We start from the raw sequence: 136956 nt of genomic DNA on the forward strand, positions 1-136956 counted from the left end.
GTGAAAAAAAATCATCTCTGTGGCATCCTTTGCCATTTGGCATCTCTGCTGTTGTACTGCTGGTCCCACCTGCTTGGGGTTTATGTCAGTCAAAGCTTGGTTTAACTGACACATCTGTTGTCCTTCCTGACCACGTTGGCCCTCTCAGACTTCTGCTGCTCAAGCCATTTTATGGAGCTGGTTGAGTGGTCTTAGATCATGTACAGAGCCTGATGCTTCAAAGGTTTTCTGCTCTTTGTGGCGCCAGTTGCCTTACAGGGCAGTCCAGAGACTGTGGCATGATCCTCTCTATCTAAAAGTTCTCAGGAAACCCTCTTTCTGGTTAAGGTCTTAATGGGAATTAACATTTAAAGTCATTAAACACCCACGTGCATATATGTGTGGATTCTAAATGCTGCTGTGGCACCACCCATGTTTCTTTAGGAAATCCTATTCCCAGGAGTATCAACAAGCTTTCCGGGGACTTGGGCCCCTTCTCAAGAGGAAAAAGGATGATGAAAGTTTGAAAATACAAAATTCATAAATAAATCAGAAAGTATAACCTTGTAGATCTGTTTGTTCATCCCCCTGCCAGCAAAGGAGACTTCTGCCTGATCCCTTCTCCAGTCTCCTCTCCAGTTCTGCCCATGTGATGGGTTTCCCTTGTGTCGCTGCGGCATTTATTCCACAGTCTAATAGATCTGCCCATTAGGAAATGTTTTCTGAGGTTTAATCTCAACTTTCCTTTGTTCTAGTTTATTCCGTAACACCATGGACTGTGCTTGAATTGTTGAGACTTGGAATTGTCCCTGTTCTCACAGAAAAGTGCAGATGAGATGACAAAGAAATTAAAGGAAGTAAATATTAGTTTGCCAGAGGCCTCTTTCGGAGTAAGCTTGCTGTAATATTTGTCAGTAGGAAATCTCTGAAGTCCTTATCAAGTATTTGGAGCATTATTCAGCAGGTACCAGGTATCCTAAGTCTTCCCACATTGCCACTGAAGCTTGCAGGCAGTTTAAAGAGAAACTTCCAGAGGAGACAAGTTTTGATGTCATGTCCAGAGGTAAAGGGAGGAGAATGGCTGGCCAAGAAAACTGGTCTACAAGCCATCGTTTCAGCGTCTTCTGACCTATCTGAATCCCCTACCCCCTCCTCGACTTCAGAAAGAATATGATGCCCCCTAACTTACACCAGGTTTTGTCCTGAACCAATGGAGTAATCAGTAGAAAAGCTAAAGCCATCGCACGATCTGGGCCTGCCTGAACCAACGTTTCACAGGATCTGCTCACCTGCCCCTAAACCCCCCGGTGCTACTGGGGTGTGCAGAAAGGCACGAGACAAGGAACAAAGCAGCCATGTTGTGTAACAGCTACCCAAGATACCGACAGCAAAAAAAGTGCATCTTACCTGGTTTGCAGATAGGCGGGATGTCTTGTTGAGGCTTCGTTACAGCAATTTTGAAGAAAGAAAGGAAAGGAGAGGGAAAATGTGCTTCGGTGAGTGAGAAATGTGTCAATTTTGGAAGATGAGAGGGGAACGGGTCACACCATCCAGTGAGCTGTCTGGCATTCGCTAACCTCCGTTTGCTGGTTTCTTTGAAATGTGACCTATTTCCTTGTTGCACAGGAAAGGAAAGAAGAGAAAATAAAAGCTGTGTAGCTCCGAAAAAAGCTCTGACACCTCAGTGCCAGGGCATGAGTCTTCTATGGAAGAAAACAGATCAGAGGAAGGCGGTGAAGAGCCGTCGATATTTAAACAAATGTGTTGGGGGAAGGCACTGCCTGGAGAGCAAAGCTCTCCTCTTGCCCATTGAACACATGTTCATGGAGAATTGAGCCTTTTTGCACGAGTATCTCTGCCATGCCAGGATGTGTCCCTTGGAAGTCACAAGGGGGTAAAGCAGAGCTTAGTTTCTTTGGATCTTCCACATCCAGGCCAGAGGCTACTGAGAAAGGCCCTCTGTGTTGGACTGCTCTGGAGTTGCGGTTTGTGATGGTCAAGATCTAGCCTCAGTAACCCAAAAAGCCTCTCCTAGCCTGTTTTTCCTGCCCTGCTTTCCGATTTGCTCTCTGTAGTGCCGAAATGGCCATAACACTAACAGCTGGGCTGGGAACCATCCAACACCAGTCCCACCATTGTGCTTATTTTTGGCAGGAATTTCAGCTGCTCCTCAGGGGCATGTCTCCCTTTCCAGAAAGGAGAAGTTTCCAGGTTTCATTGCCAGGCATGGTAAACAGCTCACAGCCACCTGACAGCTCATTACCTTGGAAGAGATGGGTAAAGGGTCAGTGTTCAGGGCTGGCTCTTGGTGACTGTGAAAAAAGGCTACAGCGCCGTGACTTCTTTCTGCTGAATGCAAACTGGTGCCCCAACAAGATGGATGGGAAATCCTGAAGTGTCTTGCTGTTGCAGGCAGAAGACTCTGTACTGTGGAAGAAGTTGGGACACGGGCCCTGGTCGTGGCAGGTTGAGCTTGCTGATGTTGAAGACTGATTGAAGTAAAAATATGCGTTAATAAGGTTAGATATGCAAAATGCAAGCTATCCTTGGGCATTACTCAACTGTATGGCATTTAATTGCCAAATCCTCCTTGAGGAGCCCTTTGTTTACATTTTGACATGGAGCTGTACATGATGTTTACTGAGAAATCCATACGCAAGGTTTTTCCGAGGACAAGGTGAGATCTTGAGATAGAAGGGATGAATCACTGAGGCAGTTTACAGCTGTGAAAATACAGCATCCCAACGCACCCAGCTCTGCGAGCAGAGAGCTCTCAGTCCTGAGCCCTCAGCAAGGCTCACCTTCACATTCCTTCTTCGCCAAAATCCCCACAAAGTTTGGGCAATGTACAACGATCTTGAGAACTGCTTTTTGACAGCTGTGCTTTCAAAGCTATCTGTGCCTCCTTCAAGCTGGAGTTACAAGTTTGGAAGACACCAATCCAATTTTATCTAACACTTGGGATTAGTTCAACTGAGTTTTACTGTTGGGCAATTAGTTTGCATGTCTGTACACTAGAGGAAAAAACAAAAACATTTGTTTATAGCTGGTTTCATTTGCAGGTTCTCAACCTGCAGTATTTGGGCTACAAACAAAGCAGAGTAGTTTGTTTATTACAGCAGTAGCTAAAAGACTGAATGAAGCGTTGTTGTGTTAGGTACTGTACAACCATAAAAAGGGTTAGTCTGTGGCCAAGTAGCTAGTCCCAGCATGGACTTGGGGCCAGGCTGTGATGTAGAGCCAGAGCTGGGAACTTTGCCCAGGCCCTGCAGTTTAGACATAGCAAGAGAAAGAATTTTTTATTTTATGTACAAAATGGTTACACAAAATTACCCCATCAGGCCTCAGCATCATTCCCTATGTGTTTTAATGGCAACCAGGACAGAGTTTACAGCCCTACAAGCCTTAAAACGCGCACTGGCCTCAATGTCATGCAAGCTGGTGCTGCAGCTGGGCACGCTTGGATGCACCTGGGCATCGGCCAGCACCACCGAGAAGCGACGGTGCCAAGTTTGCGTGGAAGCGTTGCTCTTTGTGCTTCCCCAGGGCTGGGTGCATCATCCTTGCAGGGTTTCTCCCAGCCTGGTGCTGAGCCTGGACCTCGCAGGATCCAAGCGTGCAGCCTCTGCCACGTGTAGCCACAGGAGGGTGCAGTGTCACCGGGCTGCTGAGCCTCCGGGACGGGTCCTGGTGCTTGTGCTGAGCGCAGGGCCCCCAGCTCCATCCCAGGAGCGAGGGAGGATGCAGGGGGGGCCGAGGGAGAGGATTTCAAGTGTCTCCTGGAAATGCATCCTCACCTCCTCGTCCTGGAAAGAGGAAGTAATGAGTTGGCAGAGTTTGATGTTGGAGATAAATTGTAGTGGCTATTGGTTCCCTGCAAAACCCCTTTCTCAAGCAGAGTCCAATACCCCCTGCCTCTTTTCCATGAGTATCTAATCCCTTTGCCATTCCCTGTTTTCTAGACTCTTGTGCAGGTGATGGAGGCATTGGCTTGGGAAGGTGTGTGCTGCTCTGAGGTGGCTCCATCACCCTTTCAGAGACAGGCTGACACTGGAGTAAGATGTACTTTTTGAGCTGGCCTGGTACAAGTACGAGCACGTCCTCAGAGCAGTACTGATTTTGGGGGGCAGGCCCCAAGCACACAGATTGTGTGTCCTTATATGTCAGAAGTCTCTAACACCGTATTTACCATCCAGGAGGGACTGGAGACCCTGCACATCAGGGAAAAGTAAGTTTCCCTGGGAAGGGAGGGACAGGCAGCACCCAGCTGCTCACTGCTGAGCAGGGAAGATGGGCATCTGCACCTCAGTCCCTCTTCGTTGCACACCGAGTGTGTTTGGAGACAAGCTTCAGCAGACACAAAGCCCCTGGTATGGCACCGGGCCACCGCTTTGAGCAATTAGTTTTTCCCTGGCCAGAAGCAGCACCATTCAATTAAACCCCAAATACTTTGTTTAGTTGCTCTTTTATGTATGTGCTTTGGGGGCTCAGACAATGGCTAGCACGGCTTGGAGAGGAAGGAAACTGCTCTTTCCACCCAGCCAGGGAACCAGCCAAAAATCCAGCCCAGCAATTGCAGTCCCTTTGAACTCAGTTTTCAAACGGAGAGCCAGGCTTTCCCAGTCTGAACGCCTGTAAGGAAGAATGGCCCTTGCGCTTGCACTGGGATGCCCCAGGGGCTGGGGCAGCACTGGAACAGAGCTGGGGGCTGTGAACTCCCACCATCTGGCATTTCCTGGGAGCAAAGAATGTTTTTACCTCCTTGTCTCAGGGCTGTTAGGACAAGCCTAACTACCAGGCAAGACCAGGAGAGGCTCAGGAGATCCCTCCTGGGCATCTCCTAGCTGGGGTCACACTGCAGCTCCATCTGAGGAGTGGAGTTCAGAGGGCTTCTACAAGGTTTTACACAAATTCATGGAAGAAAATTAATTATGGCTCTTAAATGCAAAGATACAGGTTCTGGATTAGGTTCAGTCCTGCACTTAGTTTACTGATAGCAGACGATGTAGGAGGATATACTGCAAAAAATACCACAGCTTCTTGCTTTTTTCTGAATCCCTTTTCTTAGGCATGCCATGGCCAGCATCTGATTAGGATGTAGGGCTGGCCAGGCCTTTGTGGCTTTTCTTTCTCCATTCCCGTCTCACGGTCAGATGGTTACAGACTAGTGCTGGGTCAGCCTGGGTGGCACCCAGGGCCATTGCCAAGAGCCCTGGCTGCTCAGGCCCGCTCCAGGGCTGGATCCTGTGGATTTGGCAACGTCCGTACCTAGAAGGGCCACGGCAGGACACGCAGTCTGGAGAGGCTGGCTGTCCTGCAGACCTGGCATCCACGCCATGCCCCCTCCCAGACCCCCCCCTTGCACTCTGCTCCTGGGCAGAGGGGTCTCCTGGTCAAGGAGCTTGGTCTAAGATTTAGCTTACATCCCCCGGCAACTTTTCGCCCCCTTACTCTTCTTTCAAATCCTCTTATACTAAAAGGCTCCTTGAGGATGCTTTTGGGGTCCCTCTATCCCCAGAGATGGGCTCAGCCTGGTGCTGCCGTCCTTTCCCCGTGTCCTTCCCCAGGGCCCCTCTCTGTGTCCAGAGAGAAGCAGGGCAGGGCATGGCAATTTGGAAGGGCCCATTTTTTTATGGTTTGCAGAATTGCCAGGTAATTCTCTCTTTATCAAGGCTTACATATTCAGCTTTCTAATCTCCAAGATGGAAATGAGCTCCTGCCCTTTATTGTTGCTTATTGTTTTATGTGTCCTGAGAGGGCTTTGTTTTTAAACAAGCAGTATTTTATTATTTGCAATGTTTATTCTTTTCTTTAGAAATGTATTGTCTTCTGTGAGACACTCCACGGTGGCAGCAGAACAAGAGAAATTACGGCATCACAAGAGCCAGCAGGGCGAAAATGATGTAACTCAGGAGCAAAGGGACTTCTTAAAACATTAGCAAATTCTTGAGGGCTTTTTTAAATTTAAAGCCAATACCTAACATTACTGTAGAGCACAGCTGCCTTTGTTAAGGCCATTTCATCAGATGTGCAATGGCTTTTTAAAAGCCTTTTGAAAGCTAAGCTTAAAATGAAGGATGGGAGTGTTGTTCGCTGTTGGGAAAAAAAAAAAAAAAAAAAGAAAAAAACACAACAAAACAAACAAAATCCTGGCTTGCTTTATCTGTTTTGTCTGCCGTCTGCCACTGTCAGCATGACCTCTTTGCTTTATCGCTTTTACTGGGATGTTTTATCGGCCAGGGAGCTGCCTGCATCGCCCTGGGGCTCTGCGCGCCCGCGGAAGATTCCTGCTGCTCCTTTGCAGAAAGGCTTTAGCTGATTAGTTTTATACTGTTGCAGGCAAGACCTGCCTTCTGTACTGATGTCAGCAGTCAGGGCGGGACTTTTACAGCCTTATGGGTTTGGGGATTTTTTTTATTTTTTTTTTTTTTTGGATAATCCTGGCAAAATTCCTGAGCAAAGTTTTTTTTCTTTTTTTTTTTTTTTTTGAGCAGCCCCTATACATGCTGCCTCCGAGCCGCTCTCTTATTACTGCTCACTTCCTGAAAGGAGACTTTTTAGCAAAGCCTCTAGCTCCAGCGCTGCCTGGGTCTGACAGAAGAAGGTTATTGAGGAAGGCGACATAAACCCTCAGCCTGGAAACTTTCTGACACGCGCAGGACTGAGGGGGAGAGAGAAGTTTTTGGCTGCTGCTGGGAAAAAGAAAAAAAAAAAAAAAAGAAAAAAAAAAAAAAGAAGCTCAAGGAATTAAAAGGGGAAAAAGAAGAAAGAAGGGAAAACACTAGAAAAGGTAAAACACTCTTTAAAATAATTTTTCCAGAGAAGACTCTTTGAGGTTGGAGTGGGGTGGTCTGGGGTGGAGGGGAACGCGAATGTTCTTTGAAATCAGAACCGTCTCCCTGGAGAAGGAATGAGCCCGAAGAGCATTGCACGCTGGAAAAACATTTATGAGAATGAAAACCATGTTCACCCTTCTCCAACATTCAGAGTTTCCATAAAAACGCAGGGTTGTGTTTCAAAGTGTCTGCAGACAGCAGGAGTCAGGCATCTGCACTCGCGCGCTGTCTCCCTCGCCTCCCCTTGTCCCCACGCCACTCCACTTTCTTTTTATTGCATTAAGCCATCTGATTGCATGTTTGCAGCTCTAAAATATAATTATCTGATGCAGAGCTGCCCTGGGCGAAACTTTCAATTACAGAAAGCAACAGCTATAATTCCTGTTGCAGAATTATACGTTCCTTGCTGTCTTCATTCCTGAGAATAAACACATCTTGCGCTCCCTCTCCCTCTTTCGCTGTCTCTCTCCATCTTCGGGAGCTGCCAATGCCTCTTTCCCTCCTGTACGATGTGGTCAGAGGATTATAAACTGTCTGCCCTGAAAAAGTTGCAATGTCATTAACTTTGTGTGCATCACCAGGCATTTGGCCCCGTTGCACTAGTCATATATATTTCTTTGCTTTGATTATGTTTTAAAGGTATTTTTAAAAAGATCAATCCCTCAGAACATGTTATTTTAAACATCAAAGTAAATATTAGTGATGGTGAAATGCCAGAAGATTATCTCATTAGAGCTGAAGGAGCTGTGCTATAAATAGAAAGGAGTTTATAAAATAACCTTGGCAAATATCTTCCAGAGGGGAAGAATCAACCAAGAGGGAAGCGTGGAGCTGCGCTGGTCAGAGCCACACTCCAGGGCAGGTACCCAGCTTCGGTGCCAGCTGCGGCTGTGCGGCAAAATTTAAAATCTCACACAGAGGCTCGTTTTCGGGGACTTTGCTGCTCAGGCATACGCAGGGATGTAAACCTCAGGGGGGGGGGTTGTTTTCCTGTTTCAGTCCATGCCAAATATCCATACTGGCTGGAGATAGCTCAGCCACACCAGAGGTCTGTTTCTTATTCTGTTCATTAATATTCTTATTAGCAGAGCTCACGTGGTGACAGCGCGAGATCTAGTGCTTGACGGCTGATAGCAGGAAGATTTTTGAAGTTATTGTTCATTTCTGGTCTCCCCTGTGCTGTGGATGTAGAAGGGGAAATGCTTTCTCGGGTGCCCAGGTAATTCCCCAGCCGGCGCAGGGGTGTTCCCTCTGCTCTGCTCACCACAGCCTTGCCCGGACTAGTCTGAAATGCCTCCATCAATTCTTGGGAGGTTGTTCCAGTGTCATGAAGTTTCTCCATATATGGAACGTGCCGAGTGCGCCGGTTGCTCCATCCTTGGCTTCCCGTTGTTCCTGCTTCGCCCCACGGCAGCACCCTCTCCTTTCCTTCTCCTCCTTAGATCCCTGAAACCTCCAGCGCTCGTTGGTGCATCTTCAGTTGCATTCCCCGAGCAGCTGGTGTTGGGTGGAATGGGAAAGGTCCTGTCATCTCCTGTAAATCATCCTTTTCCCTGATAAGACTTGGGGGCTGAACTGTTTCATTTGGCAGAGGAAGACCCTGATAAGCCTCAACTGAGCGAGCAGTGGATGGGCTGAAGTGTAGCCTTGAGGGAAGGTATTGCCTACTCAACATGAACAGTGTCTGCTACTCATGCGAGAGGCCTTTTAAGTACCAACATGCAAACCTGTAACACGAGAGGCTCTTTTATCACTGATGGCTCAAGGCCACCCGGAGACTGTTACAGGGAGGAGTAAGTGTGCTTATCACTACATGAAGCCCTGGTCCAGAGACAGCGTGGGCTCAGCTGCCCAGAGAAGCAGGTTGCATCAGGCCCACCCAAGGGATGATTCTGTTCAAGCATTTATCTAAAGCTTATCTGAAACCCCCAACTCCAAAAACCACTTTTCTTGCCAAGTTTCCAGCAATTAGTTAATTCTAAGCCAGAAACACCGCAGGATGTGTTTGTCACGTCCTGTCCTGCCTAGATCTCAAGCTAACACAAATGAACTTAAAACAAACAGAATTTGGACCAAATTTGTCAAGTTTTTAGAAACGATTCACTAGTGATTTGGATGATGTCAGCTCAGATGTGCTGAAGATAATGCAAGTCAAAAAGATCTTCACTTGACCCTAGCACCATAGGAAATGTTTGCGGGGCGAGTAGTTAGAAATATTTCCTGGGAATCTGTAACCAGGTCAGATCTCATGCAGATAGAGGAGTGAGAAACATGGAAAACCACCAGCCTGGATACAGACTCATTTTTCAGCACTGAAAGAGGTTTTAAAGGGACACCATCAAAGCAAATTTTCCCATCTTGGTTACTGTGAGTGCCTCCAGTTAAGTCTGCAAACAATTCAAGACTTGGGAGATTCTTCACTGAGAAACTGCCAGAATATTTTCGCTCCTTCTGGCTTCAGCAGAGCCATGTCAGTGGCACGTCTTAAGTGCGGGGTCTCCATCCGGCTGCTCCATTGCTGCTACTCTCTTACCTTCTGTGTTCTCAGAAGAGTAGCCCCAGAGAATGCTTGGGCTGTGCCATGTCTGACTATTCAGCCTCTTTACACTTCTGTTTATTATCCCAACTCACTGTTATTGCTATTGTATTTCCTACTCTTCCATCATAGCTTAATTTTTAATGGGAAAATTAGTTAAGACGAATCTGTTCCTGTGCAGTTCTGCAAATCCTTCTGAACTCAAACATTCATAAATGTTGGCTCCAGTTGAGCTGAACTCGCGGGTGAAAACCTGGCCTCCTGCTGTGGGAGTTGTCCCACTGACTTCAACAGGACGAAGGCTTCACCCCGAAGTGGCTTCGTTCAAAACCACAGTGCAAAAGATGAGTTTGGTCTTATCTGGGTTAGCGGCTCTTCATTCCCTGGCCACGAACGAAGGCAGCTCCTCCACAGCCGGGCACAGAGAAATGTGGTCAGTGGCCTTTGGGCTGCAGCTTCCTTGTTAGGAAGCCACACATGCTTGTGAGTCGGCATATTTTCTGTTGCACCCTGCCATACCCCATCAAATCCAAACCATCTGGGCCATATGTTTCCCTGAACAGAGAACCTACAGGGAGGGAAAAAGGGCCCATAAACTCTCCGCACAGCAGATCTCACAGAGCTCGCTTAAGGGAGCCGGAGTCTGGAAACGATCCGCAGATCTTCCAGATCTGTAAGGGCTGGAGGGAGTCCATAGCCCAATGTGGTCTGCAAGGCTTCATCCTGCTGCAGAGCTCCCCTGGCACGCTCCTCTGTGGTGGCGTGTCCTGGGGTCTGTGGGTGCTCACGGTCATGGTCATGCTGCCTTGCATGAAGGGGGCCCCCGGGTGATCGCATGCGGGGGGCCCTGTGCTCTTGAACAGACTGCCTGCTTGGGTGTCACCAAATCACTTCTCCCCTTGCCTTGGTTTGCCCTGCTGTGAAACGAAGCTGGTAGCACTCACCTGCTTGCAGGGAGCCTCTGAAAGGCGGGGAGGCTCCGGGCACAGCGGCAGAAGCCAGGCCGTGGGTCTGTGTCATTGTGCTCTCGGTGCTCGGGGGAGCTGGGTGCTGCCTGCACGGCTGCAGAGGGGGAGTCTCGGTCCCGGGGTGCTGGAAGCACAGAGCCAAGCAGGCAGCGAGGCAGGTAGAGCAGATCAGGATGAGCCACCTCTCTGGCCAGCCAGGGCTCTTCGCCCTCTCTCTGTGTCACCGTGATGCAGCCGCCTCTCTGAGAGGACAGTTTCTGGTTTCCTGGAAGGACAGCGTGGGCCAAACTGACTCTGCTGCTTTAGGGTCCCGCTCCCCAGCTCACTGCTTCCTCCCAGCCACCTCTTTATGTGAGACAACTCGAGTTTTGTGATCCAAACCTCATCTAATGTCAAAGTTAACCCCGTTCTGAGAGTGGTGCGGGACCAGAGATCCCCGCAAGTCCCTTCCAACCTCGGTTATTCTTTGATCCATTCTGGCAGGACCAAATCAGCAATGGGTGCTGGAAACAGGCAATGCTGGGGATCCTTTTCCCTGCCCAAGGCTGTGCTGTTGCGGGGGGCAGCGTTAGACACTGCTGTGCCGTGGTGGTGGTGGCAGGAGCTGCTGATCTCTGTGCTCACTGCAGGGCCCGAGGTGCTTCTCACAGGACAGGAGTCACCTCAGATGCTCTTCTCGGGAAGCTCAGTGGGACTCTCTTGTCTCTTCAGCTTCACCATATGACACCGTGCTGTACCGTGGATGCCTGTGGTGTGGCAGGCAGTGGGGGGCTGTAGTGGCACTGCCAGCCTCATGACCAGAGACATCCTTGTCGGAGGGTCCCAGTGCAAGTACCACACTACAGACACGTGGGGTGTGGCCCTGCCCTCAGCCCGGCTTGACAAAGGAGAGAAATTTAGGGTGCTGTGCTTGGCGTGTGAGCTGTGACAGGTCTTTGTAAGGTATAACTGTATAAAACTGCCTGAACTGGGACAAGCAGCACATCCCTTTCTCAGGCCGAATCCCTCCTGGAGAGAGCCGGTGGCGGTTATGCAGGTGAGCGGAGCTCAGTGTTGGCACAGGAGGGTGTTTGTCTTTCTGCAGCTCCAGGGCTCCGTGCCTTGTGTTGCTGTGTTGTGTGAGCACAAAGGCTGCTGAAGCGCTGCTGGGGGGGCCAGCTCTGCCGGGGTGCAGATGGCTGCACTGGGCTGTTGCAGTGGCAGCCTCTGCGTCTGCTTCCTGGCCTGCTCAGAGGTGTGAGTGCTCCTGGCCTTCCCGAGAGCCTGGAGCAGTTTCCTGGCATCCCCAGCACGGCAGAGCAGCGTTGCTCCAGGTTGGTGCAGGGGAGCAGCTGGAGCACAGGGAGGGAGCTGCTTGTGCGGAGGCTCAGGGGATCCGGATTGTCTTCTGGCTGCACTGAACCCTGCAGAGAGAAGGGGTGGTTTTATTGAAGGCAGAAGACAGTCACGCGGACGTAGAGATGTCACATATAAAACCATTATTCTTGCATGGCGTGTCCAGAGGTATCGGCAGTGCGTGATGGCATGCGGAGGGGGGTGTGGGTACTGAATACAGACATGCCCAAAGGTAGTGTGTATCCCCATAGTAGTGTGTATCCTCGTACAGGCAGTGTGTATCTTTGTACAGGTAGTGTGTATCCCCATAGTAGTGTGTATCCTCGTACAGGCAGTGTGTATCCTCATAGTAGTGTGTATCCTCGTACAGGTAGTGTGTATCCACATGCAGTCACACACAAACAGCTGCAGTCGGGGTCTGCACGTGTGTGGATGACATGTGTGTACTTACATGCATGGTGCACATGTGCAGTTGGCGGGGGCAATGCATGGTAGGTGAGATGCACTTTCTTTTAATGACAACTCGGTCGTCTTTTTAATTCTGCTGTTTTGTGCATGGCTGAAGCCAGCAAGGAGAGTGGTGGCAGGGGGCCAGCAAGTCTGGGTCACATGGAGCGACTCCAAACTATTGCATAAGTCCCGTCTGAAAGTGGACCTGCTTGGTGGAGTCATCTCCTTAAAGCAAAAGAAGTCCAAGGCTGGGAGCATTGGGTTGCTCAGTAGCCACCTTAGCTCTGGCTGAAGTGGACTGGTCTAGCAGTTAGATTTGGGCTCAGCCCTGGGGCTCGCACTGCCCCGTGCTGAACACCCCTCCCTGATGATGATGCGAGCTGGCACTTCTCTCATGCTTTCCTGTTGAGGACCTCCGAGCATTTTACCACACTTGGAGAAATGCAATGACCCCAGCTTTCCAGATAGGGCCAGATCCTTATGTAACAGAGAGATAGTATTTCCAGAAAGCAAAGCAGTCAGTGTCAGAGAGAGGTCGGTGCTCCCAGCTCTCCACTCGTATGGCCTTGCTTTGTCCTGGGTTTCTTTTGCCCCTTTGCTGGTGAAATTAAAGATCCCGCTGGATTTTGGAGAGGAGCAAGGGGGTAATTCAGTCCTTTCCTCACTAAGATTGCACTGAATAGACTCGACTGTAAAACAATTCTCGTGTTTTTAAAAAAAAAATACTCCCACACAGTACTGGAGCGAGCCCAAACCCCTGCGAAGCTTTGCTTGTACAAAGGGATGGAGGGTGTGCCCGGCTAGAGCACAGCAGGGCCCGGCGTGGAGTGCAGCAGCGAGCCTGTAAGAGGTCCGAAGGCAGCGAGGGTATTCCCCTGCTCACCCGGGCTGGTACCAGGGTGCTGGCAGGGGGCAGAGACCTGGGCTCAGGCCCCTTGTCTCTCAGGTTTGGACTGGCAGCATCAGTCTGGATCTCCCACGTTGCTGGTGAGCACCCTTGGACGGGGTTGGATTTAACAGTGAGAAAGCAGCATCTCTCCTCCAAGCAAACTCTAAATTTGACCGTGCTGTCGGTGGGATGAGTGTCTGCAAAGAACCGCTCTCGGGGTGAGGTGAAACAGCCTTTGCAAGCGAGGTGGGCTGCAGAGTGCCAGCGAGAAAGGGAAAGGCAAGAGCCTTGTCCTTACTCAGCGCGGGCTTGATAACAGGAGCAGCTGAAGAGGTGGCGAGGGGATCCTAAAGGGTTGCTGTAGAGCAGTGTAGGCAGGAACCATCCCGTGGCTGGAGGCTGCTGTTTTCTGGTGAACAGTGATAACTACGTGTTTCTAATTCTTTGCTTGCCGTGCCCCCCGAGAGGCCAGGCTTGGAGCAGCAAAGCAGACTAAGGTTCAAGCTCTTGTTTTCAGTTCTGCAGACCTGTGGCTTTAACCCATTTTTCACATTCTGCAGGCAAGCTCCTAGCAGTGAGCTGCTGATTAGTTAATGCTGGTTTTTCTGTTTTTAACCCATGATGCTACTCTGGAACTGAGAAATTACTTCCCAGTGGAAGTGCTGTCATGCTGGCAGGATGACTGCAAAAAGACTTCTGCCATCTGCAACTCAGCATGTTTTCAACTTAGCAGTCCAGCCAAATATTTTGTCGGGAATATCAGGACGGTCTCTTGCTGAAAGCCAGGGAGGTCTCGGGAAGTTTTGCATCCACCCACGTGCTCGCCACCCGCCCGGCCTCTCAGGCCCTGCCGCAGGAGGTGCAGCATGGCCGGGGGCAGCCGCGCTCTTTACTCTGTCCTCAGAAACCTGCAGGAACCTGCCGGGAGCTGGGGTGGTGGCTGCAGCCGCATGAAACACCGGCTGCCCCCGGGGAGCGCAGCAGGCCAGCAGCCCCCTGGCCAGTGGCAAGCACACAGCAGCATTGGCAACCCAGCACCTGGAGGGAGGGACCGGCCTGTTGCCATGCCCTGGGGTGTGCAGAGTCGAGGTGGTGAGAAGTGATTCGGGAGACGTTTCAAGGAAAGGAGGCAGTTGTCAGTGGCTTTCCTTGTCCCCTGCTGCCCTTCCTTTCCCCTCCTCACGCTGCAGATGGCAAGGAGAGGCCGAAGGCACTGGTGGAGATGGGAGAGCTGGCGGTACAGGGAGCGGCTGTGTGAAGCGGTGGGAGAGGAAGGAGATGTCCCCTTCGGCCATGAACTGCAAACAGGCCCCATCTGTGCCCGGCTGTAAGGGCTGAGCTCTGATTTCTCACTACAGCAGTGACTGGCTGACATTGCCTGCTCCTCCGACCTGGACCAAGAAGCCTGCTAAATCAGGCACGCGGATCAGCTCCAGGGAAGCTGATATTTGATGGGCTTGGTTGAAAGTGCGAGAAAACAACTCATTTTCCTTGAAACTCCGGGTTTGGTGTTTGGTTTTTTTATGTCTGGCTGGAGCCATCTGACTCTGTGTTTTCTTATGCCAAAAAGGCTGGCCTGGGGTCACTGGGGGTGGTGTTCTGCGAGCTGCCTTTGTACGTGTGCTGGAGACCTCAGTGCTCTGGAGGTGGCCGGGGGCACGTGCAGCTCTCTGCGAGGCTGGCGACATAAAGGTGCCGTTGAGTTGCCTCTAGAGACCCGGGTAGGGCTGTCTTCAGCCCCTGCCTGGCAGAACTCACCAGAGAATTTTGCTTATTTTGCTTTTAAAACATTCCAGTACCCAATTAAATTATTTCCTCAGCCCTCATGCTGTTTGTGAGCGCCCCCCGCCCCTCGTGTGCTCGTCCGCAGGGAAGTGGAGATGGGTGGTGGTCTGGGTGTCACCTTGCTTTGACCCTGACAGGACTCAGCGCTGTGGCTCAGGCAGGGACAGGCACATGGTGGTTTTCTGAGTGTCCCCTGAGTGGAGCAGCATGGGCTGAAACCAGGGCAGTCCCTGCAGACCGCGCAGAGGAGTTATTCTGCCTTGCGGCAGTATTTGGGAAGTAAACTTCAGCCAAGGGTTTGGAGCCAAAAACTTGTGGGCCTCCATGAAGCAGCGACAGCAGGTGAGAAGGGGGCTGTTTTCTCAGAAAACAGGGTGACTTTAGGATCGGGCTCCATGAGCTGCAGGCACTCGCTGCGAGGTTTGCTGTGTGGCTGCAATGGGCAGCTGTGATTGCAGGAGGTAGGTAAGAGCCTGCTGTGCAGAGCAAAGGGTCCATGAGGGTGGTGGGCAAGCCTCCGAAATCTGGTGATGCTGCTGCCGAGTGCCTCTCCATGGCACTGGCATGGCCCTCGAGCCACACATCCCGGCACCCTGCGGTCCCCACCTTATTTAGCTTGGTTTCCAAAGAAAATAGAGACCTGTGGAGCAAAGCATGTGTTTGCAGCTCTTCCCTGTGATGATAACTTTTGAATTGGTAGGACAATTTCAAGTTGGGGTGGATGGAGGAGCAGAAATCTCTATGCTGTGTTTGAAGGGGCTGGGCACGACTGTGGGGTCTGAAGTGCTGCTCAGCCCCTTGACAGGGTCAGGAGGAAGCTGGGGCTGAAGCGGCTGGTGGGAGATGGCATCTCAATCATGGCTAGGAAGGGGTGGTACCCTGTTTTACAGGAGAAAGAAGAACTAACTGTGATGGCCAGTGGTTTTCATTCATTCGTTAACGTCGTTGCTAATAGCACAGCCCAGAAATGCTGTTGGGGTGAAGCGGTGCAGCCGCGGGGTGCAGCTCTCGCTGCTCACAGGCACTGCCCGTTGGGAAGATGTCGGTGGAAGGAACGGGGGCTGGGGGGTGCACTGCAAGTATTTCCTCCCACCGGGGAAAGCTGGAAGCAGAAATCTGCTGTTTGTATTTATTTCTCTTTCAAAAAAAGGGAAAAGGACACCTGAGCTCATAATTTGCAAAAGTTGGATGAGAAACCTGGAAGCCGCTGGGCCCTGCATCTTTAAAAGCAGTTAAATTCCTCTTCTCTGCACTAGGAGGCACCTTGAACCTTCCTCTTGGCCCCGAGCAGAGCCCATCTGCTTCCTATTACCTTCCCATAAAGCTGCCTCCCCGGCCAAAAAGCCGGGCTTTCAGGGAATTCTGTCTGCAGCCCCGATGTTGAAATTAGTAACAGTTGTCATCTGTTTTTCTTTTTTCTCTTCTCTTTTTGCTTTATTCCAGCCTGAATTTTAAACCCCCTCCCCAGCGGCCCCCCCCCCTCCCCGCCACACACCCTTCTCGTGTGTTTTTGGTGTGGGAAGAGGTGACTTCAAAGCCGCCACCAGCTCGGGTGGCATCAGCCCCCGCTCCCCTCGTCCCCGACGCCTCCTCGCGCGGGCGGCCCAGCCCGGCCCACGGGTTCACGCGGCGAAAGCCACCTTGGCGCGGGGAGCGGGGAGCGTCAGCCGCTCGCGGGGCGCCTGCCAAGGACAACGAATTCCTCGGGAAGGAGCAAATCGGAACCGGCCCAAGCGAGGGAGGCACGAGACCGGAGAGGTCACCTTGTGCCCCAGGCCTCCCCGCGGCCCCTCCATCCCGGCATCCCGTTGCCCCCCATGCGGGTCCGGGCTCCTCGGGGCTTGTCCACGCCTGCCGGTCACTGCCACTCGGAAAGCAAAATCTGAAAAGTGAGGTTATGGAAAACTTTATACGTATTGAAGCAGCCGTGGAGCCTGCGCTCCTCCAGCTCTCTCCTCCTTGTTACGGGTCCTTCTCTTGCAGGAGACGGGCTCGTCGGGGTCTCGGAAGTGAAGCGCCGCTGGGAAGGGGCCATGTTTTCCTTGCTGTGTGCGGGGAGGAATGGAAGCCGGGCCCTTCCCCCAGCCCGGCTTACGGGAATTTTGCAGCTGTAATTCCTGACTTGCGCTGCTCCAAACATGCCTCCTTTCCCCCAGAGTCGGGGCTGCAGGGTCTTGGCGCCTGCAGCTCCCTCCCAGCCCCTGTTCCGGGGGATGCTGAGGAGCCAGGACTGAAGGGGAAGGGCAGAGGGGAGACGAGGGCACCAGTCACGGCTGCCACAGCTCAGGGTCGCGGAGAGGCGGAGGAAGGACGGGAAATAACAACAGTCTTGAGGAAGCGGGTTCAACAGCTGGAAAACAAGAGAAATTAGTAGTGTGAAGCCCAGGAGAAAATATACTTCAGCTGAGCAGCTTTCTGTCCGCAGACCTTGGAGCCGTGACAGGATTTAAAAGCTGGAATCTCGAGCTTTAATAGATGCTAAAAATGCTGACTTAGGAGAGGGCCGCAGCACGCCCGGCTTTCGTTTCACCTTCTCCCTTTTCCAGTTCACTTCCCGCAGGCAGCACTGCGGGGAGCAGGCACAGAGCAGCTTGCAGCATCCGTGGCACTTGGCCGTGTGTTGCTGTGGCCCCAGCTCTGCCTGCTCTGCGCTGCAGCCAGGGAGTGACACTACAGAGAATGCTGTCACCAGGTGGACGTGGCCTCATGGACCCATGGTGCTCATCTCAGCATCCTCACGTCATGGTGGAAGAGAGCAGAATTCCTGCCCAACCCTCTTACCTCCGCTGTCTGTCTCCCTGTACCTGTCGTGGATGAGCGGAGCAGCCTGAGATGAGTTTTAGACAGTTTTTCCCCTGTCAGACAGTTTATTCTCATGGTTGCTGACCCCGTGCGCAGCCTTCGAGGTGGCTGCCCTGGTGGGTGTCGTGTCTGGACTCTGCAGAAACCAACCTGGCAAGTGGCACTGGGGAGACCAGCCCAAAGCCTCACTGATGGCCTCTGGCCATTTTTAACTGTCAATAAACAGTTATTTCTTTTCCATTAGCACTTGTTTTCTCTCTTGTAACTGTAAATAAACAGTTAAAAGTCTTAACATTTAAAATATGGAACTCCAAATTTATTTAAAGACATGATTAATAATCTCAGCATTACTGTCTAGTTGGGAGAAATCATTGACTTGTTTAGATTAATTGTTGGGGTAGGAATCATCTCTCTGATTTCTTCTTGTACCTCACCTATGTAGTCTCTGGCCTGCGCTGGGTGTTATTCCAAGCCCCCGCAGCACAAATAAAATTAACTTCATAGTAAAGATGGGAGAGCAGAAGCAGAAATAAATTACAGACTCTCCTGAGGACACAAGGTGAAGGGAGCACGGCAGACCCGAGGAGGAACCGGGCTCTCCTGCCCCGCACTCTAACACATAGTTAGTCTTTGCTGTTTAAAGCACACAAAAGCAGAGTGAGGCAAGGGTTAATGACGTTATTCCAAGTGTTTCCTCATGGGATGAGGATCACACAGGTACCCTGGCTACTGACACCTTTGCAAAGAGCAGCATCCTCCCAGCCTCATCTTCCCAGCAGGTCAGGGGGAAGCATCTGTCCTGCCTTTTTCTGCCCTGCTCCTCACAGCTGCATCACCTCTCTAAAGTCAGGCTTAAGTATGTATTTATCTGCTGCCTTGCAGGAACTTGCGTTTTGCTGCGGGACTGCTCTCGAGCAGAGCATCACTGTTCAGATATTTGGGATTCTCTGGGCAGTAGTTAGGTATGTGCCATATTCATTGCATACGTCATCTAATCGCTGGATAGAAACAAAAACCACAGGCTTTATGCAACTCTCCAGCACTATGTGAGTTTTGTATAATTGCCTCAGACTGAGTGGAAATTATCTGCAAGCCAGAAATCTTTCACTGAAGCAATTAGCAAATCATTTTAAATAACAAATACAATTGGAATCTCATGATCCATTTGTGGATAGAGCTGAGGGTAAGGGTGACTTCACTGAATGGGTCCTTTGTTTTCAATCACTTTTTTAGGTTTAGCCAATATACTCTGAGAGCAAGTGCTCTTCTCTCAGTGCAGTGACAGTCATTAAAGCGTATTTTAATGCTGGGGAAACTGGAGTAGAGGGGATTTCTAGGTTGCTGCTCACTACCACCCTGCTAATGCTTTTATTTTGTGCTCCCCTTTAAGAGATCAGGTAACTGAGACCGGGTCGCTCTTCGGTCTGCGCTTCCTCGTGGGTGTTGCCACAGGACAAAGGGTTCCCGTTTATTCTGAGCTCCTTTCCTCAGGTAGAAGGTTTATACCAGGCCTTCGGTGCCTCTGTCAGAGTGGTGGGGGGGTTTGCTGGGAGCAGAGTTTGCCCCCAGGAGCGCACACGGGTGTGCAGCATCCCCTTAGCAGGATAACTTGGCTTTCCAGTGCTGTGAACTGATGTGGTTAATTCCATTTGCGTTTGCTTCCCGTCCTTTTCTCCCCTTTTTCTGTCTTTCCATCTCACTCTTCTCTAAGATGAGGCTTTCCTCGTTCGCCCTGCACACTGATTTCTCCCTCGTGTCCTTCTCCTCCGTCCTTTGTTTCCTCTCTGCCCATCTCTTACATTCACTCATCCCCACCCTCTCCTTCGCAGGGGCGATGCCACCCAGAGCCTGTGCTTCGAACTAGCCCATGCTGACCCCCCTGCCCTGGCCCGGGCACAGCAAACTGCAAAGAAACCGTCGGCCTCGCTGCTTTGGGGAGAGCACGGAGCGGCCGAGGATGCCTGCGGAGGGACCGAGGACTCCTGTCTCTACATAAGCGGTGGCCGAGGGAGAGACATGTTGGGACAGCGCCCTTTCAGCTGGCACAACACTCCCTGCACTGAGACAAGCATCGCTAACCATGGCAATAGCTTGGAGGCTTCTCACATGGACTGTCATCTTCACCTCGGCTCTGTGCAACTTTCCCGGTTACACATTCCAGTCACAAGGTAGGGATTGCTGTGGGGAGGGGAGCTGGATCCACCCGCTTTTGCTGGCAGAAACCCTACCGCTGGCCCCGGGGGAGGTATTAGGGTAATGCTGTGCTGAGGAGTAGGTGGAAACACCTCGAACTCTGCTCTGCACTGTACTGCAGCAGACCTCCTCCTGCTGAATTTGCAGGTGTTTTCCGTTGACCTCTGTGGAAAGGATGTGTTGTGCTCTCCAGTGTTAACGCTCCTTGACATTTTGCAGGATTCAGAGCAGTAGGGTCTGTGCAAGATGAGAGCCACGTACAGGCTTAGAAAGCGAAGGCGATGTGGTAGCACTAGAGGAAGGTCCCCTTCCACTCGGGTGGAGCGGCGCATCCTTGGATGAATAGAGGCTTTGTTACGGGGAGGGCTGTGTGTGTGCAGCCAGGCAGCGCGCTCGCGAGCAGTCCTCTGCGTCTGCAGGGATGGAGGGCTCTGCTGGAGCATACAAATACTCTGCACAGCTGAGTCTGGGCAGACGTGTGCTGCTAGAGGAACAGTTTTAGTTTGTACACACATTTCTGTAAGTGCTACTGTTGGTAAATACTCAAACCTGCTCAGGTGTGAGCACTTTGTACCTGTCATGTGCATGTGTGGTTCTGATGGTCTTGTGTTTAAATACAGAGCCACACATGCAAGTGATTGCAAGGAGAGCAGAACGTGGGTCTCTTGTACATCGATTTGTGCCTTTGTACATGATTTTATTCCAGGTTAGGAGTGAAGGGACTGGAAAGTGAAATGGGCTACCTTGTACCCAGCCTAGAGTACAAGTACAGCATGGGTGGGGAACAGAGTAGTTGAATTGCTTAATACTAATTTGTTTTTGTGACCGTTTCTTAAGAGGCAACACGATCGTTCCCATCAGGCACCAGAGGTATGAAGAAAGAGCTCTGAAGTTAGACATTTATCTGTGCAGGGCATTAAAACCCAGCAGCATACTGACACAGCCATAATCCTGAAATACCACGTGTGCCCAGATTAACTGCAGCAGGACCAAAGTCAGCCACGTACCCGGGCTGTTGAGCAGTGCAGTGCCATCGGGCTGTAGTTACAATGACCAAGCTTGTTCTTGTGAAGCAGAACTGGAAGGAGGAACAACAGCAACCGAAAACCACACGCTGTCCTGGGTCTGAGCGCTGGCTGGTTGCTAAACGTGGGGCAGCGTGTGCTGGGTGAACCCAGAGGCGGGCAGGCCCAGAGCTGCATGCTGTGCAGGCGCTGTGCAACGTGCAAGGTTATATACAGGCAGATTTTCTTGAATCTGAAACAAAACCCGGTTTCTGGTCCTTTTCGCCAAAGCTTCTGGCAATGGCTGGGGTGAGTGTTCTGGGCCTCCCATGTCCATCAGTTCACACCTCCCTCCATCTGCAGCACCGCGTTCGCAGCGCAGCGACGCTCTGACAAGGACTTTGCTGCCAGATCACCTCCGTCCTGACTCACAGCAGCTGAAACGCTCCCTCGCTCACCAGTCCCCGCACCGTTTGCTAATAGACCTTGGTCTAAACCCAAGGGCTCACCAGAATGACAGTCAATACCTTTGTGCTCCCCTAGATGCTGGCTTTCCCCTGAGCAGGTCTGGAGGATGAGTCTCAGCCTGTGGTGTTGCTGGGAACATGGTGCTGTGGTTCCCAGTCCCAAGGGTCAGGCTGCCCCGTGTGCCCCTCTTGCTGTCAGAGCTCTTTTTTAGGCTTGCTGCATCCGGAACGGTTGGCGTCAGGCTATTGATACTACTCAACACTTTCTCTTCACCACACTGCTGAGATAGTAAGTACATAATCCTCACAACACCCTTTCAAGAGGGTGAAATGCTGTTATCTCCTCTTAGCAGTCAGAGGTATGGAGAATAAAGGCCAGCGTTTTCAACAAGCCACTGATTTTAACCAAGTGACTTGCTCCAGTTAGCAGTGGAGCAGGATTCACATGCCCCGTGTGCCTGACTCCAGATCAGTGTATTTGTTTTATGCGGGAAGAAAATTGAGGTATCACAGTCATAAACTCTCATTATCTTTGTGGGAAATAGCAGCCCAGCGTTGAAGACCTCTTGAAGCCAGCAGAGACGTAACGAGATTCAGACGGAACACGTACGCTCAGGCTGCAGTTTTTAACAGTGCAGGAAGCAGCAGCTGAAACAGTTGACCAAGTACATGCTCACCATTGCTGAATGGTTTTTAACCAGAAGGTAATTTTTTGCTGGCACCTTAGTTCAACTAGTGATAGATCAGACATTCCCTGTTTTATAGAATGTTAGGTCAGGCTGATCTCACTGTTCCCAGCTCACATGTAAACCGTGGACCCTTGGGGGAAACAGTGAGACTGCCACAATGCCAGGGCAGCCTGAAGTCATGGGATCCCCATAGTGTTTTCCACAGACATCCTTTAGGAATCGTGTCTGGGCTACAGCTGGGGCTCCTCTTTGCTCTGGTGACAAGACCAGAGCAAATATCTGCTTCCTTTTCATCCTTTAAGCAGCTTTATAATGAGAGGGGCAATGGTGAGCATACAAGGAAGGAACAAAATCCTCCTTCCTCCACTTTTACCTGCCTTCTCTTCTTTTTGTTTGGCTTACTGCTCTGCCTCCCCTGTGCCCTTTCTCTTCCCTGCAGATGTGGTTTGTTTCCACCAAAAATGAGGCAGTGAGGTACCTCTCCCCACACCCCATCCCTCCTGCTTCCCCGGTTTCTCCCTTGCCCTCTCTGCAAGGCTTATGGTCCTTCAGGGGCGCCTGGTGTCCTATAAAGCCACGGGCAGGTTTTCTTGGAGAAAGGCTTTTTATAGCATCTCTTCCAAAGCAGTCTGACAGCTCTCTGGATACACCAGGCTGCTTATCAGCAGTGCAAACCCTTCTGATACAGTGGGTGCAGTACTGCACGTTTCAGGCCAAGATCTATTAATACAGCGTGAAGTGGCTGAGATGTCAGAGGGCACATGATGCCTTTTCTGGAAGGAAGGAAGGAAGAGCCAAACAGTGCCCCTCTTGCTGTTGGGAGCTCCTAGTATGGTCTGTAATATGGGGAGCATGACCAAGGCAGGGATGAGCAAATAAGGAAATTAGGGAACATCTGCGATTTTGGGTGGAGTACACAGGGTTAGGGAATAAAATAGATCCTAATCTCTTAGAGCCTAATCTAATCTTTTACATTTTTAGAGAGGAAGCAAACAGCTGTAGCACTGGACGAGGACACTGCCTTATTCCTTATGTTGAAAGTCTCTCTTCATTATTTTTCCCGTTTGTGGCATGCCCGCTCTGAAGCATCACTTCCTAAAACATTCATGTGATACAGGGCACTGCTCTTAGATCTTTCTTCCTGTGCCTTAGTTTTCAGAGTGACATCCCTGAGAGGATGCCTGGGGACTGGCACCACAACAAATGCAGGTTCTCACACACAATCTCAGGCTCTGGACACTTTTTTTCCTCCTGGATGTACCTTGCAGGTCAGGATCAGAGACTGCAACCCAGGGTCCCAGACCCTTTCTCGCCACTGTGTGCGCAAACCTCCTTCCGACTCGCTATTTTGCAAGCCCTCGTGGACTGCAGAGAGGGGAAAAGAAAAACAAGCCACTTCCGATAGCAAATTTTTCCAAGCCTGAGGTCATTGCTTATGTGCAAATAGTCACTCTTGTTTGCCCGGCTGTATCACACGCGAGGCGGTGTGATGCAGGAGAAGCTGGAGCACAGGAAGTTAAAAAACTAATAATTATTTCTGGCTTGTTGAGGCAAGGGAGAGGTGCCAGAAGTGCTTATGGTTTGGAAGGATGGGAGCTAACCCCTAAACCCAGCTGGTGGGAAGGACTGTCCCATTACTGGTGGCCAAGGAAACCACTCTGTCAGGCTCCCACACTGGAAAACACACTAGAGGAAAAGGAAACTTTCCAGTGCTGCCATGTGGTAAGAGTGTAATTTGGAGTCCAAATTTATGATGGCTGGGAAGACTTTGAAGATGGGTGCTGTGGAGCCAGGCGAAATGCAGCCACCCTGGAGCAGCCTGGCCTCTCCTGTTTGCTTAGGAAACAACTACAAATAGGATGCAGAAAGCACAGCTAGAATCTTCCAGAGTGAAAAGAGGGCAGATACTCTCCCACTCCATGAGCAAACCTCCAGCCACGAGAGGTTTAGAAGAACACGCTGTGATGGGGGGAGCTATCCTGGCCACTGCATGATTTTTCACATCTTCTGCTGAAGCCTCTGGTACTGAGGGCTGTCAGAGACAGCTAGACCTCCGGTCAGATCCAGTCTGGCAGTCCCTGTGACATTTTGCTTGGAAAATGAGAAATTTCTGTCGAGGTTGCAGAGTGCCAGTTTCTTTGACAGCCAAAAGTGTTGCGTTACCGTGTGAGTGCAGGCAGACGTTTTGGACAGTGACCTTGTCAGAGCACATTTCTTAAGTGGTACGAGACAGGCTCAAAAACTCAAGGGCTCAAGTGCCCCAAGAGAAGGTGCTAAGCCAGGCTGATACGATAAAGAGCACCAAGCTGGTGAGCTGGGAAGGCAGGATGGTGTCATAGATAGAGACCTGCCTGGGAAATCAGGATGTCTGACTTCTTTTCTTGCTGCCTTTTCAGCACAGCAGGAGAATTCTGGTTGCCCTCTTTCCTGTTTTAATTGCAAGATTGGCTTGGCAAGGACATGGTCTTTGTGCCTCTTAGGAGGATGCCTGGTACCTAATGCACTAATGGAGCTGTGACTGGGGAGGCTGGTATGGTGCTGTTACTATGCGAGTTATCAGAGTTAGCAGGTCCATGTGGCAGCTGTAGGTGTTCTGAGGAACCCCACAGTCCCTTAGTGAGGCTGTCTTCTCCTGGGACATTGCCAGCCCAGGGCTCACTCTAGCTTGTTTTGAAGAGACCTTATTCCTACCTTTGGTACTGAAAGGATCCAGGTTAAAATAACCCTCCAAAGCACAGACTGTGACTCTGCACAACCTGGAGTCTCTGTGCCTGGTGGAGATGGAGAGATGGGGCAGAGTCCAGGTTCAGAGCCAGAGTTTGGGTGACCTGAATGGTCCCTTGGACAGTGTGTTTTTCTCCATCACCTGCAGAGAAAGAAGATTATGCTCCATAGGCTCAAGACCTATTGATACCCCAAGGCTCTGTAGGTTGAAGGCCTTTGGGAATACCCCAAGGATCCTGCAGCCTGGGCAGAGCAGACCCTCTGTGTCAGGACCCTGTCCCTCTGCCTTGCACTGGGTACAGTTGTGCTCAGGCGTAGCTGGCTCCGTGCTGAAGTTGCCGGGTGTTTTACTCTGACTCTCTTTGCAGAATGTCATTCCTCCTGTGTTTGCTTTCCCTCCCCAGAAGAGTTCCTCTCCAGCCTCGATCACTATGAAATTGCGTTCCCCATCCAAGTGGACCAAAACGGGGACTTCCTCACCTTTGATGTGAGAAGCCAGTTGAAGCAACGTCCTCGGCGCAGCCTGGGCTCCTTGCCCTACGAGCCATCTGAGCAGCAGGTTTTCTACAAAGTCTCTGCCCACCGCACCCAGTTCCTCCTCAACCTGACACTGCACTCCAACCTGCTGGCTGAGCACTTCACTGTCGAATACTGGAAGCGAGATGGCGTGGACTGGCAACATGATTTCCATGAAGACTGCCACTACGCAGGCCACTTGCAGGATCAGTACCTGAACTCAAAAGTCGCCATCAGCAACTGCAATGGACTGGTGAGTCTCTGTATTTTGCCCAGCCAAGGACAATATTAACAACTAGAGCTGCCCATAGAGCAGAGCTGATTGCAGCCTCTTTGATCTTTTCTGTAGAAGTACAATCAGGTTTGGGTCCCAGCAGGTGAGTCCATGGTGGTGGGAAAGGCGTGGGGTTGGTGTTTGTTTTGCCAATTATTAGGCCGAGCATAAAGGACACAGCCAGCATAAAGATGAACCAATAACCAAACTGTATTTGATACAAAAGGGTCAGTACATGGGTGAACGCTGGGGGTACGAACAAGTCAGTCAGATTATACATAATTGACATCAATCCCACTGACCCCAACAACGACACCGCACAACCAACAGTGGGTGCAATAAATGGTGAAATGCAGTCTCCCATAGAAGGGACAGGAGACAACTGAGTCAACAAGCCAAACACATAAGACCAAGGAAGCCACGTACTGAATCTCTGCACAGCCCGCGTTTACAAAAGCCAGAGCTGACTGGAGCCCAGTCCCAGGGAGGCGGGAGGCCCTTCCCCAACAGGGAACTCTGCACAGGGCACCCACCTCACACACAGACACTGCCCCTCCTGCAACGGTCCCAGCTGTTATCCCTCAGTGGGACACCTGACCTTGGGTTACTGACTGCGGGACCCCTGGGGCTCCTTTACCCAATGGCTCTGTCTGCCAGGCCGGCACCACCCTGGGGGGAAGCCTAAAGGGAACCTCACCCCCCTTTGGGCAGAGCTGTGGGAATCACCCAGATGTCAACCTTAATTTGGGGCTTGGGGCTGAAACCCCAGCATTTCAGTGCCAAGCCAGAATGTCGTACACTGGCATCAAGAGTCAGCTGAGGGTGAAGAAGGCCACATCCCTTCATTACATCCATAGGGATTCCTGATCTGTATTTTGTTTGTAGTCCAGTTTCTACTGAAGTCAGTGGGCATTTTTCCATTCATTTGAATTGGAATGGGATAATCCAGGCTCTAGACCACTATTCTGATTCTCACAGAACTCTCCCCTCCACTTCCAACAGTGTTTCGCATGTGTTAGTGAGGAAGAAGTGCAGGAGGGCAGGAATTTCCCAGCACAACTGGGAATGCCAAAAGTGCATTCAGATCCTTACAACTGTAGATACATTCCTGGTGTTCCCGGTCACTTCTCTCCAGATTTCAGGAGCTAAAAAGACAAAAAATGGCATTCCTCAAAAACAGCAAGGTTGCTGCAAAGGGGGTGGAAATGATTGATTTTTCATGTCCTAACAGTGAGGACTAGACATCATGGTCTTAAATATCAGCAAGAACTCTTAATGGTAGACTTTAGAGGTAAGGATAGCTGAGCTCTGGACTAGATTTCTTGGAGAGTACGTGGCCCCAACATCGTTGGAGATCTTTAAGAATAGGTCAGACAAGTGCCTCTCAAAAATACTCCAGGTATGATTCAATTAGCTCTTCCAGCACTGGGAATTGACTAAGGACTTCCATCCTTATTTTTCTATGATTTTCTGATATTTCTGGCTCGCAAAGCACATTTCATGCTCTGCCAGATGGAGGGATGGAGCAAACATACCCTGTTAGCAAATCCCAAGGATGATGGCTTCCTTGGAGGGGTAACATGTAGAAAAAGAGTCTGTAGGCCAGATTCATATTTATGCTACGGCCCCACCTCTTAGCAGTATTCTGGCAGTGTGGAAGAGCTTCCAAATGGGAATGAATTCACGTTTGATTTATTGCTAAATTACACTGCCAGAACAGTGCTGTGGGTTATTAACAGAAATGAGAACCTGACTCATTATATCATAGAGTCTAATGTTTCGATCTCACAGCCAAAAATCAGAGCTGCATAAACTCTTGGTTCCCTAGTTAGCCCTTTGTTTAGATATGGGAAATCTGCTGAAGTCCTAAACAATTTACTGGTGTTCACAAAAGCACTGAAGGGTGAGCTGGATGCTGCTGGCTCAGAAGGGATCTGGCATTAGCCTACCTTCCCACTTCAGAGGGCAGCAAGTCCAGGGCAAGCAATGGCCCGGCAGCACTTGTTCTGGGATAATTTAGTCCACAGGCTGTGTTTAGCTCTGGAGAGATACCAGGGGCTGTCTGGAGGAAAATGCAGCCAGGCACGAAGAGGGACGGAGGGTCATCCAACAACCTCTCCTTTTCTTGAACTCTGTCCTTCTGCCCTCGAGAGCTACGCATATCAGCAAGGAGGGGGGAGGACATCTTCTGGGTTAGCGAGGACGATAGGGTCAGGAATTTAGACAAGAGGGGTCTGGCATCTTTTTAGCTGGCAGAGTGGGGACTGTAATTGCCACCGGAGAAGACCTCTGGGACCGCAGAGCTCTGGTTGATCAGTAACAACTGATCCACTGGTGCCGTCCCGCAGCCGCAGCACGCTCCCCTCCAGGACGGCCTCAGTCTATTTTGGAGGGGACAGAAGAGGGTCTCCAGTTGCCGAGGTCTCAGGGTTCAGGCTCCTGCTGACACGTGCTAAGGGGGGGACTGCACACAGTGACCCACGTTTGCACAGACCTGACTCACTGATGATGCAAAGGAGGTTGTGTGTTGTGTTATTGCATGAGCACAAGCAGGGACCAGGTGCTGATTACGGGGGGAGCTGTGCACAAGGAGGAGGGAAAGGGACGACTGCGGCTGCAGAAGCATCCAGCACAGAGCTGTAAAAATGGGTAGCAAGCCCCAAGCCATCCTCCTGTCCTCCAACTCCCACATCCCTAACCAATTTGCGAGTCTGCAAGGTGTACACTGTTAACAGCTTTGTTTTCAAACACCCACGACGTAACTCACACCTCACGGAACCCCAGCTTTGCACTGCCAATATCTGGGCACGTTCCCATCGACTCGTCTTCCCGACCACATGCACCATCACCCCGGGCTGAGGGCAGGCAGGCAGTGTGGCTCACCCCGCGCATCTCCCCATGCCATGCTGTGCTTCAGGCTGGGTGGGGGGAACGTCACCCAGGCTTAACTTGTCGGAAGCAAAGGGCAAAATGGTCCATTTTCCAAAACACATGGAGCTGTGAGCTGCCAGCAGGGCCAAGCATGAAGCAGCTGGAGCCTGCAGGGAGCAGCCCAGGCAGCTTTGCCTCAGCTTGGCCAGGAGCTTTAAATCCCCGTCTTAAGCAAAGCTGTGTTTCATCCCACTGGCTTCCTGAGATCCCAAGGACCCCTGTCATACCATCAGAAAAATCACAGTGAGGAGCAAACAACTTCAGGAGAGAAAAGCCACTCTCTTACCTCTTGTGTCAGAGCTCATCAAAGGACAGTTTAAAAGCCAGATTTTCAACCCGGTGTGTCTGTGTGAAATTGTGCTTTCACCTGAAAAGCCCTCCTGAAGTCAGCACGGCCATTAAATGCTTGGAGCAAAGCAGATGGCCCTGCTGCTGAGGCTAATGTCGAGCTGCTCGTGTGTATATACACGGAGGTGGAAGAGCTGAATTGCAGTATGTGGCTGTGCTTTTCTCCAGTGTGGTTATAAACTAATAGCATAAACCATCCTTGCTCTGCAGATGACCTGGGTGAATCATAGACAGGATATCCAGTTTAGCTCCCCCACAAACCACAGGGTTCTCTCTAAGGGCTTCTCGCTGCCCCCTTTCAACAGGCTTGTGTCCCGTCCAACACCCGGACCTCAGAGCTTGGTCCTTGGGGTCAGCGATGGGGCAGTTTTCAGACTCCAGTGATGGCTGAGTTTCATTGCTAAAGGATGCCAGGCAGGCAGTGGAGCCTCCTGCCTCTCATGCTCTGCAGAGGCTCAGGGTTTAAGTAAGAACGGCCCTTTTCTAGTGTTACATGCCTTTCAGGCAGGACGTACTCTCCCCTCCTGCTGCTCTGCCCCGAGCCGGTGGTGACCTCCTTCTCCCCGTCCCACAAAGCCGGCAGCCAGCTGGCCTCGCAGGCCGACACTCGGCTTTCCGCCGGAGCCTTCGCCAGGCTAACCTCACAGTACCTCGCTTGTGTTTGAAAAGGTGGAGCTGAGCCAAGAGCAACAGAGCCTGGTGCAGGAGGAAATCCCCCGGCACTCTGGAGATGGGGACTTCGCTGTGCACACACTGCCCTGATTCAGCTTTCATGGCAGGGAGGGAGAGGGGGAGAGACCTATTACAGAGGCAGTGTCCACCCCAGAGAGGCTCTCCCCCACAAACACCCAGCAATAATGCTGTTACGCAGGTGGTGCCTTCCATGCAAAGACCCCAAGATGTTTTCCAGAGACCTCCTTCCCCGCTCCCTGTCCGGGCAGATCAGGGCTCCCGTCCCCCTGGCACAGAGGGCAGTTGGTAGAGCACTGTGACAGCCAAAGGGCAACACCGGTGCAGAGCGGGTGGCAGGACAGGGGTGTCTGCACCCAGAGTTGCGCTTGCGCACAGGGAGTGGGAGGACAGCCACGTAACGTGGGTCTTAGACTTTTGGGATGCTTTTTGTCCTGCTTGGGCAATGTCAGGCACGTTTCTGTGCCTCGGTTGCTTGTTGGTAAGTTCAGCTGATAGCACACCCACGTTTCTTGGAGTTAGATGAGATTCAGCGCCAGAAGTTGTTACAGCGAGGGAGCTCCTTGCATCTTGTTGGGCTGCCAGAAACCTTTTAGGTTGTTCAGACCTTTTAGGTAGAGGGAAATCTTGCTGTGAGGATAGGACCAGCTGCAGAGGAGAGATCTTGCAAGCACCTGGTGGGTTTGGCTGCTCATACCTGCTGGGGTCTGCTCCTGCCCAGCCGTCACTGTCTTACAGTGGGTCCACTCACAAAGTCTGGGCTCACAGGTGAGATTCATTCAGTCAAAGAATAAAATTAAGGGAGACAACAAAAAACAAATTAGAGAGCAGAAACAAGATCATCTGTCTGGGGTGGCCAGTCAGAGGTATAAAAGGGGCAGTGATGTCTATAGGGCACAACCCCAGTTTCAGAGAAAGGTTGTGGCACCTGCTGGTTGCCTCACTGCTAATCAGGCTTCAGATTTTAAAGATTTAGTGTGTTTCTCAAAAGCCTCTGAGCATCTACACTTCTCTGCAGCTCTGTGCCCGAGTTTCCCAGCTGGTGGTAATGGTCCTGGGCTGCTTTTGAAGGTTCTTTGGTGAGGCTGAAAAGTAGAAGAGCTAGAGCTCACTGCTGAGTTATGCTGCTATTTGAAGGTATGGTATTTAGGATCCCACAGACAGCTCTCAATTAGACTGAGTGGGTGGAATAGGAAGCAACTCATTCATGATTTTGCAAGGAAAGACTGATTTCCAGAGGACTTTAGTGAACACAGATGTCCCAAGGCATCCATGGCCATCTGTCTCAGTTTTCTCTGGTCTGTAGGTTCATACAGTTCAGTGTTGGCGTGTAAATGAAGGAATCCTTCACGTTCTCAGAAGTATTTGTCAGTCCCCAGAAATTCAGTGGTTAATCGTCAGAAAGGTCGTTACGAGAAGCCACCAGTATGTCACCCAGTTCTCTCTCTACCTCTTTTATTGCCCTTCCCTCTCTTTCCTTCTGCAGCATGGGGTGATCGTGGCAGATGAGGAGGAATATTTCATTGAACCGCTGAGCCCGGGAGCCAACGTCAGCACAGGGAACGAGGGCAAGGGCAGCCCCCACGTCGTGTACAAGCGATCATCTCTCCAGTACCCGCACATGGATGCAGCCTGCGGCGTGCTAGGTATCTGTACCCACCAACATGTCCTCAATCCATCCCAGTGCAGGCTGGGAAGGTCCTGGTACACCAGGCTTTGAAGGTCCATGCTGCTTTATATGGCAAAGAACCAAATTTATCTCCTGCGTTCAAGAAAGTTTTCTGTATTTACTTCTACCCATGTGAAGGAATTCTGGTGGCTTAGACTTTGGAAAGCTCTTGTACTCTCTCCTTCACAGCAGGGCTTTTAAATTTGTAAATAGAGCATGGAATAGAAGAGAAAAAAAAAGACTCTTATTGTTCTTAAGAAAAATCCTCCCAGATTTGGCCAATTTACAAGGTATTGAGAAATCATAGCTTACACATGCTCAGCAGAGACTTCTCTTTGGGTTTTAGTCACTGAAGATTGAGTCCACGTTGAGATACATCTGCTGCTGTTAGACACCAGGTAGAAATATGCCTTGTAGGGGGGGATGTGGGGTCTGATTAGTCACAGTGGGCTCTGGGAAACGTTTATAGGGAATGGCAATTGCACATCTACCCCTCTTACAGGCCTTTGATATCCTAAAGGACTCACAAAGGTCTGCCCTGGCCTCCCGCCTGTGCCCTTCTTGTCCTTGCTAGCAGTCAGTCCGTGTCCCAGAGCCTGGCTGAAATCCCCAGCCCTCCTGAATGTGCAAAATTTCTCTGTGTACCCAAAATGTTGCATGCACACAGGATGCTGCTCCCTCAGTTTGCAGAGGCTTCTCCTGGCTCCGTCAGGATGAGAGGAGATGCCATCCCTGCAGAGGGGCCAGCTCGCATTTTATGGATTGGAGTTTGTGGATGCAGAAGCCGAGCTGTTCCCAGTTGCTCCTGGCAGGTTTGTGTGTCACTTCAGGATGATTACCCAGTGCCCCAGTGGTGACACTTGACAAGTCACTGCTGGAAGGGATGGAGCCTCTGGAGACACTGGGGCACTGCCAGCCTTCTCTGAGCAGACTCTGAGTGTCCCCGGACTTGCCAGCATCTCTGGAGACAACCTGTGCTTCCCTGGCCAGCTCCTCCCATCCCAGCTCCCAAAGTCACGTTGGACAAAGCACCAGCAGACTCCCCTTCTGCTGACTCTTTGCCACATTCCCCAGCTTCCAGACAAAATTTAGCCTGTTCCTAATTGCTTCTTGGAAAGCAAAGCCCATGCAGTGGGAGCCACAGGCCAAATACAGTTCAGAACAACCACAATGCAACTGGCCCAGCAAAGCCACCCCATTGCCTTGCTTCACGGACTGGACCTGTCCCCCGTGAGCTCCCCTGATCCACCGGAGGGGCAGGAGCTGGTAGGCTGGGGGGCTGCCTGTGATCTGCCCATCCTCTCAGTCTTGTTGGATGTTTGATGATCCAGGGTCAGAGCAGAGGAGAGGGATTCAGCTGTTTCTCCTGACAGGGCAGGAGAATGGTTGCAATCTCCCAGCCAGCTCTCCTGCCCTGGGTTTGCAGCTGATGGCCCTGCTGGGGACATCTCTAGGGTCAGGTCAGTAGCACTTGAAGCCTGGAGCAAAGTCCTAGAAACCTGCTGCTGTATTGGAGGCTGCAGCCATTTCTGTGGAGGAAAAGCCAAGTCCTAAATTCAGGTCCTGGCAGGAAAAGGAAAGAGGAAATGATCTGCAATGGCTTTATTTTCAGATTATATTTGTGTAGTTTCTAAATCCACAGCACTTCTCCCCATGACAGAGGCGAGGGCAGAGCCTGGCAGCATGGAAGCAGTGAAGTGCATGGGGCTGCCGCAGCAGGACAGGCACACACCTCTGCCTGCAGCGCCTGGGCAGGAGGAGGGCAGGAGGGCAGGCAGGATGCCACTGGGCCAGCAGCACCATGGGGACAGCCCTGGGCTGCAGTAGGAAGAGCTCAGCATGGGTCTGCTCATGGTGGCCTTTCCTTCCCAGAAACCAAGCTCATGCTGCACGCCCCTTGCCTCTGTGTGCAGCTCAATTGCTGCTGGAGGGCAACAGAAAAAAAATCTCTTTTCCCTCCTCAGATGAGAAGCCCTGGAAAGGGAGACACTGGTGGCTGCGGACACTGAAGCCGTCCCCTCTGAAGCCATCGGGCAACCACAGCCAGCGAGGCCAGCTGCCCCTGAAGAGATCCGTCAGCACGGAGCGCTACGTGGAGACCCTGGTGGTGGCTGACAAGATGATGGTGGGGTACCACGGGCGGCGGGACATAGAGCAGTACATCCTGGCCATCATGAATATTGTAAGTGTTATAACCACATCATGAACCTCGGGGGACCCCAGGGGCTCACACACCCACCAGCAGAGAGCAAGCAGGAATAAATCCTGTTCCTCACCCCGCATGTCTGGGTTTGGCAGAGGGTGCCATGTGCTTTTCCTGCAAGAAAACAAGGACGGTGGAAATGCGGTGGGGAAATCAGATCTGTACCAGGATGGCACTTGCTTCTCCCCATCCCCAGAGCAAGACATTTGGGTCAAAACTCCTGACACACTGCTGCTGCTCATGAGCAGAGATACTCTGGAGCCTGCAGGGACTCCCTGTTGTGTAGGGGAGGCACTGCAGGAGAGGTAAACTCTGGCCCGTCTGACCGTGCTACAGGCCAGGTCTGGATGAGAGAACAAAGCCCTTTCTTTGAACAGCATCTCTCATCTCAAATTAGCATTGCAAATAGGGCCAGCCAAGCTGAGAAACACATGGGAAAGCATAAGGACAGTGAGCTCTCACGCTTGGGGGCTGATCAGCGTGAGGGGTAGGGAGAAATACCCTCGTTTTTCCACACCAGACTGCCCGTGTCTCTGGGTTACTGCAGAGGAGCTTCCTCTGCAGCATCAGATTTGGATCACTGCTGGCGGCAGGATACCAGGCTAGATGCATGAACAGCCTGAATTGGCCATGCTGAATCCTCCTGTGAGGTGAGATAGGCTTGGAAGTTATCCATCAAACCGCTGAAAGCCCCTCTGTGATGGGTCTTTGTCCTGTCCTCTGCAGGATCTCTTTTCATGGCTTGCTCTGTTTGCATTTCTAAAGCAGATGCCAGATTTTAAAACAATACTGTTTCTAACTGTTTCATCTGCTGTAAAACACCCCTCATGTGGCGGCAGATTTCTGAGATGCTGTGGTGTTCCCTGCCAGTGGGCAGTCAGCAAAGCTTCATCCCCACGGCTGTGTAAATGCCAGGACTGTGGGGCTTCCCCACCTGAGCCCCTGGCAAAGAGCAGGTGCTGTGGGGTGTCGGCTTCACAGCTGGAATCTCCCCAGGAGGCAACACCAAGGTCTGAACATGGTTCAGGAGGCTCTGCAATCCAAGTGATAACGTGGAGTCCCATACCCATTTCTGCTTTCTGAAAAAGTTGCATTCAGACCCCGCAGCCCACACTGATGAAGCAGCCCTGTTTCCCTCCACCAGGTGCCCAGCACATGCCAGCTCACCTGCCGCCTGCACCATCACCCAGCCAGTGAGCTCATTTTTAAGACTCGTCTTTTCTTGTTTCTTGGAGGTCAGGTTGCCAAACTTTTCCAGGACTCGAGTCTGGGCAATATTGTCAATATCCTGGTGACCCGGCTGATTCTCCTCACCGAGGATCAGGTAAGGTGGGCTTTGCTGAGCTGCTTCCATCATGCTTCTGCATTTCCTTTGTGGGTCTGTGTGTTCCCCTGAATGACACCCCCTGAAGGTCCCCCCAGCAGCCTGCTGGTGCACCACATCCTCTCAATGGCAGCTGGGAACTGGGTTCAGGGTGTGGACTGAGGAGACCTCTGGGACTCTGAGGACTGTTTCTATGATAAAGTGACATTAGGGAGGTTTAAGTAGCTTTAGTCCTCCTAAAGTCTTGCTTTCCCATGGCCTTCATGAAAAGGCGGAGGCATCTGGACTGGTGGCATGGGAATAGGCAGTGCCTTCATATCAGAGCTTTCCTGGGAACACACTGTCATATTGCTTCCATTCCAGCCCACACTGGAGATTAACCACCACGCCGGGAAATCCCTGGACAGCTTCTGCAAGTGGCAGAAATCCATTGTGAACAGGAATGGCAATGGGAACGCTATCCCCGAGAACGGCATAGCCAACCACGACACTGCAGTGCTGATCACCAGGTAAGGCTGAGCCCGGTCCTGGCAGTGCTGTCCTCATGGAGGGTGTCCTCTGTGCAGCTGTCCTCGATCTCTGTCCAAGTGCTTCATCCGAGGCTTCCTTCCCATGCGTTCCCCTGCAAGCTGCCTGGCAGCGGCTGTCCCTCAGGCTGGCCACTTGCCAGTTCCCTTGCAGTGATGCAGATTATTGCAGTTCAGATACTTGTCGTCCTCCAGTGTCTTCCCTCGGTCTTCTTTGTGCTCACAAGGACCTAATTTGCAGCCCGTGTGTATTTGTGCACCAAAAGTCAAGGATCCAGTGTGTACAGTGGTGTTGGGAAGCCTCCCCAGAGTCGTGGAGCATTGGGCATCCTACTGAAACAGAGAGTCGCTCTGCTCCTGCTGTGAAAGATGGAGAAGGGGACACAAGTGGGACCTGAGCGTCATGACAGTGATGGAGTGCTGCACCAGTATGGGATTTACTCACATTTTAGGTGCCTACATAAAGGGCTGAACTCTCTCCTTGGTAGCTGATGGCCACCCTTAAATTACTGATTTCATTCCAACTCCCTTAGGACAGGAGCAGTCCAGCCCTGCCTGTGTCTCTGCACTTCTGTGACAACAGTCTAGGTCAGCAGCTTAACCTGGATGCTGAATTAGAACTCCAGAGCTGGGAGGACAAATAACCCACGTCAGAATAGATGAGCCTGGAGCAGCAGAGGGGGTGGGAGGGACAGCTGGAAGGATGGACAGATGGTTGGAAGGAAAGAAGATGCAGAGAGGATGACAGGGACAGTGGAAGGAACAGAGTGGCAGCTGGGAGAACAGTGGATGCCAAAGGGAGAGCTGGAAGGTCAGAGGGGATGAAGGGCACCGAGAGGCAGCTCTCAGCAGTGCCCAGGACACTGGCTCTCCGGTGCGTCCATAAACCCTGCTTGGGCAGAGGGGCAGCGGCCTGGGGAGAAGCCAAAGGCAAAGCCAAGGTTTGTTTGTGCCTTTTCTTCCCCCTCTTGCAGAGTTGAAGAAAGTAATAAAATGAAAGTGCTGGAGACAGGAGCCTCCAAGCAGGAGCTGGTTTGGCTGGTGCCATGTGCCGCACTCCCGCTCCAGGCCTGGCGATGGCAGGAGCTGTTTGCAGCCTGGCGCATCCCTCCTGGGAACCTGTGAAATGAGACCCCACAAGCACCAGGGGAGGAACGAGCAAAAGGCCCCTTGGCCCCAGCATTTCACCCTCCTGGGGCTGCAGTGTCTGCTTTTTCTTCTGCCACACGTGTGGGATGCGAATGCTGGCTCCCAGTTCTTCAGCCTCCCACCAGATGTTTGAGCTAACCCGAAGCGACTTGCCGGGCCGGCCACGCCAGGCTTGGACAGCACCAGCACGTCCGGCCCCTCTCTAATAAATTCCCCGTCTCCCGATAACATCTTGCTGAGCTGCGGGCTTTTTTCTTTTGCAGGGACGTGTCAAACTAGAGCCTCTGAAGGCTTTAGCGGTATTCTCTCAAAACAAAGCAACAAATGTTTTTCACTCACTCAGTTTCCTGCTGGGGGTGAGAGGTTTGGACACTTCCAGAGAGCCCAGGGGCCAAAGGGACAGGAGCCATCGCCAGGAACACACTGTGCTTAACCCCTCGTGTGCTATCAACTTGCTTCCTCCCCACTTTCATCCCTGTGGGGCTACGGGGACGAGCGGTGTCAGATTGTCCTGCTCGCCGTGCTGGTGCCCCCCAGACCCACACCATGGTCACCAGCCTCGGTGCTCCAATCCCGGCTCCCACTCAGGCTGAAATGCACCTCGGGGCTAAGGAGCAACACCCCAACCCGGCATCCCAGCACAGTTGCCCCCAGCCCACGCCTGCCACCCTGGGTGGATTTCAGTGTTAACCTCCAGCCCAGGTTTTGCAAAGACCCAAATGTCTGGGGAGTCTCACCTTCTGGAGATGTTATTTGAATGGAGGGAGGGAGGCCATGCAGTTCATCTCTGCAGCTAATTGATAATATTCCCTCTCTGGCCCAAACTGGTCTTTTGGAGCTGCTGCCACATCCCATTACGAGGACACAAGGATGCTGCATTTCAATTTGGAGGACATTTTACTTTGCTGTCCACGTTTAGTTTTTCCTTGTACATGGCTAACGATGTACAAACGATGTACAAGCAGTCGATTCCTTGATGCAGTGGCTGGAAGTCAAAGCCAGGAACAGAGGACAGACTCATCTTGAATCAGCCCATATTGAATTTGTTTGCAAAATTCTCAGTAAAGAACTAAACTGAAAAAAAAAAAATAAAAAAAAATTACTTTAGCATTTTAATGAAACCACAGTGGGTTTTGAAATGGAACATGTTTTCAAACTGAAGTGTTTTCCTTATTTTTTTGAAAAAAAATCAGGATTACATGTTTGATTGATAAGATTTGCTGCAAGGGACTTGAGTTACAGAGGAAGCTGGCCCTGTCCTCTTCCACCCTGTGCTGCTGGCGTGTATCCCTGAGCCCGGTGCCTCCCAGGAGAGAAGTGTCTGGCTCCCGGGAGCGCACTGGGTACTAAGGAGCAGAGCTGGACCACCCACCCAAAGCCAAAGAGCTTCAAGGCTGGAATAGCATTGTCCCTGCTGATTTACCACATTTCATCAAAACCAAACCTCTGACCCCGCTCAGCAATGCCCCATAGTTAAGGGACAAGAGCTATCGTTAAAAATCCGCAGTGAGTCTCAGCCTGGGGAAGGCGAGTGTTGTACAACATGGATCAGAGGTGTTTTACCTGTTACAGTCGGTTCTTTCCATTCCAGAGGTGTTGCATGAGCCGTGGGCTGTTTCGTGGTGTTTTGGATGTGAACACATCAGTAAAATGAAGATACGCTGTTTTGGAGCCACCAAAATTTTAAGTGTTCCTAACGCTGCCTTCTCTTCTTTGCAGATACGACATTTGCATCTACAAGAATAAACCATGTGGCACCCTGGGTAGGTTGGATTTTGCTGCCCCTTTGCCAGCACCTCTCACCAGCACAGACACCTTCGGGAGCGTGGCGAGGGTGGGCTGTGCCATCCCCCTTCCCTAGTGAGCAGGCTGAGGGGAAGCTCTTGCCCAACACTACCACAAGCACCGGCAACAGAGCCAGGAACAGGCCGGTGGTTTCCAGCCCACTCGACTGTGTAGCCTCCTGACTTCTGTAAACACTAAAAGCAGCAACCCGGAGGACGGATGGGCTCTGGAACACTTCTCCTTTCTATCCCTGGGTCAGGTCCAGCCTGATGATTAAGAACCGCTCGCATCTAGGGCTGGTCCATAGCCTAGTGGAGTATTCCTGGCTTAGCAGAGAAAAATAAGCCTTTTTTGTGATGACTATAAAGGGAGTTCTTTATTTAAACTGCTAGACGCAGACAGACCCTGCAGCTCTCTCTGGCTGTAGCTCCTAATTTGTCTTGCCCTGGTCTAGACTAAGCAGTCAGGGAGGGATTACTGCTCTGAATCACTGTTAAAAAGGAAAAGTTGGTGGATCTCTCACCTGATGTGGCTGCAGATGAGGTGTCTGGAAGGGAGGTTGAGGCTGAGGTGCCGTGATGGCTCGATTTGTTCCTTTAACAGAGGCTGTTCCTTCCCTGGCCCAGTGCAGTGGGCACAGCCTGTGGTGGTGGGACAGATTATGGGCAGAGGGTTGGGGGAACATGCTGCCACAATTCAGGGGGGATTGCTGCGTGAACCAGCCCTCCAGACGGAGTCAGGCTGGATTCCTGATCGTGGTGGGTGTCAGCCAGAACCAAGCCTGGATGGTCAGGTTGGATCTTGGCTTACTTGGTTGTCCAGGCTGCCCTGGCTGACTTTGGATGCCCCAGTGCTGGTGCAGCTGAAGTCAGGTTCCCCCACCAGCACTAACAGTGTTGTGACAAGGACTGTTTCCCCTCTGCTCCCAGTCTGGGGTTTGGATATGAAATTCAGAGGGTTTTGACCCATTCTTAGCATTTCTGAGCCTGTCAGCCTTAATTTAGTTGACAGTGCTGAGTGACCACATGCCCACAGTCCATAAGAGCCATGGGTCCATCCCAAAGCCTGGTGCAACTGGTGGGAAGAAAGTTGATGTTGACCTCAGGCTATGCTCAGTGAGTGTGAAGCACACCAGTTAGTCCCCAAATACCATGTGATTTGTGCTGGCCCTGTGTGACAGCTCTGTCTGGCTTCCCTAGGCCTGGCCCCCGTCGGCGGGATGTGTGAACGAGAACGAAGCTGCAGCATCAATGAGGACATTGGCCTGGCCACAGCCTTCACCATTGCCCACGAGATTGGCCACACGTGAGTACTGTGCCAGAAGAGGCCCTGGGAATGGCCATCACAGGAACCTCTTGGTTTGTTCCTGCCAACAGGAGCTGAAAAATCCTTCCTACGGATGATCAAGAAAATGCAGCAACTGATCATCTCTCTATTGCCTTGGTGATGCTTTCTAGGTTTGGCATGAATCACGATGGGGTTGGCAACAGCTGTGGCTCCCGTGGGCAAGAAACAGCCAAGCTCATGGCTGCTCACATCACCATGAAGACCAACCCATTTGTATGGTCCACGTGCAGCAGGGATTACATCACCAGCTTCCTGGAGTAAGGAATCCATCTCACCTTGCCCTCCCTTCTACCTCGCAACCAGTACACACCTCCAACCTCTCACAGTCACTTGTGAGGGGTGGGTAAAGCCAAAGAAAAGCCCCCAAAGCACACAGCCCATGCACCTTCTGTCTTGTCTCCCAGCACCTCATCCTATCCCAAGAGGCACGTGCTTTTCTTCCTTCCTTTAGACTTTCCCGTGGTTTGTTTGCCTGCTGAAGATAGTAACCCCGTTTACCTTACAGCTGTGACACCTTTATTTAGGTTCTCAACCTCTAGAAACTTCACAGATAAATCAGCAGCTGCTGGATGCATTTGGATGTTGCTGAAGTTCAGCAAGGAATTGCAGAGAAGAGTTGGTGTGGTGGGAAGGGGGGATCTGGAGACAGGACTGGGTCTGCGTGGGGTAGGCAGCTTCTCCAGACACTGAGAAGGAGAGTTTTTAGGTGTGAACAAGCAACACAGGGGAAAAGTTTTGGGGTTTAGGATTCAGGAGAAGGGATTTAGGCTCCTAAGACCCAGAGTTTCAGTATTGTTACCTTGCCTGAGTCATGCCTCCGCAGCCTGAGTGAGCTTCTTGTCCAAGCTTCCGGCAATCCCAGGGTTTCTATCACAAAATGAGCAGTCAGGATCAATTTTGATGAGGTTTTTGGTAGGACACAGGCACTACCTAATAGAAAGACTAGGTAGGACTTGAGTCGTGATTCAAAGAAGCAAGTGTGTGGGGTCACTGTGGAGGGAAGTCCCCGGGGAGTCTGAATACCAGATCTCTACTGGTGACGCCTCTGTTGCAGCGCTGCAAGAGGAGCAGCGAAGGTGAACCTCCCCGAGGGGCTGCCGCCTGCCCCGCTGTCCCGCAGAGCTTGGCAAGCCACGTGGCTCACCACCAGATCCCACAAGGGGCAGCTCATGTTTGGCCACGACAAAATGGGTCCCCCTTGCTCTTGACCCCTGGCCATGCAGCGCAGCAAAGGCACGTTGCGTGGAGAGCGCCAGGCAGGCGCTGCGGTGGAGGCTGCCTTGTCCTCAGGTAACCCTGAGGTCTCGGCGGGGCTGGTGGAGGACGGCGAGTTCACGTCAGCCCTCTCCGTGGTTCGTGCTGGCCTCCCCCGCCTAAGCGCAGCCCCAGGAGCCTCGGCCGGGCCGCGGCTGTGGTGTGTGCGAGACCCTGGGATTCAGGGCCAGGGGAGTGGTGACAGGGGCTTTGATTTAGAGAGAGCTCGGAGAGCAAAAAGGAAGGGGGAGGAAAAGGCATGTTTCTTACAAAATTTGGACACTCCTACAAAGCTCTGGCATGCAGAAGGACGGGCCTGGAGAGCTGAGGCTCCCCACGCTCGGCCGCAGCCGTGGGGTGGGAGGGCAGCCCCTCTGCCTGCCCGTTGCCCACCGAGGGTCCCGGGCACACTCTGCCCGCACGCTGCCGGGCGCTGCCTGCTGGCCCCAGAACCCACTGGGGCTGGGGGTAGCCTGCAAAACTCTCAGGTTAAAACTTCTAGAGTTAACTAGGAACCAGCATGTGCTTCCCAGCCCTGGGTGCACAGATAGCAAGACTTCAGAGCACTTTCTCAGCAGCGGTTTGGCCCAGAGGAGGCCGGTAGAGTTATCCCCCCAAAGAGCCAAGCATGTGAGAGCTCAGCCCCACGCAGAGCCAGGAGTGCCTGTTGCTGCTCCTCCACCGCGACGCTCTCCTAAAGCCTTTCTGAGCTCTGATTCTTGTCTCTTGTTTCCAGCTCCGGGATGGGACTATGCCTGAACAACGCTCCTCCCAAGCAAGATTTTATCTACCCAACAGTGGCTCCAGGACAGGCCTACGATGCAGACGAGCAGTGCCGTTTCCAGTACGGAGTTAAATCTCGCCAGTGTAAATACGGGGTAGAGAGCCTTCCTGCTTTACTATCGGTTCCCAGGGGGTGGAGGACGGGGGCTACAAGGGCAAAGGGCCGTGGGGCCGTTCCTCTGCTGCCCACATCGCTTTGCTGTCCTGCTTCAGATAAAGGGCACTGGCATGTTCCCTGTGAGCTTTTTGCCTTGCTTCCCTGGGAGAGGACAGAGGAGGTTGTTTCCCACCCACAAAGGTTGACCCCAGCTCAGTTTCGGTCAGATTAGTCCCACGGGAGAAGATCTCTTGTGTCTGCCTGATACCTTGGCTGCTGCCAGTCCCCAAGGGTTGCAGCTGAAAGCCAAGCTGCAGTCCCCTCATCCAGACTGCCCTCCCAGCGGGGCTTTGTACACAGACATATTTTTCATAATCCTTGCTAGAAGTCATAATGCTGCTCACACAAACTTAAGAGGAGGAATGTTTTTTCTCCAGGTGAGGTGGGTCGATGTGCTGTAGGTATGTCTGAGGGACAGCCCAAAGCCACCCCTGCCACCTTGCTGCCATCTCCTGATCTTTGAATCCGGGAAGCCACTGACAGGAAAAGTTGTTTCAGGAGAAAGGAGTCTTCCTGGATCTCAGCCTGATGTTTGGCTATCTTAACGTACTGACCATTGCTAGATAATCTGAGCGTAGTAGTGAGGGGGAAGCGTCTGCGCTGAAGGGCTAATGGAATCCCTTAACACATCCACTTGCTTCTAGAGGAAACAGGAGCCAGCAGTGAGATACCTGGGCAGCTGTGTTGTCTGATGGACACACGTGTATGTGTACCCTGGAAGGCTGTGAAGGAGGAAATGGATCAGACCAGGGTTTAGTTTCTCTTGCAACCATGTAAATACAATCCCAACACTGCCACTGACCCAGTGTGAGCCAGTTTATCACCCTGAGTGTTCATCTGTTTAGTACAGTTAAACACTAAACCACCTCCTGGTGGTCTCACCAGCTCACCTTGGTGAACAAAGGGCACGGTTTGACTCTCCCTGGTCCAGGGCTGTCTTTTGACGGGGCCCAGAGCCTGCTGGACACGGGGCAGATGCAGTCTCAGGACGTGCCCAGAGCAGCAGGAGAAGTCTGTCTCCGAGTAACGTGATCATGGTATCTGATGCCAGGTGCTACCGACTGCAGTCTGTGCCCCTCCTAAGCTGAGGGCAGTGGAATGGAAACTTTCCACGTTTACGTGCCTGTTTCCCAGCTAATTTTTAACTTGGGCAGACGCTTCCTGTATATATACAAGGATCACAAAAGCACAAGATGTCCTTGTGATGACCTTCTAGGCCAGCCTGTCTTGCGTGCTGTTTGGGAGAAGCCCAAAGGGTGTAAGGGCTCAAGGGCGTGCAGATCAATCTGGGTAAATGTGCAAGTCCACCCATCCTGTGCCCCATATAAACAAACTCCAGGGTGATGGCTCAAACACGGCAGCATCCCTTCCTCCATGCCAGTACAGAGCAGATGATTAATAGTTTTAATGAGGACAGAGTGAGCAGATGTTAGTGGTTGAAGCTGGGAAGTCGCCTCCCTTGGTGACACAGAGAGAAGAGACTGTACAGGAGCTCCTACTTCCCAATAGTCGTGCTGGCTCTGGAAGAGCATTATGGAGGGGTAGATGCTTTTTGAAGATGGGAGACTTTCTCCTTTCACTGGTTAAAGGCAGCTGCAGCTGAGCTTTGGCAAAGGAGTTGGGAACCAAAATCCCTTTGCGTCTTGGAGCTGTGGTCCTTGGTCCCGACTCCACAGTATTTTCCTTTGCTGGCTCACCCTGTGGCACTCTGCTATCACAACCCCAGGAACAGGAGGGAAACAGAGAAATCCCAAGCTCATCTTTTCGCCCCTCTTGGTACCAGCACAGAGGATTCCCAGTCGTTGAGTCAGATCATGCTGCGGGGGTATCGGTTACTGTTCAGAGCACAGCCCTTGGCAGGGTGGAGGAATGCCTCGCTGGAAGGCTGAACCAAGCCCGGAGGCGTGATGAACAGGCTGCTACCTGACTGGAGGCAGGCGGCCGCGGTAGCTGTCTTGTAGGTCACGCTGCCGTGGGGGCAGGCAGGAGGCCAGGCAGTCGCTGTGCCAGCGCCGGAGCGTGCGGTGCGGAGCACGTCAGGTCCTTCAGCCCGTGCTGTGGCCCTGGTGTGCACCACCAGCATCACCGGCCTGTGCTGGGAGCACAGGAGCAGCAGTCGCAGCTGTTTGGGTTCTGCTCTCACATCTTGAGACAGTTTCCTTCACTGACAATGTGAACCTGTTTAATGCTTTCAAGTATAACCTAAGTCACATCAAGCTGCTCTCTGAAAAGCAACGAGTTTTCCGCAGGCTTGTTTCGGTAGGAATAGGAGCAGGAGGGTGACCTGGCAGGAAACTCAGCTCTGGATTTTAGGTGTTTCTTCGCAGTTTGCAGGTGTTGAAATCCAGCCTCGTTGATTTAGTCCAGTTCAAAGGGTCTGGACTTTCTGATTTAGCAGCTGTGACTCTGCAGAGTCACTGTCATGGACCTGACTTGTGGGTGGGTTTTGGAACAACCAAGGGAAGCTTTTTCTTTGCGGGTGCTCTGAGAGGTCAGGATGGGCTGAAGCTCAGGATTTGTGGCTCAGAAAACCTCCTGGAAAGAGGTCTGGGAGTCCTCAGCCCAGTATTGCTCAGTGGACCCAACTGTGCCTAGCAGAGACAGAACACAGAAGTGCCCACTTCTGGAGCTGCTTAAGGGCTAGGTCAGTATCTGGCATTATTTTAATTATTCTGAAAATGGCTCGTCCAGAAGATCTTCCCTTTAGGACTCTTAGGCTGGTTGGAGTTTGCCAGTAGACGAGGTAGTCACACTGTGACCTGCAGGGCATTCCTGTAGCAGGAGATGACAGACATGCCAAGTTGATGCTCCTGGGGACCCCCAGCTTCCCGCAGAGGCAGATCTGGACCCACATGGTGTAGGGATGCTCATGGCAGGTGCTAGGAACGAGCTCTTGTGCTCAGCCTCCATGCACAGACCCAAAAAAGAGAACATCCCTCAGCCCTGAGATGGGTGGAGCACAGTGGGATTAGCTCGGGCCTCACCAGGATGTCTCTGTGGCACAGAGGCCAGGTTTGGCCGTGCGGGCTGGCTGGGGAGCCAGCGCTGGCACCTGAGAGCAGTGGAGCATCCAAATCCAGAGAACCCCAGCCCCAGGAGAAGCACTTAGGCTTAGTCTAGAGAAGGGAGTGAGCTGTCAGTGGCCTTGGGGTGACGGCAGCTGGCAACACCTTGCAAGATTTGATTTCATTTCCCCCCTACCATGCGGAAAACATTCCTGTCCCTGTGTCCCAGCCCAGCTGGTGCTTCTCAAGCACAGCGGCGTGCTGCTGCCCCAGCCTCGCAGCCCCTAGCACAAGCAAATCCTAATCTCGGTTTTGTTTCTTTGTCTCTTTCTTCTTCCCTCCCCCTCTCTTCCCCAAAATCTCTCTCTTTCCAGGAAGTCTGCAGTGAGTTATGGTGTCTGAGTAAAAGCAACCGCTGCATAACCAACAGCATCCCTGCTGCTGAGGGGACCATATGCCAAACCAACACCATTGAAAAGGGGGTAAGGAAGCCCGGGGCACCGTAGCGAGTTGACAGTGAGTGGTTGAATCCCTCTTCCAGTGATAACTTTGATTATTGTTTGCGTTGGTGGGCGCGGAGCTGATTTAAGAGCACCCACCAGCCTGTCCTCCCCTGCCTCCCAGAGCCTGGAGCCACCTCCACCCTCCCCTGCCGGAGGGAGGTTGGGATGTGCCAAGGAGCCCAAAGGCCTGTAATCACCCCAAAGTACAGATCATCTTGCATAGTGCTGGGAATGCAGGACGTGAAGTCCCTGCTCCAGCGAGCTTCTTGGTGTCACCTAGGAGGCACAGCAGGGTGACCTCCAGCCATGCCATATGCTTTAGATGAACATCTTGTCCTCAGGTCTGCTGAGGTCTCCTCACTGTTCTGAAAAAGTGATTTTTGCCCCATTTTTCCCAGGAGGGACAATGGGCTTGCAACATGTTTTCAGAGGAACTTGTGAAAAACTCCCTTGCAAGTCTAGGTATGATGAAACCTTCATTTTTCAGACTCAGCTGAGAAAGGAGGGTAGGATTTTCCATGACTGTATATTTTGAAAGTGAATTTTGACTTGATTGTTCATATTGCTCATTCCCGGCACCTCCTACACCCATTTGTGCCCATATAAAGCAAGTGTGTAGCACTGTTAAAACAAAGTGCCTTTGCAAACTCAATAATAATTGGGACAATGGAGAATCAGGGCTGGGACATTCTCCATTAAATGGACATGTGTTTTTCCACTAGACAAAAAATAATTCTGAAGAAATTCAAGAATAATTTCAAATCCTTAAGAAGCTGGAGAAGCTGATGTGCAGGAAAGAGGGTGGCTTTGACAAATGCGTTATTCTTTGCAAATAGTCATCTTAGTTCTGCTGGAAATTCGATCAAAAAGGAGTAGACAGCTCCTGGGGCTGGACATCCCTGCTGCTGGAGATTCAGCGTATACAATGGCAATTTTTTTCTACTAGTCATCTTTTTTTACCAGCTTTTCCTGCTTTTAAATATCTCTTCTCCCCTTCTTACTCGTTGTTTTTGAACCAGGGTTCTTCAAAAGTCTTAAGAGAAGTGACAAGCAGTCGCAGCCCCCAGGACTCATGGGAGCTATTCCCAGTGAAGATACTGACTCCGTTTAAACCCCCAGTTACCTTCCTGTGCTTCTGTCTATCCTTTTGTATTAATTTATCCTTCAGAAGGGATTTGATATCCTTGGATGAAAGAAGATGCACCTTTGTATTAAGTTTCTGCACCTTCACCAGCCGGAGCTCCTGGCTGGTGGCCCCTGGGCTCGCCGGCTGGGTGAGGCCTCAGAGCTCAGCCCTTGGCTGGAGCCACTTTCCAATTTCTGCCCTGGCTTCTCCCCTTCTAGCTGGAGAGAGCAGAGGGAAAGATCAGGGTGGAGAAGCTATTTAAGGTATGCAAGATTAAAGAGCGATAGGGTGAGTTTCTGTGCTCTGCCACCCAGCTGGGGAAGCAATGTGGAGAAAGACTGAGCCAAGCTGTGCCCACATCCCAGACCTTTGGCTCCCAAATTCTCCTTTTTTGTTGTTTGGTTTTCTGGGTTTTTTTAACTGATCCCCTGTGGTTGTTACAGCTTCATTTCTCTTACCTCAAGTACCCACAGTGGGTGACTTCAAGTGCTGGATCTGGTGGTAGTTTCTGCTGCCTGGGGGTGTCCCCACAGCCCGGCTGCTCAGACACTGGGTTCATTGTCTTGCTGGCTCCTTCCCTGCCTGTTTTGGTTTTCTTTTATCTTTTTTTTTTTATCTTTTTTTTTTTTTAATTTCTATTATTCAAGCACTTGTTACACAGTTTATGGTCAGTGCACCCTGGGAGGATGCCTTTCATTAGACATCCTCCCTTTCCACATGTCCCCAGCTCATATCTTGCAGCCAGCACATGTCCATGCTTGCCGCAGGAGCCCTTCACTGATGCTCTGGGTGAATGGAGGGGTTGGCAGGGGCTGGTCAGGCTCCTGGGCCCTGCCTGCAGAAGCAGTAGCCCAGCACTAGTCTGGAGCAACAGCAAAGACACCAGAAGGGCTGTGCCTGCAGAGCATCTCCTCCGCGGAGGCTTGCACCTCTGAACTGGTGTGCAAGGAGTCGCTAGCTGAGTGTCCTGGAAGGCCGTGGGTCATTTTTCCCTGCTGGTTGTGCTGCCCGTGGAGAACCTGGCTCAGAAGGAGCCGGGGGAGGCCATGCCAGCAGCTCCAGGGTGGGTTATCAGCCCCTGGAAGGAGCACACAGCAGTTTCTTCCTTCCTGGGATTATCTCAGCCCCCGAGGCATGGTGTCCGGCACCGTTCCCGGAGAACGGCAGCGGGTCTGGCAGTGTCCTGCTCCTTGCATCACTGTTGACTCCAGGGGGTGCAGGACGCTTTCCAGGTCCAAGGGAAATATTTCATAGGCAAGTTTCCCTGAGCGTCTGTCACCCAATAGGATGGGGACAGGCGGATTCTTTAAGGATCCTCAGCAGAACAATGACACAATGTTCTTACTACAATCTAAACTTCATTTTAACGTGAACCCTTTGCAGATCAGGTCATTTTAACACATTAACCACAACTTGAGCTCCCAGTATGGATACAAAACTCACTCCATCCTGGGAGGGAGCAGCTGGCGGTGGAAGTGTCCGTGCCCCACAGGGATCCTGGCCCTGCTGCCCAGCAGAGCAGCTCCAGTCCAAGTCCCACCTGGGACTCGCTGCTGTGCACTTGTATAGGTAGTGAGGTGTGTGCTGTTACCTGTCCCTGTTGGCAACGTATGTCACCCTGATTAACCCAGGTGCCCAGGACCCCTTTAGAGGAGAAGTGGGGATGTGAACCTCTTGCCCGTGGCTGCCTCCTGCTCCACAGGATGGTGCACCAGGGATTGGGAGTGGGGACACCGGTCCCAGTATCCCTGTGAACCCTGCATGCGCAAAGGGTGAAGAGTGACTCGGAGGAGAGAGTGCCTGGGGAGAGGCAAATGCCCTCTGCAGTGGAGAACTTGGCTCCAAGGCCAGCACAGCTCCGAGTTCAGATTTCATAGGATCAAAGCAGATCCCAGCCCTGAATTGGCTGCTGTGTCTGATGGAGGCTGGGGAGCGCTCTGGGAGGAGGAGGCCGTGTGCTCAGGGTGTTTAAAGCTCTGTCTTTCTGCAGTGGTGCTACAAGAGGGAGTGTGTGCCTTTTGGCACCCGGCCGGAGGGTGTGGACGGTGCCTGGGGAGCCTGGTCGTCCTGGGGAGAGTGCAGCAGGACGTGTGGCGGAGGCGTATCGTCATCCATTCGCCATTGTGACAGCCCACGGTAGGTGTACACGCGCCTGGCCCTGTCGGCGTGGCTCTGCCTTCTCCTGCCTGCACGGCATTGCAGCTCGGGTCGGTCAGGAAGGCAGCAGGCAGGTGCCTGCACCTTCCTGACCTCTGCTCTCCATTCCCGGGAGGGTCTTGACACCTGCACACAAATCCCACCACGTCCTGCTTTCACAGCAGCTTGATGCTCTTGTTTTGGTGTCGGGTCTGCAGCCACAGACCCGAAGCCACTTGTACACCTCCTCTGAGAATGCGAGGTCTGCTGCGGGACTGCACTTCTGCAACGCCCCCCAGGCTGGAGCCATCCTTGCGGAGCGGGATTGGGAAAAAACACGGTGCTCCTGCCAGCCTGGGGCAGCTGCCTGCCCCAAACGTGGCTCAGTGCCCTAAAGCTGGTTTTCCCATCTCGTTCCTGGTTTTCCAGGCCCACAATTGGAGGAAAGTACTGCCTGGGAGAGCGGAAGCGGTACCGGTCCTGCAACACCGACGTGAGTACTGCTGGGCTCGGGGAAAGGAGCAGCGTGGGTTAGTGGGACCCACGGGAGGAGGTGGCTGGGTGGGGATGAGCTGTGCTGTGCCAGCAGCAATCCCGCAGTGGGGAAAGCCGAGCAGGACGATGCACGCCGGCGCCGGCTGCGAGCTGGCTCAGAGGGCGGGTGGGCGGTACGTACCTGCAGGGCTTCGGCATCAAGAAGGGGCCCAAAAAGATAACAAGGCAAAGGAGGAGAGATCAGAGGTTTCCAGCACTGACATGAAAGCAGTTGCCTCTCGCACGCTGCAAGTGCAGGCCTGGTCAGGTGAGAACAGCTCACAAAATGTGGTGCAGCACCCTGCTTCCCAGCGCTGAGGGTTAGACCTCAACAGGATCAGAGAAATAAATGTGCTGCAGGGAAGCTCAGTGAAGCTTTGGACCTAGGAAATGCGAGCTTTAACATCCACAGGCTGGTAGTGAGGAACACAGATGGCTTCCCATCGCTTCCCCTGGGTTTTGCACCTAGCTTTTCAAGGATTGCTCACAGGAGCAAGTGTTGCGTCTGCAGACAGACCAGCTGGGCCCTAAGGACTTGTGCTGTTAATCTTCAAGTAGTGTCTAGCTTTGCAGGAAGGATGCTCCTGCCCTACTGTAGCAGTGTCTGGTTGTCAGGGGTGGTGTCCATCTCCTCAAAGGGCTGGTGTTAGTCGCAGCTGGGACCCCTGTAGCAGCTCCCTCCTAGCAGATAAAGCAGGTCGCTGCCACCAGCACGCTGATCGCTGGCTGTATGGCCACAGGACTGCCCGCCGGGCTCCCAGGACTTCCGAGAGCTGCAGTGTGCTGAATTCGACAACGTCCCCTTCCGAGGGAAGTACTACACCTGGAAGACGTACCGTGGAGGTGAGTGCTGGGGCTGGGCTGAGCATCCCTTGGCTCAGGCAGAGCTGGAGCAGGGCCCTGCAGGGCTTTGCTCTCTCCTACTCTCTGCAGGGATGCAGGGACAGGTCTCATGGTCCAAGTGGTCTGGCGGGCAGTTAGTCACCATCTCTGCTAGCCCAGGTCCCGCAGGGAGCCCGCTCTGTTCCTGGGCTGTGCTGCCTCCCCCTCACACGGATCAACGTGCATCCCTCCAGGCTCATCCCCCCCAGCTCTGGCCCACAACCATCCTGCTATGCCCTGGGTCACCTACCTCTTTAACCTCATTGCTCTGCCAGAAACTATTCCAGCAGCGTCTGGGCTCTTCAGCTTCTTCCCTCGTCTGTTTCCTTGACTGCTGAGGGAGTAAAGAGGAAGTCAGACAAGAGAAAGTTGTTAGTGTCTGGTACCTGATGGGGAGAAAACAGGGCGGCCCTCCCTGTGCAGGCAGGTAAAGCTTTCATCACGGGCTGCGAACTGGTGGATCCTCCAAAGAGCAGTGGTCCCCCCTTCCCGAGGTCAGTCCTCCTGTGTCCTGCAGAAGTGTCTAGCGAGGAGAGGGGGCGGGAGGAGGCCCCTGTGGCAGAAATCTCTTAATAATGAGAAAGAACAGCGCGTCTCCTTCATGTAGTTAATGAACTTGACTGGGGAAATCCTTCGCAGCTGTGTAAATAAGCACACCTCCCAGCGGGGCTCCTGCAGCTGGAGCAGATGTGCTGAGGCTGCAGGGGATGGATCAATAAAAATGTAATAAAATTGCAAAGCAGTAAGTCACACAAAGACCCCAATGGATGCCAAGGTGGAAGACAGCCCCGCAGGCTGGATCTGCCCTCACTCAGACCTCTCTTCCCCAGGCATGGACCAGTGGTTTCGGTCCAGGGGACTGTTGGCCAGTTGAACATAGACCCTTGAATTGTAATCTAGCTCTGACAGAGATTTTTGGTTTGGCTTTCAAAAAAAGCCCCTTCCTCTCTCTTTCCTTCAGCTTCCTCTTCCATAAAATAAGGTGATGAAACCTGTCCCCGCCCCAGGAGGCTGTGAGCGTTGGCATGATCATGTCTTGAAGGGATCTGGGAGCTCCCTGTCTCAGCAATCCGGGTTGGCTGTGGGTAATGGTCACAAGGAGCCAGGTGGTTTAGCAGTTAGTTATGTTTTGTTTATTCAGTGCCAAAGGGTATCACTGCCTTCCTCTGCAGTGGCCCAGGTAGGAAAACTGAGGCATGTTCACATGAGTAGAGAGGTGCTGGAAGCTGCAGCAACTCAGCCTGTTCTGGGAGCCAAGCCCCTGGCTGGGAGAGCACCCATCTCCCAGCTCTTGAGAAATCGTGTGTGCTGACACCCACCTGCCTGGGAGCTGTAAAATGGGATTAGCAGGAACAGCTCTTCATGGCAGGGGCTGTCCACACCAGACCCTCAGATGAGTTGGTACTGAGGAGGTGGTAAGGTGTCATCACTGTTCCACTCCACACCTACAAACTTCTTTGCCCAAGTCTGGGTGCTCTGTCAGGATTGGGGAGAGCTGATTTCAGCTGTTCAGTACATAAAGGAGGCTTATAAGAAAGGTGGAGGGACACTTTTTAGCAAGGTCTGTAGTTACAGAACAAGGGACAACAGTCGAATCGAAAGAGAATAGGTTTAAAGTGGACATAAGGAAAAAATGGTGTAAGAGTGGTGAGGCCCCGGCACAGGTTGCCCACAGAAGCTTTCCCTCCCTGGAAGGGTTCAAGGCCAGGTTGGACGGGGCTTTAGACAACCTGGGCTAGTGGAAGGTGTCCCTGCCCAGGGCAGGGGGGTGGGAACTAGATAATATTTGAAGGTCCCTTCCAACCCAAACCTTCCTGTGATACTATGACTGTGACTCCAGCCGTGCAAGTACTTGCATCTTCACTTGCCTGTGCCATTTTGTGATACTTGGTGTCGGTCGGGTGTTAGAGGGACCTCTGCAGGGGAGGTGGGGAGTGTCCCTTGCACCTCCACCTTCTCCATGGGGTAGATCAGACCCTTGGGGAACAGCCCTGTCTTGTCTTCCCCTTGCTGTGGGTGTTTTGCTCTCAGGTCCTGTGTTTTCCTGCTGCAGCCCCTGTGCTAGCTGGCATCCCTACCCCAACACTGGGGAGGGAAAGAGGGCTGGCCATCATCTCTCTCACTCCTAGGCTCTTCCCATGGTGCCCAGAGAGCTTGGGGGTGGCGGGTGTCAGTCCCTCCCTCCCCACTGGCACAGGCAGCCCCCCAGGATCCATCCTTCTTGGCAGCATGGTCACCAGGCATTCTGCCCTCCGGCTGGTAGCACATCCACTCTTCAGGTTGCTTTTGGGCACATGCCTCCACCTTGGGAGCCATTGACCACCCCGGCCCTCTGCTGAGCCTCTTCCCCTGCTCAGCTCAGCCGCTGCCTTCAGCGCTGCACCCTTGAGCCACAGTCTTGCCAAAAGGTGTGGTGGTGCAGGGGTGCTCGTGCCACTTGCCTGCGAGATGTTGGCACCACATCGATTTAGGGAAATGTCCCAGGCATGGAGCACCCCCACCCTGAAGACAAGGAGTACCCCACTGGTTTGGATGAGGGAGGACACTGATCCCACAAGAAATTTGGGAAGGGAAGGAGCCACCCGCTGAAAGCCTGACGCCAGCCGCCAGGTCACTGGCAAGTTGAGGTCGGGGTTTTCGCAGGGCCAGTACGACGTGTTTTCCTGGTGGTGATTTATAACGGCCCTGGAGCCCAGAGCCCGGGTTCGCAAGACACAGCCCCAGCAAGAAGCGCTGAGCTCAGCCTTTCGGAGCTCAACAGTCAGCAGATACCTCGTGGAATGTGGCTTTAATTGTTTGTTTATTTTGCTTTATTTGCTTAGTTATTCATTTTGCTCTTGGCGGATGCAGGAGCCAAGGGAGAGTGGAGCAGCTCACGGGGCTGGGAGAGGGATGGGGAGGAGCAGGGGCTTGCAGAAAACAGGAGATTGCTCATCATAAATTGTTATGTGCTTTAATTCCTCTATGGAACAGGACAGGCAGGAGGAACAAAACATCCTCTGAGGCACCGCGTAGCCAACTGAAAATACTCTATTCTATTTTAATAGCTGTATTAAAGATGAAAAGGAGTACCCATGGCAGACCTGGCTGTTGCTGACCTTGATCTACTCAGCCCAGAGAGAAGGGCAGGCAGCTCCCAGTCAATTTGTGACATTCACCGGGCAGGCTGAGGGGGTCCCGCTCATTCTGTGCAAGTGGGCGCTTGCGTGGTGGTGGTGGCAGACCCCCCTTGCACAACGGGCACTGCAGAGCCTCTCGGAGGATTCGTGAGGATCCCGCTCGTGCCCTGCAGATGCGGGTATCCTGGGGGATGCAGAGCACTGCCTTGCTCTGCCAGGCCTAAGGCTCCCACCCCAAAAAGCACAGCTCATTTACACGCTGGGCACAGGGCAGCAGCGGTGAGGAGTTATCATAGAAGGGAAGATTATGCGGTTAGTTGGGGGCTACTAAAATGGAGCCAGGGCTTGGAGAGAGGCAGAAACAGGCTGTAGCAGGGGTGAGCTGCCCACAAGGGAACGGCAGCAAGGTGTCTGCAGTGGGTCTTGCATTTCCTTGTAGCTGGAGACGAGGAAGGGAAACGGGAGAGCATGTGAATAGTTTAACAAGCTCATCTGAGAGCCCTGAAATGAAAGCCCAAGTTTCCGGGTGTTTCTCAGCTCTGTTTTGTTGCATAGTCTGCCCTGCATGCCAGGGATGGTAGGAGAGAGCGCGGCCTTAGAGACCTGCATGGGACAGAGGGTCCCACGCAGTGACAGAGCACGCTGCTGCACTGCCAGGAGAGAGGCCACTGGCTGGAGAGACACTCCCGAGCCACTAAGCACTGGCTAAATCACAGATACATCTCAGGAAGGGCCAGCACAAGCCCCTCTCTCAGGCCGGTGGGACAGCTGCATGCACGAGGTGTGTGCTTGCCAGTGGGGCCCGGTGGCACGGCTTCTCCAAGCCAGGAGATCCTGCAGCCAGCGCAGGTCTCTCATGATGTGTTTTCTTACCTTGCTGATGATATTTCGCACTTGAGCTCTGGCTGGACAGACCTGGGGTCCAGGCATGCCATGATGCTCAGTTTTCGGGGTCATGCCTGCACTGTCCCCCTTGGTGGCCCTGGAGGTCCCTCACCAGGCAGGGGAGAGCCCAGGGTGCTGTGGAGGGGGTTGGCTCTCCAGAAGGAGGGTTGATCGAGCGCCTTCTCTAGGGGCTTGCCCAGGCATCCTGCTCGACAGCATGCCTCCAAGCTGCTGAATTCCCCTCTCATGTCTCCTCCTGTTCCTTCCTCTCCTGGCTTTGCTCTTTCTTCCCCCGAGCTGCGTTCGGGTGCTCCCAGGCACAGCTGGGCCACCCCTCCCCTCCATCTGCCCATTTGATGTGCTGTATCAAGTTGCAAGTTTTGCAGAATTCGGTTGCTCCTGACCCAGGTGCTTCCCACCTCTGGCACACGGCTCATGACTGTTGCCGGTGCCTGCAGGAGTGAACTGCCACAGTTCAGGCATGCGCCTCATGCAGGCTGTTGAGACTCCTTGGGATGCTCAGTAAAGGTAACAGTTGCCACGATTTGCACCAGCATTTGATAAAATCCAATGACAGGAGGCAGGAAACAGCTCTGCTCTGGTGTCTCCTTCCATAACTGGTTACACATTCTGCTCCTAGGCACCACAAGCCTCTGTTCCTTAGGCAGTGCTCTGGTGTGTTGGGAAGCAGATATTTTAGCTGTAACTTGAGCATCCTTCCCTTTCGTCCTCAGTCTGCTGTCATCGACTTTGGTGTGAAGGACTCAGTATCCACCAGCCTTGAACAGAAATAAATGGTTGCTCTGGCCTCATAACTGGTCCAGGAGCTGAAAAACTTGGTTTCTCTGGTTTAGTAGCTGAAAAACCTTGGACAAGTCACTTAAGAGCTTCTGCCTCAGTTTTCCTGTCTGTACAATGGGCACAAGGGTGTCAACAGCCCTTGTAAAGTGCCAGGGGACCAGGGAGTGACTGACACCAGATAAGGACAAGTCAGTTTGTTTCCTTCCCTGATATATACAGCCCATGTTTCCCAGGCTGTGCGGATGGAACAGTGTCTCACCACGTGTTGGTGTCTGGTTCAAGGGTCTTGCCTCGGTGCTGATCAACAGGGAGGGTGCCTGGGTCCCTCCATGGGTCCCTCTGCTTGCGGGGACATCCTCCTGGGCACCTGGAGCTGCGCCGTGGGCCAGCCGCAGGATGGAGGCGTGGGGAGGCTGCGGGTAAGGCAGCTGTTACCCAGGTCTGGCTCACCACATATTTCCTTTCTCTCCTTCATCTGAACCTCTGCTTCTTTCCCAGGGGGTGTGAAAGCCTGTTCCCTCAACTGCCTGGCCGAGGGTTTTAACTTCTACACGGAACGAGCCGCAGCCGTGGTGGATGGGACACCGTGCCGGCAGGACTCCAACGACATCTGCGTCAACGGGGAGTGCAAGGTGCTGCCGGGGTCTGGGGCAGCCTCGCGATGGGGAGGCAAGGGCAGACCCCCGGGCAGGGGAGCACTGCCCTCCCCCTGCCTGCACGGACATGGGCATCCCTCTGCCCGGGCACCCGGCTCCCCTGTGGGAGCAGGAGCACATCCACCGCTGGGCTTGTGCCCGTCTGTTCTCTGTGCACCGGTGCCACACTGGCCCTCGTTAGCCTGGATCTCTGCATTTACAGCTCATGTAGCCCCAGGCGCTTGATACTTCCCTTGAAATGGGATCTGGAGGGCTATAAAAGTTTAATTATAAGAAAGTGCTGTGGGAGTGGTGAGTGTCCCCCAGCAGGCAGGCAGACAGGCTCCCTCTCCGTCTCCGTCTGTCTCCCTTCCTGTGTCTGTGGGATCTTTTTGTCTCTGTGGGGCTGAATATACTGTGGAACAAAAGGGGGATTGCACCACAGCCATGCTGGCGACCCGCTCGCTAGCCCACGTACTGTAGCAGTGGGGCAGAGCCAGAGGCTTCACGTGGGCTCGCTACCACGATTCTGGTGCAGCAGGGACACGGCTCTCCTTGGGCTGCTGCAGCTCTGCGCAGACACCCCAACCTCTGCCTCATCCTGCAGTGACAGGATTTCTGGCTGCACCACTGCAGCCTGGGAGAGAGCCCCCCCCCAGGGCTGTCCCTGGAGAAAGGTGGCAGAAAGATGGGGCTGGGCTGAGGTGATGTTGCTGAGCACTGCCTGGTGTACAGTGCAGTGCAGGGGAGTGAGGTGGGGGACAGGGGTGGGCTCCCTGGGATGCTGCAGGTCAGATGTGGGGAGAACAAGGCCCCATCAGGACAGCTAATTCCCTGCTGCTCCTTCCTCCAGCATGTGGGCTGTGACCGTGTCCTGGGCTCTGACTCGAAGGAGGACAAGTGTCGCGTGTGTGGGGGAGACGGCAGCTCCTGTGAGACTGTTGAGGGCGTCTTCAACCAGTCCCTGCCAGAGGGAGGTAGGAAGCAAGTGGCCCGGCCAGCACAACCAGTATCACCCACCCTTGAGTCCCTCCTTGACTTCACCTGCTCCTGGGGATGTGCAGTGACATATCCCAGAGAAAGACCCCAAAGGGTAGGACCAGGCTGCAAGCAGGGAGCAAATCGCTCCTATTCACTGACTGCCCCAGCCACTGCTGGCACCCACATCCCTGACACAGAGCACCAAGCTCCTTCCCTCCTCCCCAGCTTACGCTGCCCTTAAGCCAGGCTGTGGAGATGCCCATGGGTATCCCAGCTCCACAGCACCTCCCCGGCACGGCTGGTGCCATCGTGAGAGCCTGCACTGCAGAGCAAACCAGCCACTCTGCTGGTGGGCCATGGTGCTTTTTCCGTTTAATTGCAGTGGGTGGCTGAACCAACGCCTCTGCACTGCCAGCATCTCATTTAGTGTTTAGCCCACGGGTAACAGGGTGCCACATGCTCTCATCCAACCCAGGGCAGGTTTGGCTCCGGGCTTGGAGGCTGAGCATCACTGCTCACCAGCCCCGGGTTGTCTCACAGGTTACGAGGAGGTGATCCAGATTCCCAAGGGCTCCGTCCACATCGACATCCGGGAGCTGAACCTCTCCATCAACTACCTAGGTGAGATGGGGCTGGGAGATGCTGAAAGCCCAGCCATACCCCCCTTGGTCTGCCATTTCCCTGCACTTAACAGGCCATGGGAAAGGCCCAGCAAGGATAACGCCCCACAGCAGCAGAGGATGGGGTTGGGGGTCCCAGCTCAGGGTTGGGGCAGAGGGGCAGCGTGTCTCAGGCCGGCGTGGGCTGGATCAGTGTGGCTCACACAGCTGCTGTCTCGCTGCGGCTCTGCCTCCGTCCTGCGCTCACTGTTCAGCAGCGTAACCCTGAGCAAACCCCACACTCCGCTGTTCCTGGCGCTGTCTGTGGCTCCTTGGCATTCCCCCCTCCGCCAGCATGTTGGGCTGGGGCTTAAAAATAGACCTGCTCACATTTTCCTTGGGCTTAATTTTCCAGCCAGACTCTGGCTCATTTTTACAACAGGCTTTTTTCTTTCCCCTTGTCTTCTCTTTCTGTCCTCCAAGCGGTGGGCAGTGATCACAGAAGGGTGGGCAGGGTTCTCTCTGCTGGCTTGCTGCAGGGTGCCTCCGCAGCTCTCCAGGAGCAGGAGCCTGCCCAGATGCCAGCACCGGTGGGAATTTGCAGCAGGGCTCTCCTGGCAGCATCCCTCCAGGCCAGCTCCCTTTGCTGGGTTCAGAGATGCCGACATCCCTCCCTGCTCGGCCCACATATACTGGGGACTCCTCGTGTCCGTCCAGGCTGGATTTCTGTGCACTGGAGGCACAGCCCAAGCTCATATCAGTATTGTCTGCTGCCATCAGTGCCTCCCACTTCCAGGATCTGTCTCTGCACTGCAGCGGGAGCGGAGGGAGCATCCTTAATCCTCATCAGTATGAAGCATCCTCCCCGCCGCAGCGCATCATGGCAGCGAGGTCCTTGCCAGCAGCGAGGGCAGGAGTGGCGAAGAGCTGGGCTCCAGCGCGGTGTTGGTGGCAGAGAGCGAGCAGGGAGAGCGTGGGAATGCGAGTGGGGACGAGCAAGCGAGCCGATCCCCCTCTAGCGACTCGCTTGGGCAAGCACAGCCAGGCTCCTGGGGACCAGGCTCCTCCAGAAGCCCCAGCAGCCAAGACCCAGTTTGCACAGATGGATTTGAGCCTGGCTTCATGGCCACAGGTTGTCACACTGCCAAGTGTCCCCATCACCAGCCAGGGCAGCTGCCTGAGCTCCCCGCAGCATCATCCTTCCTCAGTGAGGTGGTGGGCAGGCTGAGATGGGACAAAGGGTACATTAGTCCCACCTCTGCTAGTGGCTTTCTGTGTGACCCTGACCCAGGCACCTACTTTATTTGCCCCACTTATTCCCTCCCTGTAAAATGAGGCTCTCTGTGCTCTGAGCCTGGCAGTGAGAAGTGCCCAGCCGAAGCTGTGTACAGGCGTGTTCAGCCTTTCTGCTAACCCTTGCTCCCCTGTCCTCGCAGCGCTGAGAGGGCAGAGCGGCGAGTATTACATCAACGGGAAGCTCTCCATTGATCCCCCACGGCGCTTTGACATCGCAGGCACAACGTTCCACTACAGGAGATCCCCAGACGAGCCTGAGTCCCTGGAGGCCTTGGGACCCACCAACATCACCCTTGTTGTCATGGTTGGTAACATGGTTCCTTCATACCCCCACCCGGTATGGGCCTGGTCTGGGCTAAAGAGACCTTGCTGTGGCTGTGTGGGACTGGAGCTATTCCACCCCTGTCCTTGCTGTCTGGAGTAAAGGGGCACAGAGATCAGAGGTAAATTGGACTAAATTCTCAGGTCTCCCTCCCTGATCTGCCAGGCTTTGGAATGACTCAATCTTTGAGTGCACGGGAGCTTGTTCTCTGGTCGTGTCACCTTCACGGCTTGCACCACCATCACTATGGTGGCTGCCATGTCAATGCTGGAAGGGACTGGAAAAGGAAGGGGGGGAGATTTCAGCTGCCCTGGATTTTAGGGAGCACACCGAGGTCGTGGGTCGCCATCACAACCACACTGGACTTTGGTGGCACTGATGCCTCGGTGGTGCCTTTCTCCACAGGTCCTTGTGCGGACAGAGCTGCAGGGGATCCGGTACAAGTTCAACGCACCCATCGGCAGAGATGCCTTGAACCAGTATTCCTGGCACTACACCCCGTGGACCAAATGCTCGGTGCTGTGTGCAGGGGGTGAGGTTTGACCTGTCCCCCAGGTGTTGGCTGGGGGACACACATATGTCTGTGCTCCTGTGACTCCCACACTCTCTGTCTGGGCCACAGGAGACCACGCATGGATGTTAGTGTCTGTTTTGCTCTAAAGGAGCACTCAAGTTTCTCCATACTCCCACCCAGCTGGTGTCAGTCAGCATGAGCTGGTGGGCAAGTGTCAGGGCAACCCACCTGGATGCTGTTCTTGGGCTGGGCCGCAGCTGTAGGTGGTAGAGGTGATGGAAGGTGGCACGATATGCTGGAAATTCCTTTCCTTGTGTGCCGCGGGACAGGTTAGCTGATTGCAACAGCCCCTCTGGCCTTCAGATCTACATGTCTGTGAACTGAAACACCACTGATGCTCCCCTGAATCCCCTGGGCTGGTTCCTGTGGGGATTGACACAGAGTTTTGTGCCGTGTCTCGTGGCTCTGGAGAGCCTGGCTGCGAGTGACTGAGCTGGTATTCAGAAGAGAGAGGTGGTTTCAAAAGCAAAGCTTAGTAATGTTCCCTGTTGAAAGCTAAGGGTGCTGACCTAGTCTTGTGTCTAGACCTCAGCAAAGTTTTGCCCCCTCTTCCAGCTGTTCCCCCCAGAAAGTGTCACAAGGCCAAGGTTAGAACAGGTTTATTTGAGGATGAGATCCTTGGAATACTTTGATCCTTCATCCTCTGCAAACTCTGCTGGGTCCTGCCCTGGCTGGTGAGCCTTCACCCCACTCATTTTTTCCAGATGTGTTAGAGGCAAAGGAGGCCTTGGTTATGAATAAGAGATGTAGTTTCAGGCTCGATGAGGTGCGGTGACAAGTGGCTGCCCCGTCCCATTGCCCACGCGGGAGCAGAGCTGTGGGGCTCGTACCTCAGGGTCCTCCTCTCTTTCCCCCTTGCCTCTCTGTCTTGGCAGGCAGCCAGATCCAATCTGTGGTATGCAAGAAACTGTCCGATGGCTCAACTGTCTTCAACCACTTCTGTAGCCCTGAAACTAAAATGCCAGAGCGGCAGAGGTCGTGCAATACCGAACCGTGCCCCCCGGCGTGAGTACCACAGCTTGGAGCAGATCGAGGTGGAGGAGTCAGTGTGGAGGAGGGTGAAACTCCCCCCTCTCTGCCATTCCCAAGTCAGAGTCCCCTGCCACAGTCCCCAGGGGTGACACTACCTGGCTGGAGCAGCTCTGCTGGGGATGGGGGGGCAGCTTTCTCATCTGTGCCCCATCATGAGCACAGTACAGCTCGCAACCTGCACAGCCCAAGTGCATCGCTGCAGGGAAGGGGCAGCACTGATACAGGGGGCAGAAACCTGTCTGCACTGCAGTGCCCTGAGCCTTGCTCGGGGAGAGATACACCCAGGACATGATGTGTGGGCCAAGGATGGGCTCGGCTCTGCAGCGGGACCTCCTCCTTGCACTGCTGCGCCACTTGCAGAAAGGAGCCTTCCCCACCTGGTCCTTTGGTGCAGAACAGATACTCAGCCCAATCCCTTGGAAACTGTGCCAGCCCTTCCCTGGCTGGCCATTGCCCCTGTCTTGAAGGGGAAAGGGAGATGTGGAGGAACTCTGTGGCTGACCAGAGCTGCCTGGGACGCTGTGGCCAGAGTAGGAATAGGGCTGTGTACCGGAGTATGGGGACGAGCGTGGGCCACCATACCCCTTGCAACTTTGTTGTTTTACCCGTCTCCAGCTGGGTGATTGGGAACTGGTCTGAATGCAGCCGAAGTTGCAATGAGGGTGTCCGCACACGCAGCGTCTTCTGTAAGCGTAAGATCTCTGCCACTGAGGAGAAGACCTTGGATGATGCTTCTTGCAGCCATCCACGTCCAAAGATGCTTGAGCCTTGCAATAACCAGACGTGCCCTCCAGAGTGGGTTGCCCTGGACTGGTCTGAAGTAAGTGTTTAACATCAGCCCTCACAGCATCCCAGAATCATCTGGGTTGGAAAAGCCCTTGAAGCTCCTCCAGCCCAACCATGACCCTCACCCTGACCGTTCCCAACTCCCCCAGATCCCTCAGCGCTGGCTCAGCCCGACTCTTCAACCCCTCCAGGGATCCCGGGGACTCCCCCCCTGCCCTGGGCAGCCCATTCCAACGCCCAACAGCCCCTTCTGCACAGAAATCCTTCCTCAGAGCCAGCCTGACCCTGCCCTGGGCAGCTTGAGGCCATTCCCTCGGGGCCTGGCACTGGGTCCTTGGTAACAAGCCTCACTGGTGGCACTTGTCCTTGGGAGGGCAGCATTAGTCAGTGTGCCAGCGCATCGGTGATGGCTGCTGGCCATGGAGAGCATAATGTAGGGAATGGTCTTGTAGCTCAGGAGATGGGCAAGGTGGGAGCACTGGTGGGGAGAGCCAGTGCTGCCTCTCTCTGCTCTTTGCCGTACATCCTGACCACACCTGTGCTCTCTCTGCAGTGCACCCCAAGCTGTGGGCCAGGTTTCCGCCACCGCATTGTCCTCTGCAAGAGCGGTGACCACAGCGCGACTCTGCCCACCTCCCAGTGCTACGAAGGCTCCAAGCCCCCGACCAGCATGAGGTGCAACCTGCGGCGCTGCCCACCACCACGCTGGGTGACTGGCGAGTGGGGAGAGGTAGGGACAATCCTTTCCATGGGCTTATTGAAGGACAAGACTCTACCTCCCCAGCCCCCCAAATCCTAGAGCACATGAGGCTTTTCCCTGCCAGTAGAACCCAATGTGGCCACCATAGCTATCTCAGGGCCAGGAGGACTCCGTGGTGGTGTTCTTTACCCCTCCCTTGGCTCAGGAGGCTGTTGTGATGACAGCCCAAGCACCCAGCTGACCCAGGGGAGCCTCCTGGCACTAGCAGAGCCCCACAGAAGTCGTTGGAGGGTCCCCATGGGTATCTTGGGGACAGCAGGGCAGTGCAGCAGATGGGCTGGAGAGGTGGGCTGGGCCAGCTGCAAGCGGGGCCACTGCTCGTCCCACTGCTCCAGCCCAGCACCTGCAGCAGGGCGATGCTGACAGTCCTCCCTTCCCTCTTAATGCCCCTCGAGCTGAAGGGTGACATCGGGGTGCAGGAGTCCTGGGAAAGGCCGGTGATTTAGGGTTGGCTGCACAGACCATCGCTGATCCTGGAGGTTCAAACCAAGCTTTTTGGGAAGTGGGGCCGCAGTGCTCAGCCATGCTGGTGAGGGGAGGGACAGATCCAGCATCCTCAGCACCTCCTGAGACCTGGCCGTGCCCTCTCCTCCTGCATTATTAAAGCCATGGCAGCTGCCACAGCTCCGTGCTGTTCTGTCTCCTGACAGTGCTCTGCGCAGTGTGGCCTTGGCCAGCAAAGAAGATCCGTCCAGTGCCTGGCTCACACCGGGCAGCCGTCCAGCGACTGCGTGGAGACCCTGCAGCCACCCAGCATGCAGCAGTGCGAGACCAAGTGCGAATCAGGACCTACGGACAACCCTGAAGGTGAGGGAGATGGGGGGACTGGCGAGGGAAACATGGAGCACTGCTAGCCTTGGGGGCTACGTGCTACCGGGACACCAGGTGAGGGTCTCATGGGGAGACCTGATGCTGTCCCCTCTGGTCCCAGGCCAAACTGGCATGCCATCACCCTGATAAAAGAGGTCACTGCACCTCGGCAAAGAGGAGCTCCCAGTAGTGAGGTTCTCAGGAGCTTTGTCAGCGTGGCTGGATCTTGCTGCTTCCTGGCAGAAAGCCCGCAGGAGCTGGGCATCGGGGTGGAAAAGGGAGCTTGCATGGTGGTGCTTAGAAATTCCTTCCCCTGGGGCTCCTCACCCCCAGGGAAGCTGTAACCCTGCTTCCCTCTGTCATCCCTCCAGAGTGCAAGGATGTGAACAAGGTGGCCTACTGCCCACTCGTCCTGAAGTTCAAGTTCTGCAGCCGGACCTACTTCCGACAGATGTGCTGTAAAACATGCCAGGGGCACTAGGGAAACAGCGTGAACCCCGTGGGAAAACTGGAAGGCAAAAGCTACACCGGAGGGCCGCTGAGCTGTGCCCTTCCTCTCCACCCCAGGAATCTCCCCTGGGTCCAACACAGACACTGGTCGTGCTTCCAGTGGGAGCCGGCGTCACCCAAACCCGTCCCCCAAAGCCATGCACCCTTCGCCCCCGAGCTTCACAATGGCAGGTTCCCAGTTAAACCACTGCCAGCCGCTGCAGACACCGCCACGGCCCCGTGCGACAGGAGCCGCTCGATGAGCGGTGGGAGAGGGAGAAGCTGGGCAGAGCGCGGCAGCAGGAACATTACTTGAAATTCTGACATTGTTATTTATTAGTAGCGGACCCAGGGCCCGCAGGCGCCGAGACAGCCACCGGCACCACTCGCCCCGCTCCTGCCTCGTCCTGTTCCGTGCCCGTGTCCCGCGGGCATGGCGGGGCATTGTGGTCTGCAGCCGGACGTCCCCGGGCAGGCCAAACGCGTGGGGGGCTGCTGCCTTTCCCTCGGGCATCCCTGGGGGGACAGGGAGGAGGTTTCAGGTGCCGCGGGTGACAAGCGTGACTTGTGGCTTCTGGGCGATGGACAGAGATGTGCTGCTGTGGGGAGTGGGGTTGGAGCAGGGATTTTGTTTTCTTGGTTTGCGTCCTGTCACCTTGGGACATGCAGCAGGGGACAGAGACTGGGTCAGTCCATGAGCATAGCGGTGACACCAGTTTAACTGGGAGAGGGGGTTATTCAAACTCTCTTAAAAACCTACTTGGATGGGGGTGTCTGCCTATTTTTTCTTAAAGCCCTTGTCACTATTACAACCATTTTTTATTCCAGAAACACCTCGAAGTACAGGCTGAGGTCAGGGCCGAGGCGTGCTCAGGGTTGCAGTTATGTAACGGGCGCCAAGGATGTGCTGGGCTGCAGGACGCAAAGCAAAGGAGGATGCAGGACGAGAACTGTCTTGGTCACAGTGTCCCCATTGCCCGAGTGGTGACCCAGGACCAGTCTGCCTGGTCCTGGCAGGGCCCTCCCCAGCAAACGCCACGGCCTCCGCGGCTGCTTTGCCTCCAAAGGTGCTTTATTTCCAAAGGTGCTTTGCCTCCAAAAGGTGCTTTGCCTCCAAAGGCAGCGTCACTGTATGCCTCTGTGGCCTCGGGGTGCCAGGCCCAGTGCCACCCACTCCTCTGCCCGCAGAAGACCTCCAGTGATGGGAAAAGAGCAGGCTTGAAATTGCCCCAGGTCCTGGCCAAATCTGGGCCAACACATGTCTTCTCCATGGGCCACCGCAGCCGGTGGAGGAGACCTGAATTTCCAATCTACAAATTATCTTTTTGTTATCATTATTGTCATTCTTCTTCTTTTCAGGCCTTTCCACATGACAGAGACGGGAAATCTTGTCCAAAGCCATGTTCTGTTCCCCCTGGGGCTCCTCCATATGGTGCAGGGAGGCGGACAGCCCTCTTTCCCCAGAGCAAACCTCTCCGCCCTGCCAGCCCTCATGTGTTACTCAACCATCTGTATTTTTACCCGCTCATCAGCCGATCGCAGCTTCTCTGGTGCTCAGCAAACCCCGTCTGGCTGTCGAGCAGGCCTTTGTGTGTCTTCCTTCCTGGTGCCATGCTCCATTCTGACATTTGGGTGAGGGGAGGGGATGTTTTCACCTTTTTATATAGGTATATACATAACGAGAAATGTTTAACATACTAACTCTGAGGAGGAGCAACGTAACGGCATGATTTATAATAAAGGAGTAGCTACGATCCCGGGCGCAGCTTCTGGAGCAAGTCTTGTTTCTTGAGTGGCAAGCCTGGGCTCTGGGCAGCCCCACACCAGCACGCTCCTCAGGCTCATGCTGCAGGAGGGGTTTGGGCAGCCTGAGGGGCTGGAGCGCCTCAGAGAGGTGCAGATTCCCCCAGAGCTGCTGTGTGGCACAGGAACAGGCTTCCCCTTGGCAGACCCCTGACGGGTTGGCTGTGCAACTCAGGGGCACACAGACCCAGTGTGATAATGCCAGTTTCCTGGTCAGCCACTGGGTCAACCTCCATGGCCTCCTCTGCATCAGCCATGGTGTCAACCTCCATGGCCTCTTCCTCGTCAGCCACTGGGTCAACCTCCGTCACCACCGTGCCATCGGCTGTAGTTTGGCATTACCAACCAACCAGTTTCCACATGTCCTCTTTGGTTTGGCAGCTCATAGGTGCCCCAAGACGTCCGGTGGCAGCTTTGCTGGGCGCTGGGCTGAAGCACCCAGAAGCTGCAATCGCTGCTGAGGCTTCCCCGCTCCTGTCCTGCTGCCATCGCTGGTGTCACAGGCACGAGCATCTCGGCAACTGGTGGCCAGGGGCAGGTCTGTCCTGTTACAGGATGGGGGAGAGTGGGCACTGAGGAGCTGGTTTGTACATCAGGAGGCCACTGTGATGGGATGTGGGTCCCTTTGGCTGCCCTGAAGGAGGACCTGCCTGGGAAAGGCAGGGTGCCCAGGACTGAGCTCCTCTGCCCCTGCCCAGTCCCACCATGGTGGGACCCGCTCCCCACACCCGCAGCCTCTGCACGCGTCTGTAGGGGAGCAACTGCTGCTCTGGTCAGCAGAAGGTGAAGCAGCCCCTGTCTCTGACACAGCCAATGTCCTTCCTCAGCTATGGCTGCCTGGGAGCAGAGCCAACCCTTGCAGCCCTGCTGACTCCCGGCCTGATGGTGGGCTGCCCCAAGCCCGGCCTTTACAGAATTGGCCATGAATTTGTGATTGGAACCGCCTGCTTGGCAGTATCCTCACTCCTCCAGCCCTGGCCCTGCTGGCAGGCTGGGTGCTGCAGCCAGCACCCTCTGCTCTGCCAGTCAGAGGACAAGATATGGTGCAAAAATAAATAATGTGGTTCTGCAGCTCAGCGAGCTGGTCCCTGCTCGGCCAAGCCCCCTTCTGCCCCCTCGCTTGACACCTGACACGGGGCAGTTGCCTGCTCCCCAGCTCCTCCAAGGTGCTTCTTCAACCCTGAGCAGCACTCGCCGGCTCCTGAGGCCTCACCTGCAGGTTGCCAGGGACTCTGCTAAGTACCTCCCCGAAGAGCGTAACGTTTGCTCTCTCACAACCCTCCGGAGCAACTCTGCTGCCCTTTCTCCTCCTTCCAGTGACCAGCTTCAACTCAACAATCCTGTCATGGCTCTGGCCCAGACAGTGCCCTGCCACCCCATGTCCCACCAGCCCTTCTGCACTCCCTCCAAGCCAGTCTCGGGGGGCATCTGTCCTAGTTGCCTCCCCGAGTCCTTGTGACAAGAAGTTCTCCCCACAGAGCTCAGGACTGTTTCAGCCCTGCTCGTCCCGGCAGGACGGGATTCCCAGCGGGTGTTACTGGGCAGTTGGCAGCTGCCACAAGGACCAGGCTCAGCGCTCCAGAGATTTCTCCCGGTGCCCGCAGAGGAACTGCGCAGTGCTGGCGTCCCGGCTGGGCGAGCAGCAGGAGACACCCACTGGGACATCTGCTTTGTTGTCCAACCCCCTCAGCCTCACCCCGAGGCTCCCAGCCACGTCCTCGTCCTCGCTGACTGTCAGCCCTGCAGCATCACACCTCTCCCTGCCCTCTCCTGCCCCTCCTGCCCCTCCTGCCCCCTCTGTCCCAGCACTCCAGGTGTGGGGCTCCTGCCACCAAGTCCCCCTGATGCCAAGGCTGTCCCAGCTCTGGGCACGGACCAAGGCTTCCAGCCCAAGGCCCCTGCACCCACAGGCCCCTCTTAACCCTTTCCCTCCCCAGGTGGAACTGGGGTGGTTTCTGGGGGCGGGGCGTTACCATGGCAGCCCCAACATTCCATCCGGGACACCCCAGAGAGACTTTGGCAACCAACAGTCACCACAAACCATGGAGCTGCCACCAGGGTGCTCGTTCCTGCGCGGCTCCTGCAACCCCCCTGGCCCATGGTTCCTGCGTCTCTGCGAAATCTCCCCCCAAGGTAGGCAGTGACCCCGACCCCGACCCCTGCAGCCCGGGGACGCTCTTGGGGGCAAGAGCGGAGCTGAGCGCCGGCCATGGCTCCCGTCTCTCTTCCAGGCTCAGCCAACCTGTGCCCACTGCCCGGGCAGGAGCAGCCCTTCCCTGCAGCTGGGACACCCCCGGCGGGGGGGGCACCCCACGCTCCCCAGGCCCCTCCAGCAGGTATGGCGCCCCTCTCTGCTCCGGCACCCCGGCACCTTCAGCGCCCCCGACCACGGGCATCCCAGCGTCCCCATCACTGCCGTGTCCCCTCCCCAGGCAGTTTTCACAGGAGGGTTTGGCAAGCCCGGGCGAGCGTCCCTGCCCTCGCCTGGCTGACGTGTGCCCAGTAGAGCCCACGGCCAGAGAATTTACCAGATACTTGGCGCCATCTCTGCCCCTTTCACCTCGGAGAAGCCAGTCTCCTCCCCGATTTGTGACCCCCTCCCTTGGGCACAGCAGCTCACCCCGCGGGCAGCGCCCCGGCCACGAGCTCCCCACGTGCCTGGCGCAGAGCCGGGGGGTGTTGAGATGGGGGCTGGCTCAGTGGGTGCCCCCAGAGGGTGCCCCCGGCTCAGCACAGCTCCCTCTCCCCCACACAGGGCTGCTGATGGCTCCGTGTGGCTGCTGCTTTGATCCCCGAGTCTATGGCTACGAGTGGACCAACACGCCACCACCGCCCACCTCCATCCCCGGCTGTGGGAACGTCGAGGGACCGTCGGCTCCCGTCAACACCGCCGGCACGGCCACCTCTGCGGGGGCACCCCTGGGCACTGACATCGCCCCAGGCAGCGACATCCCCCCATGCCCCGCTGCTGACTCCTACAGCCATGGACCTGGGGACGTGATGGACGACCTGTTTGTGACCGAGGAGATGCTTCAGCAAGAGGCCCTCAGGCTCCTCGGTCGCTCCCTGGACACGGTGGGGGTCAGCCAGGACAGTTCCAGCAGCGGCCCCATGCCTGGGCACATGGGTGTCACCAGTGAAGAGGGAAGAACGATGGCCCCAGGCTTCCCAGTGCTGCTGACACCCTTCCCCATCTATGAGGACATCCAGGGGCAAGGGGAAAACAACACCCCCCAGCCGGCCGTGCCAGAGAAGCGGGGCTGCAAGAGGAGGCAGAGCAGTCAGTCACCGCTCCCCAGCAAGCGCAGGGCGCTCACAGACAGACCGGGGGGGCCAGAGGGGAAAGGAGACTGATGTGGGGAGCCGGGCAGTGGTGACAAGAGTGGGGATGTTCATGTGTTTGGGGGGGGTATTAGAATAATTTTGATGGGGTGTTCTCTGTTATTTATTGCAATTAAAATCTCTTTTCTTCAAAACAAAACCTCTCTGTGTCTGTGTGGGAGGGGGAGGCAGCGCAGGGGGCACCACGAAATGGCACCCAAGGGTGCAAGAGCCCCGCTGAGCCCCAGATCACAGCCGGCCAGTCCCGAAGGGCACTGAGCTCGTGGATCCGGCTGGGACTTGCCGTGATAAGGGTGGGCTGAGCCCTGCAGGTGACAGTTCCCAGCCTGTGGGCTCTGCCACTGCCCTTCTGGGGGGGCCGGAGGGATCATCTTTGGGTAGCAGCTCTGCAGGGGACGGTGGGGTGTGGCGGCAGTGAACTGTGCTCAGTTGTTGGCTTCCCACTGCAGCAATTGCTGTTTTCTTGGCCCCCTCTTGGCTGTTTTGTGCTGGGGGGCTGACCACTGCCAGGGAGGTGCCCCCCCGCCCCCAACAGAGTCTTGCTTGGGGCTGGACCAGGCTCCTTTCTTCAAGTAGAGCCTGGCCTCAGCCTTGCCGGGCCATGGCACTGAGCCAGGCCTTGCACGCCAGGGCTGATGCCAGCAGACAAGTCCGTGTGTGCAGGGTTTGCAGGAGCATCGGCTCTGCAGTGTGGTGGGGACGCTGCCTCGGTGGTGCCCCGCACAGCCCCAGCGATGATCTTTCAGAACCAGCTTGGGCCCAGTTGCAGCCAAAATGTTTCCTTCATCGTGGCCTTTTTTATTCAAAAGACCTGAAGAAAAAGCAGCAACCAGCAGCAACTTACACCTAAAAACACCGTAAAGCAGAGCATCCCCCAGCACTGCCTGGCTACCCGTGGGGTGGGGCACAGCAAACTGTCAGGGCAGGTTTTGTGGAGGCTCTGAGCATCCCTGACAGACTCTACCCAGCATCCACCCTCTTGCCTGGGGTGGGTAACCCCCTGCACCCAGAGCACCCGTTTGAAGCAGAGGTGGGGTCACCCGGGGCAGGGCCGCCCCAAGTGCCCCCCCAGCAGCCAAGAGCCACCCTCATCTTCCCCACCCCCGGCAACCGGCACGAAATGAGGAAGTGGGAGGCGGAAAAAAAAAAATTAGTTGCACTTGTAGTTGCAGCAGAAACACAAAAGCTAAGTGCTTCAGGATGGCCCTGGCCCCTCGGTGACAGGAGCCCCGAGCACCCCGTTCCCAGGGGTGAGACGCTGGGACATCATGGTGAGTGCAAGCGGGGCCCTGGTGGGGCTCCCCCCACCCTTTCTCCCTCGGGTACCCTCGGGTGACATCCCACCCTCTCTTCTGCCACCTCAGGGCTCTCCTGCACCCATCAGTGGTCCTTGCTGCTTCCCAGGAGGTGCCAGGAGCCCGCTCGGTGTCCCCGCTGGAGAGGGGATGGTGCTGCTCAGGCTTGGGGACAGGGAGCGGAGCTGGGGCTGGGGGAGGCACTGGCGCAGGGCACAGTGGTGGGGAGCAGCTGGGGATGGGAGCTGGGTGCTGGGTCGGTGCCCCTGGAGTGCTGACCCGAGCAGGATGGAGGGCACCAGGCGGTGAGACCGGACTGACACAAAGTGGTTTGGTTGTTGCTGTTGTTGGTGTGGCACCAACAGGAGAACCCCTGTGTTCCTCTTGGCCCAACTTCCCACCAGCGCTTCGGGTTTCAGCTCTCGTGCCAGCGGGCGGTGAGCACTGTGGTGCAGGCAGAGTGCAGGGGGGTGGCGGGGGCTGCAGGGAGCCCCCAGGCCAGCTCAAACCAAGAAGGACCCTCTGGGTGTCAGTGCCCAGGGTCAGACCTTGCACCCCAGCCTATTCAGGGCACAGGGGCTGTGGGTAGGACACGGGGCTGCTGAAAGGGCGGTGGCCAGAGCTGGCAGCGGATCTGGAGGCAGAAGAGGAAGATAAAAGCTCTCCAAATGAGAGGGATGCTCACATATGGAGTAAGGCTCTGCAGTGTGAGCACAGCCACGTCCTTCAGCCCACAGCTCTGCTCGCTCCGTGTCTTGGAGTGATGCTGCCCCAGACATTTCCACCCAGACAAGGAAGGGGATGGTGGCCAGGCTGAGGCAGAGCCCTCCCTCACCCGCAGTCACAGTTTTCACCTCTGAGAGACTGCTCAGGTGCTGTCTCCCACAAGACACAAACACGGTCCCCTCCACACCGCCACAGGACCCAAAGGTGTTCTGTGTCTCTGTGAAGGGCTGTGGGGTTGTGCAGCCTCCACCCCAACCCTGGCCAGGGCCCAGCTGCAGGGCCAGCCCCATTCCCCATGCCCCAGACTCTGGGGGAAGCGCCCCAGCCCCAAACCCTGCTTGTTCCTGGGAGCTGGCAGTGTGGTGACAGCCGTGCAACACCCTGTGCTGCTCTTCTCAAGGCTTCCGGTGGTTTTAAGGTGTTGTCTGCATCTGGGCTTGTCTCAAGACAAAAGATGCCACCTTGGGCTGCATCCGTCCCTGCTCAGGCTTTGCAGGGTTTTTTTTGTGGCTCAGGCCTGAGATTTGAAAAAAAAAAAACAAAAAACCAGACGATGTTTTGCCATTGCTGCTGCAGGGCTGCTCCTCAGCCATCCTGTTGTGCATCAGCAGCCCCGGGCACGGGCGGTGTCTGGGATGGTGACAGTCCCCATTCCGCAGCCCTTGGCTGGGGTATTCCTGGGGACCCTGATGGGGCTCCTCACACATGCACCCATCACACACGGGACCACTGTCAGAGCCGAGTCCCTGGTGCAAAGTGGCTGCAAACTGCACCTGGAAGCCCAGGCCAAGGGCTGCCAAAAGCTGCTCCCCGCTCGGCTTGAGGATGGAACGGACTCACGAGGTGTTGTGTCCCGGCCTCCCATCACTCCCCTTCGCTGGGGAACCCGCAGCGGTGGCTCTTGAACTGCTGATCTCTGGCTCATCCCTCGCTTTGGCCTGGGACGGAGGAGGGGACTGAGGAACCGCTGCCCCAAACCTCTGAAAGCAAATGCAGTTTGTGCCCTTGCTCTCCCCACAGATGCTGCCCGCAGCCCCCGTCCCACAAGGGCTCGCTGGGCACTGACCTTGGGCAATGCCATGCTTTTGAGTGAGCAACTTTCCTCTTCATCCTGTCCACAAGACTTTTATCCAGCTTAATGAGCCCTGGCCTTGCAAACCCCCTGTGCCACCTCTTGAGACTTGCTAAGGAAAGCCATGAAGACTTTGTGCTCCCAGAAACAGGGCAGAAACACCCACAGCTTTGCAGATATGGGGGACAAAACCTTCATTTAAAGTGAGCTGGTGTTTTCCCTGCAGCTGTGCTGCATCAGGTCCCCCGAGCTGAGCCAGGAAAGCACCTAACCTGTGCCTGGAGGAAGAAGAGGTGACGTGATGGCACGCGCTCACCGCTGACACCTCTGTGCAGTCCTTTGACTGAAGGAGAAACTCCGGGTGTCAGCTCAAAGGCACCAAGCTTGCAATACAGGAAATGCTCATATTTGCCTTAATTTGGTGCCATAACCAGCCATGTGAGCAGTGTGCCCATGCCAGAGTGCTCAGGGTGATGGAGGCAGGGGGCAGGGAAATGAGGGGCTGGGCTCCCCATGGGCTCATTCCAACTTGCTCCTCTCCACCTGAAACACAAAATTTTGGCCAGGTTGGGCAGCTCCTGGGGTCAACAACAGCTCCTTGGGTGACAGGATGGTGACCCGGAGCCAATGACTAAACCTGCCTGCATTTTTTTCGGGTGGCTTTTCTAGGGGCTCACTAGGGTGGAGGGGAGGAAGAAGAAGGCAAGGAAAAATCCATAAGCAACAAACAGGAAGAGGAGAAGCTCCCTGCACAGTTTCAGGCTGCGTGAGCAGCCCTGATCCCCCCTGGACCGCCTGAGCAGACCCAGGTCCATCCCAAGGGAAGGTGGTGGGACAACCAAGCCAAAAAGCCCCTCTGCCAGCTATGGGGGCTTGAGTTGCACTTGGGGTTTGGGGGCGCATGGATGGTATTTTCGGTTGTAAAGCCCAGCAGCCCAGTGGGGAGGGAAGCGGCTGGGGGGAGCAGCACGATGCTGCTGAGGCTCTCCAGGCTCCCTGATGGTCCCTCCATCCCCCATCGCGATGGTGCCGGGGTGTGCCGAGCATCCGAGGGTGGGTGTGGGGGCTGCAAACAGCCTGTGAAAATCAGGGGCAGACAGGAGGATGCAGAGACGTTGGGGTCCAGAGGCCTGAAATCCTGAGAGCCAGCAGGAAAAGGAAGCAAAAGGGGAAGAGAAGAAAAGGGAAATGGAAAGAGTAAGAGGCCAGGGGCGACTGGGGGAGGAGAAGTGAAATCGGTGCCGGGAGCGCTGGGGTGAAAGCTGAACCGCGGGGGCTGTGGTACAGGTGCAGAGGAGCCACGGGCAGGTCCGGGTGGGGTGTCCCCTCCCAGGCACCGCGCCAGGGACCTCACGGGCACCACGGTTTTAGTCAGTGAGTTTCCTCTGCAGCATCGAGGACAAGGGGCCTTTAAGTAGTTTTCTTTTTGCACGGTGAAATCTTACCCTCCCCTCCCAGCCCAGGACTGTGTTTAAGCCCCACAAGGGCTTAAATATGTCACGTTGACCCAGCACTGAGTTGGGTAGTTGAGAACTGTCGGGGTTAGGTTAATGGTTGGACTAGGTGATCTTCAAGGTCTTTTCCATCCTTGATGATTCTGTGAAAACACAACCCACAGCTGCAATTTTTGCCCTTCCCCTGGGTTATTTTTGCTGCACCTTTGACTCATAAGCAGAACCTGTGCAGCAATTGCTTCCTTAGACCTTCGTGACCTCCATAACGAGCAGGGGTGTTGTTACAAACATGCAGACAGTCTCAGTGCTCCCTCTGCTCCTCTCTGGGGGCCAGACCTGCAGAGAGGCAGGCTCTGGCCAGATGGATGGGGCAAGCCCAGGTGCAGCAGCGCTGGGCTTTTGAGCTTTGCAAGTTCCCAGCGTGGCCAGAACACTCCTCTGCACCACCCGAGGGTGCCTGTTTAGGAGCCACAGCAGGGGCAGGGGCTAGTTACAGCCACCAGCAGCTCAGGGGGAGCTGGGGCCAGGTCCAGGCCCAGAGCCCCACTCCTGTGGGTGGTGGCCCCGGTGCAGGCGCTGTGGCCCTTCTCCCCGCAGGGCAGCAAGGAGCGCTTCCACTGGCAGAGCCACAATGTCAAGCAGAGCGGCGTTGATGACATGGTCCTGCTCTCCAAAATCTCCGAGGAGGCCATCGTGGAGAACCTCAAGAAGCGTTTTATGGACGATTACATCTTTGTATCCTTCTGGGGCAGTGGGGCAGGGTCTGGGAGCAGCAGGGCTGTGCTCCAAGGCTTTGCCAGGGCATGGGCCAAATGGGCTGCCTCAGTGCTTGCAGTGTCCAGTCTCCACACAAGATTAGGCTCAGCTAGGGGAATGCCACCCTTCCCAAGCTGGGCTGCACTTGACAGAGACACTGCAACCGTGACCCCCATCCTGCCATGCCCCAGGATCCGCTTTGGTCCTTCCTTTTAGCCACAAAGCCCCAAGCAAAGAGCACCGAGCCAAGCCCCTCGTCTGCTGCCTCCCACTGCTCCTGCACACTGGAGACCCGCCTGCCTGTGCTAAGGGGGCCAGAGCCCAGCGGCAGCAGTGGCCGTTGTCCCCTGTTGCTGTCACCCGAGCCCTGCGATGCCCACAGTGTGCCCTGGCTGCTCTGCACCCACAGCAAATCCAAGCAAGCCCCGGATGGAGCAAGACATCCCTGCAGACATGGAGAGGAGGTGCCACCCCTCCCTCTCCACGGGTGTCAGACCCCATGGGACACCATCAAGCCCACACAGGGTGCAAAGCTCCCACCCTGCCCAGCGTTGCCCCCACCACGCCATCCCCCAACCCAGAGGCTTTTGCAGCTCCTGGCTCCCATCACAGAGCTGACGCTGCTGAGCACCGTGCACGAGTCTCGGAGGCTCTCAGGCTCTGCGGTGCGGATGGGGATGTGACCCCCAACCCCACGGATTTGGAGCCTTGAGCTTTTGCCTTGCTCATCCCACACCCGCCCGGGGACACGGCTGGCTCAGCACCCCGGCAGCGTGGCACCCCAGCTGCAGCGGGCGGCCGGCTCCGGTGGGGAAGAGCACCAAATGCCTGCGGTGCAGAGCAGGGCACGGAGGGGGCTCGGCGGGAGCGGGGCTGAGCATGGGGCTGAGCCGCCTGCTCACGCCACTGCGAGAAGCTGTGGTTTCCCTGAAGATGCAGCTCTGTCCTTACAAGGCGATGCTCCGTCCCAGGCTGGTGGTGACGCAGCCATCCTGCCTGCTCTTTCGGCAGCCCTGGGGCTTTAAATGTGCTTAGGGGTTGGGTTTAGGGTTGGCTTTTTTTTTTTTTTTGGAAAAAAAATACCCTACGCAGCCTCTTTCTTCCTTTTTTTTTGTGTTGCTGCTGCGTGCAGGGCCCCTGTCTAGCCGTGACTCAACACCCTGCGCTTCTCATTTCCCAGAAAAGCCCCTCTCGTCCTGCCCTTGGGCTGCTCTTCCCCTGCTCTGCTGTCAGGTGGGCCCAAGATAGGACATCAAGGGCTCAGGGTAACCTCACTGGCACTGCTCTGTCCCCGGCCTCTATCTCCCCAGCACCTGTCCTGGGGTGTTGGGGCTCATCCCCATCCTGCTGCATCATTTCCAGGCCCAATTCCCACTTTTCTATTCCCCTGCCCACACCCGGGTGACTCAGGGGTGCTGCAGGCAGGAGCCGAGGGAGGCAGAGTAGCTGGGTGGCTGGGGAAAGGCAGGAGCTGGCAGTTTCTCTCCTATCTGTGCCTCAGTTTCCCTGGTTGTAAAATGGAGACAGTCTCCTGCTGCAAGAGCCATGGATGGAGCATGAGCAGCTGAGCAGGGGGTGAATTCCAGGAGGTTGTGGGATGCTGGAAATGCCTTTTGGAGCCGATCCTCAGCCAGAGGCCAGGGAGCTGAGTGGATGCTCCTCCTGCACGCTGTGCCAGTCACTCTGCAGAGCACACCCCAGGGCCAAGGGAGTGGAGCACTGGGGCCTCGTGGCTGGGAGAACACCAAGTCACTGCACCTGAGCTGAAAACCCTTGTGGTATTCCTGGTGCAGCTTCCAGGCTGAGGCAGGGACCACCCCAACCTCCTGCCTGCCGTTGCTCTCTCTGATGCTGCCTCTGGGGCAGGAAGGGGCAGCGGGAAGGGGGAACATGGGAAAGGACACACAGACCTTAACCTGCCACTCAGACCTACATCGGGCCAGTGCTCATCTCCGTCAACCCCTTCAAGCAGATGCCATACTTCACCGACCGGGAGATCGAGCTGTACCAGGGAGCGGTGAGGCTGCTGCGTGCCAGTGCGAGGGCTCAGCCAAGGGTTCTTTGGGTTTAATTTGGTACAAAACACCTGGGGTGTGTCCCGTGAGTGTCCCTGTCCTCCCCAGCCCTTTGGGTGCTGCAGGGGTCAGTACTCCCAAACACATTGATGGAGAGTCAGTAACGAGACTCAGGAGCAAATCCACATTCCTGGGAAATTCAGCTCATAACAACACACCAAAGGCACCCAAACATGGTAAAATCCAGCCCAAGTGACTAGCTCTGCCACAGTGAGCTCCCAAGGAGGAGGGGAGAGTCAAAAAACCATCTGACATGCTGCTGATTAGCTCGTGTTTGTGGCAAGAGACTAATTCCCCATCCCTGCTGTGTGCCGGTGTCTTGTGCAATGCATGGGCAGAGTCAAGGGGCTTTGGGGTGGGGGCTGATGGCTGCTCTGTGCTAAGCACTGCTCTTCTTGGCCCCTGTTTAGGCTCAGTATGAAAATCCCCCCCATATCTACGCCCTGACTGACAACATGTACCGCAACATGCTGATCGACGGGGAGAACCAGTGCGTCATCATCAGGTGAGGGGTACGCGGGGCGCAGCCGGGGATCCCGTGTCACTGCTCCAGGGCCAGCTGCCCCCCATCACCCCTTCTGCCCACACCCTGGGGGCATCCCAGCTAAACACAGCAACCAGGCAGCAGCGGGAGCCCAGCAGTGGGTCCTGGGGGACCCAGGGCATGGGGGTGCCTGGGGGAACCCAGTGTCCTGGGCCATGAGCACCAGCTGGGGCCATGACTGGGTTGTCCCAGGCTGGGACCAAGCCTTGTGCAACGTACTTTCCGGCTAAGTGTTGCAAGAGAAATGGTCAGGATGTGGGGCAAGGCCAGAGACTTCCCCTCGAGGCTTCCAAGTCTTCCTCCTCCCTTCCAAAATCCATCAACAAGAAATTCAACGTCTCCTCTCAGAGCAGCTCCTCACCCAGCCTTCCTCCAGCCCTGCTTATAACCCAGAGCCCCCCCAGAGCACCCAGGCAGCCCCATCCCCAGGTTAGCGCTGCCACACGCTCAGCAGATGCAGCAGGGGGGAGGTCACAGCCCCCATCACCTGCCATCACCCCCTGGCCCTGCTCCAGCATCCACCCCAAAGCACCCCGGGACCCCGGCGGGGCCATTTCATGTCTCATCTGCTTTGACATTTGCACAGCGGAGAAAGCGGGGCTGGGAAAACGGTGGCAGCAAAATACATCATGGGCTACATCTCCAAAGTGTCTGGGGGTGGCGAGAAAGTGCAGGTATGTCCGTCCCCTCCCCGCACCACCACACATCACTTCCCAACGGCTCCCCACCACCCCCCAGCCCCCCGCACCCCCATCTGATGGTGGCACACGGAGCAGCCCGAGCTCTAGGGCTGGGGACGCGCAAAGCTTTGGTCTGTCCCCAGCCCGAGGCAGGGCTGCTTCTGTGAGGCGCAGGCATGCTTGCCCCCTGCTCATCCCTCTCCCTCCTCTGCCCCCAGCACGTGAAGGATATCATCCTGCAGTCCAACCCGCTGCTGGAAGCCTTTGGAAATGCCAAAACTGTCCGGAACAACAACTCCAGCCGCTTTGTAAGTCACCAGAGCAGGTGTGGAGGGTCCGTGCAGCAGCCAGGATCCGTCCCAGCCATGCTCCTGGTGTGGTGGGAGAAAGGGGAGAGAAACCGGGGCCGAGGGGAGCGAGGTGTCCCAGGGCCATGGCTCTGAGCGGGAGCTGTGCTGGGGCAGGGGAAGTACTTCGAGATCCAGTTCAGCCGGGGCGGTGAACCCGATGGAGGGAAGATCTCCAACTTTCTGCTGGAGAAGTCACGGGTGGTGAGCCAGAACGAGTGTGAGAGGAATTTCCACATCTACTATCAGGTATGGGGGGGGACATGGAGCCTGCCAGGCTGCCGCGGGGGCAGGGGCCGGGGCACCACAGCTCCCGTTTCTCTCCCAGCTCATCGAAGGCGCGTCCCAAGAGCAGCGGCAGAACCTGGGCATCATGAGTCCGGATTATTACTATTACCTGAACCAGTCGGACACGTACCAGGTGGAGGGCACGGACGACCGCAGCGACTTCCATGAGACCATGGTGAGTGCCCGGGAGGGGGAGTCCCCAGAGGCACCCACGGCTGGGCAGGGGCTGACGGGCTCCCCATGCCCCCAGAACGCCATGCAGGTCATCGGCATCCGTGGCGAGGACCAGCAGCTGGTGCTGCAGATCGTGGCGGGGATCCTCCACCTGGGAAACATCAGCTTTCGGGAGGAAGGCAACTACGCGCGGGTGGAGAATGCTGACTGTGAGTAGCCAACTCTGCCTGTTCCAGAGGGGGCAAGTGAGGACACTCGCAGAGACACTCAGCAGTGAATTGCAAACTCTCCGCAGCACAAATCCCCTGGCAGAGCAGAGAAGCAGCATCATCTTCCCTAAGTTAGACATGGGGAAACTGAGGCACAACCAGAGCTTAATTAGCAAGGGGACAGATGCCAGGAGTCACTTGCTGTGATTTAGCAGAGGGAGGACGATGTCCCACGTCCCCAGTCGCTGCACCACTGTTGTCCTTTGCACTCAGATGGGGCTGGGGGGTCCAGAGGTGGCTGCGGGCAGCGTGTGGGGGGCATACGGGGAGCAGGCAGCCCTGACCCCCCCACCACCACCACTCTGCCCAGCCCTGGCCTTCCCTGCCTACCTGCTGGGGATCGACCAGGAGCGCCTCAACGAGAAGGTCACCAGCAGGAAAATGGACAGCAAGTGGGGTGGCCGCTCCGAGTCCATCACCGTCACCCTCAACGTGGAGCAGGCGGCTTACACCCGGGATGCCCTGGCCAAGGGGCTCTATGCACGTGTCTTTGACTTTCTTGTGGAGGTGCGTGGTCCCGGTGGGCTGGGCCGAGCGTGGCTGCGCATGGAGGGGATGTTCACCCGTCCCCACCGCCCTACGCCCCTGATGGAGGTGACTTGTCCCCTTCCTCCCTGCAGTCTGTCAACCGGGCTATGCAGAAGCCGCATGAGGAGTACAGCATCGGGGTGCTGGACATCTACGGCTTTGAAATATTCCAGGTATGCGTTGCTTTGCTGTCTGAGCCCAGCTGGGAAACGTCCTTCCCTGCTCCCACAGCAAGGAGAGCGGCTGGAGCCGGGGGCTGTTAGCAGTCGATGGCCCCAAGAAGGGTCCCTGGAGCAGCACCTCTGCTCTTTGGGGTCCCCCCTGTGTGGTGAGAGGAGCAGAAGCCAACACAACACCATCTTCTCTTTCATCTTGCAGAAAAATGGCTTTGAGCAATTCTGCATTAACTTTGTGAACGAGAAGTTGCAGCAGATCTTCATAGAGCTGACCCTGAAGGCAGAGCAGGTACGGAGGGGCTGGGCTGGGAGGCTGCAGGGCTGTGCCAGCACCCCAATTTCTGCATCCTGCACCCTCACCACTGGCCGGTCCCAGCACCACGGCTGGAGCCGGGGGGCTGCAGCACATCCCACGGGTCAGGGGCCCACCTGGCTCTCCCTGCGCTTCCCCAGGAGGAGTATGTGCAGGAGGGGATCAAGTGGACCCAGATCCAGTACTTCAACAACAAGGTGGTGTGTGACCTGATAGAGAACAAGCTGGTGAGTGAGGTCCCCTCCTCTGGGGAAGGTTTCCTTGGGAAGTTGAGGCGCCCAGGGAGGGGGGTGCTGGATGTGCTGGGTGTTGTCGAGGATGGGTGGCAGAAGCTGGTCCAGCCAGGGAGCATCCCTGGGAGAGCAGCAGCTCTGCGCCCTTAATCTAAGCTGTGGTTTAGCATGAAGCAGTTTTGACTGGTGTGGAGCCCTTGAGCAGAGCCAGATGCAGGACTGGGCCCTTCCCACAGCCTTTGGCTTCACTCTCCCTCCCCCAGAACCCCCCCGGGATCATGAGCGTCCTGGACGATGTCTGTGCCACCATGCACGCCACCGGCGAGGGCGCGGACCAGACCCTGCTGCAGAAGCTGCAGGCGGCCGTGGGCACCCACGAGCACTTCAACAGCTGGAACTCGGGCTTCGTCATCCACCACTATGCAGGCAAGGTACAGCACCCCACACCCTGCACCCCACGGCCCCGGCCCCGGCGGCACGCGGCTGAGCTCCCCTCCTGTCCCCAGGTCTCCTACGATGTGAACGGCTTCTGCGAGCGCAACCGCGACGTGCTCTTCACAGACTTGATCGAGCTGATGCAGAGCAGTGAATAGTGAGTCCTGGCAGCACTGCGGTCCGGGGGGGGGCACCCCAAATGGGCTGGGGCAGAGGGCAGCATCCTCATCATCCACACCATGAAGCTTTACTGGTTCTGCCTGTGCCAGAGCCACGGTTTGGGGTGCTCGGCATCGGGCAGCATCCCCCCGTGGAGCTCAGGAGCACCCGAGCGCTGCAGAGATGGGCAGAGGGGTGCTCACACACCAGCACCAATCCTGCTCGGCCTGGAGGCAGTCGGGGAGGGGGGGACAGGCTCAGCTGTGGTACAGGATTTCCCAGCAGCAGAAAGCAGGGCTGGAGCTGGTCCCAGCTCAGCACGTGCTGAGCCTGGGGACCCTGGCAGCTCTCACCCGGGGACTGTCACCTGCCTTTCAGCGGTTTCATCCGGATGCTTTTCCCAGAAAAACTTGATTCTGACAAAAAGGGACGACCAACCACCGCGGGCTCCAAAATCAAGGTACGTCCCAGAGGCTGCAGGACAGTAGTTGCCCCTGGGGCAGTGGCAGGGTGATGGGCTCCCACCACCACCTTTAATGCTACAGAGGTCAATCCTTGCAACAGAAACAGGCTAACGACCTGGTGAACACGCTAATGAAGTGCACGCCACACTACATCCGCTGCATCAAGCCCAACGAGACCAAGAAACCCCGGGACTGGGAGGAGAGCAGGTAACAGAGCCCCCTCATTATGTATCAAGGAGCCCACAGAGACCAGGGAACACAACCCGGCCATGGAGATGTGGCCAGGACCAGCTTTCCTCCAAAAACTGCACCCCTGGGCTGGTCCCTCTGTGCTGCCCACAGACCCAGGGGAGCAGGAGGTGGGTACTGAGGAGGGGACCCCCCCCCTCTATGTGCATCACCCAGAGGCTCTATCTGAGCCTCAGGAAGCTCTCCCACATGCTCAGCCGTGGGCATCCCCGTGCAAAGCAGCAGCCAAAGGGCCCGAGCAGGTCCCCCACCAACCTGCCACCCCGCACCGAGCGCGTCCCTCCCGGCTCCGCAGGGTGAAGCACCAAGTCGAGTACCTGGGGCTGAAGGAGAACATCCGGGTGCGTCGGGCAGGTTTCGCCTACCGACGCCTCTTCCACAAATTCCTGCAACGGTGAGTGACCACCACGATGGGGGGCAGTTGTTGGTGAGTCCCCACGGCCCAGCCCTGACTCACGTCCCCCTCTCCCCGCAGCTACGCCATCCTCACCCCCGAGACGTGGCCGTCGTGGCGCGGGGACGAGCGACAAGGGGTGCAGCACTTGCTGCGCGCTGTCAACATGGACCCAGACCAGTACCAGATGGGGCGGAGCAAGGTCTTTGTCAAGAACCCCGAATCGGTAGGTGGGCCGGCTCTGCCCCTCGTCCCGCAGCCCTGCAGCCCCGGGGGATGCTTCACGCAGCTGAGCATCGCTTTGGGCACCGCTGGGGAGGTTTTGGGGTGCCGATGGGCAGGAGAAGCGATACAGCTGGGGCTGGGCGGTGGCCGGCCATGCTCAGCACCCCATATCCCTCCCAGCTCTTCCTCCTTGAAGAGATGAGGGAGCGGAAATTCGACGGCTTCGCCCGGGTGATCCAGAAGGCCTGGCGCCGGCATGTGGCCATCCGGAAGTATGAGCAGATGCGAGAGGAGGGTAAGGGCGGGGACCCCAGCACCCCTTTCAGGGTGCTCTTTGCTGGGGACAGCCCAGCAGCCAGAGCAGCAGGAGAGCAGCAGCCCGGCTCCTAATTGTGGCACTAATGAGGAGGGGGGTGAGGAGAAACCGGACCATGAGATATCTGGGGGTTTTTTCCTACATCTTAAAGGAGGGCATGGATTTCTTGCTCCTATTTCCAGCCCTGGGAGGGGCTGTAGGACAGAAATCAGATCCTTGCTCTCTGCATTTCGTTGTCCAAAGGAACAGAGAGGAGTAGCTGGGAATCAACGTTTGCAGAGGGATGGGAAAGGCCAGTGACCACCACCTGCCCCCATCGCAGGGGTTTTCCCAACCTCCCAAGCGTGCAGTGAAAAATCAAGGGAGAAAACGCAGAAAGCATCTCCCTCCCTCCCTCCCACAGCACAAGGTTTTTTGAAGGCAGTTAATGGGTTTCAAAGCCAGGCAAGTTCAAGCAGCTTGGATTCTTCCTGTGACATAAAACGAGCCCCACTTCTTGCTGCCAAAATCCATGTGACAGCTCCCGCAGGCAGTTTGGGAGGGCAGGCACTGGCCAGGCAGGCGGGCAGGGGCTGAGGGCTGAGCCAAGGGCTGAGCTGCCAGCACAGAGCCCTGTCTGACCAGCATGGCTTCGGGGGGGTCTCTCACAGCCTCCAACATCCTCTACAACTTCAAAGAGCGGAGGAGGAACAGCATCAACAGGAATTTTGTGGGTGATTACCTGGGCATGGAGGAGCGGCCGGAGCTGCGCCAGTTCCTGGCCAAGCGGGAGCGGGTAGACTTCGCCGACTCCATCACTAAGTACGACCGGAGGTTCAAGGTACGTGGACACACCCAGGGCTTGGGACAGGCCAAGCTGTGGCTCGTGGGGGCTACCCTTGGGTGGGATGTGTGTGCAGGGCTTGTGCCCCCTGCAAACACCCCCTCACCCCCTGCTTCTGCCCTTTCCCAGCCCATCAAGCGGGACTTCATCCTCACCCCCAAGTACTTCTACCTGATCGGGCGGGAGAAGGTGAAGAAAGGTCCTGAGAAGGGGCAGATCAAGGAGGTGCTCAAGAAGAAGGTGGAGCTCCAGGCAGTGAACAGCATCTCGCTGAGGTGCGTCCTTTAGCACAGGCTCTGCTCAGGGGGGGTCCACACAGCCAGGCTTCACCCATTGCCCCCCCCAGCCTCTCCGTGCTCTGGTGCCCCCAGCCAGACCCCAGCCCTTCACCCGCAGAGGCCGTGGCCGTGGTGGGGAGCTCTGCAGATGGGGCTTTGGAGCACAGGGAGGTTTCCAGCTAAACCACCCTCCAAATTCACTCGGGGTGGACCCACGGGGCTCCCCAGCACCAACTGGCACCAGCCTTGCCCCCCACTGATGCCCCCGCACTGGGGTTGCTCCTCCAGCACCAGGCAGGATGATTTCTTCATCCTCCACGAGAACGATGCCGACAATTTCTTGGAGTCCATCTTCAAGACGGAGTTGATCAGCCTGCTGTGCAAACGCTACGAGGAGCTCACCCACAGCAAGCTGCGCCTCTCCTTCAAGGACACGTAAGGATGGAGGCCAGGAGAGGTGACAAAGCAGGACAGCGTCCTGTCCTTGTGGCCTTACGGTCTCTCTCTTGCCTAGACTACAGTTTCGGGTGAAGAAGGAGGGCTGGGGCGGTGGCGGCACCCGCAACGTCACCTTCGTCAGAGGACAGGGCGACGTGGCCGCCCTCAAAGCTGGAGGCAAAACCCTTACGGTCAGCATCGGGGATGGGCTCCCCAGGAATGCCAGTGAGTGCCAGGGAGCCTGGGGGTGATGGGGGCGTGAGGGGGGGGGGACAGGAGCACTGGGGTCTCAGGGCACAGCTGAACACCTGGGAACATTGGGGGGAGCCAGTGTGTGCCCCGGCCCTGCAGGGTTTGTGTTTCACCCAAGAGGGGCCTGGTTCTGCTCGGGTGATGGGGCAGCACGGGGTGTTTCAGGGAAAAGGGCAGTTGGGTACAAACTGCAGGGACAGCCCCCCCCAGCTGGCTCTGAGGACCATCACCTAACGGGGGGCTGGTGTCCCCCCAGAGCCCACGAGGAAGGGGGCAGCGCAGACCAGAGGTGGCAGCAGGTGTCCAGCACCCTCCCGAAACACCCCACCAGCACCCAGAGGTGAGAAGGGCAGTGCCAAGGGTGGGGAGGTGCCAGGGATGGGGGACCCCAGCCTGGATCCAGCCAGCGCCGCACTCACCATGGGGGTGCAGGCTGAGCGTGGGCCCCTTGTAATGCACCATCCCAGGTCGGGGTCCTCCAGGCACCTGCAGGAACGGGGCACCCCAGTTCCCCCGCAGCGACAGCCGGGCGCAGCGGGACACCTACACAGCACCCCAGAAGCAGGCGCGGGGGCCACCAGCTGCGGCGCTTCCCCCCCGAAACGCCAGTCGCCAGCCGAAGGCACGGCCCCCGTCTGAGCACAACATGGATTTCCTCAACGTGCCTGACCAGGGGGTGGCTGGGTAGGTCCTGCACTGGCACCCATGTGCCCCCCACCCCACCCCATCCTCCCCTCCCACTGCTGCCAGCCCCGGGAGATGCTCTTTCCCCAATCTAGCAACAGCCCGTCTAGGTCTGGGCTCTGCTGGCAGGACAGCACCTCCCAGGCTCTTGCACAGCCCAGTCCTCCCAGTCCCTGCACTGGGAAGACCCACCTGAGCTGGAGGCAGGGAGCATCCCGTTGGCGGGCAGAGCAGGACGGGAAGGGGGGTGCAGCGCGCCCTGCGCCCTCCCCGCTGTTGATCACGGTTTCTCCCGGCCCCTCAGCATGCAGCGCCGGCGGAGCCTGAGCCAGCGGCCACCCCCGGCCAGGCGTCCCAAGCCACAGCCCAAGGTGGCCGTGCCGCGCTGCCAGGCGCTCTACCAGTACATCGGCCAGGACGTGGATGAGCTCAGCTTCAACGTGGGGGACATCATCGACATCCTGCTGGAAGGTTCCACCAGACTCCTGCCCTGCCCAGCCTCTCCCTGCTGTGCCCTGTGACAGCACCACGCCTGACCCAGCTTCTTTTTCCCCTTTCCCAGATATCTCCGGCTGGTGGAAGGGCCGGCTGCACGGCAAGGAAGGGCTTTTCCCTGGGAACTACGTGCAGAAGATCTGAGCCGGGCGCAGTGGCCGCGTGGCCAGAGGCAAGGAGGGGATCGCCGTCTGCCCACCCCACCGAGGCCAAGGCTGTGCCAAAGGGGCCGGTGGTGGCTCCGTGGTGGTTCTCCACCGACGATGGCATTGAGTGAGCGCTTCCCCGCGAGCCCCCCTGGCCTGGGCCGGCTGCTGGGCTGTGCTGGTGCCCACCACTGAAACCCACAGCTGCTTTTGGTGGCCTCCCTGCAGCAAGGACAGGCTCTCTGCTGCTTGTTCATACCCTGGGAGTGGAACTGCTCCAGTGATTCTGGGGTATAAATAGAATTCTTGTTAGTGATTATGTTAAATAATCAGACAGCCTCAAAGATTGAGCCCGGAGTTTGTATTTCACCCTGGTGCTGGCCCGTGGGTCCCGCTGGCCCCATGACAAGAGCCCTGTACCCACATGTCCCCACGCAAGGACATGGGTGGACACATCCCCGCCACCGCCCCGTTCCCCCAGTGTTGAACCCTCCAGAATATGGCAAATCCAGAAACCACCTCCCCCAGGAACCCGGCTCAGGCACCTCCACAACCCAGCGTGACTCGGGACCGCTCGGCACGGCCGGCCGGGAGCTGCCGGGGCAGCAGCGAGGCAGAGCAGGGAACCGGGACACCATCGCCGTCCCCTGATTTCTCAGAGGAAAAGCTGCGAGGACGGCGTGGCCAAAGCCCACCGAGCTGTTGTAGCTTTTGCTGATGGTGCTCAGAGGGGCTGCTGGAGCCCCCCCGGTTTGCAGGGCGGGGGGGGATGTCTCATCCGCAGGGGGCCAGGGTCGATGGGGTGGAAACTGTTGAGGGATTTGGGGGACCCTCTTTGCCCTGAGCCCCCAGGACAGGCAGGGCTGGGGGGGTGGTGGTGCTGGGGGTGGGGGGGTCTGAGCCTGCCCCAGGGTTGTTCCTGGAGGTTTGCAGCAGGGAGAGGGACGAACAGTGCTGACATGTCGGGGCTCATCCCTGCCTGCCCCCCGCTCCCCCCGCCGGGCCCTGCGCTGGGCGGCCGGAGGAAGTGACGACAGCCTGCTCCTGCACGGCCCTGCCTCAGCCTCGCGTCCCAGCCCTCCTCTTCCTCCCTTCCACAGCCCCCACCGGGGCTGGCCCCCCCGCAGGCAGAATCCCTGCCCCAGAGCCGGGAGGGGGGATAGAGGGGCTCAGGGCACCCCATTTCCTCCAGGGTGGGGATGGCACAGGGCAGGAGGCTGCTGGGATGTGAAGTCCTCCACGGCCTCACGCAGCAAATGGTGGTTGGGCCTCCCCATTACGGGTTTTTACAACCCCTGTGGTCCTTTGGGTGTGTTTTTCCTGTAAATCACAGGTTTTTATGAGTCCTTGCCCTGCAGAGCTGGGGGGGGGGGGGGGGGGGGGAAGCATGCAGAGCCTCTGTTTTCATTTTAATGAAAAAAAATGGCTTTGGAAACTCCAGGAATTTAGAAAACTTCCTGTGCCTTCAAGACATTTCTTGGGGCTGGGGGGGGGGGAGGGCAGCACCCCAGCAGTGAGTGCCATGCCAACGGGGTGCCCCCTCTAGCCCCGCTGGCAAGTGAGAGTTGGGGCAGCTCAGGCATTCCCTGAGGTGCTCTGAACAGCTCCGGGGGCTCGGAGGGGCTTGGGGGTCTCTGAGGGGCTGCAGCGGCCCTGAGGGTCCTGGGAGGCTCCGAGGGGCTTGGGTTGCTCTTAGGGGTCATGTGTGACCTGAGGGACTCGGGATGTTCCCAAGAGTCCAGGGTGCTCCGAGGAACTTGGGGTGCTCATAGCACCCTAGGGTGCTCCAGCATGCTCTGAGGGGTTTGGGAAGCTCCAAGAGGCTTGGGGTGCCCTGGGATGCTCTAAGGGGTCCAGGGCTTCCCAAGGAGCTCAGGGTGCTCTGAGGATTCTGGGATGCTCTGAAGACCCCCCGGGATGTTCCAAAGGCCTCGGGATGCTCCAAGACCCCCGGGATGTTCCAAAGGCCCCGGGATGCTCCAAAGGCCCCGGGATGCTCCAAGACCCCCGGGATGTTCCAAAGGCCCCGGGATGCTCCAAAGGCCCCGGGATGTTCCAAAGGCCCCGGGATGTTCCAAAGGCCCCGGGATGTTCCAAAGGCCCCGGGATGCTCCAAGCCCCCCGGGATGCTCCAAAGGCCCCCGGGATGTTCCAAAGCCCCCCGGGATGCTCCGAGGCCCCGGGGTGCTTCAAGCCGCCCGCAGGCGTTGTGGTGGGGAGCAGTTCGGGGGGGGGGGGGGCGGGAGCGCTCCGAAAACACCCGGTAAAAACCCCCGGGGGGCACCGGGGCGGGGCCGAACCGGGCCGCTCCCCCCTCGGCCCCCGGCCCCCCTTCCGCACCGCTCCTTCCTCCCCCCCCCCCCCCCCTCCTCCTCCTCCTCCTCCCCCCCCCCCCCCCCCCCCCCGCTCTCGCGACAGCTCCGCGCAGAAAATGGCCCCGCGGCCGCGCCGCCGCTGATGCGCGCTCCGGGCGGCGCCGGCCCCGCCGCAGCCCCGGTACGTGCGGGGCCGGGGGGGCAGCGGGGGGGCAGCCCCGGGCAGCGGGGGGGTAGAGCGGGGCCGGCGGGGCACCGGCACCGGGGGGGCACCGGGAGCGACGAGGTAGCGGAGGTACCGGGGTGGGGGGGGTTGGGGGGGGTGACGACGACACATCGGGGTGCCGGGGGCTTTGCCGGGACGGGCAGCGGGGGCAAACCCGCCCTGCCCGTGGCGGGGGGCACCAGCCGTGGGGTTGCTGCCCACCGGGGGCCTCAGGTTATGGGGGGCACTGCCCATGGGGCGAGTAGCCACGGGGGGTGCTAGCCATGGCTGTGTTAATACCCACAGGGGCCAGGAGCCGTGGGGGTGTTACTCGTGGGGGGCTGCTAGCCACAGAAACCGCTAGCCATGGGGGTGCTGCCTATGGGGTGCTGCTAGCTGTAGGGTTTACCAACTGTGGGGCTAGTAGCACAGTGACAGCTCGCCACGGGGGCCGTTAGCCTTTGGTCCTTGCAGGCCCGTGGGAGCACCGGGACCCGCTTGGCCACCCGGAGCATCCCGGGGCTGCGCCCGCCGGGGTCTCCCCAGGGTCTCTCCATCTTCCCACACACGTGGGAGCCGCTTTGTTGCTGTCAGGGACTGGGGATGCGGCTGCTGCTGGAGCGAGGGGGCTCCTGTGCCTTGGCCAGGGTGTGAACTTGACCATGGCCAGGGCTGCCTGCAAGGGCTTTGTCCAGGCCCAGGGAGGAAGGTCCGTCCTCCCCAGATGGCTCCTGAAAGGCAAGAGGGATTTTTTTTTTCCAGCTGAAGAGCTGATGTAGCCCGGCGGATCAGCCGGCCAGGGGCAGGCAGGTAAAGGTGGGCACCGGGGTGCTGCGGGGACGTGGGGAAATGGCAGCACGTCCCTTCCCCGTTTCCACATGCCACCTGGGTCACAGCTGCCTTGGAGCAGGGACCCCCGGGCATATCTCTGCAGGCAACGCCGAAAGATGTTTCCCAAGGAACTGCTGAAGGGCCTCGGCCGAGCTGCCCCCGTGCCTGCTGTGGGACGTGGCCCCTTGGCTACCCGCGAGGCTCAGTGCTTGCCCCCTTGGGTGCCCACGCTGCCACTGGCAGCAGCTGCGGTGGGGCTCGGGGTGGGCTCCGCCGGGGGGACTCCGGGCAGATTTTCTGACTTGGAAAGCAGGGATCCAGCCCTCGGAGTGAGGTGGAGGGGTCAAACATGGAGGCAGCAGCTTTGCTCCAGCCCACATTGGGATTAGGGCACCCAAATTGGGGTGCAAAGCCCTTGGCTGTGAGACAGGGGCTGCTGGGCAGCAGAGATGCCCGGAGCATCTTCCCCCACTCGCCCCACATCCCCCCCAACTCTTGCAGAGCTCCCTGTGATGGCTGAGGGCAACAGGAGAATTTATGACAGACATTTTAATTTACAACGTGCATTTGAACCCCGTGACCGGTGGCCGGAGCGTGTGCCGGGGCGGGCAGGGGGCTCGCTGGGCTGGCAGGAACCGCTGTCATAGCTTGTGCTTCCTCCCTCCGCCTCGGCGCTCACCGGCTCAGCGATCACATGAGCCCCTTGTTCAGAGCCTTTGTCTCTCATCTCCTACGCCGAGGAGCTGCGTTTTGGGAAGCTTCTGCAACCTCTGCCCATAGACCACACAGAGATGCTCAAATAGGATTATTTGTCCCATTTACCCTCCTGGGGTGGGTTTGGAAAAGTCTTCTGTGCTTGGCGACATGTATAAACCCCCTGGTTCGTTTGGGGGGGATGAGCTGTATTAATTATCAACTGAATCAGCATCCAAGGCTGCTCTGGGTGACCAGTAGCTGCAAACCCTCCTGCTCACCCTCGTTGCTGTCAGCTCCCCAAAAGAATTTTTCTGGGGTCCTTGTTCACCGCAGGGGCCCGAGCACGGGAGTTTGGTGCCGGCGGGTTCTCAGTGAGACTGAACCTGCAGAAAAACCTTGCAAGAAGCAACACCAGATTTTCAGTGGCTCTGGGATTTGGGGTTCCAGGGCAGGGTTTGCACTGGCACAGGGGGCGTCACATCTCCTGTGGCCGCTGGGAGTGGGGACAGTGGCAGGTCAGTGGCGCCTGGGCCGGAGCATCGCGCTCAGGGTTGCAGAACGGAGGGTCCTGGGGAATGGAGGAAAGTGTTGGGCGCCATCCCACGGGAGGTGACAAATGACAGCAAAATGATAGAGGTGCCACCAGCTCCCTGAAAACCAGGGCCTGGGCCGAGCAGACCGCGATGGTGCCGTGCTGCTGCCGTGTCCAAAAACACACCCGCGTTGGTCGGCTTCGCTCCGGCGGGACGCTGCCGGGGGGGAGCTGAGGGCTGGCTGCAGTGAGCTCTGCCTGCATCCGTCCCGCCTGCCCTCTCCGGACCTGCCCGTTAGCATCTGCTCCAGAGGCATTTCCCCAGCTTTTCCAGTGAAAAAAAATCAGCTTAAAAGCTGTCACTGGGGTGTTTCCTGCAACTGGGAAATGGAGAGTGGCATCAGCCAGCGCATCTGTGAGGGAGAGGAGGGAGGTGTCATCATGAGCTGTAACATCCGAATGTGCAGCTGGGTTTGACCCTGGAGCACGGGGAGATCCCTGCCCTGGGAGCTGACAAACCTACCACAATGTTGCTGAGGAATAATTTTCTGATTTCTTGAAAAAAATTGCCTGTGCTCCAGCTGAGCTCTTGGTGCAGAGGATACTCCTTACGTCGGAGACCATCGGTCCCCAGGGGACTGTCCACGGGCCCTGGGGACAGGCGGTGACATGGAGGGTGGATGCAGAGTTGGTGTTTCCAGCCGGGAAGTGGGGACCTGGGAGAGGTTCACTACAGACTCAAGGACTCGTGCTACCAGCAAATGCTCCGGCAGCACCGAAGCTCTGCTGCTTCAGGGACGGCCACCGAAACGTGGCAGTGCCACACGGACGATGCACAAGGGGCTGAGCAGGAAGACATAGCCCAGCCTCGACCCTTCTAACACTTTCTTCCTCAACAGAAAATTAGTGAGACCTTTGTTCCCATCAAAAACTGCATTCCCCCCTCCTGATAAAACAAAGCTGCTGTGAACTTTCTGCGTGGCGTTTGCCTCCCCCAGGCTGTGCCGCTTTGTGCAGACCCCAGCAAACCAACCCCTCCAGCCAGGGCTGAATTCCCCCTCCCAGGCTCCACCAGCCCCTGGCCCTGCCCCAGACCCCTGCTCCGGGGCTGACCCACCCTCCAGCCAGTCCCAGCTACAGGGCACTGGCAGAAGCTGAGAAAACAACAAAAAACCCCCAATGCAACCCCCAAACCAAGCTACAAGCCTGGGGGCAGCCGGAGAAATAATCCGGCCTGGATTTGCCCCCTCCTCTGATTTATTGCCTGATGGGCTGCGATCCCAGCGCCACCGGTTGCTGCAGTAGCAGCTGCTGAGCTAAAGCCGGGCTCAGAGCTAAAGCCGGGCTCAGTGCGACCGTCTGGGAGCCGGGCTGGGACAGAAAACCTGGGAAAATGCCTCTTGAACAGAAACTAACGGGCAGGTCTGGCAAGGCCAGGAGGGGTGGGGTGGATGCGGGTGGACCTTGTTGTACCCAGCTGGGCCCATCCCAGGGGAGATTCCGCAGGGACGTTTGCTCTGGGCGTCACGGAGCTCTTGGGCAAACACTGACCCTCTAACCAGCTGCAGATGTGCATATTGCAGCCACTCCACAGCCCTCTCACTCATTATTTTTACTATTGTTATTATCCTTATTTTATTCTTAACTTGGACGTTAAGACACTACTGAGAAATCTCCTGAAATGAGGGACTTTCCAGATGCTTTTTGCTCGGAGTTGGTGTTTGGCTTTTGCACGTCGCAGCCTCGTGCCGAGGCTCTCTGACGCCAAGCTGATTTAATTTTGGGGACCATCTGATGCAGCGTAGGTGAAGGAACTGTCCCCACGCGCCCATCGGCATCGGGCCCTGCTGCCGATGCTCCCGGTCATGCAACGGGACCTGCTGCTTCTCCTGGCTGGAAAATCCTTTGAAACTGCGGGTGGGGGCAGGCAGGGGGAAGCATCTAGAGAGACCCCGGCCCCAGCCAGGAGTGAGAGAGGCTGGAGCAGCTCCTGCAGCCGCTGCTTCCCGGCGCCTTGGCGAGGAGGGGTCCTGTGGGTTTGTGGTGGGGATTTTTGCCCGTAGATGCTGTCGGCTGGACCTTGCCACAAAGCAGGAGTCTGGCGATGTGTGGGGCAGGCTGTGTGGGATGGAAGCTGGGGGGGGCGGGAATGTTTCGGAGGCTTTGTGGGCCACCCCTGGGGTGGGAGAAGTGGGAAGGGAAGGTTCTGGCTTCAAAAAAACCTGCCTGCTGCTCCCCATGGGGGGCCACGCACAAAACCCCCGGGGTGAAGTGCTGCCTTTGCAGCGTGTCCCCCCCACACACAGGGATGCTGCAAAGCCCCTGTCAAGGTGGGATCTCCTGCCTGCTTGGCCCTGAAGGTCCCCGGGTGGGAGGGTGAGTCCCACTGCCACAGGGCACCGAGGAGGAGGAGGAGGAGGCAGTTGCCATCGCTCCGTGCCGGGGTTTAACGTCTCGCCCTTGCGCTCGATGTAGCATCGCCAGGAGAAGACGCCGTCGGCGGTGCAGACCTCGCCCCGTGCCCACCACTGGCCAGGCCATGAAGACAGAGAAGGACGAGGCTGTGCCCACCTTCTCCCTGGGGGGTAAATACACCGGAGAGGGGGCAGGTGAGTCCCTTGTGCCACGGGGGGGGCTTGGTGAGAGGAGTCGGGGCAGGACGAGCCTTTGCTCCTGTTGCTGTGAGGGCCTTTGGCCAAATCCCACCCCAGAGGGGGGGCTGGGAGCACCCTGAGGGTGGGCACGGGTGGGCACGTGGCATCACCCAGCGTGTTCAAGACACCAGCAGGCTTTGCCTTCATACCAGCAGCTTTTTCTAGAGCAGAGACCTCGTTTCTAACCACCCTGGAGGGCTCCTGCCTCTCCAGCCCCTTCCAAGCCAGACCCCCCCATTCACCTGCACCCCTGTTTGTAAAGGGTAGGGAGGAGGGCAGAGAGGGAGGGGGTTTAGGCAGGGCCCGAGGCTTAGGGGCAAGCTGGTGCCCGCTGCCTAACAGCCTCTCCCCGGCAGGTTGCAGCGAAGCAGCTCTGCCCGGCGGCCCGATGCTGGTGCCAGGGAGCGGAGGGACCTCAGCCCAGGACCTGCGGCCGCTGAAGCGCAGACCTGTCCCAGGTGAGCCGGGCCTCAGCCCTGTCCCGGGGAGGTGACAGCAACGGCTGGGGTGGCAATGAGGCCAACAAATGTGTCTCCTTCCAGGGAAGCACTACCAGTGCTCAAGTTACGGCTGCAAACTGGCCTTCCCCAGCATGCAGGAGCTGATGGACCACCTGAAGGTCCACTACAGACCCACGCAGTCCCTCGAGGGTAAGGCTGGGACACCCTGTGTCCCTCTAGGGTGCCCTTTTTTGCCTGGGAGGTGGCAAAGCGTGGCTGGAAGCTGAGGCAGCGGTGGTGGTGGTGCCTGTGCCTCCGGGAGATGCTGACAGCCACGGATGGGAGTGGGGAGAGTGTGGGAGGTGCTGGAGACCCCCTGATGGGGCTGCCCCCAGCCCTGGGGGAGTGCAGCGCAGCTGGGCTGTTGCTGAATCTCTGCCCTGTTTCTTTGCTCAGGCAAAACCTTCCAGTGCCCCACGCTGGGCTGCACAGAGACCTTCCCCAGCATGCAGGACCTCATGGCCCACATGAAGGTGCACTACAAGCCCAACCGCTACTTCAAGTGAGTCCCGCCGGTCCCTGTCGCCATCCCGTGCCACCCTGCCATCTCCCTGCAGCCACCTCCCACTATCTGGGGGCACCCAGCAGCTCCCAAACAGCCCCGAGCACAGGGGCTCCCACCTTTACAAACCCTTTCCCCCCCCAACCCATCTCAGCGGCAGACCCCAGGGTCGGGGCGGGTGGGTGATGCAGGGGGAGCACCGCTGCTGATGCTGCCTCCCCGGCCCCGCAGGTGTGAGAACTGCATGCTGCGCTTCCGGACACACCGCTCGCTCTTCAAGCACCTGCACGTCTGCTCCGACAGCGCCAGCACCCCCGCGCCGCCCCCCAAAGCTGACAAGCCCGTCCTGCCTGCTACCTCTGCCCTGGAGAAGGAGCCCCCGGCCAAGCCGCCCGAGGGGCTTCCCAAACTCCCGAGCGTTATCCGGCCCCTGGAGAAAGAAGCCATCCTGCCCGGCGCGGACTCTGCCCCGGCGGCCCCCGCCGCGCTCCCCACCAGCCTTCCCGAGCTGCCCGGCTCGCTGGAGGCCCTGCCTCTGGTCTCACCGGCCCCCCACCCCTTCCCGCTGCTGGAGCCCAGCCTTTTCGGGCCGTCGTCCTTGACTCAGTTCTCGGGGCCACCCCCCACCTCGGTGCCGGGGCCGTTCCTGTCCTACGTGCACCCTTCGCCCTACAGTTTGCCGCAGCCCCCGGCGCAGCATCGCCTCCGGCCCTACGTGCCGGGCCACGGCCCCCCCATCTCCAACGCCGTCTGGAAGAAAAGCCAAGGTGAGCGTGCGGGGCCGTTCGGGCAAACCTTCTTCTGCTCCCGCCTTGACCAGCAGCTCCCAGAGGAGGACCCGCCGTCGGCCAGCCGAGGATCCCCCTCCTCCCGGCCCTGCGCAGGGCCGCCCCGGCCCCCCCACCCCGGCCCCATCCCATCTCTGCCCCCCCCCTCATCCCACCCGCAGGGATGCTCAATTGGAGAAAGTACCAGCAACCACCAAAAAAACAAGCCTCCAAATTTTCCCAGCCCTGCTGCTCCCCGGCGTGCTGGGGGTGCGAGGCGGGGGGCCAGGCCAGGCCTGCCCTCCCACGTGTGCCCCCCCAGGGAGGGGAAGACCTAATGCTTGTCTTGCCCCTCGATTCCCTCCGCAGGTGTGAGTGTCAGCCCACTCCTCCCATGCTTTGGCTCAGGAGTGACTCCAGGTTAGTTTGGCACCTACTGGTTGGGGGCTGCTTTCTGTCACTGGGGGGGTGGAGGGTGGGGGGGGGGGTACCGCAGGGGATGGGAGAGGCCCCACGGGGCGCCGCGGTGCTCCCCGGAGAGCAGAGGGGGAGGGCGGGCTCCCTCGTTTTTGGGAGCCACGAGGAGAGGGGATGCCACCCAGGTAGGCTCCGAGACAGGGGGGCGTCGCCACCTGCACGCCCCCAGGAACTGCCCAGCCTGGTTCCTCCAGCGCCCGAGGGCAGAAGCAGCAGGAGAAGGAGCTGCAGCAGCTGCTTGAGCTGGAGTCCCCCCAGTTGCCCCAGCCCCGAGGCTGGGATGGAAACCGCTGCCCTTTGCTCCGTGGGGTGCGGAGGGGCAACAGGCAAAGGGAGGTGGGGGCTGGGGAGCACAGCCTCGCTCCCTGCTCCCGGATTTGGGGTTCCTCCCCTTGGGACGGGGACCTCTGTGCATGTGGCGCTCGGAGCGGGGAGGCTCCTGCCCCCCGTAGCACCAGCCGAGCCCCACGGCACCCACCCAGCACGATGCAGCCGGCACCCGGGGCCGCCTGCCCTGCACCCTGCGCTGCCGCTTCGCACGGCTCCCACCGGCGGGGGGGGACGCCTGGGCACAGCCAACCCCCCCCCCCCAATTCCATGGGCCGTGGGAGGAGGGGGGCCAGCGGGCGAGCGCTGTGCTTCCCTCCTCGCCCGTCCTTGCAGGGCACTCCTCCAACAGCCGCATCGTGTGGGAGCACACGCGGGGCCGCTACACCTGCATGCAGTGCCCCTACTCCACCGCCTCGCGGGAGGAGATGACCCTGCACATCGAGGACCACCGCAAGAATCCCCCACCGCCCGGGCGCCTGGACGCAGAGATGGGTACGGCCCGGGGCGGGGGGGCTGCGGGAGGGACCCCCAACTGCTGGGATACTTGTGGAGAGCGGCCTCGACTGGCCCCACATAGACGCATACCCCACTGTCCCGGAGGGGGGTGACCAGCCGCTGGGGTGGGCACTGGGCTCCAGGTCCTGGCTCCCCAGCCTGCAGCGATGCCTCGGGGGGGTCCATGTGCCCTCCCCATACCCCCCCCCACACACACACCAGGTGCCAGCCTCCCACAGGAATCAGGGTGCGAGGGGCTCAGCTGCAGTGCTGACGACTCTCTTCCCTCTCCCTCCAGATTTCGGGGTGGGCCTCACCTCCTTCCACACCAAGCTGACGCCGGAGATGGAGAACTCCCTGTACTCCCAGCTCTGATGCCCCCAGCTCCCACAGGACTGATCCTGCGTCTCCCCATCCCTCCCCCCCGGCCGGGCAGGGGGACACCGCGCAGCCCCGTGCCGCTGCTCTGGGACAGAACCCTTTCCTGGGTACCAGGAGCATCCCCCAGCCCCAGCATGGGGTGGCAGAGGGGCAGATGTTTTTTTTCCTCTTGAATTTCTACCCTCCCTTTTATTTTCGGAAACTCTAAACACCCGGAACCCCGTGTCTCCTTCCCCTAAAGGTTTCGTTGCTTCAGCTCCAGGGGCTCTGGGGGGAGCCCGGTAGGTTGCTCAGGAGTTAGTGGACTTCTCTGGAATGAGGTCTCAAAATAATAAATGGGAATTGTACAGGAGCAGCAGCCGGCAGAGCCTCTGTCAGTCCCTGCAGCAGCTGAGGGCGATGGGGGAGCGGTGCTGCCCCTGAGGCTCCCCTCCTTTGGGGGGGGGCAGGGGGTTAGTCCCAGCCTGGCCCAGCCCTGGCCAGGTTTGGGGAAGGGGTGCTCCCTAGCCCCCATCAACACATCCCAGAGCATGAAGGGCTCCTCAGAAGCCAAGTTGGAGCTTCTGCCAACTGCATCCCAGCACCCAAACCAGGGCTGGGGCTCAGGCTCCATCACCAGGCAGCAAGTGGAGAATCGGGGCCCTGCTCCACCCCAATGGCTCTTCCATGTCCTGGTCCCCAGCCCCGGGGGCTGCACGACCCCCTGCACCCCGCCCTGGGAGCCAAGCGGTCCCGCCCCGGGCTCCCCCATGTCCTGCTTTGCCTGCGTAGGTGCCGGCCCCGTCCCAGCGAGGTGAAGAGTTTGCTCCCAACTGGTTTGAGCAGAGTCGTGCCGCCGCACGCCCGGGCCCACACCGCCTCTGATCGGGCACCGGCGCAAGGGGTGGGAGCGCCGGCCCCCCGCTGCTCTGCACCCCGGGGTCAGGTGCTGCCGCCAGCCCCGGGAGGGGACACCGGGGAATTTCCCCCACCCCGCCCCAGCTCTCACCCCTGGAGCTGCCCTTTTCCCAGACACATTCACCCCATAACACAGGTCCTGGGGGGGGGAGCTTTGCCTTCCCACCTCCCCTGCCTGCAGCCCCCCCTCGCTAAGCCAAGCAGGGGGGTACAGAGCTGAACCCCCGTGCCCCCAGCGCTGCCCCGTGGTGGGGGGCAGGAGGGGTCCGAGGGCTGCTTGGTCGGGGTGGATGCGCCTTCCTCCTGCTACCCGGGCGAGCAGCATCCCACTGCCACAGTTCCCTCCTGTCTGCACCCCTGTGCTGGGCACCCTCACCCCTGGGGGAGCCACCGGCCCCGGACAGGGACAGCGAGGGTGGAGACGAGTGGGGGGGAAGCAGAGACCCAGCTGGACAGACGGACCAGGCCGGACAGACCAACTGCAGCTCCAGCACCGCTGCCTCCGTGCACAGGAGCGAGCGGGAGGCTCCTCGCTGCAGTGGGCAGCCCCCGCAGGCACCCATCTGGGTGGGGAGGGCGCGGCGAGGTTGTGGGGCCCTCACCCCATGGGGGGGCTCGGTAAGCAGGGCGGCAGCGTGGGCAGGGCTGGCGGGGCTGGGAGCGGCCGTGGCGCTGCTCTGCCTCCCCGCTCTGGGGCTGCCCCCTGCCCCGGTCCAGCACAGACCCCCCCTCACCCCCAGCCCAGAGCAGGGGGACAGATGGGCTGAAGCGAGAAGCCTGAGCTGAAGCCCCCCCAGCTGCTGAGACCTGGTGGAGCAGCAACTCCTGACAGAGCCAGAGCAGGACCACACAGCCCCAGCAAGTCGAGGGACCCCTCCAGCCTTCAACAACGGGGGGGCAAGCACCGTGGCATTCGGCACAGTTTGGACCCCCCAGCCCAGCCTGCAGTGGGGCTCCTCCTCCCTGCCCGAGCACCCAGCTTCTCCCCCAGGGCAGCATGGGTGCCCACCCTAAAACCCAGCAGTGGGACCCATCCCCAGCCTCTCCCTGATCTGAGCCCAGCCACGGCCCCCGAAGCCAGAGAGCACCGTCTGTGCCACCCCACCCACCCCAGAGCCCCACGAGCAGCCCCCATGTGCCCGGATCAGCCCCACCAGCCCCCACTGCACTTACCAACATCCACCCAGCCGGGGCGGAGGGTGGCTCAGAGCAAAACCAGGCTGTGCTGGGGGCACCGGACAGTCACCGCTCCCAGGAGACGCAAAAAAACGCCCCAAAACTTCCACGTGTTCCTGCAGGCTGGGCTGCAGCAGGGGTGTTCCTAGAGCAGAGGCAGCGAGGACAACGTTCATTGCAATGGATTTTTAAAAACTGAAATCTTTATTAAAAGTTTTATCCAAATTTTGTAACAAAAGATACAAAAGGGCTGGAGATCCTTATTTCTGGGACTAGTCTGACCAATCAAAAACCTGACAGTTACTAGGCTAATATAAAATCCATACAATCTGCTAAAAATGCAGGGAAAAATTAGAAGTAACTGCTGCTCTGAAATTTCTTTTAAAAATTCCTTTTAACATTTATAAGTTACTCAGTTTGCATTTTACAGGACTAGTTCTTCTCCGAATGGTTACAGCTACTGTACAATGCCAAGAGACGACAGCAAGGACAGAACAAAGCGACAGGAACTCGGCTGTGCCGCGACACACACGCGGCTGCTCGGGAGGAGCCGCCACGAGTCTTCGCCTCCAAGCGCCGGGTGCCCGCAGATCGCCCAGAGCAACCCCCCACCCCCACCCCCGGGGCCTGCCACAAAGTGCCAGTGCGTCTGCACCCGTGGGGAGCCCCGACAGCAGAGCAGGGGGGGGACACAGCGGTGACCCCCGCCCCAGCGCGGCTCACTGGCACCCAGCACTGAGCAGCCACCTGCCCTCAGGTGCCACAGGGCCAGTTGTCCCCATGGGCAAAGGGTCAGAAACACTCCAGCAGGGAGTTACACCCTGCGGGTGCCCCCCCGGACTCCTTCCAGCCACTGCAGGGCTGGCGGGGGGGGGACACACGCGGCCGCGGCACCGTCCGTGCTCCCGCGGAGCGTAAAGACGAGCGGGAGCGAGGTGGATTTCTGATCAATGCACTTCTCTTCACGCTGAAAAGGAAAAGAGGATGCGTACACCAGGCTAGCACCGAGGCAACTGTCCAGAGCTGGTACTGGCGAGCAGAAGGACCCTGAGAATATAGAGGCTAACACGGTCTCCGGGGAACGCCGAGTTAGGTGCATCACAGTGATACAGGTTGAACGTGTTCTGTACAGTGCGAAATGGAGTTTGACAGAAGTGCAGTATCCCTTCACCTGCTATTTCCTACCTCTTCCTCAAGGCAAAGGCTGCTACGGGGTGACGAGAAGGCTCGTCACAGCAAACAACCGCTCACAGCCGCAAAAAAAAAAAAAAAAAAAAAAAAACAAAACAAACAAAAACCCACCACCAGACTGACTTGGAGATCCACGTTATTAGGTGGCCACCAGGAAAAATACTCGTTTATAAAAAAAAAAAATTATAGGAAAGCAAGTGCAGGGCTACTGCAAGGTGCATCGTCAGAGGTACCAGGTCTTGCAAGCAGCCAACCCCCCCCGACCCCAGGCACCCCACATCCCCAGCACTAAAGTATCTTCAAGCATCTCCAGAGACCACATCACCACGATTTCTGGTCAGAGAGACCTCAGCGACCGTTCGCTTCGAGTCCATTTAGATGAACCAGATTTGCACCCACTGCTCAGGATGGCTCAAGCGTCTTCAGAAAGCTGGTCTGAGGGCATGGGCAGAGCAAACACGCCTTCTTGGCTGGCAGGCAGGGTGGCGAGCTGGAGCTCTGGGTCCAGTGTGGCAAGGCTGATTTCAGACACAAAAGATACCCTAGGAGGAATTTTTTTTCTTTTTTTTTTTTTTCTTTTCTTTTTTTTTTTTTTTTTTTTTTTTTTTTTGCAAACTGCTGCACAAACCACAGAACGGAGAAAGCCTTTGGTCATGAGATACTTGTGAGAAAGTGAGCCTTGTATGGAAGATTCCCCTGAATGCCTACAGTATTCTACATCTTAAAAAAATATATTGTGGACGCTGCAGCCATACAAAGGGGGGAGGAGTGGGAGACGGGGATTTACAGTCTCACATAGACACAATGGGGAGGTTAAGACAAGCACAGTCATAGTCTGTAAAACTGATTGGCTCGCTGGGATCAGTCATCCTCATCGTCCTCTTCGTCTTCTGGATCTTCCTCTCCTTCATCCTCTATATTTCGTTTTCTCTTTTCCCCTCGCGGAAGGTCTGCAAAAAGAGGTGAAGCATGAAGCTCTGCTCAGCCTCGCGGAACAGCATCTGAACAGCGGCCTCGAGCCACGTCAGCCACAGCTTGGTGGTGAACAAGCACAGACTAGACTGGCACCATTACGGAGCAGAGATCCACCCTGCCCGGTTTCTCACAGCACCCAGAAAAGCCTGGACTAGCACAAGACTTTTAACTATTTTCTGTGCCCTCCAAGCATCCCACAGTTCATGGGCTTTCTCTGTTAAGGACCCCCAAAAACGTCGCATCTGCAGAGTTCAATCACTTCTGACCAAGCTCATACAAGATCAATTTGAAGTCACAGCAGCCACTGTTCTGTCAACATTCATTCAGGTATTCATAGTTTGTTATAACCAGGAGTTACAGTGAGAGGAAGCTCAGGTCTAGCCCCTTCTCTACACGAAAGGAACGTGCCTGCAAGAGCATTTCCTCACACACAGGCTGCTCACACCAGCTTCTGTGACAGAAGCCTGGATCCTGCATGGACTACCAGTGCAGGCTACTTACAACTGGTCTTCCAGGCAATTTGTCTCTAATATTTGGCAGGCTTACCCAGCTTGGTTAGCATTAGGAGACACTGAAACCTGTTTCCCCATCAGCACTGTGTGCCCCTTTGGTTATAACCACTGCTTGACAGTCAGCTTAGGCATTAGCAACAGCTTTAGCGGTGCCCGTAAGCAGAAATGTGGCGCTTTATATCAGGGAAAAGCTGCAGGCAACAACAGCACTGCCCTGAAGCTTGGGAAGCTTCACAAAACCAGCAACTGTGTGAGACCGTTGAGGCAAGTTTGTTAGGATTCAACTCACCATCATCAGCTTCGTCTTCTTCATCGTCCTCACCATCTTCTTCCTCATCTTCCTCCTGGAGTCAAAACAAGACGCTTTATTGCGAGAACCACAATCCCGTGAGCGAGGCGTGACTCCACAGCAACACCTTCCTTCACCTCTGCTCCCGCCCTGCTCTCGCCTCAGGTGACAGGTACCAGCCAAGGAGGGAGAAGCTGCCGGTTCCAAAATAGCTTCTCACATCCCTACAAAGGGGACTGTCCGGCCTGAAGCCATGGGAAGTCCCAGGCCAAGCAATAAACAAGTCTGAACTGGCAAACTCTGCAGACCCCGAGTCAAAAGGTGCACAGGAAAAGGCAGAGCGCGTGGCAGCACTCCTCAGATCTGCCCACCAAGAGGCATCGGTGACACCCAGCCAGATGGTCACCAGGTCAAGGGACAAACGTGCCACCAACCACAGCAAGGCAGTGCTGCAGACTTGTAGCGATGACAGAAAGCCTCACCTCATCATCTACTCCATCCTCCTCCTCTTCACCTTCCAGATCATCATCTTCATCTTCTTCATCGTCAATGACTTCTTCATCCAAATCATCTTCCTCCTCATCATCATCCTCTTCCTCACCTTCTACCAAAAGGAGAGGGAGGTGTTACGGTTCCCAAACACTCGCAACCTCCAACCCACGTTACATGAGCCGTGGGCAGGAAATCAGAGAACAAGCCCCGTCAGCCTGCGGCAGGTCTCATTCCTTACGCAGGCTGCCACAGGAGGGAGTGGGGTTACCCAGACAGCCCCTACTCTAGTGGCAAGTTACAATCAGCATTTAATTAGTAACACGCAGAAGGGGAAAAGGGGTTGCTCTCCAGTGAGAAAACCAAGAGGAGAAAATCCTCACCTTCCCCATTCTCATACTCGTCTTCCAGTCCATCCCCGTCTGCTTCAGGGTCTGAGTCAGGGGCTTCCTGGTCATCAGCATCAAACCCGTCCAGGTAGGTGAGCTGGGGCAGAAGGGTGAACACGCTCTCCCGGTAGTTGATGAGCATCGTCACCTCACAGTTGAAGAGGTCCAGACTATGGAGGTTTGGCAACTTTTTCTGCAAAGATCAATTTGTTGGGTTATTTGAAGATCAAGCCGCTGGTTTGCTACCCAGAGCTAGTACAGAAGTGTCCCTGCATGCACTATTTGCACCACGTGCTGCTCCTCAGATGGAGAGAAGTTATGGCTCTTGCTAACTGTAGGCAAAGATTTCTTTTCAGCTCCTCTGTCCTAGTTTCCCCTCCTTGGAGCCAGCTCCCTGTGAAACCATTTGCAAATCTTACTCCCTTCTGAATGAGGTGGGCAACAAAGCACAGAAAGTCCAGCTGCCTCAGCAGGAGGAATCACTGAGCCAGACTCATCCTGCCCAAAACATCAGGCAAAATACCCAAAAGCACGATCCAGGGAGACCTGCAGACTGCGCCCGAGCGCCTTTCAGCGCAGCCACAGAGCTCCCCCGCTCAGGCCATCGCACCATGCACCAGGTCAAGCCAAGGAGGAGCAAAACAGACCCAAGCTCTTCCCAGAGGGGACAGAGGGACCAAAGGCAACAGCTGATGAGGCAAATGCCCTAGTTCAGACCTTTCAGCTACAGAGTCAGGATCACAAGGCAAGAGCCACCTCTGGGGCGGTTCGGATGCACCGGGAAGGCGCTGCAAGGCGTGACAGCACCCAGGGCAAGAGGGTCCCAGCCCAGCACAACAGCACCTCGGGACTGATGTGGACACCCTCACTGGTGTCCCAGCAACTCATCTCCATGACACCCCAGGTGCCACCTACCTCAAACTGCATCCGACCCATTAACGGTCCTTTCTCAGATGGACACTGAGCACTGCATCCACAGTTTTACTCATCCAGCCCAATTTCATGCTTCTTTTAGCAACTGGCTGCTGGTTTTCCATACAGAGGAGCCATTAACTATTAGCCCAGCCTCAAATTGGACCCACTCATCTGTTCCCATCAGAACCACGAAGTGCTGTTGGAACAGTTACCAAGACGTTGGACTTCTGCTACACAGACACGCTCCCCAAAGGAAACAACCTCATCCCTTAGATTCCAGCACAGCCTTCCACTCACCAAGGGCTCCAGGGTGTTGATGTCTTTGATCTTGTTGCCACTTAGATTCAAGTGTGTCAGGTTAGGAGTTCTCTCTGCTAGAACTTCAAGGCCACCAGAAATCCTGTTATCACTCAGCTCCAGCTGCCAGGAGGGAATATCACATAGTCACTAAGTGTCTCAGCTTGTGACACAGGAATAAAATTGCCCTGAGAACTGGATTACAATGAGCACCCAAGTTCCAGGCCCTGTTCATTAGATCATGTAATAGAGCAGCAGTTCAAGTTTTCACTTGGAAGCCCTTTCCTGTGGTAACACAGCACTCCCAGCCACCTCTGTACTGCAAGGACACATGCTCTAAAACCCAAAATATTTATGATGTTACTGAAGCATCTGACAGTAGCACAACAGCAAGAGAGAAAGGACCCTAAACACATCATGAGCTCAAAAGCATTGTTGCATACCAAAAAAAAAAAAAAAAATCTCTCACTTGCTCAGATTGTAGGCTACAAGGAAAAAGCAAAATCAAATGGCCTTTTTCTGGCAGATACAGGAAAAACAGCTGTCACCGGGAACAGGGCAGCAGCAGTCTCCGAGCAAGGACTGCTGGAGATGGGAGTGCAGGTCTGACTCACCTTCCGGAGCTTACTGAGTTTGGGGAGATTGGAGACAGACAACAAGTTGATGTTGATCATGCTGAGGAACTCCAGGTTCTCAAAATCTGAAGAGAGACCAACGATCTTCCCATCGTCCGAACGGCAGTTATCAAGAACCAGCTCCTTCACCTGCCAACAGAGACACCCAGCAGCTGTCACCCCCCCGGCTGAGCCTCACCCCCAGCCTGGCAAGCTGACACCAGGTGGTGCGACGGACATTGCAAAGCAGCACATGAGCCTGAAGGTCCCCCTTACTCGCATCAAGGGACACACAAGATCTTAAAGCCGAATAACTTTTGCAAAGGCACAGGGTGAGAACCTGTCACGGTGGTTGGGTCTTCACCATTTAAGCATGAGCCATGTAACATGCGACTGCTGCACCACCCCGCACCCTGTGACTCCAGCCAAGGTCCACCTTCTCTGCTAAGAAGCACTAAGGAGCCGAACCATGAGGTTGCATCAAAACGTTTCACGCACAAGGCATCGAAAAGCTTTCAGTCACGCTTCAGGCTTCACTAACAAGGGGCCAAACAAGGTCATCTGGTTTTGTCCCCTTCAACTTTCTTCCCCACGCCACTGGGGTGCTGGAAAACCTGCCTCCAGAAGATTCATTTCCCTGTGACTGCCTCCATGCAGAGGTGAGACATCTGCCTAGGCAGGTCTCTAAACAGATGAGCTCAACCTCAATCTGGGTAGTGCAGATCCACTAATGGCATCTAATACTTTGCCCAGCACAGACTACACACACAGAAGCCATTGCTACGTGGTAATTCAGAACAAAAATAAACCCCTCTGTGGCTTTAGGACCATGAAGCACCAGCACAGAATTGCTCCCCCCCCCCCAAACACCCGAGGGTAAACATTCTCCTCTCCTCCAAAGCACAGGTCAGTGCTCAAGCCCCAGCTCTCACAGGCCACTTCCAAAACTTGCTTTTACCCCACACATCGTTCACAGCAGGATACAAAAATCAGCCTTGGCCAGAAGGCTTGTGACGCTCTCCAAAATCCTCCTTCACAGTGTTCCCATTCTACCTCTCTTGCTCAGATCAGCCAACTATTAGGGAGTCATTTTAAAAATCACTTTGCCTGGCTGGCAGCAGAGTTTCAGGCTTGCCGTGCCATCCTCACAACAGAAGTTCCAAACAAATTAATGCTTAAAACTCCACAAGTGGCATCACTGGTCAGGGCTCTGAGTTGAACAGCAAACAGGCTGAGCCAGGAGTTTTGTAGCTGAGCTCGTTTTGCTCCCAACACCCCAGACAAACCTCCAACTGAACCGAGACTCAGCATGGTGGGTGGGAAGGTGGCCCAAGCCAGCCTTCTGCCGTTGTTGCTGTGCTGGTGCAGGCGCAGAGGTGAGCCTGAATGTTACCAGGTTATGAACTAACCTGGCTGAGACCAGCTTTAACCCGGCCCAGACCTCTGTCCCGCATCGCACAGCAAGCACTGCAGCAGCACGAAGCAACCAGGACGGCATCTACCAGCAGCAATACTGGCTCACACCGGCTTTAGTCCCAGGGCACGCAAGCTCTGGCCCTGCTCGCCTCTGCAGCGTGCCAGTCTCTCAAATTCCTGGCGTCGAACTAGAGAAGACCCACAGCTCGCAGCCTGAGAGGGGACGCTTTTACTCCTCAAATTGTCCTCGTCCTGAAAATCCCTCTGCTATCCGAAAGCAGCTTTAATCTCTGTGAAAATCTCCACTCACAACCCTTTTTCCTCATGCCTGACTTGGGGCCGCCCACGGCCGCCCGCTGTCCCTACAGGCCGGGTGACAGCCACCAGCTATCTCCCTGCGAGGCAGCGAGCGGGGCCGCCGGCCCGGCCCAGATAAGGGGCGGACGCTTTTCCGAAGCCGAGCCGCTCCCGGAGCGCAGGCCCTGATGGACGAAGCGAAACGCTTCGAGCGGGTGCGAAGCCCCGGGCCTGGCCCTAAGGCTGAGGGGAGCGGGCGGCTCCGCTGCCCCCGCCGGGCGGGACGTCCTCGGCGGGAGGCGGCCGCGGGGCGGATAGCGGCGGGGCCCGGGCGGCCAGGGCGGCTCGGCCGCCACCTCAACCCCTTCCCCAAGCGAGGGGGAACCGCAGCCCCGCTCTCCGTGCCGGCGCCCCGGTACCACGCTCCCCCCCGCCCCAGGCCTCCGGGGCAGGCCCCGCTCGGGCCTCGCACCGCCGGTGCCCGCCCGGCGCGGAGGCGGCTCTGACAGCGCGGCTCCCGGAGCTCCGGGATGCGGGGGCGAGCCCCGGGCCCGGTCCACCTCCCCCAGGCGGCGCAGGCCCCGCGGAGAGCCCGGGCCGCGGCGGGGCGGGCCGGGGCAGGCCCGGGCGGCCGCTAACATGGCCGAGCCGCCATGGCTGCGCGGGGCCGCCCCGGCCCTGCTCGGCGGCTCCGGCGCGGCAGCAGCCAGCGCGGCCCGACCCGACCGCCCACCCCCGCCTCACCCCGCCGCCCAACGCCCCTCGCTGCGGGGCGGGACGGGACCGGCCGCCGCCCCGGGCCGGGTCGGGCCCCGCCGCGCACGTGCGCGCCGCCATGCCGGGGGGGGGGGGGGGGGGGGGGAAAGCTCCTCACCGCCGCTCCCCGCACCCCTCCAACGGCCACCCCCCTCACAGACACCCCCCCCGCTCCTCCCCGCCGTGCGGGACCCCCGCGGGCCGCCCCAACCCCTCCCCGGTCCCCCCCGCAGCACGTGCCGGCCCGGTCCCCATCCTCCTCCTCCCCCCCGCCGCCCCCGCCACGCGCTCTATGGCCGCGGGTACCTCGCCCGGCTTCTTATTACGCAGCTCCAGCGTCAATCGCTTCTTCATCTCCATCCTCCCGCCGCCCCGAGCCGAGCTCCCCGCGCCGCCCCGAGCTCCCCGCGCCGCTCCCGCTCCCGCCGCCCCGCCCCGCTCCCGCCGCCTCCCGCCCGAGCCCGCGCGCGCCGCCGCCGCCTCGGCCGGGGAAGGCGCCAACGGCAACAAAGGCGGCGCGCGCCGCGCCCCCTGCCGGCCGCCTCCGCTCCCGGCAGCGCCCCCTGCCGGCCCCGCCCCGCCCCGCCCCGCCCCGCCGCGACAGGGCGCGCGCTGGGGCGTCCCCCCCCGCCCCCGGCCCGGCGGCGCGGCCCCAGCCCCGGGCGCCATGTTGCCGTCGGCAGCGCCATGTTCTCATCCATCCCCAGGCTCCGCGTTCCCATCCCCAGGCTCCTCACATGTTCCCTTCTGCAGCGCCATGGTCTCATCCCTGACCACCACGTTCCCATCCCCAGGCACCATGTTCCCTTCTCTGGCACCACGTTCCCTTCTCCAGCACCATGTTCTCATCCTCAGCCACCACGTTCCCTATCCCCAACCACCACGTTCCCATCCCCAGGCACCATGTTCCCTTCTCTGGCACCATGTTCTCATCCTCAGCCACCACGTTCCCATCCCCAAGCACCATGTTCTCATCCCCAAGCACCATGTTCCCTTCTCCAGCACCATGTTCCCATCCCCAACCACCACGTTCCCATCCCCAGGCACCATGTTCCCTTTGCCAGTGCCATGTTCTCATCCCCAAACATCACATTCCCAACCCCAACCGCCATATTCCCATCCCCATGCTCCACACTACCGTCCCCAGGCACCGTTTTCCCCTCTCCTGCACCACGTTCCCTTCTCCAGTGTCATGTTCCCATCCCCAGCCACCACCTTCCCATCCCCACACACCACACTACCACCTCCAACCACCATTTTCCCTCCTCCAGCACCATGTTCCCATCCCCAGGCACCACGTTCCCATCTCCAGCGCCACATTCCTGTCCTCAAGCTCCACGTTCCCATCCCCAGGAGCCATATTCCCATCCCCAGACACCACGTTCCCACCCCCAGGCCTCCTCTTTCAGCCACTGCTGAGGCTACGTCTGCCAGCAGTGCCGTGGCTGGGGAGGCTGATAAAGCCGGGGTGTTGGTCAGACTTTCTGCTAACGGAAGGATGAGATAACAGCGGGAACTCCCCTCACTGTGAGGATTATGATGATGTTTTCCCTTTCTCTGATCTGATGGGCAGCCCACAGAGGCCTGTGGCTCACCCTGGCCAGGGCTGCGCTCTGGCTGCAAACACAGTGAGCTGGGAATTCCACCATCATGAGACGGGCAAGGCGAGGGTTAGCCTGGCAGCCACAGCCCCGGAGGGTTATGGCTGCGGGACTGCCTGGCCCAGGCAGGGCTGACAGGCCCAGCTGTGTTTAAAAGGTGCAATGGAACGGGTGGGACTCGCTGCACAGGGCCGGGGAAGGTCCCCCACCACGACACGGTGCCACCATTCCCAGGGACTCCACGCAGAAGGATTCCTGCAGGATGTGGGCACTGCTGGCAATGACTTCATTAAAAATTATCTTAAAAAATACCCAGAGAAATCTCTCTGATCGACGACCAAGCCTCCAAGTAAACAGGAACACGAGGGCTCGCAGGACCAGCCTCATAGTCCCTCATTGTCCCCTTTGGCAACAGGCCACTGGCTTGCCTTGTATGGGAGGAAATGACTTTCTGGTACATTGCAGTTAATTTTTGCCAGTTGGCTTTAACACGAGCCTTATTTTATTAGGAGTAGCAAAATGAACCAGCAACATTGAGCAGACGGGTTTAAGCTCCAAAGGGGGCAAACCCAGGGGTTTTTTTTAAGAGTAGATAAGGGACATGTCCATGAAGAAAAACTGCCTTTAACATCGGTGCATTTTTTGCATCTCTCTTATCTCCCCTGCTCCTTCACTGACCACTGCTCAATTTCTCCAGCCCAGCTTCATGCCAGAGAGCTCCTGGTGCTCTGCCGTGGGGCGAGCAGCCCGCGGGGCACCGCACCAGTCACCCCTCTTCTCGGTGTACCCCGAAGGAGCCCCCCCTGAAATGCCCAGCTCTGGGGCTGAGGGGAGGTGGGCACACGCTGTGGAGGACAAGACGCGTGGTGGAGGCACTAAAGGAGCGAGGAGAGTAGCTGATGGCAGGGACAGGCCTGTCTGCAAGGCCCAGAGCATCCTCTTACTGCCCTGTCTGGGTCAAACACATGCCCACCGCTGCACCAGCAAGTGGGTCAGAGAATCATCGAATCATTCAGGTTGGAAAAGACCTTTAAGACCCTCGAGTCCAACCGTAACGGGGTCACTCCTTTACAGGGTGAACCCAGGCTCGTCTGGCCCTTTTGGCTTCACCGAGACCTACCCGGGAGGGAAGAGCAGGTCCCGGCACCCGAGGGGTTCCCGGATCTCCCCCCTCCGAGCCCCCCCACTGCCTGCAGCAGCAGCTTCAGTAGGTCTTGGCAGAGCAGCTGGGAGATGAGCGGAGAGGTCCCCCCCTTGCTGATCTGCATTTGTTTTAAGGTCTCTTTCATGTACTCTTTGAGGCTCGTTTCCTGTTCTTTGTAAAAAACAATGCTCCCCCCCCCATCCCCGCCCGTCCCAGGGTGGCTTTATCTCCCCTCCTGTGGGCTGCACTCCCTCGAGAGCTGAGCTTTATGTTTGTCTTAAAATACAAAACCCTGCTCTGATTTAACCGAATTGATTTTAAAGCTGCGTCTGGTATTTGATGTCTGGTAGATGCATTTAAACTGATCTAGATTTTCTGTGTTTGGGCAGATTAACGTGAAGCTGGTAATTTTCTGTGCAAGTGACAGCGACTGGAAGGCTGGACTGTAAATGCTGACATGGATTGAAATTCAGGTCTGGAGCTTTTCACGCAAGCTGGAGCACAGATGCTCAAAATAACATATTATCTGTCTATTATACAACACAATATTATCTGCTTGTGTTTTGCACTGCTTTAACTACTTCATTCCTAGCCCAGTGCCTTCTGAGAGTGAATCCTGCATAAATGGGCCGTTACTGGTGTCTGCTCCGCAAGGACCTTCTCACCACGCTGAACTTTCTTGTCCTCAAAACAGGGACAATATTGCTCCGGATGTCCTGGTGGCTGTAGATCCTGCTGGGACATACTGGGATCTGGCTGCAGGACTGTGATGGAGGACACCAAATCAGCTGCAGCAGCTTCTTGGGTGGGAGCCAGGAGCTGCGCAAGCCCCCAGCGAGAGCTGGTCCCTGCATGGCTGAGCTGGTCCCCCAAGGTGACTTGCTCCAGAGACCTTCGGGGCGGTTTGGGGATCATAGAATCATAGCCTGGTTTGCGTTGGAAGGGATTTTAAAGATCGTCTAGTTGCAACCCCCCTGCCAGGGGCAGGGACACCTTCCACTAGCCCAGGTTGCCCAAAGCCCTGTCCAACCTGGCCTTGAACCCTTCCAGGGAGGGGGCAGCCACAGCTTCTCAGCTGGATGTCTGGTGGGCTCCCGTAGCTGGAAGATGGGATCGGGCAATTTCACTGAAGATTTACAAGCCAATAAGACATCAACCTGGGGGACCAAAAGAAACCCCCAGTGCCCACATGCACCCCAGCAACCCCCCAAACAGCAGGCAAATAAGGTTAACACAGTCCTCGGTAGCTTTCAGAAGAAATTCCCATGATTTTGGCTTGTTTGTTTCGCTGGTGGAAATCGGGGATCTAAAACCTGCAGAGCCTGGTGTGCTGGGCTCCCGGGGACCTCCCCTGTCCCCGCGTCCCGAGCCCCGGCGGCTCTCCCCGGTGCAGAGCGGCCCCGGTGCCGGCAGAGGGAAGCATCCCCCCGGCCATGCCCGGCCAGGGCCCCTTGGAGCCTGGAGCCCGGCCCTGACGGGTCCCGCGGAGGATCCGGAGCGGGGGAAGTGGGGGCAGGAGCAAACACCTCTGCAGCAGGAGAGCTTGAGCGTGGCTGGAGTCCCCGAGGTGCCGCCGGGCAAAGTGGTTCCGATCAGGGGTAAAGCCAGTGCTGGCGCCTCCCGTCTGGGCTCTGCAACCCTTGTCCATGGGATGCGTGACCACCAGGCAGCATTTCGTATCTCATATCTCGTATTTCATCTTTCACATATCATATTTCATATTTTGGGGCAAGACAGAGGCGCCCAAAGGGTTTGGATGCCACCAGCCTCCCTCCAGGCACTTGGCAAAAGTGCCAAAACCAGGAGTTATTGTCTGGGGGTTCCCGAAAGGCAGCAAGGAAAAGGAACCACTTTTAGAAGATGTGCCTGCGTTCACCTCTGACTTTCTGACGCTGTCTTTCTGAGAGGGTGCAGGATTAGTACCAGAGAGAGAGCAGGGACTCATACCCAAGCAGAGAGAGAGGTATGGGGCTGGCACTCCAGTTTACGCACAGTATTTCCCCAGCGTAAGATAAAGTTATTATTCTTTCATATTTGCAGTGTTTTTCCTTTATTGGTGATTCTCTTAACAGCGCGTCAGGGATATCGGCCTGTCTCCTTTGAGCTTTCTGCACAGCAAGGGCCTCGCAAGCCGTGTAGTTTGCACCTTAATATTTTATCAGCCAGCTAGTAATCAAAAAAAAAATTAAAAATCCAACCATTCTCCTTGGAATTTTCCTGTCGTGTCCTGTCCCTCATGACAGTCTGTACCTGGCTTGAAACACCCAAGTGGCAGGCAGGTTCCTTCGGACTCTCTGAATATGGGGTTCATTATCCCAGTCCAGGGGCTCCTCAGCCCAGGGTGGCTTGTTCTCCCTGCTCTGCAGTAGTTAGCTTTGCCCTGCAGTAATTAGCTGTGGATACTGGCATTTTTATGCAGTGTAACCATCTAACAACACTCAGCTCCTATCTGAGAGCAGATCTGGAGGCTCCTGGCAGATCGCTATTTGAACTTTCTGACAGGGAAGCTGCGCTGTGTAGCTTGGAAGGTATTTATCCACCGTCACCCTGTAGAGAGCCAGTGCCCTTTGGACCAGCTTCTCCCAGTAAATACACTCAGCATCATTTCCATCGCAGTCAGTGCCTTGGAAACAGGGGGTGGGGGTGGGTCCGGCTGCAGCCCCAGGGAGAGAGTGAAACAGAGGGGATGTAGCTGGGGTGGGATCTGGGAGAGAGTGAAACAGAGGGGATGTAGCTGGGGTGGGATCTGGGGAGACGGGGCTGCCTTCGGCCAGGTGGGCATGTCCCCACCTCACCCCCACGAGGAGTTACCACCTCCAAGCTGCCCCAGCACCCCCCAGGCTGTTTGCAGTATTTGATAAAAATGATAAAAGAAGGATGGTGGATAATTGTTTTTACCAGCTCTGCAGTGTCTCCCAGCTCAGCTGGACCAAGCAGTAACAACACCAGGAACTACCATCATGGCTGTTACTTCTTTGCACTACTGCGGGATTTTGGATCCCCCATGAAGGAGCCAACACCCAGAGAGACCACAGAGAAAACCTGTCCCAAGGAACTTACAAAAAGCATGTGCCAGGTGGGAAACGGACTTCAGGTGCCTCAGGCCCCAGGATGTACCCCTGATGTTAGGGTTAAGCAGTGCTGTGTCTGCTGGGATGGACACCTCCAGGGAACCCCATGAAACACCCTGCGTCCCCCCCAAGAGCTGCAGCGCACACTTCAGTCCAGAAGGACAACGCGTGAAGCAAACAGGCACAAACTCTGTGTGCAGGGTTCTCAGATACCACCCCTCTTTGTTTCATATCTCAAATATACATGGTTGAAACAATATCGGCCTCCTCCTTCAGAATATCACCAAGACCCACAGAATCGATGGGTGAACCCTGAAGTCTTACCCTTTTCTGGTCTGGGCTTACACACCTTGCTACCTCCCAGCTCTGATTCTGCAAAACTTCCTGCTTCCAGGCTTAAAAATCCTGCCCCTCCACCTATTTTGGAGAATTTCTGCAAACAGGCAGGAAAAATCAGGATTTCTCAGTTTGTTATTGCACCACCACTCAGTCAGAGTTGCACTTGCCCATAATTTGCAAAGTTTGTGCTCATATTCTGGTTACTTGCAGGAGTAATATCACAATTAGAGCACCCCTGGATGAACTGGTGCTCCTCATCATCACCTCCATGATGCCAGAGCATGAGGGGGCTGCTGTGCTCAGCTCACAGGCTGCGGCGAGATTTCAGGGCATGAAAATAGGATTCGGGAAACTCCACTCTTTGGGAAATAGTCCCATGGGTGACACGGGGAGAGGCGTGCTGTGGGTGGGATCGCTCCTCAGTTCCCATTCCAGTTTCCCAGTCTCGACAGGGCTGCGCTGGGGAGATAGGCAAGGACCTAGCCTGGAGGCTGGGTTCCCAGAACAGCCTCCTCCTCCATCACCAACTGTTGTGCAACCCTCTCGCCTTCCCTGCAAAGGGTGTGGGCAGAAACCCTCGCAGGTGGGTGCTGCTCGGGGTGCAGCTGAGCTTGGGAAACCTCTCTGCACCGGCACTGAGGCACGGGAGAGCCCCGCGGGCTCCCTCCTTCGCCCTGCGCTGGGCACACGCTCCAGCCTCACACGCCCCAGCTGCGGCCACACGACAGCAGGGCATTGGCCCCTTGCACACCTCGTGTGGCTTCAGAGATGGGATGGGGTGGCCAGGTCAGGCCAGCGGCAGGCAGGGACGATTTTACACCTCAGAGCTATTTCGGAGCCAAACTCAGCCCTGATGCAAGCAGGAAGTCAAGAGAATTGCACCAACCTGGGGCTATTTCGGGCCCTTCAGATTTAGTTCTGAGTTGCCTGCAGACTCTTAAACTCTCAGGACTAGTTGGTTTTATTATTTAGAGATGGTTTTTAGTCCCTCTGTGTTCCCAGGGAAAGCTGGAAATTTAAAAAGTGAACAACAAAATTTTAGAAGTGAACAACAGTCAAGAAATGGGGAGTTATTAAATGAATAAAGGAGATGTCTATGCTGGCAAGGGCCGGCGTGGGAAGGGGTGGATGTTCAATGGAAGGCGCGTTCCCAACCAGCTTCTCCCCAGAGTTTGGCCCCTCAGTTGCCCATGTTTGGTGACCACCAGCAGTGTCCCTGGGGCCACCAACAGGTCAGCGCTGGCAAAACCCTGAAAATGGCATCAGGATCTTCCCGCAGAGTGTGCAGAGAGCAGGAGCCATCTTCAGGGGTGCATCCAGCTCTGTGTTAAGGCCACCAAGGACGGGATCTGCAGGAGAGTGGGGTGGTCTTCACATGAACCTGTTTTATTGTGCTGGAGCCGTGCTCAGACCACTTCCCGGGCACACTCAGACAGAGGCTGTTAAGTAGCTCGCAGGAGGACACAAGCACCAGTTGTTATCTGCAGGGCTTGAGTTTGAATCACAAGGGATGCTCTCTGCTATGAGTGGATCTCATCTGCTCTCAGAAATAAGAGGGAGGTTTGTGCCAGGCGGTGGCTGCAGCAGGATGGAGAGGCTTTTCTTGTGGTCTCAGAGCCCAGGCACTAAACCAAGAATGAAGAGAGTGGGACACAGCCCCTGCTCCACTCCTGCTGGATCTGCTCTGTTGGCTGCTGGCAGCATTTCTGTGCCCTTCGCGGGCTTTGCTATTTCAGGTGACAAGCTCTTCTAAGAGGTTTTTCTAGTGGTGCTTCTCAGCGTCACCGTGTCCTTGTTATAAGAACCCCTCTTCTCTGCCTAGGAGGCATTCACACCAATTTCTGTTTTCGAAATAATACACACAGGGAGACTGTGTTAAATTAGTCTCTCTTTATTTCTGTAGGCAAACAGAGGTTTCAAAGCATCTGGGATGGGACTTGCTTCTTTGAATAGAGATGAGAAACTAGACAAGGCACAGGGATGTGCACTGGGAACGACTGGGGTGGGACAGGGAGGTTGCAGGGAGATGCAGCGAAGGGGGCTGGAGGATGAGAGCAGGGAACAGCTACACATGGTTTCCCACTCCAGAAGTGGCCCAGCTGGAGAGCACCCAGTGCAGCCACCAGGCAGCAGATAGGCAAAACGAGGCACTTTTTCACCCAGCACCTAATTAAACTGGACCTCATTACCATAGGATATGACCTCAGAAAATAACCTTTAAAAGCTAGAGATAAATGTATGCAGGATTGGTTTGTTCTGACCGGTTAAACATGATGGTCCAGGACCTCCAGCTAAGGAAGTATTAAGTCACTGACCACTCTAAGATGGGGCAGGATTATTTCCTGCTTGTCTTTCTTCTTATCTTCCCTCCAACAGACCAATACTACCGCTGACAGGGTCTGAGGCAAACCTGTGGTCTGCCTCCTTAGGCATTCTAAGTATTAACAAAGGCACTAATTCCCCAGGCTCTACCCCATCCTTCACCGTGAGCCAAGACAAAGCTTCTCCCTTCCTGAAACAGAGCCGGCAGCTCCTGCTTTCCACCCAGAGTAAAGAGGGGCCGGGGGCTCTTCCCCTTGAGAACTCAGAGACAGCCCTGAATGAAGAAGTTTCTGGTTCCCAGGGCCTGTTGCAGACGCTATTAAGTCTCTCAGAACTTGCACAAACCATCGCTTTCTCCTGCCAAAGCTTTGCGCCACTCTCAGAAAGGATTGCAGCGTTAGATAAACACACCTACCTGGGTGCAAAGCTTCTGCCAGCTGTGATGTAAAGCTGCAAGCTCAGCCCGAGCAAAAAGGAACTTTCTCTCTTCATCTCCTTCCATTTTCACTCCTTGCTTGAGAGTCGAGATTCCTGCAAGTAAGAAAGGGTGAAAAGTTGCTAGATGCAGGGGTTTGGTTTGGCAAGAGGTGCCTCCCTGTGCTGTGTCTGCTACATTCAAAACTACACAGGACTCGAGGCAGCCCTCACTGTGTCTCTGGCCCACACCTAATTGGGAGAGCCCTGGTTGTGCTGTTACAGCACTGCCGGGAATAAGGTGATTTTTCTCTCTCCTCACTTAGATAGCTTATACTTTCATCTACAAGAAGGGGAGAATGAGAAAAGTCTCTGCTTAGCCCTTGCCCGTCCAGCAGCTCCAGCTGAGTCCCATGAGCCAAAGTGTGCAGCTATGCACAACTGCACTGAGTGCATGTGACAGATGACAGCGCTGGGAGAACTTCCTTTAATTATCACTGTTATTGTTGTTACAATTAGCAATTAAGGCATTTGTTTTAAACCTGTCTGTATTTCAAAACAAGCACGAGGTGGTCAGATTGGCAAAGACTATTGGGTTAACTGGTATGGCATCCTGCCTGGAGTAAAGATAATAGAGTGCCTGCCTGATTGCTCAATGATGATGGATTGGTGGGGAATTTCTCTTGGACCCTGAGACCAACCCTCTGGGATCTGACACAGCTTGTGTCTGCTCCTCTGGAGGCTGACTTGCACAAGTACCGGGGCCACGATGTTGTAAAAGAGCAGGTGTTTCAGACATTTGAATCTTCAAAGCCACACCTCGCGTGGGGTGTTATCTGTCTGCTGTTGCTACCGATGCTTTTTTGTTGCCTGGAGCCCCTGCCCTACCTGGGGGAGAAACACAGACATTTATTATAGAGCTCTGCAGATGTGAGTAAGAATGGGTACATTGCTCCCGGTAGGCTATGCAGCAGCAATGGAGACAAATGCTTTCATTTGGCTGTGTAAAGCACATCCAGCTTTAGCATGTCTCCTGCTGCTGTTATTATTTCTTCCAGACCGCAATTTGCTAAACAGCTTCCAAACCAAGCAGAGGACATGATTCCTGCCCTGTGGAGCCATGAATGATGGGGATTATCTAACTGTTCAGCATTAGCAAGGCTCCCAGATCACCTGCCTGTGTTTTTATACCTGGAAGCATGAAATTGCAGCCTTGGAGCTAAAGTCATGTACCAAAAGCAGCAGGATGGAGCCTGCCCAGGCTGCTTCAGGGCCTTCCTGGACACAGGCAGAGCGATGCAGAAGGGCACTGGTGAGCCAGAATGCCTGGGTTCCCTTCCCGACTCACCCACTGCCTCGCTGTGAGAAGGGAGCAAAGTCATTTTGTCTCCTTCCACCCCAGGGCTCTGACTCACACTTGCTGAGCAAACAGCAGCAGGGATGTGGGATGCCAGCACTCCCACCTCATCGTCCCTGCCCCGGCTGTTTGTTACTGCCCCTCTGCCCACAGTCACAGCTCCACACCAGCCAAGGCAATAAAAGACACGTGTCTCTGAGCCACAGCTTCTCCAAAGGGGCTTTTTAAAAAAATCCCTCGTCAGCAGCAGCTCAGGTAGAAGTGTCCATCCAAGGTGCACAAGGCAGGTAGGACCAGCCTCAAGTTAAGCAACTGGATTCCCCCAAACTTGCATGCCAGAGTCCCCACTTCCCTGTTTTGGTGGTAGCAGCAGCAGAACTGCTTCCTCACCACAGCCTGTGAGTACACAGCTAGAAAAGGCTTGCAGAAGACTCGAGGCTGCAGGCTTGGCTCCTGTGAAAGCCCCTGCCCCTTCCACTGCCTGCCCTCAGCTGGCTCTGTGCAACACCCTCGGACCCCGCTGCCTGCCCAAGGGGTGACAGAGAGGCAGAGGAGATGGGAGGAAGCTCTCCAGATTAAAGCATGTCCCTCATCACAAGGCCTGGGACGTTGCCTGGGGTGTGGGGTCTCATAAGATGGCTTCAGTCCAAGGGAGCCAGAATAGAACAGCTAAGGGGACAGGATGAGGAACAAAACTCATTCATGAGGTTTCTGGGCAGATCCTGGTGCAGAAGAGACATATCTGAGCAAGCTGAGATGTCACCTGTTAGAAGAAAGGTGGAGAGGAGGCAGCAAGTCTTAGCAAGGAGGTGAGGACTTTGGGGAAAGCTTCGAGAGAAAGAACTCTCGGATACAGGGAGGATTAGGGGAATCTCTCTGTGTAACTCTCACATGAAGCCCAGAAAGGTTCACCCCTGGGCACCTCCATCTCCCTGGCCCACTCCCATGTCAGCATCCTCAGCATCCCAGGCCCTTCTGACCACAGGCAGGAGGATGTAACCATTAGGAGGAGCTGGGCAGGAGGACTCACCAGGAAATCAGCCTCTCTTTATGACCGGAACGCTACTTATTGATGAATCAGGGAAGATGCAGATTCGTGACATCCTCCCTAGCAATTTATTCACCGTTTATTTATGGCACAGGATGTATCAGTGATGCTTGGGTGCTTTGCTCATGCCAAGGATGCCAGAGGTTTTGGGCTGAAAAAGCTCATTCTTTTCAAAGATGTTCATACAGGCCAGGCATCTCCTATCTGGGCAATGATCTGTCTTAGTTTCAAACCCACCTCTGCCCCCTTCCCTGGCTAACACTGCACCTCACCTGCCTCCCCTCGCAGTGGGATGGGCGTCACCACTTGCTTCTCCCCAAGACCCCCTGGAGAACCGGGCACCTTCTTTTGACATGAGAACTCAGTCTCCTCCTCGCCCAGTCCATTCAGGAGTTGTAAGTGAATAAGAAGCAAATTCACCCCAAAATTCCTCCACATGTCACGGGGTGAGAGCAGCTCACTGGGGATCACCTCTGCTCTTCTGCCTCAAGCTGCGTTGTCTGTCCTACAAAGACACCCAGCCTTGACTGAGCTGCGTGTAGTGGAGGCTCCACCATGTTGTAGTATAAGCCGCTTCAGTGGTTAATTACCCTCTTGTTTCAAAATGCGCGTGGATTTGTGAGGCATCTTCAGGAGGGGTTGCACAGCTCAGCTCTCCCAGGTACACTTCTTTCCATAAAATTGTCAAAATAAATGGCAAAGCTTCCCAAAGAGCCGGTCCCCAGGGCAAAACTGAAGTGTCACCCTTCAGGGACCACATGGAACAGGACAGGGACACCCTGGATTTTGGTCTGACCCTGCCCTGTGGTGCTGAACGTGGTGTCTCCTCTGCTCCAACAGGAAGAGCTGACCAAACAGTAAGTTTTTATGTTTAAGAAAGCAACGTGTTTCTTCTTTTCCCAACCCTACATGGAAGAAAAAATGTTGCTTTTTGGGAAAAGTTTAATTGCTGCCAATTTTCTTGACATCCTGAATGGGGTTCAGGAGGAAAATGCTTGCAAAGCAGTCACCCAGAACTGTCCTATTTAGACAATTCTTTAACTAAATAGTAAAATTAACTAACTAGAAGTGTGATGTATTTTTATAATAAAATTATTTTTGATAATAAAACAGCAGTCAGGGAAAAGTTGAAAAGTGGCTCAAAAACGAGGCAGCAGCAGCTTCCTACGTGCTTTTTGGTGGAAACTGGTTTATTGGGTCTTTGAGCAGCTCTGTAAGGGAGGCTGTATGGATCAGTCCCTCCCCTGGGAAAAACAGGGTTAGGATTGGGGTGTGCGCGCGTGCGCAGGTAACCTGCCTAGGGGCACACTGATGATTTCAGACTGCATTTCTACCTGCTTTTCCAATCCTTCCAGCTCATGCTTCTCTGCCCTCCCTCTCTGCCCCTGCCCATTTGGGTGCAGAGATATAAACCCTCCAGCCAATATGTTTCCTTTGGGGGACTGGAAGGGTTGCCTGGAGGGTGCGCATGGCTCTTGTCTCATCCCAACGCTTTCCCTAGAGACGGAGCAAGGGTATTTCCTGGCGGCTGCTCCCGGTGAGCTCACACCGTGGGCACTCCTTCAGAGCTAGAGCGGCAGGGCAGGTTACTGCTCCAGCTTTGCTAGAAACCTTGGAGCTCCCGACCCTTCGCCTCACCGCGTGGAAGCAGTGCTGGTCTGTCCCAAGGGAACACAGGTAAGCCAGGCTGGGCGAGCAGCAAGCCAGCACACTGGGCACTCTTGTTGATGCTTCGATTCTTCTCTTCCCTTCTTCTTCTTCTTCTGTCTTGTGCCTCCATCCCTTCACCATCTCTCAACTGACATCTGTTCAGCTAGGAGAAAGGATTTACCAGCTTGGGTCTGATTCTTTTTCTACCATATGCAACCCCTTGCATTGCTGTAAAAGCATAATGCAGAGCACCAGGGATCAGGAGAGAGCCACTGTGGTGTGAATGAGCACATGGAAAGCCAAGATCACGAAGCGGCAGACCTCAAACCAATCTGCCTGCCATCTATTTTATTTTTCTTCTGTAGCTGTGATCTCACCTGCTCCGAGGATGCAGTCAGCCTGGGTTAAAGAGAGGGCATCGTTAACTCGCAATTGTAAAAGAATGGTGGAGGTTTATCCACAAGTCAGTTGATCTGGTTGGAGCAGGAGGTTACAGAAGAACTTGTTTGTGTTAGTGTTACACTCCCATGTTTTCTTCCTTTGAACTTCTTCTTGGGAAGAGAAGCAGAGGAAGCTGTGGTAGCTTCACACCCCTGCACACCTCCAGTAACTGTTGAACTCGGCGGTGTTGCTCAGCTGACACCGGTGTCAACAGGGACTTGACTGTTTCTCCACAAGAACATGATCAACTGACGAGTGGTTTGCAGATAAACTTCCCTTCCCTGCGCTAGACCCAAAGCTGAAAAGTTTTTCAAAGAAAAGAAAGGTCTGTTTTCCACCAGTGCCTTGGGAGCTCAGAGATGCTACTGAAGTGCTCGGTGTCGCCCCGGTACCTGCTCATTCTTCAGAGCTAGACAAGCACAGCCGGACGGGTTAGTTCAACACTGCATCCAGGGACTGAACTGCTCAGCTCCAGGAAATTTCTGTGGCTCTTGTGTATCAAATACCCAGCTGCTAGGGTTTGGATGGTGCTTCCAAACACCTCTAGGGTTGACAGCCATCTATCAGCTTCTTAAACAGCTTCAAAGTCTCAAAGATTTGAAACAAAACATGCCAAATAGGAAACTTGATCAGAACTTCTACTTTTTCAAATGAATAAAGGAGGGCTGAGAAATGATGTCCACACTGAGGATAGGAAAGTCTTTAGCATGAGGAAGAAAAATAGGCAAAAGGTTAGATGTTTTTTTTAGAATCCCACTTGTAACAGAAGCTTTTGCAACTGCCAGAGGTCAGGCTGAGGGATGTGGCAGTGGAAAGCCCACTCGAGGTGTGAAGCTTTGACACCTTTTGCTGGGATACCAGGATGGGTTTGGATGGGAGCGCATTCAAAGTGAAATCACTGCCAGCAAAGAGACACCTCCCAGCGCCTTTGCTCTGCACTCCCAGGACTCCAGTAATACCCAGGGTCCGTGCTGGTGCTCCAGGGCTGAACTTGCATAAGGTGAGCTCCAGCCCTCAGGAAGATGCTGAGAAACGACTAAGGAGAACAGAGCAAATGAGCAATAAACCCTGTAGAGTTGTCCACTCCCAAAAGGTGGCTCACATCCCACGGAGTACAGGGAAGTCCTCTTGGCAGAAAGCCCTGAGTCACAAAGAAAGTGAAGAGAAGGGAGAAGACAGGGTGACAGGACAGGGCTGAAACAGGGAAGCATCGTGTGGCAGCGTGGACTCCTGACGAGAGATGTTAACATCGGGGGGGGCTGTGGCGACCATTCCCAGGCTCAGAGTTCCAGAACATTTCCTAGGGTGATTTGTCACTCCTGCATCATGGGGAGAGAAGAGGAAATACTCCGCAATATGATGTGTGCTGGGAAGAGGATGAGTCTTTTGTAGCAGGGTAAGGATGCTGTGCTCGAGCGGGCCGGCAGACCGAGTGCTCTTCTCCCGTTTCCCTCCGTCTGTACAGCACGCTCCTTCCCCGCCTGCAAAACTAACCCGCTCCTCTCCCTTTTTGCAAAGGTGGCCCAGCAATGCCGAGCATATTTTCCTACCAGAGCGCTGAAGTCGACTGGTGTGAAGGCAACTTTGAGCGCTCGACGGTCATCGCGGAGTACTACAACACTGTGAGTGCGGGCGCATCGAGGGGCAGGCTGGCTCCAGGAGCTGCTTGTGGCAGATGAGATGGGACAACCTTGTTTTCTCTCCTCCTGCTCACTCCTTTAAACTTCCTGGTGTTGGAAGGTGCTGGTACGGGGAACATTGCCTGAGCTTTGGGTAAATCATGGGGCTTTCATTGTTTACAACAGCCAGTTGCTCACAAAACTGAGCTGGGGTCAGGGGTACTTCTGGCACGTGTGGGGCTGAGTTCCCAGTGAGAAAACTCTGGCAGTGCTCCTTAGCCCAGATTTGTGAGATCCTGTTATACCAGTCCTGCAGCTCTTCTGCCAACTGGGGTAAGTCCCACACAGGGCTCATATATTCCAGCTAAATGTACAGGAGTGGCAAAATGAGAGACAGCACTTGCATGAACCATACTGGGCAGGTTGGGAATCCAGAACACAAGGCAGAGGAAAGCTGATGCATGAGCCAGTTTCACTTCCTATGATCCTTTATAAAATGCAGGCTCCATCCAGTGCCAGTTCCTTGAATGCTGCCTCCTGGCTGAAGCGTGGCTGGAAGCAGCTATAGAATCCTCTGCAGAGGACTCTGTAGCAAACCATCCTCTGCCAGCATGTCCTTCTACCTCAGTGCAATTACAGGCTAGCAGGGGCATGAGGCATGTGGATTTACAACCTTCCAAGGGCCTTGTTTACAACTTTTAGCAATTACTGTCTAACACTAGAAGTTCTTGTTCTCATGGAAATGCCTCTTCCTCTTTTTCTAAAGCATTTCCTGCTTTTAATAAATTGCCTATAATAACGATAATTCCCTCACCCGAGTCCCGCGGCTCCCCAGCTCTAATTACCCAGCCAGGGTCTCAAAGGAGGGATGCTCAGGCTATATATAGTCGCCTCTCTTTGAGACAATTAACAAATAAAGATCCACCAGTCCAGACTGAATCCTGTTTCCCTCTGGCAACCACCTGAATGTGCTGTGCTCTTGCCTGTTTACTGGCACCGCATCCCCGTCGGATGGGCTCAGAGCTGCAGAGCGAGGCAGAGCTAGCGAGGAGGTACAGAAATCACTTATATCAGCATTTCGAATGTAGCTGGAGGTACCAAAGGCCTCTGTTTTGGAGTGTCACTGGCAACACTGGAGAGGGGCTGATTTCCACAAAGAACAGAAAGTCTGAAAGTTATGTTTTTAACCAGAATTCATTCTGGGAGATAAATTTTCCTCACCTCCTAGTTTAGTACATAGACAGCATTTGTCAAATGTGTCTTTGGAGCTGAGACCCCGTTTTCACAAGGGTCCTGATTTACACCCAGACAGTCAATGTGGCTCAGGATCCCTAACACACCAAGAAGTCTCTCAGGAGCTCTCCTGTGTGTCTGACCTCTCTGCGGCACCCTGCTAGACATCAGTTGGCATGGCCGGATGCATAACTGTCTTAGGCCCTCTAATTCCCATAAAACATTAACTCTTAGCTGCCTAGGTTGTTTTGTGGCACAGCTTTTTAAGTTATGTAGCTATTCCTGCAAATCTTACCCAGATGCCTTGTTCTGGACTGAGGTCCCTACTAGCCACAGCCATCTCCCACGTTTCCATACTACACCACCTTCAGGGCACTGGGCTTTGTTGGGATGAATTTTCACTGAGCAGGGCTCAGACACAGCTTTCTTCCAGGAGATGAAAACTTCTCCAATGCGTGTTTCCACACAGATGCAGGCTAGTGTGATACCAAGGAACAGAGAGAGATGTGGGCAGAGCTAACCCTGCAGGATTTTTTCCACTGATTAAACTAGCCCTTGTTCATCTCTCTATGTCAACACAAGGCAACTCTTGCCCAGCAGAGAAAGAGCATTTGTTGGTCCCTGCACTGATCTCCTCCTTCTCGCCAGGCTTGCTTTTACCAGCCCACAGAAGTCAGCAGAGTGTCTGTGCAGGCAGAGGGTACCACCTCCGCAGATTCTGTCTTCAGGTGTGATTCCTGTCTAGAGAAAGCAGCAGAGGTCTAAACCTGCCTTGACAGCTGCCTGCACCAGGGCTGGCAGGCAACCTCCTGTCCAAACAAGGGGAGACAAAAGAGCAAGCCCTCTTAAAAACTGCTGTTGTCTGAGCATCTGACAACAGCCCCAAAGGCTTCACTGTGCTCAGGGCCAGACCTTGTAATCAAAAGCAGGCAAGAGCATCACTGACGTGGGCATCACCTCTTCATCAGCCTGCACCCGCTGGCTGGCACTGCCTGGCCTTCACCCCTTGCAGCAGCACCAGGGGAGCCCTCTTCATGCTCTGGGCTCTCCCACAGGATCAGGCTCCTTGTGATGTGCCCTAAAGGGGGGACTATAGAAATCAGCAGACTGAGATCCATCCCTAGCTATCCCTGCTGCCTGGCAGCATGTTCCACAACCAGCTGGGGCTCAGGGCACTGTCTCAGGTGAGATCCTAACAGCCTGGATCTCCTCTTCTCCATTCATTTGTTCCCCATATTCAGATTGCTTCCTCCCTGTGGCAAGGTTTATGGGCCTTATCTCACTGGCCTGCCCTGAGATAATTATATCAATATTGACTTCAGTGTCACTTTGCCAGAGTTGTAGAGTAGCTGGGAATCCAGCCAGCTCCCACCCAAGCCTCCCGCACTAAATCAGCTCCTAGTGGAGCATCCTTTTCACTGTCTTCTTCCCCACACTGCCTGGGGCTCCAGCAGGGTAGTTTTGTGCCAGCAGCAGCAATGTGCTGCTGAGAATTCCTCTGTGCCAGCCACACACTCTCTCAGGTCTGCTTGGGTTGGATGCTTTTTATTAGAAATAAGCACCAAGGGTATGAGAAAAGAACGTAAACAGTATCTTTAAGTACCTCATAATACACGGTGGCTCATGATTGGAGGCAGTTCAGACACAAAGCACTATTTATAGTGACTCAGTGACCCAGAAATTTATTGTCTTCTGGCTGTTCGTAGGAGAACTGTATTGTGCTACATGAGGGTCATCAGTCAGGGACTTGTCTTTCTACCCTTATTTCTTTCCTGAAATGACTGATCCAGGACGCTGGTAATGACACCCAAATCCTCAGCGGTCTCTCCTGCAAAGCAGCAGGAGCTCTGACACTACCATATATCCAAGCTCCCGGATGTTTCATCGATTGGTGGAGATAAGCTCAACTGCAGGTGCAAATTACCTAGATACGCCCAGAGAAGCACTCACTTTCAGAGCGTGTCAGAGCCGTGGCATGTGCCCCGGCCTTTCACACGGGCTCAGTAACCCCGCGGCGTGGCAGAGGCATCGCTCTCCTGTCTGCCCAGAAAATCGCCTGCACGAGTACAGCAGCTCCCTGCCCCGCGCTCTGCAAACACTGAACAAACAGCTGCTTCCTGCCCCAAAGCACTGGCATGACATTGGGATGTCAGGACACGCAGCCTCATCTTCTGCTACACAAGTCTGGCTATTAGGAACTTGCTCTGCGGGTCTGGAGATCCTGTGAGGATCACTGCTGTCTTTGGCCCTGTGGGCTCTTCTGTCAGCTAAAGCTGTTTTGCTGGCCTTTGAGTGAATGAAAGCACTCCAATGAGTCTTGCAGAAATCTCCTTTCACTGGGGAAAATGCTGCCTTGAGTAAGGACCAGCGTTGCTGTGCTCACAGAGCCAGGCAGAGCTCTGCAATCCAGCATCTCCCGTCCCAATCCGTCCCAGAGGCTTCTTCTCGCTCTGTCATGGACGGAGATGCAAACAGGTTCTCTGCAGGTCTCTCCCTCCATCTCAGGCTGCAAAGTGCTGAGTTGCAGAAGCCCTGCCTGAGGCCTTTCCCATGATCCTGCTAATGCACCGGGATTAGAGCCATGTTGCTGATCCCAGTTTTGCTTTTCTCCTAGTGAAAGAAGCAAATGCCAGTACAGGCGGGCTCGGCTTAGGCACCTGGAGCAATAACTCACACTTGTTAGGAAGTGGGACATTGCTGTGAGCTCACACAGTGGAAAACCACAGGGCCGAGTCACACTCACAGGTCAAATCACACCTCGGCTCCATCACCGCTCTCTTATCTCCCTGGCATCCTGGGCAGAGGGAGCTGGTGCCTCCTGCCCAGTACGGCCCAGGTAGGTAGAAGCAGAAGCCATGCTGGGGCGGCTCAGTGTGAGCAGAGACTCTGGAGAAACTTCCTAATGGGAGTACTGGGAGCTTGCCACATCCTAGAGGGAAGATATAAGAGAGCACTTACAAATCAGGGCTTGGATCCGATGAGTGATGAAGACTCCACGTCCCCACGGATGCAGTTTTGTGGTGGCTCTCCCCTAAGCTCGGAGTTTGGCTGCTCTGCGAGGAATCACTCCATCTTTTCAACCCTATTGGCACGGTTCCCCTGGTAATCCCTCCCCTCCGATTATCTGATCTTGCACATCTCCCACTGAATTAATGAAGTGATAACATTGCTGTTATGTAATTAATGGCACTGTTGCAATGCCCGCTGCAGCAGGGATTCAGACCTCTCTCTGCACAGTCTCAAACTCCCGCATTTCCTCACTTGGACACGCATGCTGGCACTTGCATACAGCTGCCTCTTCTGCAAGCATTTCCTCTGTTCTTGCTATCCCCGCTCGTCTTCCAAAAGCCTCTTTAACCATTTCACCGGAAAAGAAACATTTGCAACACAGTTGTTACTTTAACACGCCCTTTGGTTTCTCGATCATTTCCGAACAGTTTGACCTCAGTGTGCAAGTGGGACCAGCACTTCTCTTTTCATAGCTGGAACGGGAACATGCCTGGATTTGGCTCTAGGCACCTATAGAAAACCATTCCACTTGGCCTGAGAATTGTTGTTAATGGGAGCATCAACTTGCTTTATGAAAGCCTTGGTGAAATTCAAGATTAATCTCCAGGTGTTAAAGGGAATAGAGACCTTCCATTAAGTGTGAATTATGTTTCCCTCTGGAATACGAGAGGGTGTGTTTCACATATATGACAACATCCCTGTGATTTGCAGCCCTGTTACCATAAACTCAGATCCCACGGGACATCACAAGCCCAGCGTCGATTTTGCAGTTTACCTGGTGCATGTGAGAGCTGCCGAGGGGTGAGACTCCAGCTGTGGAGGTCAAATTCCAGGCCTGCGGTCTGGGTCAACATCTAGCTGGAAGATGAAAGGAAAAGGATTGTCAGGGTGAGATAAAAGTCCCCCTGGTGTGGTGCCAAATGGTATTTTAGCAGATGGCTCTGCCCTGCTCTTCTAACACCCCAGAGAGCTGTCTGGCAGGTAGAACGTGGCACCACAGTCTCAATCTTTCATAAGCAAGAAAGATTTTCCCTGGGGAGACTGTACTTCCCTGTGATATCCCTTTTACTGAGTTCACAAAATCAGGTGAAAAAGCCAGGGTAAGAACCTGCAGAGGGCAGGGATTATTTCAAACTTCCTTCCCCTGTAGCTGTGGGGTGGAGTGGGCCTGATCCAGCAGACAGGGCCAGGCTTTGGGCACTTGCTGCTCCTCCCCAGCTCCTACATTTTGCCCATCAGCACCTGCCGTTCCCTGAAGCACTGACGGCTTCAACCAGCCCAGGCAGCAGCCACGGGCTGAGCCCCAGTACAGTCCCCTCCTCCCCAGACAAATCAAAGTCTGTCAATGCAGCAATTTTGCAGAGCTGGAAATCAGGGCAGAGTCATTTCACTGCATTCATTTGCTAGGTATGCTGAAAGGAGGTTTATGACTTCATGTAATTACTAGTGTCCAGAATACCTCCCCCCCTCAGGCCAGGTGGTTTTACACATGACACTACAGGATGTCACCTCAATCCTGCCTGTTCCCACTTACCAATATCCTGCTTATCCTGCTACTCGCCACTGCACCCTCACTCCCAGTTAACAGGGGTTTTCCTGACTGTGGCTTGCTGTGGTGGCCTAGCTCCCCACAGCCACTCAGCCCCTCGCAGGGGGGTGGCCGCTGGCCAAAAGGGGCAGAAGCCACCCAGGGAGTTTCTGGCAGGTCTGGGATGACAGAAGAGGGAGGTGGCTGCAAACAGAAGAGCTTTGGCGGCTTGCTTGAAGACACCGGGCAGCTGAAGCTAAACCATCACCCAGAAGGGCCACACCAGTGCACCTTGCTGGCCCAGAAGTACCTGCAGAGAGAGCCCAGATGTCTGCAGCCACCGCTGTCACAGCAATAGCTGTCCTTCCAGTTCCAGCTTCACTTCTCGAGAAACGCCTCTGCCTTCTCCCTGTGCCAAGAGTAATACCTGCTTCCACACAATGCTTTCCACTAGAGATCAGTATCCTCTTCACACATGGAGATACTGAGGCACGTGGTGGGACGGGACTTGCCCAAGATCATTGCAACAAGCTGAATGTGCCTCTTGTGTTTCAGATCAGCAATGTGAGCTTCTTTGCCCTTTCTCCTGCCCTGCTCTACCTGAACCGGCAGTACCGTCAGCAGCGTGCCTTGCCCATGTACATCGTCTCTGGCCTGCTCCTCTGTGTAGGTGGGTGCCAAGGTTGTGAAAAGACCAGACAGATTGCCAGGGCACCTGACTGTTCACTCATGATACCTTTGGAGGTTGGTTCTTAGTGGCCAAAGCACAAGGGCAAGCTGGGGTGGGAAAGCAAACAGCCACGTCTGTCTGAAGCCCTGCAGCTCATGGTCCCTGCTGGCTCTGGATGCAGAGCTTCCAGCCCAGTAACCCCCGTGGTGCTGTGTGCACTGACTCACTCAGGCCTCCACTAACACCGAGGTCCATGCTCTGCTCTTCAGGAACTGTGTGTCTTTAGAAATGACCCCCAAGACCTTCCCAAGCCAGACAGACTTGTGCAAGGACAAAGCTTTGGTGACACGAGCTGTCCTTGCTCCTTGCAGGTATCTTCTCTACGTACTTTCACATGACCCTGAGCTACGTGGGACAACTCTTGGATGAGCTCTCCATCCTCTGGACGCTGGCTGTGGCATATTCCTTTTGGTACCCAAGGATTTACTTCCCCAGGTGCATCAAGAGCAGGTACAACTCGGAGGGTTTGCGGGCTCTGAGGGGAGGGATGGGACATTGACACTGATATGTGTGACCCCCAGCCCCCAGCCAGCTCCCCTGCAAGGGGTCAGCGTTGAGGTGGCTGCAGTTTGCTTTGGGACCGGACCCTCCATCACTCAGTGGTGGATGTGCTGACAGAGGAAGAGTCAGGGAAGGGCTGTGCTGGACTCCTGTTGACTGGAGCTCTTTGCCTTTGCAAAGCTGCAGAGGAATCTTTGCATGGAGAATGTCAAAATTAATTAGGAAATTAAATGTTCCTGAGCGCTGACATTCAATTACCCATGCTGTCAGACTGTTACAGCATCCCCTGCCATCCACAAAGAGCTTTCCCTGAAGGCTGATGGGGTTTCCCGTAGGACAAACTGGTCCAAGTTAACAGCCCACATGTCCAAGGTTGCTTGCAGGAGGGCTGGCTGGGCTAGAGGAGCTCAGCAGAAAGGATGGGGATGCTGGGTGAGCATGGATCAGCAGAAACAGGAACCCAGCAGGGCTTTGCCCAAAGGATGGTCGCATCCTGGCTTGCTGGAGCCCTCTGAGCCAGCCCCATTCGAAGTCTTGCAAAGGCCTGGAAGTCTGCACTTCCCATGCCAAAGAGGAGGTCACCAGGAGTTCACTGTGGAGACATGGTCGGGGGAGAGGGGAAGGGACTTGGCAAGGGATTTGCATGTGAAAGGCTCCTCTGAGCCCTATTGTTGTTCAGTCAGCCCAAATCTGCATGTTTGCTCGGCTCAAGCCCCTGCCCGCAACTGCTGGGACTCCCTCTGTGCAGCCCTTCCCTGTGCAAAGCTCTGGGCGCCTTGGCCTCTCGATGTCCCTCTCTGGCATCACCACGATAGCGCACAAGTTACCTTCTGGGCCGTGTTCCCTGCTCAGTCACGGCCTAACAGGGGAGCTTGGGGCAAAACACAGGTATAAACAGATATCTCAGCCTTCCTGCCAGGACTGCTGCAGAGGCTGAGGTCAGCCCTGGGCAGACTGGAGGTGCTGCACAAGGGTTTCCTCTCTCAGGCAATGAGCAGGACCTCTCCCATCCTTGTTCTTCCATCCCCTGAACTCCAGGGGGACTGATACTCACTCCCAACTCCCTTTAGGAAGCAATTCTTCTGGCTGAGTGGTGTCACCACCGTCATCAGTACCTTGATGTCCTTCATCAAACCGGCCTTCAATGCCTACGTGCTCAACTGCATCGCCTTCCACCTGCTCTACCTGACATGGCGCGAGCTGAAAAAGTAAGGAGGGGGCTCAGAGGGTTTGTCTGCAGGTCTATTACATGCTCCTGGCAGGCTCACATGTGGAGGTGGCTCTGTGCACAACAGCGAATCGAGCGCAAGTCTTCATCAGCCACGTGTTGGACTGTCAGCTCTGCGAAGAATTGGGGCAGCCTGGGAGGGACGAGGAAGAGGCACAGGCAGGACTGTGGGTGCAAGAAGGCCAGATGGCCCAGGTGCCACGCAGAATGGGGACAATCCATAGGACAAGTGTATCTTCTCCTACCCAGCTGCTGTCTCTGCAGCTCTTTTCCCCTTTGGCAGGGATTTGGGAACCAGTGTGGGGTTGGGAGAACCCACCAGGATCTGGGGAGAAAGACAGGAGTGTCTTGGTATCTCTTAGCATCATCCTCACCCACAGAAAGTCAGAAACCTTCTCTACAGAGCCACAGTTCTCCAGTTCTTGTGGTCTGATGAATACTCTGCAGAAGAAACCTGCTGGGTTTTGCCCAGTTGCATTAGCATTTGCAGACAGGAACCAGCCCTCTTTAAAACCCACTTTCCTTCCGACACGATACTCCGCTTCCTCTCCCTCGCTGTGTCTTCCAGGTGCAATGACAAGAGGGTTCACCGGATGGCCGCAGTCATGGTCCTGTGGTGGGTGCTGGCCATCAGCAGCTGGATAAGCGACAGGTGGCTCTGTGGGCTCTGGCAGGCCATCAACTTCCCCTACTTCCACAGCTTCTGGTAAGGGCTCCAGCGTGGAGGCAGGAACCCCAACCCAAACATTTCAGGGGCTGAAGGACCACAGCTAAGGAGAAATGGCAGCAGGGATGCGATACTCAACCAGGGAGCAGCTGCATCTCTGCCCAACCCTCTCCCCTTTTCCCCTGTCGCTATTGATGCTGCTCCTCACTCTGCTCCCAGCCCAAGGATTTGGTTCTAGTCACTGATTAATATCCCTTACCTCCTCCACACCAGCCAAACAGCGTTTTGCAAGTCAAATTGTTCTAAAAGTCCCCCCAGGTAAGCAGCTTGCTTTCAAAGGGCTGCATCTGCTGCCGGGAAGCTGCACGAAGTGTGGTGTTCTTCGAGTTATTTTAATAGCCAAACTGAAAGACAGGGATTTGCTTGGGCGAGACATCTCAGTGCCGGGCCAAGCGTGGCTGTAAGCACTGCACACAGCGTGTGTTCTCAGATTCATCCTCACACATCGCTGGGATGACTGGGACAGATACCCAGCATGCTGGGCTAGGCCGGGCAAGGTGGAATGAGTGGTTAGATTTGGGGTTTAAGTCCCCTATATCACCCCATCTCTGCTGCACAAGGAATTGCCCCAGCTCACAGAGCTCTTCTAGGATTTCCCCATAGGCACAAACCCTGCAGGGCCCACCCTCCCGGCCACCCCACGCATCAGGGGACCAGGACCTCTGCCTGCTGTGCCATACCCCTGGGTCTAGCCTCACGGTGACAACACCAGCCACACACCCCTACGAGGTGCAGAAGCAGACGGAGTTACCCCTGCCCAACACATGTCTTTTTGGTTTCCTTGCCAGGCATGTGCTGATAGCCATGTCCCTCCTCTACTGCTGCCCACTGGTCATCTACTTCGACGTCCGCTACGAGATGCCATCGTTCAAGCCAAAGCTGGAATATTGGCCCAGCGACTCTTGGCCTGTCGTGGTGCCTTACGTTGCCCTGGAGGAGCCCCACAAACAGTGCTAGAGCTGGTTGCCCTCAGGCATCCCTTGGGCATGGGGTGCGTGATGCGCACGTGTGTGTCCGCACGGGGAAGGCCTCGGCTGCGCGCCCGTTCCTCGCACAAGGGCGGTGTGGCTGGGCAGGGAGCAGCTGAGGCCTCGTGGTGCTGGGCATGAAGCAGGGTGGGAGCCCACAGGTGCCCTGGAAGACTCTGCCCAGACTGGCGCCCAGGGAAGCGAAGGTCTCCTCCTCCAGCAGATCCTCACTGAGAAGGGGAAGGAGACGGTGCTGCTTCTGTGTCTTCTGCATTAGTCAAGCAGTGGCACCCCTTGCTGACAAGAGCACAGCGGGGAATACAGAAGCCAAACTGGTGACAGCTGGGCTTGTTGGGGCTGCTCTAATTATTATTAATTTTATTTATTGATGTATGTGGTCTTGCTCAGGAGAGCTGTGCATTAAAGCTATGGACACGGACTTGCACTGAGCCCCTTTCTTTCCCCTGACTGCACCATGTCCCCGGTTACCTGCCAGTCACTCCCCCAGACAGAGTGGCCAAAGCTTCTCTAAAAGCTAGATTTTTAGAGAAATCCTTCTGGGTGACAGCCCAAAAGAGGCTCTGCTGGCCCAGGTCCTGGGGGGCTCTTCCCCAGGCTCTACCCCTTCTTCAAAACCCAGTGGCCCTTGTTTGTTCCTCCCCAGCCCTGACAGTCTCCAGTGTGTAACTTGGAGACTCCTCTGCTTGCTGAAAGTGCTGGCTGGTGGCAGAGTGAGGTAAGGAGCCAATACATTAGATAAATTCATTGGTACCTTCGCAAGAATAAAGAGAAGATGTAAAGCCTCAGAGAAACACCACTGCTGTGCCGTGGGTAGAAAGCAATGCTTTCCAGGTTCTCCCCACAGCGTAACAGCGAAGAAGTTGCTCTCCTGGCCACGGGACACACTCCTCTTCTCCAAGCCTTGCTGCGTTACAGTGATGAGTTGAATCACGTCGTGGGTCTGGGTCCTTGCACAACCCGCGGGCACTGTCTGGAGAGCACCAAGAGGCTGGCAGCGTGGCTGAGGTTGGCTCCCTGCAAGGCAGCCAGAACAAGTAATGTCACTCCAGGGGCCACAGGCTTTTTGGGCCCCTGTGAGTAAAGCGAAAGCAGAAGCACTCTGGGCTTAACCCCCGAGGCAGAAGGTGCTGCGCAGTGTGCCACCCAGCTCCGGTGCCATGACCCTCCTGTGGCCGCTGCTGCCTCGTGGGTCCCTCTGCAATGGTCCCCAGAGCCACTAGATGGCAAATTTGGCTCATGAACCCTGAGCAATATTTTATCTTGAGAAAGGGATGTGGTGGTGCGCAAGGACTGAGTCCCCAGGCCTGGTCCCCCTGCCCACTCCATCCCCCGGCACTGCTGTCGGACACCTCTCTGCCATCGCAGCCACCGATGAGACACCTGCGCAAGGTGCAGGACAAGGGGTCTCGGAGCTCCGGCTTTTGTATGCCCTCACCTGCCCATGCAGGTGCCCATGGCCTCCTCTGTTTGCCTCTTTGTCTCTCCTGCATGCCATCACTCCTGCCTCTCCCCGCATCACCCCATCTCCCTTTCACTGACCCTCCCCGTTTTGCTCCCTCTTGCTCTCCCCCCGCCTCACCCTTTCCCCAGCCCATCACATTCTTCTACAGCCTATTAATAACTTCTGGGCAATTGCACCGGGTCCCCGCTGGGCTCGGCCCCTCTGTCGGCACTGCCCCGCGCAGCCACTGAACGCGCCGGCAGCAAGTTCAAAAGTGCAGCGGGGCTTTCACAGCCCCTCTCCTCGTCAGGGGGTGGAGGAGGCCGCTCGCAAAGAAAAGCCGCGTTGCCAGGGAGCCTGGCACAGGAAAAGGGGGTCACCTTCACCTCCGACAGCACCTCCGGAGATGGACAGGCGCCAGCAGCCCTGCAGGCCGGAGATGCTGAGAGAGCCACGAAGGGATGGAGGCCGGGGTGTGGGCGAGGAGGGCTAATTGGCCACCTCCGGCTGAGGAGCCGGTGTGATGCTCGGCAGAGAAATCCAGCGGCAAAATCCCCCGTGCAGTATGGTAATAAGGGAGGTGTCCCGGGCACTGCTGCCTTGAGAACAATGTTGCTGCAGTTGAGTGACTGTAACAGGCCCCGATGACAGCCGGGGCCGTGTTAAAAATGCCTATTCAAGCAGATCAAGACATTGAGAGGCCTCGTGGGGATCTGAAACCCTCAGGGATTTCTGGATGAAGCCAGAAGCTGAATCCCCAGCCCTGGGAACCTGGGGGGAAAAAAAAAAAAAAAAAAGAAAGAGAGAAAAGAAAAGAAACCCACAAAGCAGCTTTAAAAGGACTGCAGCGCCAGAGGCAGGGCCTCCTGCTCCAAGCAGGGCTGTAGCCTGAGAAAGCGAATCAGCCCTGACACCAGCGTGTGACTGGGGTCGGGGTGTCCCTGGGGCTGCGCGGGGTTATCCGAGGCTGGGGCTGCACCTCCAAAAGGTCCCTGAGCTGCTGGGGCTGCTCAGTCCTTCTGCCGGGCACCCACAGCTCCGCTTGTGGTCCAAACACCCCGTGAAAACGAGCGGGGCTGTCAAAGGGATGAGTCAGGGCATTTCTGCCCGGAGCTGAAAGGGGTCCAGCTGAACGGGTAAAGCTGGGAGCCCTCAGAGGGCGAAAGGGGCCCCTTCACGACCCCCCCAGGCCGTGGGGAGTTCTGGCGGTACCTCCCGCAGAGGAACCCTCGGCTCTGTGAGAGCCTCTCAGGGTGCAACCAGCCAGCTCGCTCAGCGGAGCAGCGCAGGGGAACAGGCAAGGCAGGAAGAGCTGCAAACCCGCGCACCCGGGGATCTGAGTTAGGACTGGTCAAAATTAAACCTTTCCTTATTTTTGCCAGATGAGCCTTAACCCGGATCATTTCCCTGATTTGGCTCCCCATATGGCTGCCTAAACCACAAGAAAAGAGGCAAGAGAAGGAGCAGGAATGAGGAAGAGGATAGAGGCTGCTTCTTTCAACTGATGCCAGATCCAAGAGGTTATGAAACAACGGCATCAGTTGAGTCTATTTGGTGCAATTGCCACACAAATGAAATAATAATGTTGATAACGCACCAGTCCTGCAGCATCAAGGATTAACATTTACCTGTTCTGATGCACCAAATTGCCTCCTGCTGTTACAGATTTACACTGCAGGATTTGGCTCGCAGACTGGAAACTTTTCAAGGCAGAGTGATTTATCTGTAAAAGACATTGCACATTCATGGACCTGCATAAATAATGCAAAAGTAATTAATAATAACCCAGTCCCTGCTCTTAACAATGCCAGGAGAAGAAACTGCTTCACTGGAGTGTCTCTTACGCCTTTTGCAAAAGATCTTTATTTGTTAACTGTCTCAAAGAGAAAGGAGATAATAGTTTTGAAACATGGAATGGATGTCGCTAGGTCCTGGGATTTTATTGCCAGACTGAAAATCTTTACGATTGATTAAAGAACCCTCTGCTGGAGTCATGTTAAAACAACATTGATTCAGCTTTGATTTTTTTTCAGTTTTAATCTCTGAGGTCTGAAGTCAAAAGTTTGAAACTATGAACACAAAGGGCTAAGAAACCCAGGAAGGAAGGAGATAAGCTCCAAAAATTAATACCTCTAGAAGTCTTGTCCTTTCAACTCAAAGTGCTACTTTTGAGGTTTGACACAGGATTTCCAACTTGGAGGCTGACAATTCTGTTACACCCACCTCACAACTGCTATGAAAGATGTTTCGGGTTTTTTTTCACCCTTTTACCTACATCCTTGCTATCCACAACATAAAAGACAAAATTAGCCATAGAGACATAAACAAATGCCAGGATTTTCCAGATATCGATGGCTGTTCTGGACAGATGAAAGCTATCAGGTCCTGATTAGCTGTAAGTCATATTTCAGCGAATAGTCTGCCACAGTGTGTGCAGCAGTCAGGGTCTTGAGGTCCCCTGCCTATGTCTTTCTGTATTAACTCACACGGTGGCTGCACACATAATCGGAGCCGGTTTTGACCAGTGATCATAGAGGAGATGTGGGTAGAAGATGCTTCTCAGGAAGGAGAAAAGCAGCCAAATAAACCACTGGACAAAAAAATGATTTTTAATCAAAAGATCAAATGATCTGTTTGGCTGTTTCTATAAACCCCCATGATTTGGTTCCACTTAGTAAGACATTCTCGCTGCCGCTCTCAGAAGAAAAACAAGCCGTTCACATGTGATCTGACAAAGTGGTTCAAATAACTTCAATTCTCTAGTAATGGCTGCTATCAAAATTCCTAAAATGGAAGGATTAATTTTTCTGTGCCTTCACATTACAGCTCAAAACATGGTTTCAATTAGGACTGTTCTCCACTTGTTTTAATTCACTTTCTACGAGCAGTCGCTCGGGTCCCGATTCATGAGCTCACTTAAGCACATGGGTTTTTATGAACGTGATTAAATGCAAAACTGCATCAGGTTGTTCTGAAAAGGCACATAGTTTCACTGTCACAAATATTTAACAAAAGGCAAAGATTTATCTCAAATGCTGAAGTATTCACCAAAAACAACATTCAATTGTGCACTGAGTTATAAAATTCACAATCTGCAATCGATGCTGCATTTATTCAGATAGGCCTTCCACAAGAGACCAGCTGTCTCAGTTCACTAAAATGCTTAAGCATATGTTTAATTTTAAGATTATGAATAATTCCATTGATATCAATGGCACTTGCTTACATTTAAGAATATATTTTGCTGGTCTGGAGACAGAAATAGTGCCACGTAATGCCAATAAAGTGCAAATAGCAATATTTCTCTAAGCGCTTTCTGGGACCAATTTAAAAATTAATCAATGAAGAACTGTAATGTGAAAATGCAAAAATTAATATATATGAGATTTTGATGTTTACTATCCTAATATTGCCAAGTATTAAGATCCACCAGAGCACTGCCAAGCGAAATCACAACCAAATCTGTGAAATGGAGAAAAAATGGCAACAAGTTGAATTTGTTATTCATCATGAATCATCCTATCAGAATTAAAGATTTACTCATGTAACACTGAGTAACATTCACCATCCTTACAGAAAGACACACATATAGATTAAAGAGTCTGAGCCCATTTGTACCATATTATTAACTCTGTTCAGCCCAGAAAGCCAGTCCAGGCTGAAGTGGATGCTTGAACGGGAGAACAGGGTCTGCTCTGTAACAGCTGAAAAGTGCCCTGAACAAGGATGACTTTTAATGATCAAAATATCATGGAGCAAAGGGTCACTAAAAACACGATTCTGCTCTCCTGCTTAGTGTGCCTTACCTTCCACAAAACTTAATGAATTGCTCTGTTACGAGGAACGGATGAAAATTCTCAGACACCAAACACTTCAGTGATTTGTATTTGTTCTTATAACTTCACTCCTCGAGAGTCCAACAGCACTGACGTTGCTGGTGACCTACGTGGACCTGGGACATACCCCTTATTCCCCGCTGATGTTATCATCATATAAACAGCTATATATCCATATGCAAATGATTGCTGTTTTCAAGCTGTTCGTGAGCGACCTTATACACTGCCCATACGGTACAGTAATATGTTTTCCACATATGTCAGATGTTTCATGACACATTTCATGCATATATTTAAAATAGATTTCATAGAGTATAAAAATGCACAGGCAGTGGAAGAAAATGGCCTGCATCTGCAATGTTTACATAATGCATTTCAAAATTGCATGCGATGTGTCCAAATTGATTGTATTCTTCATCTATCTAAAATATTGATGGCATATAAAATGTACGTGTAATGGATTCACTCAAGAGCATGTATTACATGCCTTATTTTGATGCCTGAGCAACAAAGGGAAAGAATTTGTTACAGCTCTGCTTCCACAGTGTAGCCACAGAGAAAATTCTCAGTTCTCCCTGCGCTGGTCGAAATGGTATTTGTCACACGTGTGTGTTGCTTTACATTCCAACCCGACTCCCTTGAAACTGCACTGGATGGGCTTTTATGTAACAAAAACAAGTTCAAGGTGTTTGAGACGTGCCTCGCTGCTAAGATATGACTTTGCTGCAATCGGGTGCCCTATTGTCTCACGGGTAGTTGATATCCGTGATCATGATTAAGTTTCAGTGGGATAAATTTCAGCGTGGCAGGGCCAGCCAAATTCCCTGACTCACAGGCAAGTTTGCATAGCCCATCCTGCAGTGTGGGGGATTATCTGAACTGCTGGCCTACCTGAGCTCGATAGATTAAAGGTGGTTTAAATACATTTACGTATGTGGCAACCCCACCTCCAGTTGCTGTGTAGACAGGGGGAAGCTCATTTCATACCGTTTCAGCAAAACAGTTTTGCTGGATCTGTCATGAGAGCAGCTGACCCAGAATCTACAAAAATCAGAAAATTGTACTAATTTGAATGTTACAGGCTCTGAAATGCTGCCCCACCAGCTCTGGGATATCTCGCGATCTGCTCTGCGTATAGAGAGGATGGAACAGCCAGGCTGGGTGTCTGCTGACGTTGGAAATGGCCAGTTGCTCTGAAAAGCACCAGCCTGACTTGCTGGGGTTGGAAATAGCAGAAACACCAGTCACAAGAAGCAAAAGGCACCAAACAACATGAGCCAGAGCTCAGGATGCTCAGAAACATGGCAAGCATGAGTGTGCAGCCAGTGCCCTGCTACATTAGAGTCCCCAAAAACTCCAAACACTGGGAATGCCCTGGGAGAGGTTATATCTCAGGCAGTGTATTTGTCTGGAGTAGTAATTCCTACTCGCTTTTTGGACTCTTCAATCCAGAAAACAACTCAGAACAGGCTTTTTGGTGCTGGTCAGACTCCCCTACTGATCTCCTC

The 136956-nt window shown here is 55.3% G+C and overlaps 5 protein-coding genes across 15 annotated transcripts; 4 read left to right on the forward strand and 1 right to left on the reverse strand.

Moving 5' to 3' along the window:
• The first annotated feature begins 6495 nt into the window (after nt 1-6495).
• ADAMTS10 (ADAM metallopeptidase with thrombospondin type 1 motif 10) lies at nt 6496-64718 on the forward strand. 3 transcript variants are annotated; one of them, XM_074928003.1, is made up of 25 exons: nt 6496-6769; nt 19410-19748; nt 25065-25426; nt 30903-31062; nt 33050-33267; nt 34529-34612; nt 34976-35121; nt 38008-38051; nt 39273-39378; nt 39531-39677; nt 41411-41552; nt 44994-45101; nt 48239-48384; nt 48814-48877; nt 49659-49761; nt 55104-55237; nt 56094-56217; nt 56762-56842; nt 58257-58420; nt 58844-58970; nt 59888-60017; nt 60660-60864; nt 61384-61560; nt 62241-62397; nt 62772-64718. In XM_074928003.1, the coding sequence occupies exons 2-25, from the start codon at nt 19661-19663 to the stop codon at nt 62879-62881; spliced, it is 3327 nt and encodes a 1108-aa protein (XP_074784104.1). In that variant the 5' UTR covers nt 6496-6769; nt 19410-19660; the 3' UTR covers nt 62882-64718. The 3 variants fall into 3 exon arrangements, with proteins under 3 accessions (XP_074784104.1, XP_074784102.1, XP_074784103.1); XM_074928001.1 differs by having other exon boundaries at nt 25062-25426; nt 62772-64717; XM_074928002.1 differs by lacking the exon at nt 6496-6769 and adding an exon at nt 19122-19218 and having other exon boundaries at nt 25062-25426; nt 62772-64717.
• A 1898-nt stretch (nt 64719-66616) lies between these two features.
• MYO1F (myosin IF) lies at nt 66617-84625 on the forward strand. Its single transcript, XM_074927697.1, has 30 exons — nt 66617-66825; nt 66924-67028; nt 67448-67935; nt 73179-73316; nt 75265-75354; nt 75823-75917; nt 76543-76630; nt 76855-76944; nt 77101-77232; nt 77312-77446; nt 77522-77654; nt 78025-78221; nt 78335-78415; nt 78621-78707; nt 78872-78958; nt 79228-79395; nt 79471-79556; nt 79937-80018; nt 80123-80229; nt 80567-80665; nt 80747-80891; nt 81071-81185; nt 81857-82026; nt 82159-82304; nt 82596-82742; nt 82822-82970; nt 83254-83337; nt 83465-83681; nt 83986-84152; nt 84244-84625. Exons 1-30 carry the CDS (start codon nt 66735-66737, stop codon nt 84318-84320), a joined length of 3996 nt encoding a protein of 1331 aa, XP_074783798.1. The 5' UTR covers nt 66617-66734; the 3' UTR covers nt 84321-84625.
• Nucleotides 84626-86725: 2100 nt separating this feature from the next.
• Nucleotides 86726-95359, forward strand: ZNF414 (zinc finger protein 414). Of its 3 annotated transcripts, none has more exons than XR_012635248.1 (9): nt 86726-86818; nt 91377-91510; nt 91912-92013; nt 92098-92205; nt 92452-92557; nt 92789-93324; nt 93694-93744; nt 94481-94623; nt 94925-95359. XR_012635248.1 is itself a non-coding variant. In XM_074928125.1 (9 exons), exons 2-9 carry the CDS (start codon nt 91441-91443, stop codon nt 94999-95001), a joined length of 1209 nt encoding a protein of 402 aa, XP_074784226.1. In that variant the 5' UTR covers nt 86726-86818; nt 91377-91440; the 3' UTR covers nt 95002-95359. The 3 variants fall into 3 exon arrangements, 2 of the variants coding, with proteins under 2 accessions (XP_074784226.1, XP_074784227.1); XM_074928125.1 differs by having other exon boundaries at nt 94465-94623; XM_074928126.1 differs by lacking the exon at nt 93694-93744 and having other exon boundaries at nt 94465-94623.
• A 3624-nt stretch (nt 95360-98983) lies between these two features.
• On the reverse strand, nt 98984-105652 carry LOC141971020 (acidic leucine-rich nuclear phosphoprotein 32 family member B). 7 transcript variants are annotated; one of them, XM_074928076.1, is made up of 8 exons: nt 105527-105652; nt 102752-102901; nt 102138-102260; nt 100937-101118; nt 100689; nt 100530-100637; nt 100048-100102; nt 98984-99221 (listed from the first exon to the last, which is right to left on the reverse strand). In XM_074928076.1, exons 1-8 carry the CDS (start codon nt 105578-105580, stop codon nt 99133-99135), a joined length of 762 nt encoding a protein of 253 aa, XP_074784177.1. In that variant the 5' UTR covers nt 105581-105652; the 3' UTR covers nt 98984-99132. The 7 variants fall into 7 exon arrangements, with proteins under 7 accessions (XP_074784177.1, XP_074784178.1, XP_074784179.1 ...); XM_074928077.1 differs by lacking the exon at nt 100689 and having other exon boundaries at nt 98984-99214; nt 100038-100099; nt 100530-100639; nt 100920-101118; XM_074928078.1 differs by lacking the exon at nt 100689 and having other exon boundaries at nt 98984-99209; nt 100518-100639; nt 100920-101118.
• A 14484-nt stretch (nt 105653-120136) lies between these two features.
• Nucleotides 120137-130139, forward strand: ACER1 (alkaline ceramidase 1). Its single transcript, XM_074928138.1, has 6 exons — nt 120137-120229; nt 126552-126666; nt 127038-127176; nt 128298-128435; nt 129024-129161; nt 129971-130139. The coding sequence occupies exons 1-6, from the start codon at nt 120137-120139 to the stop codon at nt 130137-130139; spliced, it is 792 nt and encodes a 263-aa protein (XP_074784239.1).
• Nucleotides 130140-136956: the final 6817 nt, after the last annotated feature.

The sequence above is a fragment of the Athene noctua genome, chromosome 27 (assembly GCF_965140245.1).
Source record: "Athene noctua chromosome 27, bAthNoc1.hap1.1, whole genome shotgun sequence".
NCBI lineage: Eukaryota > Metazoa > Chordata > Aves > Strigiformes > Strigidae > Athene > Athene noctua.

Excerpts from the sequence above, each read along its gene's own strand:
- ZNF414 (XM_074928125.1), top strand. The coding sequence starts at position 91,441 with ATGAAGACAGAGAAGGACGAGGCTGTGCCCACCTTCTCCCTGGGGGGT. Across the intron at positions 91,511-91,911 it reads ATACACCGGAGAGGGGGCAG|GTTGCAGCGAAGCAGCTCTG; the intron begins GTGAGTCCCTTG and ends TCTCCCCGGCAG. Across the intron at positions 92,558-92,788 it reads AAGCCCAACCGCTACTTCAA|GTGTGAGAACTGCATGCTGC; the intron begins GTGAGTCCCGCC and ends CCGGCCCCGCAG.
- LOC141971020 (XM_074928071.1), bottom strand. The coding sequence starts at position 105,580 with ATGGAGATGAAGAAGCGATTGACGCTGGAGCTGCGTAATAAGAAGCCG. Across the intron at positions 102,902-105,526 it reads GTAATAAGAAGCCGGGCGAG|GTGAAGGAGCTGGTTCTTGA; the intron begins GTACCCGCGGCC and ends CTCTGTTGGCAG. Across the intron at positions 101,119-102,137 it reads TCAACACCCTGGAGCCCTTG|AAAAAGTTGCCAAACCTCCA; the intron begins GTGAGTGGAAGG and ends TGATCTTTGCAG.
- ADAMTS10 (XM_074928001.1), top strand. The coding sequence starts at position 19,661 with ATGGCAATAGCTTGGAGGCTTCTCACATGGACTGTCATCTTCACCTCG. Across the intron at positions 56,218-56,761 it reads CCAGTCCCTGCCAGAGGGAG|GTTACGAGGAGGTGATCCAG; the intron begins GTAGGAAGCAAG and ends GTTGTCTCACAG. Across the intron at positions 58,421-58,843 it reads ACATCACCCTTGTTGTCATG|GTCCTTGTGCGGACAGAGCT; the intron begins GTTGGTAACATG and ends CTTTCTCCACAG.
- MYO1F (XM_074927697.1), top strand. The coding sequence starts at position 66,735 with ATGGAGCTGCCACCAGGGTGCTCGTTCCTGCGCGGCTCCTGCAACCCC. Across the intron at positions 76,945-77,100 it reads ACAACAACTCCAGCCGCTTT|GGGAAGTACTTCGAGATCCA; the intron begins GTAAGTCACCAG and ends GTGCTGGGGCAG. Across the intron at positions 77,655-78,024 it reads GCGGGTGGAGAATGCTGACT|CCCTGGCCTTCCCTGCCTAC; the intron begins GTGAGTAGCCAA and ends CACTCTGCCCAG.
- ACER1 (XM_074928138.1), top strand. The coding sequence starts at position 120,137 with ATGCCGAGCATATTTTCCTACCAGAGCGCTGAAGTCGACTGGTGTGAA. Across the intron at positions 126,667-127,037 it reads TGGCCTGCTCCTCTGTGTAG|GTATCTTCTCTACGTACTTT; the intron begins GTGGGTGCCAAG and ends TGCTCCTTGCAG. Across the intron at positions 127,177-128,297 it reads CCCAGGTGCATCAAGAGCAG|GAAGCAATTCTTCTGGCTGA; the intron begins GTACAACTCGGA and ends AACTCCCTTTAG.